This window comes from Stegastes partitus, unplaced genomic scaffold (assembly GCF_000690725.1).
Source record: "Stegastes partitus isolate 25-593 unplaced genomic scaffold, Stegastes_partitus-1.0.2 Scaffold551, whole genome shotgun sequence".
NCBI lineage: Eukaryota > Metazoa > Chordata > Actinopteri > Pomacentridae > Stegastes > Stegastes partitus.
The window spans coordinates 108,031-249,614 of NW_007578282.1; the positions used below are offsets into that span (position 1 = coordinate 108,031).

Here is a 141,584-nt window from a genome sequence, read left to right on the forward strand (position 1 = left end):
TAAACACAGAAATTGCACACAAAATAGAAGCGGTAATCTAGTGGGGTAAGGCCAAGCTTTACTACATGTGCGCTGAGCAGACGCTGACCAAACCTGAACAGGTGACAGAGAATTTTCCATCATGTATAAAACAGCTTTAAGCAGGTAGCACCGGTTGTGCAGCTCTATGCTGCATACTTGACCTTCACTGGGTGTGTTAAGAGTCGGCTTGGAAAAAAGACAATCCGCGTCTAAAACACTAATTATACACATGTAGCTTGCAGAAAGAAATCAGTGTATTTACTCAAAACACTGAAAAGTCGATTGTGAAGCTGAGATTAAACAACACTGAGCAAAGAGGAGCCATACACAGTGTTTATACTGTCCCCACGTTGTCACATGATATTCAAAATTCAGCATGAAAAGAGGCAATTATGCTAAAATGGAATGAAAAGAGAACAGTTTTACCAGCAAAGATTTGTTATCGTGACCTCAATCAGTTCTGAAATGTTTTTTCTTTTCTTTTCTTTCCACCAGGGACAACTGGTCTAAGAGGAATTCGGCTCTTTTGAGGCTGCAATGAAACCTTCACACCCCGCATTAAGGGCTGTTGTTCGCGCAACGCAATTGAAAAACAAATTGATAAGACGGCACGTTCCAGAAAAATAGAGCTCACTGAGAACTCATTTCAAATCATGTCAAAATCAATATATAGCAGTTCTGAAAGAACTAAAACGATATGGATCTTAGACGTGAAGCATCCTACCTATCCTCTCTTTATCGCATTAACACTGTCCTTTAAAACACACACACATTCACGCTGCACTCTCACTGACGCGCACTCACGCACGTCCACACACACTCTGCACTCCCCCCCATGCGCACACACTTTAGTAGGAATAACATTGCTTTCTATTTCTCTAGCCAGCTTTGTACCATAAACGGCAGAGGGGTGGCGGGGGACGTAGACCACATGCCACACAAGTTCTCTGCGAAGGGCACTGTGAAGCTCACTGACCTTTGGGACGCAGAGACAGGCTGCCATAAACAGATTTAGCCAGTCTCAAAGTCAAAAGTGCTCAAGAGCAGTGAAAGACCTATTGTAAAAACCTGCTAAGCGAAATATCCTGAGGTTGTCCACACGCTCTCTTTTGAGTTCTTCTTCTAAATCCATCCTTTAATCCCGCACAATGTGAATTTTACTAAATTAGAACGCGGACAGGACAAATAAGGGCAAACTAATATTAGCAGGGATCATTTTTAGCTTCGGAGGAGAAGGGACGTCAGGTAAAGGCGTGCTGTTTTGTGGCTTGTTTGGGGCTGAAAAACGTCTCCAGCACAACAAAAGGAGAAGCACAACAAAAGATAGAAATGCCCGAATAAATGGGCTGCACAAAAAAAGTCATACATTACATCAACAGATAAGTCTGGTTTGAAGTTCAAGTTAAAATTATACGTTCAGCTGGTCGTTGGGCGCAGTTCAAAGACCAGACTGCTGTGTTATTAGGCCTAAATCATACACACAGATTCACCTCACTTGCCGACGAATACAAACCAGTGTCTGCTACCATTTAATCATGGAAGCAAACGCAACACTTAAAAGCGTCTTGATGTTCATTATTTGCTCATTGAGAATGCATTTGGTTGAACGAATTGTGAAAATTCTCGCTGCTGTGAAATTTTCACGTTCCACTGCTGACTGATTAGTTCGAGATAAACCATGAATCTTGCGTGAGTGTTCTTTTTTTTTTTAATCTATTGTCTTGCCAGATTGTTTCACCCATTTTACAAGCCCAAAAGCACAGCTACCACTGGAGCCTAAGTTTCCACAATTGAGGGTATTTAAATTGTATCAGGGCATCATGGAAGGGCTTTTCTAACACAGCTGACCTTGAAGATTTGTTTACGAATAACAGCAGAGGTAATGCAGCGAAGTAAGGACCGTACTGGTGCATTTTGCATACGTTATTATCCTCTAACCAATTTAACAAGGCAACACACAAACATAAGTTTATCCCCTTTCATGGTCAACAGCGCGTTTGATGGCCTGCAAAGACTGGAGTTGTTATGAATGATGTCCTCTCGATGATCAAATTCAATAAACGCAATTTAAGATCTCCTAGTATTATTTCATAGTCTAAGTTAATGTTATATTGCAACAAATACTTGACACCCTTAACCGGTTACACTTTGCGTCAGACTGGCGGTATTTTGTGATGTGCTGTGTGTTCCCTTCATTAAAACATACACGGACATATAAATGTTGTCGTCGGTGCGTAAAAGGGAACATATGAAAACATCACGCTTGCATTTCTTTTATTATGCTACGAAAATAATTCAAATTCAGTTGCTATTATGTTATCTTATATCCATGTTTTTAAAAAGGGAAATCTTTGAACTGAAATTATTTTTCAAATCACGTTTTAATCAGATGCGTAAAGGCACTGGGAGAGCATTTCTTTTCAAAACACAAAGCCGACGTGTGCCATTCATTTATTTTACAGTTTGTGTACTGAATCTCAAAATCCATTTGAGAAGATTACACTATGAGTTTACCTAGTCGATTTTGGAAACCAGTATTTACAGTTATATTGTTTGTGATATCAGCTAATTAAGGCTTTGTGCCCGATTGGGTAGCAGCGCGTCCAGTCGGCCCTCTATTGTCACTGAGATCCTTACAGTTATTATATTCTGCTCACACATGTACTCCCAGTACAAAGCAAAAAAATAATAATCATACGTTACGTTGATGGATACACAAGAATGGTATTTGTTATGTTTACAGGTATTGTCAGCCAAACCGAGGAGGGTGGTTGGGTGTCGTGAGCAGGCACAAATCAGAGGCTTGTGCAGAAACAGCCATGCAATTTAGCTACTATAAGAGCAGTGCACTGCAGCAAAGCTCTTATCAACTGCAAACATGTCCTGTCATAAATACACTGAATCGTGCATCTTAAATGATAAACGCAAGAGGGCCGCATTAATTAATAGCCAACGTCATCTTACATTTCTGTATGCATGCGTTGTGATCACAGTGCAACACACTAAGGCAGGAATGTCATTCACTGAGTTGGTTGCAGGAATGGCTGTTCACAGTTCACTGAAAAGGCAACATCTGATCTCAACATTGAGACAGCACAACGGTTTCCAGTGAACATGCTTCACCACACTGAGACTGGAAGCTGCTGAAGAGAAACGCACTAACGCTTGGTTAATTAGCTGGTAGGAAAACACTGCACAGCCCTGTATTGCTTTACACTTCATTGCCAGTAGGGAGAGCCTTGTGGATTTCAGAAATTATATATATATGTTTTAAAAAAAAAATCTACTGTGCAGTTTGAATGACATTTGAGAAAGAGTGTTTATCTGATATTCGTGTTTGTATTCATAAACCGTGTTTTGATGTGTAATTGTGGCCCGTTTGAATCCCTAATGCGAACCAGAAGATAGGATGCACAGGGAAAAGGCAGTCCAAAAAGGCTCGCCTATATGGAGCACTGGGGTGTAACCCTATTACTGCTTTACAGAGCTATTGCGTGTTTAGCTGCGCCGTTATAGGCTTGTAGCATACCGGTGACATTGATTAGGTCGAACTTCAAGGGAAGCCACTGAGGCTGCATGGGGGGGGAAAGCGAAAGGGGATTTTTACTTAAGACTAATGCAGTAGTCGTATAATTGTGGTGAGTCCTATAGAATCATATTCTGTGCAAGATGGGGTTGAGAATATGCACCTGGCCGCCATTTTGCATGGTGAGCTATCACAGCTACCTATAGCCTTTACCTTTGTATCTGTGGCGGCCATAATAAAACGAGGCCAGCTTGTGTGGGCTTCTTTTGCTTAGATTTCACAGCATGTACAATTATGTGCCAACAAAACACCCTCTCAAATGCTTCCAAATGTCCCATTAATGTTCAGATCTTTATTTCACTGTGGTGGACACATGTATTTTTAAAAAGTGTTACAGGTCACGGCTATTAAAGTAATCCCACCAGTCAGCACTCAGAAAGCCTTATTTTGAATGAGAACACTCAAAGACGCAAGCCCTAATAACAGACTGAGGTAACACCAATAAACGTTTCAATATTCTGTTTATTGAAGACCTTACGCATATACATTCATATCATTATTACTTTTACAAGACAACGTAGCAATCCTTATAAGCGCAAAGAAAGGAATGCAATGGGGGGCGACATAAAAGAACGATAAACAACTACTACACTGAAACAGGGTTTCTTTAAATGTCATGAATGGTAAAATAAAATAAAATAAAAAAAAATTACATACCATTTCTTATACCCATCCTTGGCAGTATATAGTTTTGGCCTACATTCCCAACCCTTAGAACCACAAATCGGATATATGGAATGCGATATTGTACAAGACGATCAATAACATAAAGCACTATTACATAGCGATAAGGGCTCCTCAAATAGGATGCAAATACTAACATATGTAATTTCATTTTACAAAGTTATACACGAGTACAAGGTAGGGAAAGGGACAACACTGAGCACATTGCAAGAGAGCAAGTACATTAAGTAGGCCTAACAGGCCTTCCGTCCTTCCACCCTAATAATAATAATATTAATAATCATAATAATAATATTAATAATAATAATACATTCTTTCTAGACGCCTGTGTCAAAATGTTTTAGGTTGTTGACTTTTGATTTGTTCAGAAAAAAAGTATAAAAAGTCACCTACAGAAAAAGTGGCCCGCAGAACATGACTTATAGCTATTTCACATCAATAACATGCTGCAAACATTTCACTGCTATAGCTTACTCATTATACATGACAGATAATGCACTGCATTCGCCCCGAATTAAGGGGGCACACACGTAGGCCTATAATTAAATTCTCTAAATTTCTACATATTTATTTTTATAATGAGCACCAAGTTTCAGAAATGCTCTTTCAGGCCTCAGAGAACGCATCCCCCTCCTGTTTTAGGTGGTTCCCTTTTTTAACTGAGTAGTTGTTATAGATATACTAATGTAGTTATACTGTGGAGTCTTTCCATTACAGATCCTTGTGATCCTTGTTTATTGTAGATTACACTGTTTCTTTTTTCACTGGCACAGTCTGGACGTGGACTTTTTAATAGCAGCTCAAAGCCGTTTTCAAACGGTGATCTCACTCAACGAAAGAAATGAAACCCATGCAGGATTCAGTGGTTGTTGTTAAGACAAGTTGAAAGGTAATAAAAGTAACGCAAAATACCTTTAGAAACTTGTTCGCACATGGACAGTCATGTCAGTTAATTTTTCAATGCGCAGTCATAAAGATATCATATAGATTACATTGCGGTCTTAGTCCTGCCTCTCCTCATGCAGACTCCAGACTTCCACATCTCCTGCCCGTGACCGTGAACGTGCTCACAAACTTGGCGAAAACTACAGAAATGAGACAAAGATGATGCTCCTTGAACGCAACAAATAATAGCTGTGGAAGTTAAAGCAACTGAGAGGGAGATTGTTTTTTATCAGTTCAGAACTTCAGAGAAAATGTCGCGCGGATGCGCTCCAAGCTTCTCTATCAGACTTCTCTTATTATTGTTTTTTAAACCCTATTTAGGAATTTACCAAGTGAACCCGCTCCCGACTTATTTTTTTCTGACTAAAAAAAATAATAAAAAGACCGTTGTCACTATGTGTCATCCCAAAAAGATATTTTTTGGGAGACAGGTTTCGCGTGACCTACACAATTATGGCGTACAATCTGTTAACAGATCAGAAAAACCAACCTACACAGAAAACACATTCTCACAGCTTTTTGTGCGATTATGCCAAACATGGAGGCTCACTGACATATAGAGTGCAGCTTTGGATGACAGAAAGTGGCTTGTTTTGGGCTTTTGCAGCCCGCACCATTGAGGAAAAAAATATGTAAAAATTGCCCGCAATGTAAAAGATGGATATATGAGTGCATGCATTGAAAGAAGACCTAAGGGAGCGTAGAAGGCTTGGCTTTTACTGCCTATTGATTCACCTTCTGCCGCATCTCTAAAAGTAGGCCAAAGCTTGCTCCCTCAGCATGAGTCTCTTCTTCTTCATCCTGCGGTTCTGGAACCAGATCTTGACTTGTTGGTCGCTGAGGTTCAGACGATCGGAGAGCTCCCTCCGCCGCTGCCTGGTGATGAACTCATTCAGCATGAATTCACCTTCTAGCTCAGCCAGCTGAAGTTTGGAATAAGGTTTGCGCTTCTTTCTGGTCCGAGTGTGCATTGGGTACCACGGGGCACCTGGAGGAGAGGGAGGAGGAGGAGGGGGCACACAACGGATCAGTCACCACAGTTGCAAAATCACGGTCACCTCCAAGGTTATGGTGAACCCACAGGGGCATCAGACGTCCATGGCAAGTTGGGGTAATTGCATTACAAGACTAAGTCAATTTAACATCCACTTTAACAATATACTGGAGAGTAATTCTATCTAGAACAGAAAACATTCTAACAGTAAGACATGTCGTCTTTCTAAAGATGTCTGCGGGCGTAGAAATATCGACATTATTCCAGTAAACTAAACAAGATTAATTAAGTTTGAAAACATATCTGATGTAGGGTTTCTGCTTTATATTAGACTGACATAACTGACGCCCATGGAAGCTGTCACTTCCTCCACAAACAGCCAAACTGGATTTGTTTTGCTGTCTGACTGGACATGTCTGATCTCAGATCCAATATCTGGACAATCCAGACTGCTACTGCACTCCGATTTGGTGCAAATTTTGACAAAACATGTTAATTTTTCTATTTTTCAACCTTCTTTATGGAGACCACCACTATACCGCGGTTTGTGTCACATGAAGTTTTATTGTTGCAGTTAAAGCTGCATTAACGTGATAATTAAGCCGTGCTTGCAAATACCCCTACTTATTTGCGAGTTTCAGAGCATATTAAATGACTCTTGAGTCCACAGCGACAGATATTAATTCTGTTTACGAGTCATTAAAAAGAAAACTCTCTCTGTTCGATGCAGTCAACCAAAGCGACTCACCTCTTTAAATCACTGCACTAATTTGTGTGTACAGAGTGCAACAATGGAGCAAAATCAAGCATTTACGTGCCTGGATAACAGAGCCTCATCTATGGAAATGCGATGACACAATTGACTGTTTGTTGTAGGCAATATGGTCTGGTGAGGTTATCTGTAACTGTACACTGCCACATGGTGCATGGAGTATTTTAGGGCAACCCCTAGCGGCGTTTGTACACCACGCAAGTACCCTGCAGGCTAAAGCCTGCAAGTTGTGCATCAACATAACGAGCTCTAATGACGGTTTAATACCGCAAATGCACGCTGCATGCAGCTTTCTGATAAATAATGTGAACGTGCCTTGATAATTATTGTGATTAAAAAACAAAAACAAAATAGCACCGACCTCCGCCTGCGGCTATGTTGCTTGAATGGCTTCCCGGTGACACCAGGGTCTGTGTGTCGCTGGATGAAGGCTTGCTGCCCTCGTTGAGCAGAGAGGAGCTGGAGTCGGACTCCATTGACTGACAGGATGGCGGGTCTTGCGTTAGCTGCTCGGTCCCATAATCATATTTGGAAAAGGCGGCACTGCTGCCAATTCCACTGTGCATCCCGTGGTCAGATGTTAGGGATGATGTGTCTCTCGCCCTATCCTCTCGTTTGAGGCTGCTGCCACCTGAACAGGTCTCCCTGTTCCCGTTGCCGTTGTTGTAATAACATTTACCGTCTTCTGGTCTGGTAATTTCACACGACCGATTGAAGGAAGGGTTAATAGACACGGGGCTGCTAAAGTAGGATTGAGAGTATCCATTGCACGGCTCCGAAGGATTCCACGGGAGGGAGCAAACATTGTCCCTTCTCGGGTAGGAGAGAGACGGTAGCCCCGCCAGTTGTCCCCCTGAGGCTCTAAAATTCGGAAAGTAAAATGTGTCTCCAGTGTGGATGTTTACCAAAGGTCCCACAAACCCTGGATTAAGGAGATTATGCTCGCCCATTTCCGCGGGCCCGACCAACAGCTTCTAGTTTATTGCAATCTGACATTTAACATAGTTAAACCTGGAGGGGCGCCTGATTGGTCATCCTCGAACCACGTGTCCAGGCTAACTTCTGCTACACATGGTACCACCCACTTGGTCCATCTCAGACAAAACAAAACATTAACTTCTGTATTACAGAGGTTTATATGCTTTTTAAAAATACCATAAACCTTTTATTAAAAATGTAGAATCTTGTTTTTCTCCACTTGAGCCACGCTGAGTCCAAAAGGAGCCCAGGCTGCTTCTCCTTTTACACTCGTGGAACTGTCCATGGCCTCGTTTAATATCTTTATAAGCTGGCAAAAGTTTTTTTAAAATGCTATTTCTTATGAAAACTATTTTTCTTGAAGGAGAAGGTGCACATGACACCTTGTTTTCGAGCAAATTATGGTTGAATTCCGTGTCATATAAAGCTGTGATGTTCCAATTTTACAAGCTTGTTTTAAGAAAAGACTGATGCTCATTGCCGCACTCTACTCATATTTACAGTAACGGGGTCAGCAGGTTGAAGCCACTGGCTCTGTAAAAGAGGACGATATTCTACAAGGTTACTTTAAGAGGGTATATTTCACATAATATTCTCTAGTACACCTCACATGAACAACTTTAACAGATACCTCCAATAAACGTTCGCAGCCAAACTCTGGTGGGATTGTTATACCTCTCACAATTCTTTTATATGAATTTTACAAGATATCAGAGGGCACTTAACTGATTCAATCAGCCGAGAGTCTCCCTCTATGCTTTATATCTCGCTAATTAGTTGATTTGTAGATGCAGTTGTGAAGGGACTGAACAAATAAGTGACAGGGCGTGATATCATGCGTTCAGACAGAAAGCCCTCTGTTTTCAGATAAAAAAATTAAAAAAACTTAAACTTTTCTGACATTTAAACTGCAGTGCAGTTTCTCTGCACGAAAATTACACCACATCGTCCAGGCATTCTGCAAACAGCTGGTTCAACAATTTTTAATGTGGCGTTTGGTCATCAGGACATCCTGGCACACATCATGACTGACCTATGGCTTTTGTTGTTCTTTCCCGGACCCAGAGATCCAATATCATTTTTTAAAAAAGAGTATTTTCTTTTTTTAAATATTCTATATTATATCAGTGCTGCAACATTTCATATTTCATGCATTCACATTAAATTATTACCACCGCACTCTCGACTCAGGAAGACAAAATCAATTTATGTTGTCAAAAGTTTTCAAAACCCAACAGCTGGGATCTCTACATGTCTCATATATGGTAGTTTAAAAAAAAAGAAAAAGCCTGACTGCATCAATGACAAATAGTTTGATTTATAAAAGACACGCACGCACACGCATACGTTGCCGTCAATCCACTCAAGTTCAGACGCACAGTCACGGTGAGTTGAACTTGATGTTGAACTCAAATACTCCATTTAAATAAAATACAAAAAGTACAAGAAAATAGAACCAGTACATTTTAAAGATATAACAGCATTCTAGGCTGCGGCAGCCCGTAGTGAGGGCTCACAGTCCTTTTTCAGGGAAAAAAAGTGAATATATTTGAAAATGCGCCGGGTTTACAAAACAATCTATTATTTTCATTTACACATCCCGCTGGAGGGGAAAAGCATTCCTAATAGTCAAATAGGGATTAAAACAGATCAGTTCTATTAATTTATAGCAGTAAATGAATTAAAGGATTAAGAAAAATCTGCAGGGATATAGGAGCTTGCACATGCGTGCTGAACGGTGCTAGTTGCGTGCTACAAATTTGCCAATGAAGTGTTATGTGAGACATTAGCATTCATTTAAACACTGGTTTGGGAACGAGTTGCAAGTCAGCCGATATTTGATAGCTGTATCCGTCACTTGTGACCATGTATCCTGTCTAACCCAAAGGCACCGGGCCTTGCTCTAGCTCTAAATAGAAAGAAAAAATATCAAATGTTTAAACTGGAGAAGCTCTGAGGGATCCGTTGGGGTTTCATCTTGTCCCCTGGACTTAATGCCTCTCCTATCACTGCACATTCTTGCATCTAGTTAGTGAGTCTCGCAATGCAGCACAACATCAATGCAAAATAATATCTTAGGCCTCGGTCTTATGTGGAGCATTTGGGTGTGTTGCTATCATTTCACAGCGTCTCGTGTTATTGCAGCTTAACAGTTAGCAAAAGCAAAACAGTGCAGTGTGATATTCACAACAAAATGGCCCGTACGGCCATCCGCAGGGAGTAATGTGCAGGCTGAAGTCGCCACTTTACCTCCGAGAAAGAGGCCATGTGTTGCGCCTCCTTTCCTCGTCTCTCCACGCCTCCGATCCCTGGCTGCCACAAATCCGGATTTCACATTCAAACAACTGCTCGTCTGTTCAGTGCATCTTTAGCTCAGCGATGATGTCATATCTTCGCGTGAGCAAAGGGCCCCGTGCTTTAGCAAAACCAAAATCTGCTGGCAAAAAAAAAACCCAACTTGATAAACCGAGCAGATAGCACTGTCAAGGTCACTGTCTAGTACACTGTCTGCTCGATATTGAAATTAGCCTCCTGGAATCCACTGGTCCTGTCCAGACAGGGCAATAGCCTAAACAAAGGGCTTTTCTTCCCTTTTCTCTCTTTGATTCTCTGCAGGCAGGTTGCCACAGTTATAGCCTTGTGCAACCCCTTTAAAGCTTCCTTCAAGGGAAACCAACTACCAAGGGAAATCTCAAGAACCCGCAAAGGTGGTAACGATTTAGTTGAAAGGTTTTGGCAGATTTTTTTTTCATTTGTTTACAACAACAGACGATATTTTCGTGCAACTTTGCATAAACAATTAACAACACCCCACACTGACTGAGCCCAGAATAAAATATGTATGCGCTTGTTTAACTTTTAGGAATAGTCCATATCCACCTGGGATGTAGAATAATCTAACAAAATATCCCCCCAGTTCAAAGTAGTAAAAATCTAAGAAACAATTAAAACTCAAATTACATCAGTGTTGTGTAGAAATGTGCAAATTAAAGACGCAAACCAGCGTTTGCGGAAGGCGTTTACGTCATCCTATGGATACAAATATTTGAACTTGACCGTCAGTGTGCGTAAAGTTGTCACGCAATAAATTGACACCATATATTTGTTCAATTGGAAATAATCACATTTTATTTGTTGAATATTTATATAATTTTAAATTTCTTACTGCACAACTTTTGTGTGTGTGCGTGCGTGTGTGTGTGTGTGTGTGTGTAGTGTAACATGCAATCCAAAAAAAAATAAAATAAAAAAAATCAACTGCAACTGCTCATCTACAAGACTGCGTTCACGATCAGTAAATTATGAATTGTCAAACCAGACTTGGCTCATGCAGTCAGTCAGATGGAATTCAGCTCTGAAACGATTTAACAGAGCGCTACTTTTCAAACACCAGAACTTTGAAATGTGTCGAATGTTTTCTCACAGACATATGTGCAGAGACGTTGACAAATAAATAAGTAAAACCACTGAAAGTCAAAACACTGATCGTCTTTGTTGTCTTATTGCCTACACTGCTCCGACATGTGATTTCCAGATGACCGGACACACTCCGACAATAGACCTAATAAATCACAAAACTATGCATTGATTGGATTAATATAAAACATTGCATAAACAATACATCCATATCAAAATAAAAACTAAGGCAGCTCGGAAATGCGTGGCTTTTGCGGTACCCTCTATGTTCTGTAGCACCACTGGCAGGCCTTCAACTTTAACAGAAAAGTTTTCCAACAAAATGACCCCAAAGAAACTATCAACTCCATATTCCTACAATATTATCGAACGCGCTGAAAAAAACGAGACAACACTGAGCTAAAATCAGGGCAGTGCAAGAAAGAAAGACAAGTTGCAGAGCTAAAATAACCATAAATTAGACACAGTTGCAGCACTTCCTGATATTTTCCTCTGGTCACCACCAGAGGTTATCAGCCCCCTTTCTCATGTCTCTGGCAGACAGCGGCCTGCAGTCTCTGACGCCTCCACACAACCCAAAACTGGGCAACATTTTCTGCATTTTCGAAATAAAAATAAAAAAATCAGTGGCTGATAGAGGTGTAAAGTATCCACAGGCTTTTAGTTTGTTTCTTTTAATTTGAAAAGATGCTATCACTTTTTTTGAGTTGAGTTCATATTGTGTGTTTTGCTGTTTTCGTCATAGTAAATGTTAATCCGGAGCGCAGGCTCTCTAATTATTGTGACAACTTACAACTTCAATGAGGAAATACATTAACCTTTAGAGGAACAGTATATTGTAGCGCAGAATTGGTTCTATATTTGCGCATAAGATGATGTGCAATTTGCGCATTTGGATAATTCTGTATTTATGCATTCAAATATTTTTTTAAAAATCCTTAAAAAAAACAATAAGCATGTGTATGTATAACATATGTTCCACTAATTTCAGAACCAAACAATCTCTTTACAAATTAACCTTAAAAATGATTTTCATATTCTGCTAAACCTATTAGATTATTATTTTTGGCTGAGATTAGTCATATTATGTGGCAGATCCCTGCTAAGACATTAAATACACTACTACACAGCTTTAGCAGAATTCAAACCTTTGTTAAAATGTTCTAAAAATATCAGTAGCTGAAATAAATTAAGCCAAACTACATATTTTTCTCTACACCTTATCGCCGCCGTGCGCCTTCTACTTTACAGAAAACAATATTTCTTTTCTTTTTTAAAAAATGCACAATATCCATCGTGTTTCTGCAAGTTAGTCTTGTCTGTCGAAATGCACAGTGATTATTTAATTTTATTTTTAAGCGTCAAACAGTCATAAAACAAAGTCCACGCAGGCCTAGCGCCATATAGGAAGAAAACGGCCATACCTTTAATCGTTATATTGTGGACGACGTCGTGTTATTATTTCCTCTTGCGTGGAGACAGTGTGGCTGCTTGCTGCGGATTACTGGTGTTGGTGTGAGACGTCAAAAGTCCTACCTGTCCTTCGTGGTCAATAACACACACCTCATGATGAAACTATTGGTGGTTCCACAGGCATGGGCCAGAACAAGTGCTTTTAGAGGACTTCTGCAAAAAAGAAAAAACAAAAAAAAACACAAAAGAACAGAGCCCAAATGTTAATGCAAAGCTCTGAGAGATGGTCAGAAAACGCAGGTCAGGGGATATCGCTACACTTCCCCTTTTTATGTATTTATGGCATGTCATTAAGCCCGGCTGTCTAGACAGGGAAATAACACCTTGTTTGCCTACAAACAAACCGCCAGCATTGGTGTCCAGCCCCCTATTTATTATTCACAATCTGCTGTGATGTCAAGGTCAAAGTGACTGCATAGTCATGGTCAAGGGTAAATTAGGAGACCCAGAACTTTCCACAAGGATTGAAAATGCAGGAACCAGACAAACAAAAACTTGAACTCTGACGGCTTTGGATTCTGAGCAGCCACCTCAAGAGGTCTGAGGAAGCTGGAAATAATGACACAAGCCAGCCAACCACTGGCTTAGAGAAATCAAAGCAAAAACAACACAGAACGCACACAGAAACTATAGGTTCAGCATTAACGTTTCGAAAATAGCTGCATCGGACTGAGCTAATGTGTAGGTTTATTAGAACCAAAGAAAAGCACAGAAGCCGTTTGTATCCCCCTCTCTCTCTTTTTTTAATCCCTGCGACTAATCTGCACCAATTTTAGTTCACGTTAAATATTAAATTACGGATGTGAGAAGGGCCAGTGATAAGGAAATTAAACTAACTGCGACTTTACTTTCTTTCAATCTAGTCGCGTCTAATAATATATTTGCACATTTACGTCACTCATTTTCTTAAGTGTAGCTAAAGTAGCCTAACATTGAGGCCTTTACTTTTTCCAAACCACGCTGCATGCACAACAAAAACCTTCCGCGTCTGAGCATATATGAGCTACACGAAAGACGTCTAAAATGCAGGTGAAATTTGTAAACACAACTATATAGACTCATTGCGTAATGACGCCTTGGACAGATTTTCGCATTTAGCGTGTGAGCGCATGTGTATTCTTACTATTAACGTGAGGATAGATGAGCAAAGCAATAGCTGTTTATACCAGCTGACAGCATTAAATACATTCTCAAATTTATTGCACAACTCACCTGTGCTTATTGAATACTGAAATAGTTACAGCAGTAAGTGAAATCCAAATTAGCGCAGGGCTGCAAGACTACACAAGTGTTCTGTGTTGCAAAACTGCATTGACGCAAGCAGATGCTTTGCCAATTTAACGCATTCATGTATCGTTAGCATCTTCGCGAAATCATAATCAGCAAAAATGCAGCATGGATAAATGCCTTAAATACACAGACTGTCTGCTTGATGCGCACTTGAAGGCTGCGGGTTATTACGTTCCTATTATAAGACCAACAACAAGTAATTTGTACCTGCGGAATATGAAAAGCATTAAAAATAATATTGTGTGGTAAACCCAGTAAATGTTTCTGTGAGAGCCGAGGCATAAATCCCCCGATTTGCCTTTCGGCCTGTTTTTAAGATTTGTGCTGATTGACCTTTTGCCAAGAAACAGACAACACATCTTCGGCATAAAACTTGATTAAAATTGCGGTGGTGGAACAAAGTTGAATATAGTGAGAATTACGCCCATCCGACGACTGACTTTCTCAAAACTGATTCATTTGAAATATCAAGTCCTGCAAATTTGATTATAATAGTGCTGTATGAAAAGAGGAATTAGTCTAAATATGACAATGATTTTTTTTTCCGCATTAAAGTTTGCAAAACGCACGTTGCCGCTCACTCGTCACGCGTAATCGCTGTATCGCCGCTTGTTGCCAACAAGATGACTCCAGAATGACTAACAACTCTTAATCAAACACTTTGCAACATAAAATCTTCACTCGTCCATCCGCTGCTGATGTTGGAGACGAAAGGCGACAGTGATCAGAGCTGCTTTGGAACACCAGCGTTAAGCGCTCAATGACAGGAAATGCTGCACGTAGGACGGTTGATTGATTGAATATTTGAGCATTTTCATAATCATCATTTATTTATGAAACACGTTACCAGTACGTAATTCAACACCACAATACAGTTCACATACTGCACCAAAGTAGAAATTACAGGCTTCGTACAAGGCGTGTGATCAGCTCCAATGCTACACTAACAAAGTCAAAACAAAATAAAACGATTGTGCATTTATGTGTAATACTCACTGACTTTAATGGTTTACAATCATTCCAGTTGCATGACAGAATCCTTCACTGATAAAGGAAAACATACAGGTTTTGGGATATTCCAGTTTACAGTTCCGCCATACTAGATAATATGAATTAAATAATAAAGGCATTGCACTATACAGATTAACAACATAGCAGCCTTTGTTTTACCCCAGGCTTAAGAGAACATGTCCCACAGAGAAACATAGCTTTTGAAATTCAGATGGAATCTTTTTTTTTCTTTTTTTTTATTATCTTTAAATCAGTCTTTCTCCTGAAAGTCTCCTCTGTGAGTTTTTTTTGTTGAAGATGATCAAGTCTCAAGTTCAACGTGTCGTCACGCCACAACAATTCTTGTCCATATGGCGAAATTCTTTCTAAAATGCCACCAAACGAACCGTCTCCTCTGTTTAATCTCCCCCGTCGCAAGTCTTAGAAATGTCATCAGTCTTTTTGAGATTTGGCTTGAAAAAGAAAAAAAGAAAAAAAAAAACGAAACAGGAAAACACGCAATACTTGTCTTTGAAATACAGATATCGTTTTAAATATTATATATTTATATATGTACATTCCTATAAAACAAATGTGAAGTGAATTTTCAATACTTTCACAGTTTCTTAGAGCATTATCTCTAAATTGAAAACTGGGGGGCTTGGTGCCATGGTCGTTGGAGTTGGCGATGGAACTTAAATTAAAAATAAAAAAAGAAAAGAAAAAAAAGAAAGACTCAGCCAAAAAATGTTCTTCAGCCAAGATTTTCAATGCAAGAGGTAAATATATGGCATGATGTTTTGGAAGGTATAAGTTGCAGTTTCAAGGAGGTCGCTTATCAAGTGGTGTGCATGTGATTGTTCTTGGATTTACTGACAAATTTCTTCTCCTTTACTCGTCGGTTTTGGAACCAGATGGTAACTTGACGCTCTGAGAGGTTGGTGGCGGCCGAGATGCGCCTTCTCTTGTCTTTGGTGATGAACTTGCTCGCTGCATACTCTTTCTCTAGCTCCTTCAGCTGGATCTTGGTGTAGGGGACGCGCTTTTTACGCCCACGACGATAACTGCTGACTTCAGGCTGCAGTGGCACCACATCTGCAAGGGGGGAAAAAAAATTCAAAGGAAAATATTAGTCCCTGCGCAAAAATATCGCAGCGTTTTACTTCACAAAACCAGCAGCCGGTCTATCTCTGAAGTAAACAAGGAGCTGTTTAGCTTGAAATACTGATTCTACTGAACTGAAAACAGGAAAATAGCTTCCAAGTAATTTAATTCTAAAGGTCTGTGTGTGTGCGTGTGTGTGTGTGTATGTGTGTGTGTGTAGGGATGGGGGGTGGAGGAGGGGGAGGAGGAGGAAGAGGAGGAGGGGGAGGCTACATAACAGAAATTTTGTTGAAGTCAGGCTCTCAGGTGTGCTGCACCTGACATGTGGGGGCGTCTGAGTGGGATCACTAATGTAAAATGCCACCACATCCATCCTTTGTTCCTGTCAATGAACTATCACTATTAAGTTACAGCCACTAACGACTGCGCATTGTTTCTAGTGGCCACTGATCATTGTTTTCTCTTGGACTGTATGTCAATACTTAATCTGCTGTTTGATTGTCTACAAGCCACTATAACAAACACTGTTAAGGGTATCTTAGATAAATCTCTCGTTAAGGTGCTTAATTAAACTGCGGTATCAGGCTGGGTTAAGTATAAACCACATTAAGTCTCGATGTGTGAGCAATCCGCCAGTCTGTGAGGGGGAAAAAAAAAGAAATCCAATTCTGGCAACTATATCCAAGACAACAGAAACTTTAAGTTTGGAATAAATATTACGTTTATACTTCAAATATAAGTTTAGACTTTAGGAAACATATCAAAATGTTACGAATAGAAAGGCACTATTTTCCCCACATGAGTGTATTGCAAATATGTTTTTTTTCTTCTTCTTCTTCTTTCCAATGGCAGTAGCTACCTTTTTGTGCAGGAAAGCAAAGTTCTGAGATTACACCCTTTACCCCTAAGTGGAGAAGAGTTCAAGGCAGCCAAAATGCAACATGACTGGACAAGTATGGCAATACCTTAAAACAAATAGTGGCAAGCTGTGAGACATATAGCTTTTTTTTTTTTTAACCCCCGTGTTATTTTACAGGAGAAGGTTGCGAATATTTCTCCTCACTTTATATTCATATAAGGTTATGCTTACTGTATCCTAATTTGGGCCAATGAACAAATCCATGTTATTTTCGCATATTACATATTCTCTTCTAAATTGGGGCTAACTGAGCAGAGTTTACTGTTAGTGCATTTGTTCTTATTTTAAAGTAAAGCAGTTGTGTTGGTGTGAGAGGGCGTCAGTTTGGGTCTCACAGAGACATGGACCGCGCGCACTTGTGTGTTTGTGCACGTGTGCGCGCGTATTTGACTACGTGCCCGTGCTTGCGTGGCTTGCTCTTGTGTATTTGCAATATAAAGAAAGAAGGGAGAGGGGAGGGATCCCTATCTCAAATTAAAATAGCTACAGATTTCACAAAGATAATAAACCATTGAGGTAAAAGCAGCAGTCCAGTAAACACTCTGTAAACTGCATACTGCTCGGGCTCCTGTGTCCATAATCAGATGTGATGCATGCTGTGTGATAGTAAGCAAAGCAAAGCAAAAAAAAAAAAAGGCGAGCCTGAATTATCACGTGAACTAAATTTGTATTCGTGAGCCATTTGCGTGACATGATGCTCAAGCCTGTACGTAATGCAAAGGTTATAAATAAATACTGATATATGCAAGAGACGCACCGCAGGGCGCTGAGGTTTATTGGCACAATCCAAACACAGAAGGCTAGCTAAGTCACTATATTGTCATACTGGGGGCAAAGGTATTAGGTGGTGTTCCGTTCTATTCTACGTGACAGAAACTGAGTTATACTCATGCAATCATATGACTGTGCAAAACAACAGCTCAGAATACATATTAGTCGTTAAAAGGGCCAGGCAGCTCAAAGGGGCTCCTTGAACTCACGACTGTGAATTCTCATAATTTTTTATGCATACTTTGCAGAAAATATATGGTGATGTGTTGAATGTCAAACTGAAGCACATCTCTACACTAATGGCAGAGACAGAAAAGTGCACATGATAACTGACACGAGGAATGACAGTTGTGTGTTTATGCAACACGTTTAGCTTTCCTGAAACCTTTTGGTGAGCTGAAAAGGACACTTTTGGCACAATAAAAATAATACAAATAAGCAATAGCATCTTAGCAGCGTGAAAACACCTGGCGACATTTAAATAACCCTCTTAAAGTGATGATACAGTTATTAAAAGACTGAGCTGCTGGACTGATATATCCATTACAGCCTACTTAAGACGCATGCAAAAAATCATTAGAATTTGTACATACCTGGGAAAGGTGATTTCCAAAGATGACTTGACTGTGTTTGCTCTTTGGAGCAATACACCTGCCCATCCCAGCCATTGGAGAGAGCCCAGTGCTGGTAGCCCTCCATGGGGATCAAGGCGTCGTGCCGCGGTTCAGGGTGGGCACTGATACTGGGCACTACCGACACGTCCAGATATCCAGGAACAGCCTGATATGAGCTGGCGAAACTCGGGTAGAAGGCAAACTCTTTCGCCCTGGTAGACAGTTCTTCCGTGGGCAGCGCTGTGCTGGGCTCGGCATATTTCTCTGCGGGATGGTACGAGCAAGGCTTCTGCTGCAAGTTCACGTTGTGCGAATGAGATAATCTACAGCCGTAATATGGGTTTCCAAAGGGATAACCGTAACTCAAAGATGCGCTGGATGAAGTCTGAGGAGCGGGACACTGCCGGCCGGTGTCTGGAGAGGAAATATCCGAGTAGACGGAGCCCTGGTGGGTCGCTATGGTGCCAGAATGTCGTCCCAGCGCGGGGTGCGACATCAGGTCCCTGCAGTGGGTCGCAGGGCAATTACTGCTCAGTCCCTCCATTGTTTGGCTTTTATTCTGGTTGTTTTCATTCGGGCTTTTTTCATAAACGTACATCAAGGTGTCCGCCCAGCGTGGATGCAGAACCAGCGAAGTCGTCATATCACGGGCTGCCGATGCTTTTTAAAAGTCGACTACTCCAAGACGGACACCTCATTTCCAACTACATTTTACACCAAGCGCATGCGCACACGAGGCCCCTGTGTGTCCACTTCATTAAGACTCTGGCACGTGATACGCTAACAAGTCCTACGAGATTGGGCTTGCGAGCAGGGGCAGAGCAGCCCTTTAAAGACCCACTGCCTCGCATGCCACCGTTTTTTCCTGCAGAACACCGAGTCATATCATTGGCTTAAATCACCTAGACCCCCACCCTTAAAGGGGAGTTGGGATACTTGCAAGATTAGGGCAAACGAAAACAACCTGTGAAATTTAGCCGACTTTAGGACTGCCAAAGAATATACTAGCATATGATACATGTCACAGTTGGTACATGGGTAATAATAATAATTATAACAGTAATAAATAAGTATGCATTTGTAGTAGGATTTTTTGCAACGAATTTTCAGTTTGCTTCTTAACGCACTGATGCACAAAGTTTGGGAGCGACATGCTCCGGCTGAAGTTGAAATGTATAACAACCAGAAATAAGATCTAATCTCTGCTGTGTGGTCAATTTATTGTCTGTCATGTAGCGCTAAGAAACACAGAACTATTCAAAGAAATCTGCAACTATAAACCGTCCAATCTCAGAAGACTCCTTGTTTCAAGTCCGCTTTTCCTTTAGATCCGTATCTTCTACTGGGTCACTGTGAACATGCTGACAAGAGATTCTGTGACTAAACCAAGCAGTGGTTACTTACTTTCCTAGTAGTTCTTAAATGACTATAAACTGTTGACGAATAATTTTGCCCTTTCGGGGTGGAAATCGTCGAACTTTTTTTTTTTTTTTTAAGCACGACATGCTCAAGAGATCTTTTTATCAAGCTGAAAGAAAAAAAAAAGAAAATTTGATATCTACAGTGTGTGACTGTGTGCGTGTGTGTGTGTGTGTGTGTGGTTTAGGATTAGCAAAATATGTGAATAAGTGTCGTTGCATCCCAGGAGCAGCAGGCACAGGACGAGATGAAAGCTATTCCAGGTAAGACAGTCATTACAAATTCCATTTCACTACACAGAGCAGCTGTAATTAGAAGACACACGTTAAGTAGTAAGGCCCCACAATGAAGGATAGTCTCCCCTTAAAATACAACTAATGTATGTATGTATGTATGTATGTATGTATGTATGTATGTATGTATGTATGTATGTATGTATGTATGTATGTATGTATGTATGTATGTATGTATTATGTTATGTTTTCCCTGTTTGTGTCTGTTTGTGTTGACTGCAGCATGGGTGAATAACCCAGGACAAATTCCCTCAAGCCTGGGACAATAAAGTTATTATTTATGCTTAGACAAAGCGACATTTTCTAATAAGCAAGGGTTATTCCCCGAATCTTTTTTTTATTTTTTTTTTTATGCGATAACAAGAAAACTAAATTAACCACTACAAATTCTTGTGATGTTCCCGTTTCGCTAATGTTCTGACGCTTCCAGGAGAAAAGAGCAAAATGGGGCCGCTTTCAGCTGGACTGTGTGGAGGCTACAGACCCTTCTTTAATAAGACCCAATGGTGGAAATGCGGAACTATGTCCCCCCAAGAAGTCTTCCTCTGCTGTTTTACACACGTCCTCCTTCAGATTTGAAGCACTGGCTATTGACTAAAGCTCCTTCCATAAACAAAAAAATGTATTTTAAGTTCCTCTTATGCAATCACAACAGTTGCGCAAATCCTCCGGCCTCTACCGCTCTGCTGCAGCCCTTTAAAAATACTTCCAGGGTAATATTTAAAACCTAACAGTTTAAAATATTAACGATGGGTTCGGCCCGCAATGTATTCACAAAGAAGTATTTTTCTCTGATACCTATGCCATGAGTCACTCATGAGGCAGGCTACAAGCTGCCCATACAAAGGGCGCATAGTTTATCAGCAGTTTTTTTGCACTTCTGAGTTGCTTTAGGAATAATCAGGCTACCGTTGTGTATTTGTAAACAGCACTAAGGAAGCTGGACCCCCGGTGCTCCTCGGACACAGACTATAGTTCTTTTGTCTCAAGGAAATTACAACTGCGAAGGGCTCATCCAAACGGCAGCTGCACGGAAGTCCAAGGTCAAGGTAAAAAAACGCAGACAAACAGGGTCGTAATCAGAGTCTAGACAGACAAGAATGAACTTCACACTAGAGTATGCATGCAAACTAGCTGTTATTTAGAGACCCTCGCTCTAAAATATTTGCTATGTGTGAAGAGGGGAACAGAATTCCTAGTGATCACTTCAGTTTTTATTTAGAAGATCAGGAGTGTGATAGCTTTTGCGCTGCAGAAAAACCTGGGACTTTCCAAAGCAACATTTTGCTTGATGAGATGACGTTATCTTTTCTCTTTTTCCTCTTTTTTTAAAATATTGAATTAAAGCGTGTCACTACTGGTTTGGTGCGATTGGTTTTGTAGCAGCGCATCTTGCACATGATCTAAAAATATATGTGCGTTTGCAAGTTCTGATAATAGTCTCCCTAAAAAGATGCACGGATGATGCAGCGTTGGTCATATAGGAGATAAAGGCCACAGGGCTAAAAGCTAAACGTGTTACACAGGCAAAAAAAAAGTGTTTAAAAAAATACATACCATTTGATGAAGTCACATTTTCTGTTGCAATAACCACAGTCTAAATCACAAGTTAAGCCGTCCTGTGGTTTTCTCCAAAACTCAGACTGAAAATACTATTTAATATTCTTACAATCATAGTTTCTGGAAAAGAAATAATAATCTAGCAACATAATAGAGTAAAATAAAAAAAATACATATATGGCAAATGGAGACTTCATAAATTTACTATTTCCCTTTTTTTTTTAAACTTTGCACGTACCAATACAAATATTACGCAGCTATGGGGAGAGAAAGTGAAATAATTAGCTTAATATTAAATATGTAGGCGTCTGGCGCGTTTCCACAACAGGAAATGATATGCCATGTGTGCCAGCGACGTTATTTTAGCAAGGATCTAACATCCGCCCTGCAAATAATGAATGACAATGAAATTCAAAAGATATGAAACTTTAATAGTTGAATTTCGGAATTTATTATTTTTCATTAAGAGTGAAAAGGATGTAGACACACAGGTGGATTCTTAAAGATGAATTTCTTTTTAAAGTTCACGCATGTTGAAAGTTTCACATTGCGGGGTTATTTTATATTTCATAGCATCCAAACTCCCCATTCATTGTGACATATTTATGAATAAACAATTCAGCCACCAATGAGACGGACATTTGATATGAACGCACATATTTTCTTATCCCATCCTAAACTTCGATTCCGTGCTTCGGGGATGTCACGCTGCGTATTTACCTGTTTACGCACATTTGTGAATCTTAAATTCAATAGGAACAGCAAACTACAATGGAGCTAATTAGCTGGGTTTTGATTCCCATTTGGTCACAACTCGACCACCAACACATGAGGGAAAAACTGCATCAGTAATCGTCGTGTATCAGTAACCAAAACTACAACCAAAATGAAATGAAATAAAAGCCCTGCGAGGTAAAATGCTCAAACTGTAGCTATACATGGCGTCAGTGAGACGCTAATTGCCATCACAGACTAAAGGTTTTCACTTAAATACAGAAAAAAACAGCTACTCTGTCAGTTTTACGTATTTTAAGTGAGCACTTTGAAGTGTACTGCATGCTTCTCTGCAATCCGTTAGTTGAGTACAAAAAAATATATATATCGCCTTTTACGCATATTTGCCTATTTTTAAAATTCAAATCATGTTAAAGAAACATTTTTTAAAAATTAATTAAAACAAATCTGCACGGATGAGTTAAATATTTCCTCTCCACTGTGTTTCCACTAATTCTAGGACCTGTTAATAGAAATAACCATCAAAAAGGCCTATCTTGACAACCAGCCATGATGTGCTGCTGTAAATATTTTGACAACCAGACATCATGTTCTTCCAGACAGGCCCTGTCAGACGGGGGAGAGCGCCTGTCTCATGCAGAGGTTTGTGGGGGAGGGGAAAGCATCCATCCCTATACAACTGCTGCCTACCTGGGGCTTCCGCTCTAGACGACTGACTGCATATGCACATGACTGAGCCGGTGAATGTTAAGCAAAGCAGAATTTGCCTTTGCAGCATGTGCAGCCAGCGCCATTTCCATCCTGCAGCACAATGGTCAATGCAACACTATGGTAGGCTATTCTACTATCCCCCTTAACGCAAATATCACATTCAGATAATGACACAGAGACCACATCCTCTGAAGGAAACAGGTGAAATGTTCATATTGGTCAGTTTCTTTGCCTTGATCTGCCACATTTTTTTTTGCAATGCAGTCGCCCATTATACTAACTTTTCATTTGAATCTGTCTTTTTTTTAAAAATAGGTACCAATATTCTAACATATTACTCAAACATTATCTCACCGGTATTGGAAGTGATGCAAATCCCCGTGCATTAAAAAAAAAAAGCCTTTGAGGAGGCGATGTAGCGGTCCAAGAATGTGTTGACAGCTTGCAGGTAGAGTCTGCGCCATGCATGCTGAAATCAGGTTGCGTTTATGTTTACGAGTTTCCAGCCAGCTTCAGGCTTTGCAGAGATTGAACCATTTTATAATCAAAGTAAACCGACCGGTAATTCTGCACTGAACAGTGGACTTTGTCTGCCAATCAAAATAACCTCACAGATTTGCGTACTGTAGCATAGGTCATAGTCCTCCTAGGGCTTTTTCCACAGGCTTTGAGAAACAAGGCCTGCTTTGGACAAGTGTACGGACTAATTAAATGGACTACAATCAGACTGTGGTGCAAACATAAATATCACAGTAAATCAAGACTGATGTTCACCTGGAAACTGGATGTGTGAGTCATGAGCTCTTGGTCGGGCGCGCTGCGTACACTTTGCATTATAGCTGGTGTTAGTGCAACATTTTCATCTGCAAAATAGTGAATTTTCTATGATTCTTGGGAATGTGTGTTATTTATGTCGCCAGTGTGCATGTCCATTGACCTGTGTGTATGTGTGTGTGTGGGAGAGAGACTGCGTGTGTGTGTGCGTGTGCATACAAGAAGGTGGGCTGTTGTTCAACAGGCAGGAGAGCAGAGCAGCCCACTGTCATGAAAACATTCCTACAAAAACTAAAACAGCATCTCAATTTGGTATTTTCTCGAGCAGGCTGGATTTAATTTAGGCTGCGATCAGAAATGTTCATAACCGTAAAAGCCAAGACCAGTGAACTTCTATGCCAACAACCAGGGCTCAAGAAGGCATGTGATTTTTGTCAAGAAGGAAAAAAAAATCAAAGCGGGGTTAAAAATACAGAACTAGGACAGTGATAAACAGCACGAACAGGCAATGCAACGAGTGGAAGCGGGATAATTAAACACAATCGTCCATATGCGTAAATAGATCACTATGTGCATTTTTTTGGTTTTCTTTCAAATCGCGCCAAGCTTCACAAATCCCCGCTGACCACATTTCCTATATCTGCCTGCATTTGCATAAGAAGATCTCAAAATGCAGGTCCGACACTAATGTGCAACCTTTGTGACTAGTATCGAACAAACACTGCGGGGGGAAGCCTTGTGGCTTTCAAAAAGCAAACCAGCTGCAAAACTGTAATCTACTCTCTGGAGCTGGAAGCCATGTTTTCCAAGCAAACCGAAATTAGCTTAAGTATTCGTGAAACGACATACAGTGAATGGGACACAAAAGTGTCGAGTTTAGGGCATATGAGGTGTGGGGGAAATAACCCCCCTTAGACTCACTTTACCCACCAACACCTTCTGATATGATTCTTATAGACTCTTCTTAATCTTGGCGAAGTTAACAGATGCACAGCACTGCACATGTAAGCAGAGACTTTTAAGAAACAGAATTGGGCGTCTCTGAAAATCCTATTTCTCTTCGTGTTCGTCGATGGTTTCTTTTGGATTATAATCACTGACAGGTTTGGGCTTTTTATTTATTTTTTTAATATATCACTGATCCTTTACATTGTATATAGTGCTGAAAATGCTGTTGAGCAGCAATGCATGAAAAAACACTATCTGCAATATACTTCAGGCATAATTTACTTTGGATTTCACTCGTTCAACCTCATCCAGAGCAGGTAGACTATGAGAGGATGGCTGTGGCTTAACCGCAAACTAAAGCAGGCCAGGCGGAGCCGCGCCCAGAGGACAGAGGACGGGCTGGCAGACCACCACGACAGGCAGGCCACAGTGGATTTACAAAATACATCACAGGCTTTGCAGCCTTTATATTTAGGGTACTTATCATTCTGCTATTAATGTCAGTGATTCATCACTCGACCTGCAAAGGTTTTTATTTTATGTATTTATTTTTTTCAAATTTAAGAATCTGACATTTTTACGCGTCGTTTACGCATATTTTCAAATTTAAAAAAAAAGAAGTTCTGAGCTGCATTTAAAACAGTCAGGAACACGACATATGTTTATTGACGAGAATTTTAACCGCAAACATTCGTAGAATTTGGCACAATTTAGATGACTGACTACATAAGCAGCACCACATAAATAGATCTAAACATCTGGGGGATTGATTTCATATGTTGCTCGGGACAGTTTCTATACAATATTGTGCAACTTTAGACACGGCAGTCTTGCAGCTTAATGCGGACAAAGTTGGCAATAGCGGCGATTGAGATCATCACGCATTACGCACGATCACCAAATAAGCTCTGTTCATATAGACTAAATAATTTTACTGCAACTTTTTGAGACACAAGAGTTTATTATATTTTTTGTGACTTAGGATGCCAAGATGTTATCACGCCACGTCCCTTCAAACATAGGCGCAACCCGTCTATCTTATATCTTTATGTGTGGTGATGTTATCAAGCAAATGTCGTTTAAAATGTGCTCAAACATTTGGTTTACAGCGGTTTATAATGGGCGCTGCCACCGTGCATTCTCACTTGTCCTGCTGCAGTGCAGAGGATAAGCGGGAGAGAATGCAGACAAAATAAATCCACAGTTTGACGCGTCTCGTCGGAAGTCCAAGTTCAAGTTAAGAGAGGCGGTCGCTCCATCCGCCCAGACGGCAAAACAAAAGACACACGTTCATCATTAATCATCTCTGGAAGAATAAAGCCCTTATCGGCATATTTTAGGTGAACAGAAAGTGGTTCAAACAAGTCTTGATGTGTATTTTAATCTCTTTTAAGATCCCATTTGGTGTCAGAACTAGATCTTTGTGGAACTGTATCAGATCAGGATTTTCCCTCTGAACACATGTTTGATGATACAAAGTTATCAAGGCTTTAGTGTGTATTCTACAGCTGATTATCACGCCGATCAAACCAGACCACTTCGATAATGCAATGGTTGTTTTAAAGCTATCAGCAAACAGTATCTGGTCCTTCAGCACCAGAGGAAAGAGCAAACTGTATCAAAATAACCTTCAAGGGTATCTTCATAAATATTGAGGCTTGCGTTATAGGCCAGTTTCTGCACCTCTTGGATTCGTGCTAATGTGCGGTACAGCCTGTAACACCATGAAGCCTTCAAAGAGTTCATAAGGAAAATGTGTCAGAATGCTGACAGAGGTCCGAGGACACGCTATGAATGTTTGTGAGCTCAGGACGCCGCCGCATCGCCTACTGAGAAAATGTGCAGGCAATTGTGTGAACTAAAAACTGGTTGTGAAGGCAAACAAAGGTCGGAGTATAAAAAGAGGAACATTGAATCAGTGTTTGCTGAACAGTGGATCGGATGAACATTGATCTTTAGAATAAAAATACATTTTACACGTTGTTCCAAAGCTTTTCCTTTGAATCATCAACCCAAAAAATCTATCTATGTATCATGCATATTTATTATTACTACTATTGGTCTCACATAATCTACTTCCCATCGTTACAATACTTGTGGAATTAGTTATATCATTTTAATTACACTCCTGCGAATGGTACACGATGTAGATTATATTCTGCTGCGCAAAATGTCAACAATGAGCCCGACTATTATCGCTATACGCAAATGGTTTATTTATACAGTCCACCGTGTGAAGCCCACTTTGCTTTAAGACACCAAATAAAAAATCCGGGAAATTTACTGGAAGCGATTTTAAAGACAACAACTTCCTCATCCAGCGTGCAGCAGGTCAACAGCAACTGTGTGGAGAGCCTAAAATCAAATAGGTTGTTGGTTTGGAGGAGCTGCGGACTGGAAAATCTATGTCAGCACCTGCTTGTTGTTGGTTCACTCGTTGTGATGCAGGAAATGTTAAAGTGAAATGGTGCACAGGAAGCCATATTGAATCACACGAACAAGGTTTTTTAAAAAAAAAAAAGCAAAAATGCACCTCATGTAGATGGGCTATGAATCCAGATTATGTCTGAATATCTGATGTACTGCAGTCTGCTGCAGACAGAAGCACCGGGACCACGCTTCATATGATCATGTCCATCACAGAAACCCGTCAAGCATTTGAGAGAAAAAAAAAGTTAGACTGGTATTAAAATATTAGACATTATGTTTGTCACTTTTTTTTTTTTTTTGGCGGGTCAGTGAATCACAATCTAAAGCAGTAGAAGTGCGGCTGTGGGTGTTTGCTGCTGTCTTGATGAGGCAAAATAGGAAGATTTTTTAAAGGGTGGGATATAAAAAATATTCAATTTTGCTCAAATCAGACTTTTGAAAATGTTTTGAAGCTTCGAACTTGAAGTTTAACCACTGATTATCTGAATTCAGTGAGTTTAATTTTCATTTCCCACAGCACAACACATTGGTTATGATGTCTTTTCTTTTTTTTAAGGCGAGCTGGAGAAAAAAGTTCACTGCTCTGTGTGGCTGAGCCGATACTGTGCGTCTGATTTTTCACATTTTAAAGTTTCCTCCAAAATAACAACTACTTTCCTGCAGTTTCGACGAACTGCAGCGACGCAACGGTTCTATAAGTGAGCAGAGAGGCGTATATGTGCCATCTTTTCCATTGCAACCTATCTGCAATCAATCATATGTGCGACTCACGCAACTATTGGCGCATACCTTACAGTCCCTGCGTCATACGCTTGAGGTAAAATGAAGTCATTGAAGTGTAAATTTTTCCCCACTGCAATCACGTGCTGTTCTCGTCAGTCGTTTGAAATCACGTCCAGCAAAGAACAAATATTAATGATAATTTAGAAATAAATTAATTTAAAAAAACGCATTTACGGAGGTGTTGGAGAAAACCAAAAACAGTGATTCCAAAATTAACATTTGGAGATTTCGTTTGGGAAGTCTTTCCACAGCTCTCAGAGTTTTTATGATTTTTTTAAAAAGAGCAAATGTAGGGCACAATGTTTCCTGCATAGATAAAAGTCGGGACTTTTTCTTCAGCTCTAAGCCTGATCCCTCTCCTTGTGCGTATTGGGCGACAGACAGACATGCCTGTCCTTTAGACTGAAGGGATAAAGACTTAAATTGATACCTTCGATATAATTTAAAACTTCCTCCAGGTCACTAGTTTGATGTACCGTAACAGAAAATAGAGTTGAAGGCAAAGCAGGCCTAACCAAAGTGGAATTATATCGTTGACTTTGTGCTGTCGCCTGCTGTCTGGGTGAGCCTGCACACTTCATCACACCTCCTCCGGCCCTCCATTACTTTGCAGCAGTGCTGCACGCTCCAAAACGGACGGAGATGGATAGGTGGGTTAACGACTCAAATTAATCCACAGACCAAAATCAGCGGTTCACTGGCTCCGGTGTATTGCTCACATTAGAAAGATGAGCAAGAGGGGTGGTGGTGGTGGTGGTGGTGGTGATGTGGGGGGGAAGTTCAAGTTCAAAGTCCCTGAGCTCAGACAGAGCTGGGTGTGCGCAGGAGAGGACACCCCTCACCTCTCTCACCTCGCTCGTAAACCAAAACAGTAGTCGTTTACACAAGCGGGGTCTAAATCAGATCCTAAAAAAAAATATTTAGCAAAAACTTTCATTTAATCTGCGAGCCAAAAATAGAAACGAAAAGACAACGAGAATAAGCATATCGATCTCCCCAAAAGAGGATTCATTCATTTAAAGCCCTGCCCTTAACGCGCGTTCTGTAAATAATAATAAAGCAGTTGGCTGTGGACAGATAATACTCTATTAACACGTTACATATTTGACTGAATGTGGTTTCTGGTGCTCTGAAGGCTGAATGACACCAGAAATTCTAGCTGGACTAGGTCACCCCCATGACTCGAGCTCAAATAAAGCAAAAAGACATCGATGATCAAATCTGATTCCATTTCCAGTTCTCATACATATTGGGGTAATCTTTCGTCTTTTGCGTCGTTTATCGGCAGAAAAAGGTGTGAAATCGAACTGTGAGGTATCCTGTTAATATATTTCCTCCATTCATTTCTAATAATCGCATTGTTTTAACAAATTAAAAAAAAAAAGACGCGCATGATTATAGAAAGACAAACGAAGCAGTAAATATACATATATAACGCGCCTATATAAATTAAATGAGATTAAAAATAACGCTTAAACTCCCATTCTCATTAGATATCACCTCCAACTTCGCATTCAGGTCCCGGTTGGGTTTTTTTTTTGCACCTGGTGATTCTAACAATCTGTGCATAGTTTATTCGATGTGATTTTTTTCCATAAACAACACGTCAACACAAAGCAAATGCAGCCCAAGAAATTGCAGCACTTTAATAAACATATTCAGCGGAGTAATTGGGTGAAGAAAAAAAACCACATTCTCACACTATTTCTTCCTGCGTGGGATTTTTTATGGACGAGCCAACAAACTCCCAACAAAACTTCGGACGCTGAACTGTGCTACTGTATCACCGGAAAAAAAGTGCATCGGCGCTTGAGAGCTTTAATTAATTTTCGATTTAATTGGATAATTAACGAGTGAAGAGGCTATAAAATAATCCGCATCGCTAAGACATTAAATGCGTGAAAGGGTTTTACATGTTGTTATATGGCAATTATTTCGAGACTTAGATACAGGGTACAAATTAACGCGCTACATCAGGCCATCTGACTAATTTTAACCTGTTGATTAATAATGTACAGAATTACAGAACACAACAAATACATGGCAGATATCATGTGGAACAAAAAAGGGGACGTGAAGACAAAAATTAAACCGACTTTTTTTTAATAACTTTCATTTCTAGTGGCATTATATAGTTCAAAATATTTAACATGAACTACTAATATTCTTCTTTCAACCCCCACAACAGAAAGTAGGCTATGTTCCAGGAAGAGTGCATCTATTGGCAAATGACAGAAATGTTCAGTTTTGACAAGCCTAAAATGAACAGTGTGATGTTTTTGAGAGGAAATTTAACCATTTTTAATGTTTTCAACCTATTTTACATCAGTGCAAAAAAAAAAAAAAGTTCCAGATGATTCAGTCTTTTTTTTTTTTTTTTTTTTGAAGTTCTAGGAGCTTTTTGTTGTAAAATGCACCTATAGGAAGCAAAAACTCCAAAATGACCAGATGAGTGTATTAATACACATCAAACTCTGGTATTATCTCATATTTTTGCATTTCAGGTCCTTCTTACAAACGAGATTCAGAATTTAGTTTCGATTCAAGTTAATAAAGGCTTCAGACTTTGAACAGACTGAACATAGCTGCACATTGTGAACAGACAGAATCTTAAGCCGGGATACAGATAAAATGTTGTAATAAATCGTCTAATTTTTCATAGTGAATCCTGGTGGTCCACCAAACACCTCCCTGCATAGCTCCCGTGTGTACATGGCTCTCTTAAGCCTGCCTTGACTGTTGTGGAATCCTGGAAATATCCCAGCGTAGAAAAATTTGTTCATGACCTTGCACAAGGTCAGAGTAAACACAAAAAGACCATTTAGTTTGGTTGCATTTGGCCAAGAATCTGGAGAAGTCATTTCCAAGTGCCAGTTGACATGTACAGTATTAGAAGCAATTCGATGTTTATCCATCCAACCTTTCCACATAAACTGCAGTTTGCATTCCGAAAACTACAGACTGAAGGGACTGAAAGGCACTAGCTTTTAAAGCTAAAGGAATTGATCGGGTGGTCGGCTTTAAGCTGGAGCCAGATGTGACTTTCAGGCTGCGGGCATCACTGTTTTGAATCAATCAGGGTCTGCTGCAGTACGGTGCAGTTGTTTTCAATGCAGTTCTTTCAGCAGTCCATATGTACCCGCAACTGTACTGACGACAAAATTCCTAAAAATCATATTTTCACACACACAGAATTTCTTTGTTACAGCCCTGGTCCAGTGTCCTCTCTGTATTTTAATTTCATTATTTTTGTAGTTTTATCATATCCTGTGGACTTGCTTTTTTTTAAACCATCTGGAGATATTATAAGGACAAGACTGGCATTAACTCAAGTATAATGCAATCCTTTTCTGCAATGTAAGTCATCATAATTTAATGAAGTAGAACACGTAACCTAATAATAGCAGAATAACAACATAACAGCAATACATGATTTTTTTTCTTTTATTTTTAGGTTTGTCAGTAGAAAAAATGAGCTGATTCATGTAAAAAAAAAAAAAGTAAGGTTCAAAAATGTTGTATTATATAATGCAAAAAAAAAAATCTATTATTAAACAGTTCATTCTCTTGTTTTGCTTCTGATCTTCAGGGAACTCCAGGATTTGGTGCACGGATTGTTTCAACAACAAAGCAATTTTACTTAAGGTTCAATAGAGTCCTGTGTATTTGAATGCTTTGATATTGCTACACACAGGGCAAAAATACTGTTTTGTGTGCAGCTCTTTATCTTATTGTTTGAAATCGGTGAGAGTCAAAGAAAACAACTGGAAATCTTTCTATAATGTGTTGAAGTATTACAGCTTTTCATATACAGTCCATGGTTGTGAAATGTCTCTGAAAAACTGCAATGCCTTTGTGCCTGCAGCTTAACCATCTATGCATATCTAGTTAGGATCTAATGCTACACTACTTCTGATGTACAACAATTACCAAGTGTAACCAAAAAAAGCATAAATGATAGTGTTGGTGTCATATTTGTATCACTTGTATAGTTCCCATTTTTTTTCTGCTTCTGAAAATTTATATCTGGAATATACATAAGTAAATGATTGTGAACGCAGATCGAGTGTTTAAAGGAACATCCACATTGGTTCATGGAAATAAACTTTGACTTTTATATTTTATTCAAAGACCTACATTTTATTGAACTCCAATGTTACAGCCGCAGTTTGTGTTACTGAAATACAGAAAAATGATCCCTTATTTGACTTTTGGCTATGAAATGCAGGAATGACCAAAACATCGTCCTTAATACGATAAATGTGTCTTTGCAATTGTTGCAAAATATATTACAGACATCACATTTTGAACACTATTTTTAGAGACAACATAGAGATTCCCATAGATTCTCACGGTCACAGCACTACCCCCTCACACATGTATACATTGACTTGACTGAGCAGTTTAAGGGACATTGATGGGCACTCAGGGCGGACGGTTTTTGTTTGTGTTTATCTCAGCACATCCTGTCATTGAGGCAAGGAAAGTTGTTATTTGCTGGTTCTCATACTGTGTGAGGGTATAATAACCATCAGAGACACGTTTTGAAAAAGAAAACTGTGGTTTACCATTTGAGAAAAATAAATAAAGAAACAAAAGCCTCCAGGCTTTCCAAATCTTTGGTGGCATGAAAGGGGAACTCCCGATGGAAGACTTTTAATAAAAAGTTAAAGATCCCATTTTTGTAGACACTCAGTGAAATGTTGTGTGAAGCAGTCCTTGTCACTTTCTTTTATCTTAGAACAAAACCATAAGCCCTCAAAAGTCATTTCCTGTTATGGGTTTCTTCTGAATCTCTTGCTTCTGCGTTTAGAAGAGCAGCACAAGGACAACGACGTACTGTATATTTACATGTTTACATATATTTACATGTACACAAACCTGTACATTTCCCGTAAACACGTACAAGCTTGTGAGGCCTTTTGTGGACCAATTAAATGCAATTGTGTTTATCATCTTGTTTGCATCATTGTAGTGTGAGTATGACAAATAAAGGAAATGCATTCCTGTTAAAAATTCAGTATATTTTTCATTCATTTCTATACATGCCAACATTTTGGTGCTGACACAGTTAAACTAGAATCCGTCTCTGCTTTCCAAATGTGTCTCACACAGCTCTTAGTCTGTACAAGATTTACACACAACCTACTTTTCATTCTTACAATTTTACTTACTGTGTTTCACTGTTCAAAGTATTTAATGCCTATATCCTGCACTATTCTGTCACTTGTTTTTTTTCTTTTCTATATCTATATGATTCACTTATTTTTTACTATTCTAATTAATGTTTATGATAGTAAATCGATATTTGGTATATGTATAAAAAATCCTTTGCAGTATGTCGAACTTCTACTTCGCTAAACAATTCACATCAAACTCTAAGTACTTTAAGTCCAGCTGAGTCAGCCTCGCTGACAACAACTTCCAAGTGGCTACAGCAGGTTTTACATACATTTTATGACTTGAAGACAAATAAATCCTGACCGGTTTTTCTCCCCCTCCTCACCTTACCTTGCAGCCATTACTTCTAGGCTTTTGTTTCTACGCCCTATAAGATGCAGAAGTTAAAATGAGCTTGGAAGTCTGCCCTCTCTGTCACTGATGTCCTGGGGTGTGAGTTTGAACAGTGGTTTAATAAAAAGTAAAGCTTAAGATACATCTGCTAAAGCTGTAAATTCGGGCAATAAAGTGTATTCTGGACACAGAAAACTGAGAATGCCATATATATCAATTTAGGCAAAAACTGATCAGTGTTGGAAGTCAGTCTTCTATCAACTAAGAGAAGAAAAACTTTGCATTTTGACTAAAGCAAACTAACCATTTATTTTAATTACAGGAAACAAATATTAAAAATAACATCCATGATGAGATATAAACTAGAAAAATGCAATTTTTAAGTGACGATTTTCTTTACCTGAGACTTTCCATTTAGTTACACTAAAAGCAATGAGCCTGTATTTTGAATCAGCACAGAGAAAAACACAAATCAAAATTACTATGGATATCTGCATTCTCTTGAAAGAACAACACTGAAGAGAAAAACAACTACATTTACTAGCATATATACCATATATAGAGCTTCACTAAAGGACTGAATATGTTTTTAAGATGATGTGGTTACCTGCTGGGTGTGGATTGGAGCTATATGTAGATCTGGGGGCTGTTCAAACACATGGCAGTCCAGCTGCCCGTTAGTAGTCTGTGACTTGAACAGCAACAGCAGCTAAAAAACAGAAGAAGAAAAAAGAACATTTAAAGAGAATGTACTAATTTACTAGATTTTTTTTCCAGGCGCCATTGCTGACAGTGAAGTAAGAACATGAGGACATGTTGAACAATGTAAAATCCCAAGATACAATAAAATACAAGGTGGTTGGTTTGGCATAAGAGATACGACTGGAAGGAAAACAAAGCAGAGGGAAATTCACAAAACACAAGAGGAGCACAATAAATAATTAACCAAATAAATAAATAATTAACCAAATAAATAAAATTAAGGATTTCTGTGCCAACAAATGTGCTAATATAATATAATATTATATAAATCACCTGCAAGTAGTACATTATACATAGTGCATGGTTTCCAACCCACAAATTGTTTTATGCAAAAAACAAACAAAAAAACCCAATTACATGACACCAAATGTGTAGCATCACAAACTTTTCAACACATCCGCATAGCGCACTATTACACTGTGGCTGTCCAGTGTCAATGCTCGTGCATTTTAATTGTGTCTCAACAGTAGGAGGTAACAGCAACAGTGGGCCCAACATTATTATGGTTTAGCTAGACAGTGGAGTGGGGGTCCCTGTCACGGAAAATGACTGACCAAACATTAGTGGTCAATCAGAAAACTCGGATTTTTAAAAGGCTTGCTACGTTTGGTTCTTAATACTTTCGTAACTCCTCCAAAAAGCTTGAATTGCTTCGATAAAGGTTATTGTTTCACTGCTGATTTCCTGAGTTAATGTCTATCTGACTATCTGGAGCCTTGGTGTTTTCTGATTGATCTTTTCTGCTGTGTTGTTAGAGCTGTAGTAACACCCAAATAGAGTGTTGTCTTGGTGACCGACTGCTACTAGATTTTTTTTGGCCACACTGGCGGCGGGGCTCTATGGATGGCAATATCAGGCTTTTGGTCAGTCTACCACTGCAGTCGAGACAGTATATCTCGACTACTATTAAATGGAGTGCCAAGAAATTTTAAACAGACACCCTTGGCGCCAGGAGGATAAAGACTACTGACTTTCTCTCCGGCTACCAGCAGGTTAATGTGGTTGATTCTTAGAGAAATATCTCCACATGTAACATTTGATATAGATATTCATGGCGTCCAGAAAACATCCCAGATAGACATCAAAATATGCACTGACGCTCACAACAGATCTCACATGATAGCATCCTAACCACTCTGACGACAATGGGAAGTTTTATCCAGCACCACAGCAAGATTTAATTTGTAATTTATAGTAAAGTGTCTCCACACAAATTGACTGGATTTCCATAAAATGTAGTACAGACATGCCAGTCTCCTGCACTAATAACTTCTAAATCCTAATCTTTTCGTTTAGCATCAGTTGTCAGGTCCAAAACTCAAGCTGTCCAATACTTGTTAATTGAATGATTGCGCCCAAGTACAGCCCCACATAGCTGTTAGTTTAGACTGCAAACAGTGATCAGGATTGGTGTTCGCCTAGAGTTAAACATGTTTCTGCCCCTGCTGTTGTTTTTAACGTGTTCGTTTAAATTTATTTAAAAACATCCACAATAATTAAATAATTTATGTGGCAACAGTCTGGATTCTTCTGCTATTCCAAACAATGGACTCACACTTAAAGTCCTACAACCCAAGCGTAGCTGGTAGGCTTGTCAATTTAGTGTTTTCCTAACTGCCACCTCTTTCATTTCCTATTCTTCAGTCTTTTCTGTATGCCAGTTCCACCCTGATTATCTTATTTATTTGTCACTTAACTGCCACTGTATATGTAACTGTGCCAAATGTGTGGTATGATTCACCGTCACAACTGCTCAAAGTACAGTTTTGCCATACAGTGACAATGAGGTTAGATTGTGGACATTTTGTGCGTCCACTGAAAACATATTCAAACTGTTGACCTGGTCGACACAGCCATTCAGAAAAGAGACTAATGACATGACAAAGAGATGCAAGGATGAGGGAAAGATTAATTATGAATGAATAACATCAACCTTTACCTGCACAGTGTAGGATACAGACTCAAAAAGACCAAAATTTAGAGTAGAACTGGAATAATAAGTCAACTAACCTATTAATCTTTTGACACATAATTAATCAGTGACTATCTTGACAACCTAAAAAATGTTAAATTCTCAAATATATCAATATTTTTAATATACTAAACTGAAAATCTTAGGTTTTTATACTATGAAATGTGAGCTGGCAGGGACTTTAAATTTTCTAATATTTGACAAGAATTATGTTAGATATTAGGAAATAAAATAATTCAAGTCAATTCAATTTTATTTGTATAGCGCAGTTTGCAACATATGCCATTACATAGCACTTAACAAAGTAAGGTATAGACCTTACAAATTTAAACAGAGAACCCAACAATCCAAGCACAAATACAGCAAATAATGGTGAATAATCAATTACTTGCCATTTCAATTTCAGAAGTAAAATGGTTTTGGTAATAAAATGAGTATTCTCAGAAATCCTACACAGTAAAGACAGTATACACATTTTATGCATTATTTGGACACACTCATAATTTTGTATTCATGCATTTGAATCAGTTTCAGGCAATTAAATTACATTTGCTAGGACAACACTGACAAGGTGGAAGTCAAATGTCAAGAAGTCCTTAAGTAGCCTCAACAAATACTCATTTTCACAGCTATGCTGCCTCGAATGATCAAAGCAAACAGCCCTCTGTATCTATTTCTACAGGAAAGGCGTAAGCCCTACTGTTGAAGTAATACTTTGTAATGGTATTAGGAGACCTATAAAAGTGTCACAGTGCTGTAAACAGGCAATCAGAGAATGAGCCATGGTCTGTTGCTTTCGCAGGCATCCATCACTAAGTAATGAATCTGAAGTCTGAAAAAAATTGCATTTGATGTGATGGGATTGGTCAACATTGTTTGGCATTACTGAGCAGTAATGCTTATATTCATTTATTTTGCGTTATAATGTGTCCCCAAACTTAGCGATTCTGACAAAGTGACAAACACACAAAATAATGTCATAAAATCGACAAAGAAAATCAAATGAAATGTCAAAAGATCACACACATTAATAAAGGTATAGATGTGCTTTTAAGAACCTTCAGTTGATTTCAATTAATTACCATATGCAAGTAAAAATTTTGCAGAAGCCACATTTAAAAGACTTTTTGGAACATTTAGGACTCCGTTTGATAGAAGTGACCAGAAACAAGGAGAATGTCGTGCATCAACTAAACCAGGGCCGTTAGAATATCAATATGCAGTATTAAGCCACTAGGATGACGCCAGTAATGAGTCTAATCATAATTCTGTACAGGAGGGGATATTCTAGATTTCAGTGCACCACTTACGGTTCACCTTTGCCTTTTGTGTTAAATATCTTGACAGCTATGAGATGGATCACCACACCATTTGCCACAAAAATGTATGGTCAGAGGGCTAAATTCTAACCCCTCTGATTATTGTTGCCCCCTCTGTAGTGCCACTGCAGCAGTTACACTTTGTTCCTAATAAAATATCTCATGAGCTATTTGATGTATTGTGGTAAAAAAAAATTATGGTGCTCTGCAAATTGTGATAATCTTGATTATTACTTTGGTAAACCAAAGTAGTTTTTTAAAATTTTATTTTTACAACGTTTAGTTTATTATCAAATATATGCTACACTAATGACATTCCCATCAGCCTCAACTACACTTTGCATTCAGTGCTAATTATCACACACTAAGCTAATGCAGTGAACGTTAAACCTGCTGAACATGTTAGCCTTGTCTTTGTGACAGTGTTAGCATACTGCTGTAAGCACTTTGCCCAAAGCAACATAGTGCCCCAAATGCAGCATAACAGATCCACTAGTATGGCTGTAGTCTTTTCAATGAACACGTCAACATGTGACCAGTTTATTGGGCAAAAGAGATACTAGAATTAAGTGCTTTACTATTATTTGGCAGCAGTTCTACCTCCAGTTATATAAAGGATTTGTGTGCTTCCTGCTCCTCTGACTCAGTGTCCAAAGCACCTCACTTCCTTTGTCTCCCCGAGGTTGCACACACAGGGCTGAGCTCAGTTACAGCAGACATACCACCTCTTAAAAATTTTAGACCATGCACAGTATCTCTACACAGAGGTGACTTGCTAACCATCCTCAAAATTGTGTTACTCAGATTAAAAACTTGCGAAACTACTGTAATGTGGAAAGCAGCAGTATGTAGCAATACTGTCACTCTCTTACAGTATATTTCCTTTATGTCATCACTTTTCATTGACTGAAAAAGGTATCACACAACAAAAAGAGATGTGTAAATTATGTGCCATGTGCCCTTTTTTTCAGCTTTCGGGTTCCAAACTCTGCTGCTTTTCAAATATTAGTAACTCATATCTGTTGATGTTTTTAATTTGCTCAAATTGTTTTTGTATGGCTGTCAATATAGCTGCATGTAAAATGTTTTAACAGTAGTAATAAACAACTAAGTAACAAACCCACAGTTGTAGATCCAAGTATATGTAAAGGCACATGAAGAGCAGGGAATCTACAATTGAGTACAGTCTCGACTATCACGTTTTATATACATGGAAAAAAAAAAAAAAAAGAACACAGGGAACATATATGAAGTACAGCTGAGTAGTAGCGACTATGTTGTAATCCAGAGTCTGGCAGCCAAATTTTCAAGACACTATAGGCTCTTAATGAACTTTTAAGTGAGACCAATGAGAAAAAGCATTGACATTACATTTAGACACTGCTTGTGATTTTCAGGGGGAAAATGATGCTCTTCTCGTCAGCCTTTTCATATATGATGAAAAACTGAAACAGTCTAATGCTGCTTTCAAATGGAACTTGTGACCTTGCCATATATGATATGAATAGTCGTGTACACCAAATGCTTTGGCGCCCAAGTGACAACAATTGCCATAAGTCATTAGAACACTACTTATAGGCAACAGCAACATGTACCTGACTGTCGGTGTCTAGAAGCCACCAAGGCTAACCATTTAGTAAGTAAACGAGTAGGTAACATAATGTAGTAAATGCAAAGGAATAAGACAGAAAGGCAGTTGGCAGTATAAACATTTTTCTTAGCCATTATTATGATGTAAAGAGTGAATTTCAATGGCCTGTGCCATTTCTGAAAATGTCAGCAAGCGCGTCAAAACTTGTGAACGGGTGGCGTCAGAAAATTTCCACTTACGAGGTCTTGAATACTGTAAGAGGGTGGTCTTCATATAGACATATGGTTGTGTTTACCATTTTCACAGCAGTAACATGGTAAACACTACCCCATTTGAAGGCCCCATAAGACAACACTGAATCTCGCCACTGACGTAAGAGCACATTTTGGGAACCAGAGATTTAAAACAGTGGTTACTGCATCTTATTTGGCTGTAGAATGAAGCAGAAAAATGTTCTGTTCTGCATTCATTGAACTTTTGAAAATAATTAACATTATTAACTGCAGCGAGACCAGGAGAAACAAATGCATTTCATTTTGCTTTACAAGCAGGTAAAACTGAAAATCAAATAAACTATTTTTAGTTTTCTGGCAGCTTGTTTATGAAAGAAATGTTTGATATAATTACTCAGGAGATTACTGCCAAGACTAGGTTTCAGCAGACGTCTAACAATGGCATAGAGAGAGAAGAAATCAAATTCTCAAGTTATTTGTATGCATTTATATATTCTGGGATGCTATCCAAGACAATGGTATAGTCATATTTAAATACATTACAGTCATGCTTGTGGCTCCGTGAGGTTGTACTTAGGCACAAAAATGGTTTGAGCTTTATGTAAATGACAGCATGCTTGAGCAAAAACCTTTAGCACATGAACATTTGTTCATTATCACCAAACAAAATACAAATGAGGCTGATTGGAATTGCAGATATTTTTCTGTTTAAAAAAAACCCAAAAACAACTGATCTAATGATTGTGTTGGAAAAAATGGCAAGAGATCATCAAAGTGACTTGTCTCCTGAGCAAGACAAATGTAAAACATGTTCACAGTGAACTTAATGTCAGTGGATCAAAGTCATTAGCATATACAGTACCTTCTAGAAACAATGAATGTCTGTACAAAAGCTTGTGCAAATCTATTTCGTGCAGGTTGAGAGATTTCCCAGAATAGCTGAAACCTTTGACCTGGGAGTGGTGGTAATTGAAACATGGGAACCTTCCACTTCCATGACCATGAATATCTGTTTAAAAAATATATAATCCATTCTTTGGCTATTGGAGATATTTCAGTCTGAGACCAAAGCGGTCAAATGACCAAAAGGCAGACTAATAGTACCATCACTGGAACCATGCCACTTGCATGGCTTAAAATCTAGAGGGGACTGACCCAAGATCACATGTGAGTAACACTCAGTAATACTGTGTAAAAGTCAGTCTTATATGCATAGATCCAGGTAAAATTATTCAGATGAATGCTTTTGATGGTATAGGGTCAGACATTTATCTGTCTAACTGATGTAATAAGTCAGCTTCACAGAGCTGATTTAGAGGAATACTTTTACATATTAGGAAGTAGCTATGGTCACATCAATCAGAGATTCATAATTGGGTGCCAATAATTAGAACCTCCTTAGGGAGTGACAGGTGTACCCTTCCTTATTTAAAAATTAATAGTAATTTAAATGCCGTGGATGCCTAAGAGACTGGCAAGGGATTGAAAACAATCTCCAAATAATTCGAAATAAATCCTTTCACTGTAAGGAACATTATCCACAAATGACTGCCAATTTGTGCAGGACTTGCTGCCTGAGCAAATTCAGCCCACAAACAGAGCAATTGGTGCAAAAAAAGTCTCCAAGAACCCCAAAATTTAATCACCGCATCTGCAGGTAATTCTTCCAACTGTCGGTGTCAAAGTGCACGTCTGTAATCAGAAAAAGATGGCACAAATTGGACCTGCATGGGAGGCATGCCAGGAAATAACCTTTGCAGTCCAAAAAGAACATTAGAGCCAAACGGTTTGCCAATGAAAATATAGGCAAAGGCCAGGCCTTTTGGAATAGTGTACTCTGGAAAGACATATCAAAAATAGAGCTGTTTGGCCACAGTAACAGTAGACGTGTTTGGTACAGACCAAAAACAGCTTTTCAGGAGAAGAACCTCATACCAACTGTGAAGCATGGTGGTGGAAATGTTATGGTTTGAGGTTGCTTTGCTGCCTCAGGGACTGGGCCCAGGGCTCAAAGCAAGGAAAATTTCTGTGCCTGAAATGTGTTTGGGTGTTAGGAGAAAGACTGCAAGGAAAGGGAGCGCACAGAATGAAGAAAATTAACATGTGTATCACCGAAAGTGACACAAACAACAATTTAAAAAAAGACACAAATTAAAGATAATAAAAACGCTTCGGTAATAAAGATCTGCAAACTTGTTAAAAATTTGACAAAACACAAAACTAAAATCAGACACAGAGGTACAGTGACGTTCTCCCCCAGAAGACAAATATATGTATTGTATTTGAGCAGGTTGGCAAGGTGGACAGGTGGGTCAGCACTGTCTCAGCGAGAAGGTCCTGGGTTCTTTCCTTGTGGAGTTTGCATGTTCTCCCTGTGTGGGATCTCAATTTGTGCTTCGGCTTCCTCCCAGAATTCCAAGACATGCTGAAGTTAATTGGTTAATTGGTGATTCTAAGTTGTCTGTAGGTGTGAATGTGAGCGTGCTCAATTGTATGTCTTTCTATGTGGCCCTGGACTGGCGACCTGTCCAGGGTTTACCCTGCCTTTGCCCCTAGTCAGCTGGGATAGACTCCAGTCCCCTGTAACCCTACAGAGGATTAAGTGGATGGATGGGTGGATGGATGGATGGATGGATGGATTTTAGCTGAATGTGAATCCTCACGCTAACTTGAAAGTCTGTCTTTCAAACTTGTACTAGCATATGCGAGATAGTCAAACGAAAGGCAAATAAGTCCAAAAGATCACAACAATGATAAAAAAATGAAAAGCCTACCCACTGTCGTGATTTTTCAAAGCGGTGCGGTCATGTGCATTGTTAAGCTGACACTTCACTGAGCCACAGTGTAAAGCAAGGTTTTTTAATAATAACAAGGTTTACTTTATTCATCCAAAATATAGAGTTCTTAATGGTTGTATACTGACAGGTGACAAATTCTAGGAAAAAACAAAGGAGGGGATCTGGTTGCTTTATTTTACAGTGGGGGGAATTTTTCTGACATGGTTCATGTCTGACTGTCCATGAGAGGGAGGGGTCTTTTTTATTATACAATATAAGAATTCATACAAAATTCTTCATAGGGATTTCCCATATCCTATGATGAAACATTTCTATCCTTATCTATCCATCTATAGGGCACGAATGGTTTGATGAGTGTGACAACTATGTAAACTGTGCTATGACCTTCATAGTCACCAGATCTCAACCCAATTGGACACCTATCAGAGATTTTGGGCTGACACATTAGACAGTTGTCTCCACTATCATCTTCAAAGCCGCAAGTAAGGGAATATTTTTTGGAAAAAAAGGTGTTTCATCCCTCCAGAAGAGTTCAAGAGACTTGGTGAATCAATGTCAAGGCAGCACAGACTGGCTCAACACCTTGATAAGACAATCTATATTGTTTTGTCTGTAAATGATATTGCAAAATTACAGTCTTCACAAAAACTGCAGGCTTACCACACATACATAATCATCTAGACTCTAACCTAAACCAGACCAAATTCTGGAGTAGTGCTGGGGAACTTGAAACTCTGTGTGCAGGTGTTTGTCACTAATTCAATAATTTATTCTGCATCATAACCCAGCGTATATATAAGGCCTACCACCTGTCCGAAAGTTGAATTTGAACTGCAAGCAAGCATTTCAGCAGAATAATGATCCTGTGCACGCTGGGAAATCCACCAAGGAATGTCTCAGAAAGAAGAAATGTGGGGTTAAGGAATGGCCTAGTTAAGAAAAAAACGCCAAATTTATCCCATTGAAATGTTGTGGGAGCTTTTGAAATGGACAGTACATGCAAGAAAACCCTCAAATATTTTGCAGCTGGCAGAATTTTGCATGGAAGAGTGGTAAAAATATTCAGCTTTCAGAGACTGGTGGACAATTATGCAAAGCTCCAACAAGAAGTTATTTCTGCTAAAGGTGACAATACATGCTTCTGAGGCCAGGGGTGTGCTAACTTTTTCCACAGAAGAGGATTACTTATTGTTGCTTTCTTGAGATGCTGTTCAAATGTACCACCAACATCTGTAAGCATCATTTCAAACTGGAGCAAATGTTTGCTTTACCAAATAGGTATAAAGGAGCCAAAAATTTAACTATAGATGAGAAATCAACATACGTCTGTCCAGTTAACATATAGCTGAACCAAATAGACTGGTTAGCTTAGCATAAAGATGCTAGTTGCTTATTTATGCTAAGTTTGCCAAGTGGCAGATGGCTCCAATTACATTATTTACAAAATACAAACGAATATGTAGGGGGCATTGATTTTCTTGGTAAAGAATTACGAAGTTAAAAAAAAAGCACATTTCCAAAATGTCAAACTATCGACCTAATAAAACAATGAGTCTCTGTGTGTGTCTGGTCTTGACCTTCTTCAATAACTGTTCATCCAGTTTATGTCATACTTGGCTGGTATCTTGCTTGGGCACCAAGGAAGTGCAAATTGTGAAGTTGTTTGGATGTGCTGTCCTTACACTTTGGCTAAACAGTGACATCGTCAACAGACCTTAGTCATCTAGGGGCACTGACTGCACATTCAAAACAGCTCACTGATCGCAGCTCATTTTAAACCCAAACCACATGCAAAGGTATTACTGACCTATTTGATGTTGTTTGGTGGTGGTTAAAAGCAAGTCACTACCAAGAAGTAGTGAAGTTTCTGTTTGATTATTTAGCAACGGCTGGCTCTGTCAGCATTAGTTCTGCTCTGCATACTTAATCACACAGAACAGAGTGTACCCTTATAACCATGCTCTTTTCAAAACAGTAGCATTTCTTGTGGCGTGTGTGTGTGTGTGTGTGTGTGTGTGTGTGTGTGTGTGTGTGTGTGTGTGTTTTAACTCTGCTCCTCAGCTGCACTTCACCAATGTTTGTTCATTATCTACACAACAACACAAGAAAAACTGCACAAAGTGATGTCAAATGTTAGCCTATGCATACTAGTGTCTACCCAAATCTGGATTACAGTTGAATCCTCACAGGTAAATGCTGGAAACCAGAATCCGCTGTGTATTTGCTAACACACTCCCTTTCCCCTGTGATGCATGACTTCAGTAACTCACTCATGCTGCCAGCCATAATCAGTCCATTCCACATAAGCATGTTTTAAACAGGCATTGCATTAGTGTATTTACTTACATAAACAATTTCATACTTGTGTATTGTGAAGCCTGTGCTTTTTCCGTGATGTTTTAGTTGCGGTCAGAAACTGGGAAATCAAATAGAGCTACTTTCAGTGCAGCTGTGATGTTATAAAATGCAGTGTATTTGTATATTTGTAAGCTTTGAGACCATTTTGAATTCATTTAACATGGCAGCATGTTAATATTCTGCACTTTACAATGTCACAGCTACCCGAAAAATAGCACTTGTTGATATCCCAGTCTCTGACCCTTAAAAAGCCTCTGGAAAGTATTTTCCCAAATCAATACATTTGTTATTGTTACATTTTTCCTTTTCTTTTTTTCCCCATAACTTCCTATATTACATTATGGAAATAGCTACATCACAGCTGCTAATAAGCAATGTTTTGAATTCCAACCATTTTTGGTGATATTTAACACACATCACTTTAGTAATCTCTTGAAAGTCATAAGTAAATAAAAAATGCATTAAGAATTAAATCAAAAGCATTTTGGTCTGACTGTGAAGCACAACGTAAATTACACCTACAAGGAGTAGAAAATTAACCTAATTAGTTAATCAACAGACTGTGATAGTCATTTTTAGTTGTTTTTTTTTAAAGAAAATATACCAAAATCCTCTGATATGGAAGTTACATTTAAATACCTTCGAAGTTTCCACAGACTTCTATGACAGTAAAGTGTGTGTGTAAGTGTGTTTAGGTTTTGAACTGTTTATCTGACAAAGTAAGTCACCTCCAGACAGAAAACTGAGCTCTGGGAAATGGGATTAGACATCATTTGCAATTTTCTTACATTATTTACCAAAAGACTAATTGAGAAATCAAGAAAGTAATAATCAACCCCATCACAATCTTTCACATTAATCAATAGATATTTATCAGTGAGTAAAGTGCTAGTGCAGATCAAACAATTCAGAAGTGTGAACCAACAGTTATAAGCTGCACTTCAGTCTTTCTTGAGATCCTCAAACACGAATGCACCAACACACCATCATATTGCTGTATGGGCCACATAACAGTAGTGCCATTACATCAAAAGCGTCTATCCATCTAAATTATATAGAAGCCAATCAAGCTCTGACAGGTTTTCCCAACAAAGCTGGGATACAGAAACCACACACCAGCCAACACACACAAAGCAAGAGGGCTATAAATGCACATAAGAGTGCTAACCTCAGCTGCAGTGAAAAGCATAAATCAACAGGATTGACTTCCATGGTTATACTGGTTTACAATATAGACATACAGAGATAAAGATGGAGACAAGTAGATACAGCCACATGAAGTAATTAAACTTTTCATGTTAGGTCTAACACACATTGCACTGCTTTTAAAATTCCATAATGAATTTGTAAGAAAAAGAAAGTTTTTTGTTTTGTTTTGTTTTTTTTGTTTTGTTTTAGTTTTGACAATTAATTGTAAAGCAATTGTATAAGCAGGCAGTTATGACAATTACTTGCAGACCAGTAACAATTCAATAGTGGCTTCTAATTTAATGTAGATCTAAAATGTCTTTACCTTTTTCTCCACTTTTAAGTGCACTTTGACCAAAAACATTACGGAGAAAATTAATGGACAACAAACTGAAATGCAAACACATACAGTAGATAAAATACATTCTAAAGCAATGTCAGGGGAAATTACTGGTTGATAGGCAGTTAACAGTTAAGTCTGTGAGAGAAAACACATTTTTGTAAAATGCATATGTGCAATACAAATACAGTACTGTTTAATAGCTTATTTTTTCAACAAATGGTGTATTGCCTACTGGATGTTTTGCACTCTAGTACTGCACAGTGAAATGTGTACTGAAAAGCTGCATATCTTCACTTTTACTGCTGAGATGAATGGTGAGAGATGGACTTATACCTGGAAAAGTCTCTTAGCAGCATTAGTGTTTGAGTGACACATAACACAGAATATGTCTTTTAATATGTGTTCCTGTTTAAAATGAGGTGTAACAAAAATTATTATACAAAGTTTAGACTCCGGATTTTGGCTACATTATGAGTATTTATAGATATTTCATGAGCCATAGCTTTTCAGTTTTTTCATCACATCGTAACTCAAAAATAAAGGTCTTCTTTACTAGACCTTTTACAATCAATAAAGTGGTTTTTTAATCTTGTTTAACAGTCACTTACTGTCAGTTTTTGTATAAAGAACTCAGGCTATAAATTTAGGAATCAAATTTACTCCAACCCCTTGTTTTAACTTTAGGTGGGAGATTGTCTGTTTATTTATGATTGGAAACTACAAAAGCTGTGAATCAAAATCACTTTCTGTGGTGCATCATTCTCCACTGCCACTGCTGTACCTCTAGAGAGTTAACCACTAACGGTCATTTGACAAGGTCTTTAATTCTCTTCATCTAAGCAGTTTTTCCTCCACTCAAGTGGGTTTTCCATGTCTGCGTGAGCACACACCCATGTCTGGAGCCTTAATGTGTCCCTGTAAATAATTACACAAGTACATGCATATACCATTGTCATAAAATCCTTGCAAAAGAAAAAAAAAGTATTATTTTTAATCGGACTTCAAAACCTTTTGCTTTGTAGCAAAGAAAGGTGGAGTATAGCACGACTTTGCAGACTTATTTGGTCATGTGGGTGGAGTTCTGCAAAACAGAAAAGGTTCTAGCTTTTCTAGTCCACTTCTGACCAAATGGAGGAAATATGCCTCTGCACAACATGGCTCCACTAAGACATATTTCACCCTCTTCAACAATTTTTTCCATATTAATTATTCATAAAATGTTTCCTGTCTTTTTTGACACCTGCGAAGGAGTTCAGGCTCACATTCAATGATGTCAAAGATGGATACTACGTAATTAGACTTCATATGTTTCCAGTTACACATGCTGATTTCACCCTTTTTCACAACCGCCTTCCAACTCCATGACTCCACCACCACGACTAACCACTGCAGAGCAACATGGAAGCCATTAGGTGGCCTCTGAATGAAAACCCATGTCACTATATATTTTCTGGCTACAGATTGAATGTCAGTGTCTAAATATTGCATAGTGTCACAGCGCTTTTAAGTTTCCACAAAAATTACAAGTACATTTAAAATTAGTCATTAACCTCTGTGGGAAAGTAGAACTTTGTGGATCCCATAAGCATAATTGCAATTTAGAGCCACTGTTTGACAATTTATTAGCTGTTCTGTCACTTCTGATGGATTTAAGTGATATGCAACCTCAAGCAAATATTTATCTCTCAGTAGCTGTTGGTGTCTTGTGTGTGTACTGGAGATTTTGCTTGTCTTAATCATTTTTCCTCATGTCAGGCTTTGCTTAGGTACTGACATCTGGGCATTTATAGTGCTGGCAAGTAATGGCTGCTGGCTGAAGTCTAGCATACTTCAAGCCATACCTTAGAGGGCTAAGCAGGGGTTTGTTCAAATGGACAGATATTCCAGCTTTAATTTGAGCTAAATCCTGACATAGGCTAAAAGTTTCCCAGTTTGGACTGAGCTGGAAAAGGCAACAACAACATGCTAATTGTGATGAGATAATTTGTTTTAACAGAACCTGTATAAAACAGTACAACTGAATACAATGTACTTCAAATTAATACTATCTATATAATCTCACACTAACACTACGTCAGAGAATTGGTAATAACTAGTGACAGACAAGACCATAATTTGAACAAAGATGTAGTTTACTTTATGCTGTCAGTTGCTCTTAGAATGAAATGAAAAGTCACATACAGCCTCTCTCTTTTCTGCATCATGTTGTCAATCACCATGCCATCTTGACAAGTGTATATTATAACAATGGATGTCTTCATGGCAAGGCATAACACTTGACTGTAAATATGTCTTGGCCAACACACAAATAAATGGGATTGCCGGTCGAGGACCATATGCAACTAATTATGAACTCTTTTTTGGTGTTTTTTAACAAGAAACTGAGGGAGGCAGGGAGAGATAAAGAGGGAGACATGACAAGGAGGAGGGATTTAAATCTTTGGTGTAGTTTTACTTACCAGTAAATGCAATGTCTCATTCATGTATTTAAAGACAAAAGAAAGGTTAAGTTAAGAAACAGAATAAAGGTCACAGTATCCCTATATAAGACTATTTCGCAGCATATGTTGCAGCAATCCACAACTAAGCGACATTCGTTATTTCATACACACACCGACAGTGTTCCAAATCTTACTCCACCTCATTGAGAACACTTTGTTCTTCTGTTTAAGCACTGGCAGTGAGACTGCTGTGGTCATGAAATGCAGCCAAACATGTCAGAGATGCACCAGTAAGGGATAAAAGCAGAACATACTCACTCTATTTGACATGCTTACTTCTGATTTGAATGTCAAACGAATAACCAGTCAAACATAAATGATAATACTAACTCAATTTTGAGACTTTGGTTGCTTATTAAGTTGTTCTTGGTCCTAAGAAACAAAAGACTTAAGGGTCAGCAATAAATCAATGCAGGTCTTGTTTCCCCTGGGCTATTCAGCCACTTGGGGTGTAAAACGCTCAAAGGCAATGAGCACTTGAAAGTCTGGAGCTGCGGACAGATTCTGCCCAGCAATTATCCTGTCTGCATGCCTCCTAAACACTGCATACCAGATATGTTTGGGCCTCTTCAGCCTCAGTCCCAGTTATGGAGACACAGATGCTAATGACACCATATTTTTGAGCTGCAGAGACAGAGGGCCTCTGGCCATCACTTCTAAAACACATGCCACACAGCCTGCACCACCCACACCACACAGACCTGTTATTGATGACCTCTCCTCTTCACTCAGGGTGGTTGCCATAGGCAACAAAGCAGTAAATACAACTTGTCAAGGTAACATAACTTACTCATAACTGCTCATCAGTTTCCTGCACTTGTCCTGTTAGTAAGGATGAATATCCAATAAAGATGTGTTCATACACTTGACAGATTTTCTCTTCCCCTGGTAGAGTTGTACTATCTAAAACTTTGTGTTTCTTTTTTGGGCAGCAGCCCAGTAAGGAGCAGACTGACAAGCACCTGTCACGTGGATTGATGTGTCCAGCTGGTGAGCAAGAGGTGGGCTAAAAGACACAGTAGCAGGGGCAGCACACATTAAGTCTCATGGCCAAGATGAGAGGGGTGTGGCTGAGGCCTGAGCAGAAGGTTTGAAGGTGATAGAAAGATGAGGTAAGATGGAGGGGTGGAAGGGAGGGAGGATTGGCTCACTGAGGGAGAAGGTGACAGGAAGCGATTCTACCTTAGATACCTTCAAGGTGACTCAGTATGACAGAACATTCCCAAGGGTTTACTACTGCAAAGAGGGATAGACAGAGAGGGAGAGACAGAGAATCTCAAGGTGCAAGAGCTCTTTGCAGATGTCCAAATACGCAGTAAATCACTCTGAGGACCTGAGGGTGCTCAAATGCTTTTTGACTGAATCTGTCTCCCAGCCCAGCGGCTCCAGAATGACTAAAACATTAACAGGAGTCTTCAGGGTAGCGGCAGTAGCCCACCCATCCCCCACTAGCAACCGCACAATCCCAGGACTGTGCAAACATAAGGCCAAACCAAAATGGCCTCCATTCAGATGTTGTCCAAATGCATGTTTTGTCTGAAAGCAGGAGAATGCTCAACTGGAAGATAAGCTTGTTTGCAAACTATGTATTTAGCAGTGTGTCCCCATTCCCATGAGTCATAAAGTTGCCCCTGGCATTTGAGTAGAGGGGTCTGTGTGTCGAGTTACAGGTGTTCTTTTTAACACGGCTGCTCCAGAAAAAAAAAAGGTTTATGACTTTTCTTCTATGGAGGGCCAAGGAAACAGAAGTGACACTGGGCTTAAAAAACAAGTTGAAACACGGGACGTAATCACTGTTATATCACAACAATAACAAAAGGGTCTACACATTGTGCTATGCAACTATTCCTCTGCAATCAACATCCTTTCTACAAATACCCACTGCATAAACGTACAAAACCTTTCCTCACAGCAGCAGTGAAATCCCTAAGAGGAGGAAGCGAATTACTTGTAAACGAAAACAAATAGCAATATTAATTTAATTGTGTTCTATTATAAACACATAAAGAAGAATTACAATAAATACAAACAATAATAATAGTGACAGCTTATATTAGTCATTAGTGACCAGGAATCATGACTTGATTTTCCTTTTGTTTCAGTTAGGAATAAAGAAAAAAAACAAAACCATTCAGTTAATGTCAAGTAAGAAGTTTAGTGCAGCACCATTATTCAAAAATGCAGTAACATTAATGTATCTATTCTTATTGCTCATAAATAGACCGAGTAGGAAAATGAGTAGTAGTGAAATGAATGAAATTCTTTCAGCAGTTTTATTGGTATAAAATTACAGCTCTACATTTTGAATTCAATGAACTATAGCTGGCAAGCTTACTTTAGAGAGTGAATAAATGTTCTTGTTATGTATGCTGTTTAAACTTTTTGAATGCTTTAACATGAATATGTTATAGTCTGAACATTGCTTTTTTTATTGTGCTATAGATATTATCATCTTCACTCCATCCATCATTTTGTCTCCTCTGACCTCCAAATGAAAAATGACCGACATGATTTAACGCTAATGAAGTGAACATTAATTGGGAATATAAAGCAGTGAGTGCTTATAATTACAACAGAGCTTCAGAGAACTATACCCACAATTCAAAATGATTCAAATACATTTAGTAGCAATAATATGAACAATTATTCATCTGACATTACACAGATATGCTTAATTTGCAACTTGCTTTAAATACCTTCGGACATAAGAACAGAAAAAGCAGCACTGCCACAAAAAAGGAAAGTGGAGATCTGCAAAGGCAGGACTGCCTGTGGCTCTCTGCTGCCTTGATGTGTGTGCTCGCCTGCCCCCTGGCAGATGCAGCTGTCACTGCAGTAACATTTCATTAGGAAGGAAAACCACTCCCTACACCAGAATACCCCACAAAATGTACTGTGCCTGACACATTTGTCACATTCATCCTGTCATTTATGCCAAAGCGTTGTTTTAAGTAGACAATAAGAAAACCAAAAGTATCATCACTTCTTCAAAATCTTTAAACACACAGTAGTCAAAAGAATAATATTCTGAAAACAAACATATGACACATAGTGGTATTCAGAGCTTTGCAAAACGGCACACTCTTAAGTTAAAGCCCAGTTTTGGCAGTACACATTGCTAAAGCTGCACATTAAGACAAGCTGTAACTAGATAAATCTAAGTGGTCCAAATTATACATTTGGAACATCGCGATAACCTGCTGCCATACAGCAGAGAACAGGGACAGAGAATGAACAGCATGGACGTATAAACAGATTTGTTTTGATCTTTGCCTGGAACCAGTGAGTGTTAATTGTACAAGGGGGAGAAACATGCCCACAACTACAGCATTAAAGCAGCATCACCAATACACATCAGTAAGTAACACTCTGTGTCTGAAAGACATCAATCAAAAGACTGACAAATGTGAGACAAAGTACCGGCATTGTAGTGCACATATGATGGAGGACATGGCTGCTCACAGAGCTAATGGCTGGCTGTTTTCAAATATTAACCACACTAATAGGTTGGCGAAGCTTAAACACAGTTGGACAGTATATCTTTGTGACATTCAATTTTACATAAAGTCTGCATGTTCACTGGTACACTAGCTGTAATGCAGTAAGGTTAGATGTGTTGTTAAACTACCCTCTGTCACAAACAGATGCTGTGTGACTGAACTGCAGAATAACCCACCTAAACTGACACCATGAAAATGGGTACTGCATTACAGTACCTCAGCCTAACTAAAGGTGGCAGTACAGCCCCTGACACAGGACTTGGATAACTGTGATCACCACCAGAGAGCATCATTAATGTCTGAACTTAGACCACTAGAACCACAGAGATCAACTTGGTGGATGACCAGCAACTTTGGCAAATGAAGTCCTTTATGAAAACTGTAAATTCATAAACTTACCAGAAGTAGAACTATTAGCTCTATGAGGTAAATCAGCAGTCCCCAGCTTGGGTTAGAATTACAGCATTGACAATTTCTCTCTATAAGGAGTGCTTTATGCTCAGTAACACCTTCCTTTGATGAATGGACACAGGGCACAAAATACTAGAGGGGCCACTGCAGATGAACATGCATCACTGCATTCATTTCACAGTGCTTAAAGTCTGCTCAGTGCACAATGACATCACTCAACCAAGACCACTGGAGCAGAACCAGAGCCTGTACGGCTATTCAAATTAATTAACAAATGACCTTAGATTAAAGGGGGAGTCACTGATCAGACAAAGAAGGCATTTATCAATTCAATAGGCTAGGATACTCTCGCATGTCTTTAGATCACTTCTCTGTGCTACAAGCCTACATTCTCTCACACTCATGCGAACAGGACACACATAGCATGATTTATAAAAACAGCAAGAGGATATTGCATAATTTACTTTTGCTCGCAACCATTACACTGAAGACCTGTCTTGTATTAAAATGCCTTTGGATATAAAAGCATCACTGGTTGTTTTTCTATTTCAGGAGGAAAATTCCCCAATAAAGCAGCAACCAGGAATCCTGTCACAGTGCTGTCTGATAAAGTGTGAAATAAGCTACAGCCAAGATGGTATTTTCTTTTATTTCAAGAACAGACTATATCTGAACCATCTCAGAGAGACAGGTCAATCTCAAGGTTTGCTAATATAGTCCCATGGACAGGGGATAAATCCCTGCCAGGCAACAAAAAGCAGATCAATAAAGAAAGCATGTAAACAAACCACGGTGTAAATGAAGTTGAGATGGATGGAGAGTGGGGCAGTGCGGGTGACCAACAGTGCTCCAAATAAAGCACATTGCCAGGGACTGAAAAAGGAATAAAGGGCAGAAAGCCAGGGGGACCATCAGGGTGGGAGTGCAAATGAGGAGAGGAAGATGCACAGCCATGAAGAAGAGAAAGAAACAGAGAAAGAGGTAAAGAGCGCGTGAGGTGATGGGGGAAGCGAGAAATTGAGGGAGAGAAAAAACGGTAGTGTAGAAGTGATTTATGGTAGTTGTATAATTTTCTACAACGCTGCCCCCCTTTGCTACAGCTCTCCTTACCTCCTCCATATCCCACCCTCCCAGTAGGGTGTGCTCCTCCTCACTGTCACACCAAGAAACAGTCCCTGGCCACACCAGCCAGTGATTAAGATTCTGCAGTGATGCGACTGCAGCACTTCGCAAATGGAAGACTGGACATAATTTCCCTAAAATGCTGTTTTTTATCACCTATTTCCCCTTCATCAGCTTGCCGCACACGATTGATAGCTGATGGCACCTCTGACAACTTAACGTTTTTATGGCTAGATTTATGGGCTATCTGCTCCTCTCCTTTTACAGCTCAAACTCTGTAAAAATGCTTATTTCTCAGATAAGGAGAGGGAGGGTGTGTGTCTATGTGTATGGAATGGCATCACACCCAGCTAAATGTATGTATGAGAGAGAAGGGCCCAACTCACTGCATTGCAGTCAAGATCCGTGCTAGGCTTCCAGGACTTTATGGCTACTCTGAGACTGAAATTACCTCTGCATAGCACCATGGATTAAATAATACGTCTCACTTCTTAGATACTACAACTACAACTCTCCTTAGGAGCAAACAATTGCTGTCATCCTCTTTCTAGGAAATAATAAACACTTGAACACTAAAAGACACTACCCTCCATGCAAACAATATGTGTTTATACAGAGACTCATCTCTCTCCCAGTACAGCTCTATAATCGCTTCATTTATTGTTTTTTAACAGGATGCAAAACTGACACATAATACTGTAAAATATTAACAATAAAACACACTCACTATCTACCACAGAAGAAACTTGAAAACATGTTTATCTTTTTCCTTTTATAAAAACGCTCATGCCCTGTCAGCATGTATATGTATGTTGGTTGTTTGTGTGAAAAAAAATGTACAAATACAGTGTGATTACTTATCATCAGTCTCAGGTTAAGACAATGTTAGTTAATTGTAGTGAGGATAATTTAGGTGAGTGTCAATGGCTGCTAACACCTGAATATCTGCATACAAACTGCCTTGCCTGGTATTTATGTGCAAGTGTGTATGCACATGCTGAAGCAAGTAAGAGGTCTTAAGTGTATTAGGGGGCTGCTGGACTTATTGGGCTGCAGTGGAAGTGTGACCACTGCAGGTTCCCCACCCTCCCTGGTCAGATTTACAGCCAGTAAGGGCTCCCAGTTAGCCTTCTCCTCTCCTCACTGATGAGCCTGGCAGATCCCAGACGGACGCCCCAGGGGACTGGACTGTGACAGGGGATGGGGGAGGGGAGCCAAGAGAGAGAGAGATGTGAAGAAAAGGGAGGAGAGAAAGAGAGGGAGAGAGAACCAGTTTGATGAGATCAGTGATTCATAGACACCCAGGAGGACACACCCTGGAATGGGGTAATACCACACATGTTTTAACTGGGCTGGTCCATAATTCATTAGGGTTACCAAGGCTACATGGAGCACCTTAGGAGATAGGCCCCAGAAATCATCTCTGCATCTTGTTAGATGCAGCCCATAGTTTGATATAAGGATATTAATATTCACAGTTGCAATGTGCTCGTCCTTATAGAAGAAGACCAATCTGTCGAGCAGAGAAAACCCACATTTGATGTCTGCATATTTCCACATCAAGTCACATGTTGCTCTGCATTTTTTACGCCACTTTTTCTTGGTACTGTGTCTGCAATCTGAAGGTGTCAGTGGAAATTTTATGACATGAAATATGTAACTGGAAAAGTACTGTTTTAATGTGCTTAAATACAGCAATCTTCCCATGCAATAAATCCAGTGTGGGGCGAACCTTACCCAGCATCAAAAAAAATATTTTAATGCTGCTAGTACCATTGTGCTTTATGCTTCATTACAGGAGATAAATATGCTAATCGATGTACACTAGGAGCTGCAAGCTGGCCCTCACTGGCAATTCTGGCAAGAGAATTATACACTATCATCATTGTTAATTAAGATCTTATAATAAAACTGCATCACATCACAGATTTCAGGAAAAGCTAACTCGAGATAACCGACAAATACTGAATTTGGAAATATTGCATCAAAGCAATGGGTTCCATTTAAATTTCAGAAATTACACATTCAAATGATTCCTAAACTTTATCATGTGGTCCTACTATAGGATTTTAAACTGTTTACGACTAATTTCTGACATTTGTTAAGGACTGTTCTTCTTTCATTGCCTAGTTCTCTGCTGTACTCCACTTTTTCTTGAAAAAGAAATCTTGATTTCAGTAAGATTACTTTATTAAATAAATGGTAAATATACGTACATATATGCATCCAAGTAAATTAATACATTAAAGTAAGGAAGCTTAATTACAACAAACCAAAATTATATGTTCTTCACCTAAATTCTAAACGTTGGACGAAGGCACTGTACTGTCACAACAGCCATTGGAGGTATTTTCCCATGAGGCGCGAAACAGTTTCCAGTCCTCACTGGAGAGCTTAAATGCTCTAATTATTGCCTGTAACTGCTGTTGCTTTCTCTGTCATGAGTTTTATAGGGGTTCAATGAACAGGTATGGTTTACTTGTGGCTTTTGAGGGCAGACATAGCCCACATTGTTTCAATTAAATTAAGGGTATTTCTGAACCAAGTGAGTCAGAATCCTCATTTCTAGAAGATGATGATATTGAATGAGACCATTACACCATTATGCAGCACCTGGGAGGTCCTGTGTGACTAGAATACATGGCGTTTATCATCAGCTTATTTCCTAACACAGCACTGGTCTGTTGACATCATACTGTGAACTTCTGGACACGTGACGTATTGAGGCAAATACAGAACTATCAGGTAGCACTATGACCTCAGTGGAGTGAAAACTCTTCATCATCTAAATACAATTTAATAGCAGCCTATTAATCATATAATGTAAAACATGGTTTCTTCTAAAAGGCCACAAACTGGGTTATCCATTGAAAAATGGTCTCTTTCTGATTAAGCAATCACATTGCAAGCATCGGCTGCCCAGTTTTCATAAATCACTTCAAACATACATGGCATTTGATTAGAACCCATTAGCAATGAGCAACAGTGTGTGCGTATGAGGTGCATGTGGGGAGGCATGTGCATGCGTCTCATCTCACATTTTCCATGGTCTGCTCTTTAGGATGTTCCTCATTAGTGTGAATATTAATGCAACCAGAAAGGGAGGAAGAGGGGAAGAAAAATGTAAAAGGAATTTGGAAGAGCTTTTTAAAGGGGCCATTTCATCAGAATCGTTATTTTTTTGCGGTTCTCTGAAGGCTCGTAACTGGCGGTCTATGAAGAGAGACATGCCGCAGTGGGGCTTAATTTAAAACCAGAAAGGTCACTGCACCAGGAAAGGTCCTCGGCTCAGCCAAAAATATAAAATGAGAAGGAGAAAAAGAAAGCAGTGGGGGAGGAGGAGTGGGCCAAGAAAGCGAGCAAAATGAAAGGAGATCAGAGGATGCCGATTGGGAGGGGGGGGCCCAGGCAGGAGGAAACACATTCAAGTAATTTAGAAAGACAGTGTTATGGAAGGGAGTACAAAAATGGAAAAATACTGAGGAAAGACGAAAACAGAGAGGGTAATGAACTGAGCTGCATTTGAACTGGAACAGGTTTTTGTTTACTTTAATGGTGTTTTTGCAAGCAATTTGTTATAATGGTCTACAATTTCAGGAAAAAACACTGCATCCACACACAGTGAAGGATTGCCAATCTGTCCAACAATCTGTGTTGGCAGAAACACAACCATCCCCAAGCCTTTACTGAATTAGGCTTCCTATGCTTGGGACTTGACCAGAGTGCTAATGGTCAGATGGGAAATTAGCTTTGCCATATGCAACTCAGCACAAAATAGGTACGACTTTGAAAACTCTATTTCTTTCCAGATCAGCCTGTCGACAAGAGATGATGACACTTGATTTGGCTGAGAAATGCATGTCATATGTTGGACCTGGCCTTGTTAACAATAATAAACCACTCAAGTCACCCTCCCCCAACTCTACAGTGCATTCCACAAACTAACTTCCTGGTCTTCAATCACTTGTTTATCTATCAGCTCACTTTAATTGTCCACTGGGTTTTTTGACTGCACCACATTACATAAAAGCACACAGGAGCCTCATGGCAACAGCACGACAGCCTCTGATGTAAAGCCTCACGGTTTGCACAGATAAGACGAGTTCAATTTTAATGTTGCTAGCACACCGAGACGCACCAGGCTCACTTGTAAAACAGAATGCCCCCTTCGCTTGTAAACGCAGCAGCCCAAGAGGAGGAAAGAATGGGGGTTGGGCCCACTGAGGTGGGGCTGAATTAAAAGGAGGAGAGGTATTCCACTTGTCCAACTCCAGTAATCCATCCAATGGATCAATTTTTCTCTCAAATTCCCAATCCATTCCCCATCTCTTTTAAAAACTAATACCCAATTCCAATCACTGCTGCCATAAAGCATATCTTGTAAAAGGTCATAGTGTGACCTCTGAGTTCTCTAAATTGGATGCTGGTTGGCCCACTTTCCCTTGAAATACCGCACAGCCTGATATAAAAGTGCCCTGTACACAATCACATCACCAGTGGGACCGGCATCCAGCCCATCAGTAGGTGTTCATTTTGATGTGAAGTGTCACAGCACAGAGAATTTAACAAGATATTGGTTGTCTTTGTTGAGGGAAACAGAAACCAGATCCCAAACATAAACTAGAGCATTGGGGCCCAGGAATTATTCTGGGATAGGTGTATCTGTGCGTGCATGTGTGCTTGCCATAGGCAGCATACCGGTATATAGTGGAGCATCTCTCTGCAGCCAGCCAAGGGAACTGATCAGATGGACGATCAAACACTAATCATTCCCTCACGGCCCATACCGAGTAAAGCTGTCATTAATTTTGCGGAATTACATCAAATCTGAGACATTCTTTATGTGGCCCACGGCCTGTAGACAGTTATACGACAGGGACTGCTGCGCTAAGCAGATGGGGCAGCTTGGCCGTGCATACTAAATACCACCGTCCCCCATTTCTCTATCTCCGCCCTCCCAACACTCTGCCCTCCTTCCAGGCACTCTGCTTCTGCTCCTTCTTTCTTTGTTTTCTACCCTTCTAATGCCTTTCCTTGACTATATGGGCACGCAGGTCCACTCATTACATCACTCACCCCACATTAATGGGAATTTCCCTCAAAAAGCTCATATTGCTTAAAGAAAAAAATGGCACGACTTGTATACTCAGAGTTGTATTCCTACATAGGACACATTATGCATTGATTTAGTGTGATGAGAAAATAAATTGTTTACTGACATAAATCTTTAATGTTTGTCTCTTGGATGTTGACAACTCTAACAGTTTACTTGCCTGCACAACAGAAGGTCATAATCCCATTTGAGGTTTCCTTGGCAACTGATTACTGCTGAAGGCAAGCTGCAATTTATGACTAGTGACACATACCTGCCATTCCCTTTGAATGAGACATGTGGTAAGCTATATTCAGACAAACCACCTCAGGTAATAAAACTGCAGTAGCACTCAGGGGCTATACCATTTTCTTATGTCGAGAGGAATTCCAAGCCAAGCTGCTAGAAATCAGCAGATGACAGGGATTAAATTTGTGTGGAGTAGTTCTACAACCGATAAATAAACAGCATGCTCAAGCTTTTGTGCCAGAGCAGTTGATCGTGTTTTTTCTACTTAATGCTTCAAAGTGTAAATATTAGTCGAGCTCTTCCCCAAGAATGAAACTATAAATTCAGTTGGTGTGCGAATGTGCATGTGTGTGCAAGTTTTGAGGGTAGAGGTGGGTTGTTATGACAGACAGAGGAGCCATAACAGCAGGCAGCTAGGTCAAGATCAAGCTGTTTCATGGACAATCCACTTTAAGTCTAGTTTCTATTAATGTGAAGCCTCACATTCCTACTGCACAACTATCTTTTAACTTCACACAACAGTGACACTTGAAAGTCAAGGCTATCCAAGATCTGTTGTCATGCTTTTTCAAATGACCGTTGCAACAATTAGCAAAACAGGACCAAAGCCAGGAATTGGCATACATGATTCCTTCATAAATGCTCTTAAGTTCCACATATATATATATATATATAATATCTGACTTTTCTTTTAAAAAACACAGCTGAAGCAAGGCACCTATTTTGAATACTGTTGAGCTAAAGATTAACAACAAATTCAAATGAAGAAATATGACGTTTAGTTTCTTCTATATTTCCTAATATCCTAGCCTGAAACATACATGTAAACAATGGCTACTGAATAAGCCAGTCATTGCAGTACAACCTATTTAATTATCCCACTGCGAGAGAGCCACTACTTTCATCACCACTTTGCTCACACAGGCTCAGCACACTATTAATCCACTTAAACACAATTTATAGGGTCTCAACATCGACTGTCCGTCGGCATAAAATTACATGAAGCATCCTTATAGTGTCGTCAACAGACTAAATTAGCCAAACTGGACTTACTAATTGAGGAGGAGTAAAGTACTGTGCGACTGGCTCAACTCATCAATGGGCAGAGATAAATTGCAGGCTATGGGCAAAATGATAACATCAATAACTATAATAATATAGGATGAGCATTATTTAAGCTGCGACTGCAGAGGCATAACCTTAAATCTAAAATGCTAGCTTCAGTTCCATTTCTGTCATTTGGGTTTTTGCCTTTCTAGGACTGAAGCAGCCAACTAGCTTGTGCTGGATGCACTGCAGTACAGTTTTTTCACCTCCTATAACTGTAATTTTTATCCTGATCAAAATTTAAATCCATTCACATCATGTCCACATTTAATTACAGAGCCAAACTTCAAATGTCTCTTGTTTCAATAATTGACAATTAGGCATTTCGTACAATTCTGAAAAGAATTAGCATATTATTGTAATCTTGCTTTGTGTCATTATTTCATCCTCATCCTGGGTTATTGCCATCTACCGACATAGCCAGTCACGTGCACTGCATTTCTGTTGTAATTGTTAATATCTGCAAAACCTAAGATCCTAAAGGCTTAATTACAGCAAAGTTGCGTAGATGCTGGCCTAAATATCCTAACTTCTCAGTTCCAAATCCTATAAACTTAATTAAATAGTATGTTCCTTTCACCTCATATTAGGGAAAAGACAAAAAAAAAAGTTTACTGACATCAGTTCATAAGACTATGGGATAGTCTCAGGAGGCTTACGAGCATGCACTGTGAGTTCTAGAGGTTTCAGAGATATGGTCTTGCGTGAAAACCTGAATACAAAGCATTGGGGTTTCTAGATGGTATACTGCCATCTGCTGGCCAGCACCATATCATCATCATACTCTTCAAATGGTCCTCCACGTTACATGGCACTGAGAGCTGTGAAGCCTCTCTTCAAATTGCCAAAATGGAGCACTTCCTAAAAGTAGGACTGCTGGGTCATTTGGAAAATCTCCTGACTACAACCCGAATTCCAACATGGACTGACATCAAAAGACTTTTCTCAGCAAAGTTATACAGACAACAGAGGAAACTGGAAAAAGCCTGGCAACTGAAAGGAAACGTTACAAAAGTATACAGGTTATTTGTGGTCCAAAACCGATAGCATGTTACTAACGTGTAAATCAAATAGCCTTCTTAGTGCAGAGACAACCTTTCAAAAGCCTAGAAAGTAAGGCACACGTTTCTTATAGCAAACACAACATTTATGAGATTTTTTTTGCAACCCACATAATAACTGCAAATGAAGACATCCATTTCCATTTTTCCATCATTTCTCGTTGTTTTCCTCATCACACACAAGACACGCTCCTTTCTATTGGCGAACCAGTCGGACAACCAGTAGGTTTCTGCTTTGACAGGCATCCGATGCGAAAAACAACGCCCGCCGATGAGCAGCATCATATTACCATCCGTGGACCTCAGCTGTTCAGCGTTCAGCCTGGGGATTGTAGTTTAAAGTGGGCTTTTTCAGTGCGCTTTCAGCTACGCGCTGAACAACAGCTCCCATAATGCCGTGGTGGAAGTGAGGCTGTCGTGGTTGTGTTTTGCTTTGGGTTTTTTTTTTGTTATTGTTTCGGGTTATTGGAGCAACTGAGCCCGAGCAGGAAAGCACGGGCTGTTTCGGTCGTGGGTTTTTTTTGTTGTTGTTTTTTTTTTGCGAATTGTGAATCCGGCAACTCGCATACAAACGGCTGGTTTACAGAGAGGTGTGGGTTATAAAGGTAAGCGAGACATCAGAGACGACCCGAAATAATGTGCGCAGATGTCTTCTGTAGTTAACAAAGCGTTCACTGTGTCATCTGGTTTGCACTGGCATCACTGCAACTTACCGAACAGTGATAATTTAATCGTATGGACTTGAGTCTACCTGCGGTGGCTGCGATTACACGTTTTGTCTTCTTAAACTTGCATCGACGTGCATGACACACTGTTTTCTCGACATGTGCTGCTGCTGCTGGGCCTCAAGCCTCGTGTCGTGTAATATGAACCCTTCGGAAAGCTACTGTATATTTCCCCCACTTATCTATTCTTTTTTGTCAGTGTCTGCAAATTGTTCTGTAATATTTACACGAGACTTATTCCTCCCTCCTGTCAGTTTTAGGATGCCTTACTAAAATAGAAAACTCTAAACCTCTGCAATTAAGTTGGATTATGCCTCCATCACTGTTGATAAATATAAAGTATGGGAAAGCCACAGTTAATCCACAATTACAGCACGTGTTCACTGTATGCTACTTGCTTTATTTCTTACTAGGCACATTTTTTTGTTATCATATTGGCCTTTTTTTCCCCTGGCTTGCTGATTGCTTGTGTGTCAGGAGGAATTCTTGCCACGACATTTAACATAGTTTGGCGCATATGATTTATACTGAAGTTAATAGCCACACAATGCCAAATGAATAGATAAAACTCTCTGTAAGAAAGCAACGTGGTTAGCAGCAGGCAGGGATTCCAAAAATTCATGGCAAGTATATGGCAGTGGAATTTGAGCTTCATACAGGCTGAAGGCCCCAGACACCTTACACTGCGTGCTTACACGTGACTATCCACAATAGCAAATGATTTCAAAGACGATTGAAATAGCCCTGGTGACAAACATGCAATATGTCATGTTTCTCAAAAGCTCAAGCTGTCACCAAGGTTTAGTCCTGGTGTCCTCTCCTCAAGTGTGCACTCAGTTAGGATATCTTCTTACACTGAATAAATATTTACACACTTCTGGCTTGCTCTTGTTTGTTCACTAGCAGTCACCCCTTACCTATTACCCAATGACCTCATCGTAACATCTATGTTTCGATCCTTAAATTGTAGGAGATAATCTTTAAAAAAAAAAAAAAAAAAAACTATTATCAATGCAAGTTGTTGTTTTTTTTTTCGTGTAGGTGCAAAATAGCCTGGCTTTGTTTTGTGTTGCCATGGACAAGGCTTGGCAGGTGGAGTTTAGAAATGTGGGCTGCAGTTACTTCCCTCAGAGCAGAGTTGACTGCCACTACACACTGAGCTCACAACACAACTGGGCCAGCAGTGACTGGATTGGGCTCTTTAAGGTATTGCGACCCAGATGGCTTTCACAAAAATCAAATAAATAAAGAGTATATGCATGAAATGGCATATTAACAGTGTGTGTGTTTCCTTTCTTAGGTGGGATGGTCATCAGTGAAGGACTACCACACTTTCGTTTGGGCATTGGCCCCAGCTGACTATCAGGAGGGCACAGATGTCAACTGCTGTGTGCATTTCCAGGGTACCCAAGCTCATGTTTTCGAACAGTATTTATTTTCACAGTTACATAAAATCAGTACACTGCCTAGATCAGCACATAAAACCTTCAGCAGGAGATTGATGTTTCTGCAACATAACTTGCACTGTTGTATACAAAAGGCCAGCGACTCATGTACAGATTGGAGGAAAATGTTTGTTATCTCCATCTTAAAAGCGTACTTCCATAGACGTAAAAGGAAAAATGTCCTATGCAGAGGACAATTATCCTGCTTAACTTGGTCTCTAACACAGACAATCTCTGTCATGCCTTGAATTAATTTCTTTAGTAAGGAGGAGGTTGAGTAATGAGGATGACAAAGACAATGGCTCAAAGCCTGCTCTGCTGACTGCTGCTGCTCACTGGAGAATACAGTGTTCACTTTGTCCTGCGTGTCAGGGGCAGCTGATAAGCCTGATTCAGTGTGAGGGGCACGTGTGCAGCAGGTGTGGCATTGACCCCTGGTAAAGTGATTTATCACTAACTTAAGCATACTGTCAATGTCATTCTTCATGGGAAGAAGAACATTGGAAGGAAAGTCTAAAGAAACTACTGATGGTTCCTTATCACCAGCGATGCAATGATTTAAAAAGAAGGTTGCCTCTACTGTGACCTGAGCTGGTGCTCACAGTTGAAATACAGCTCATAAACTTTGCCATATGTCATTCTTCCTGTCTTTACTGTGCACGTGTTGTGAAACAGAAATCCCAAGTAAATCACTCTAAACATGAAGCTCGGGCCAGTGCGAGATAAGGATAACATTAGGTTAGCTTACTTTATGGGCTCAGTGAAGTCAGACAGCGGCTGGCTGCTCTCTGGTCGGAGCGCAGGAGGCAGGATGCAGGATGCTTCACGTCATCAGTTCCTTTATGCTGTTTTCAAACTGGATAAAAACAAACAGATAATCAGGATATGAACATATAGACATATATTGTTAAACTAGCAAATTCACAGGTGGTCGGTTACAATGTTAGGCTAGTGGAGCTATTCATCCAAAAAAGCAGTTATTTTGGTAGCATAACAATGCAAGCAAACTTCAGACTTTTTGAGACATAAACATAAATAGCCTTATCAACAGGATGTTGATGTTTGCTTTCTAACTACAATAGACAAAACGTTTTGTTTCATGTCTGAGGGTCCTATAGAGCATAATAAGTAGTGCTCTGACTTGTTGGACCTGTCTTAAAAGAAACAGCAGAAGGGCCTGAAGCCATTTACAGTGTGTTTCATTTATTTAACATGTGTACAAAGACCACAACTAATAAAACGTTCCTGCTTAATGAACAACTACTTTGCTGAAGCCAGCACTGATATAAACATTTGCTTTACTTTATGCTATATGTTGGACATGTTTAACCGACAGCAAACAAATGTATCATGAGGAATGTATTCCTCTAAGTATGACAGAAAAGGCGCCAAACCGTTTTGAAAGTCGCGTCCCCACGAAAGCCACACCTGTCAGATTTTAGCTAGCTAAGTCTGGTACAGTACTGTTAGACAACGTGCTGGTATTTCAGGTGTTTTGTGGTCGTAAACAGAAAAATATCGAAAACAGGAACTCACCTGAAACCAGGTGAACTTCTGGATGACATGTCAGGATGGAGGAAGATTATTTCAGGCCGGTGCAAAGTAACAAAACCACAGTTTATCTCAAAGTAGCGCGCGTTATTTCCAGTTAAGTACCTGCGTCTACAGGTAAATCCAAAATGGCGCAAAACGCCATTTATTTTCTCGCTCACCTGCGCTGACTGACCGTTGTGCTGCCACTAGTGGTGGGGAGCTGCATCGCAGTACTTCATAAATCAACGTTACTGCAAAAGAATAATAAAACTTTTTCTCTTGCAGACTTTCTGACTTATTACAGTAGGGAAACCACAGTGGGACTTAATATCGGCTCGGTTTCATTTAACGCATAGTTTGTATATTTCTTGCCGCTAGGTGTCCTACATTTAAAAAAAAAAAAACTACGCGAAGAAGTCGCGGTAGTAACGTAGCGTTGGATTGTGGGAGTTGTTGTTTTTACCGCTATTGCTTATAAAAATCAGTTTGACGTACCTGAGGTAGGCAAAAAATTGTGTTCGCAGTCGAGGTAATGAGTTAAAGGTTTATTTACGTTACGCTTAGTATTATCCCAATTAAGTAGCCGCAAGTAGTGTTAGCTAATGGAGTCCACCAACACAGCTAGCTAACGGTTTGTGACAAACACAGACTACAAGTAGTCATGTCCAACTAAAATAATATATCACGAGTGAGCAGAACAAACAGTAGAATGAAATAAAGAATAACAGGGTGGCCAGCTAGTTTGCTGGGGATGTTATCCATTAACAGGCAACCAACATACAAGTAGAGTTTGAACATTGTTGGAAACATTTGGGACAATGTATGTACACAAAGCAAAAAATACAACACTGGCTCAGTCGTTTTTAGATGTTATAATGGGGACGTGTTACTGTATATTTATTGGTAAGCCATGAAAGTAAACCAGAATGCTCATAGTTTAGAAATAAGAGAACATTAATATTTATAATGACCTTAATAGTTGATAGCTCTTCCACATTTAAAATTAGTTATATTAGAAAAGTGCACCTGACTTCCACATAAGCGTAAGGTAATGCCAGCTCAAAATGAAAACTGTGATATTTAAACACTCACTTATTTTTCACTACTAATTTTTAATAAATATTCCCTTTGTCACCCTTTTTAGCCTCCTACCTCCCCAAGCCCAGCTCCCAGGACTATGAGTTTGTATATATTGACGCTAAAGGGGAAGTGTGCTCCCGCAGCTCCACATTCACTTTTTGTGCACCAAAGCCACTTGAGGATCTGGTGACCCTTGAGGAAGAGCCCCATGGAGAGGAGGAAGGCACAGACATGCTGCTGGTAGTACCCAGGGCTGAACTGCTGCAGGTGAGCACAACAAATGTAGAATAAATTAACTTGATGAAATACTACGCGTAGTATGTTTTCAGTTTTGCAAAATTAATGAATGCTGATAAAACTCATATGCTGGAAAATCAATACGGTTTATTGCTACCACGCGGAGCACAATTACTGTTCTTCATCTACTGCTTCCTTCCTCTGGTCTCTTGTCAGAGTCGACTGCAGGAATGTCTGCGAGAGCGCGCTGAGCTGTTGCACGTGCAGGAGACGGCAAACAAGCAAAGGGAGAAAGAGAAGGACGAGTACAAGACGGCGAGGGAAGCCTGGAACAGGCGACGCAGAGAGCTGGAAAATGATATCGCCAGGCTGCAGGATGAGCTGAAGCAGAGTCTAGAGAAGATTGAGGAGATGGAGAGGAAGCAGAAGGTTCTGTGTGGCGCTTAAGCAAATGATAGGCAAAATTTATTAGGACCAATTTGCCTTTTCCAATTTCCATACTTTACTTTGCACCTGTGCCTTTATTCTTAAGTGAAAGGTTTCTGCTGAAGCAATATCCTTCCATGTTCAGTGTAAAATTTTAAGTAACAGACATTCAGGAAATTGTCTCAGTTATTATAATAAAAGAGTTCTCATTAAAGATCCTAATAAAATATAAAAATGCCTCTGGTCTGTTAGGAGGAGGAGGCTGTAGGGGAATCACTAGCCCTGGAGAAAACTGCCTTAATGGATGCAAGAGAGGCCAGTGAAGTGCGGATCAAAGAGCTAGAGGAGGACATCCAAACCCTGACACAGAGAGCTGTGGAAAGAGAGACAGAGTTGGAGAGGTTGGACATGTTTTTTTCTCTATTTTTCCATCTTTTGATTTTATTTACGTTCATGTGCTTGTCCATAACCAAATCTGTGTATGCAGGATGAAGGAGCGAGCCAAGAGAGCTGGAGCTCTGAGGAAAGAAGAGGAGAGCGAGAGAAAGAGCCTGCAGGTAATTACAATCCAAAACATGCCAGGCAACATAATAAAACTTGGGTCCAAATTGTTCTTTTCTTCAGTTTTTCTGTTTCACTTTTCAAATCTGGGCCATTTATTAATTTCTCATAGACCAAGCTGGAGCAGACTGAGGGTGAGCTCAAAAGCTTGTCCAAGGAATTTCAGGGCCTGAGGAACTCCCTCGCCCAGAGAGACACCAGTGTCCTGCAGCTTCAAAACACCATCACCACCCTCACCCAGAAGCTCACCACTGCCCACAGGAAAGAGGTCGGACTGTTGTAGATGAATATAATAATTCACAGGAAAGCTGAATGATTCAAATTTGAATGCTATGAATAAACATATAATGTCCTGTACCCATCTCTTGTTTACCAAAGAATAAGTCACTCTCATTCTCAGGAAACATATATTATTTTTACATCAGAACTTCAAAATTGATATTTGTTAAATGTAAAGTATTACCAGCATTTTTTTGAGGCCAACATGTGTTCTCATTTATTTAGCTGGGTTGTTCTCTATTATACTTTTAGTTTGTGATCTCAGCTGAAACATGGATATGTTTCTTCATAAATAAGCTCTCTGGGGTATTTTAAAGTGAGAGTTGTATGATGGCACAACTTAAAACATTGCTAGAATTGACTTAAAACATAACTTTGGCATTCCAAAGCAAGTATTAGTCATGTTCAGGTTTGGTAAATCACATGCAGTAACGGATATGTAACCAACAAATGCTGTCTTGTTACTTTATGGCCAGACGGAGAGTGAAGCGTCACTGAAGGAGATGCGAAGCCTGCGGGAGCGTCTGCATATGAGTGAGCGTGCTGCTGAGGGCCTAAAAACAGATCTAAGTGCCATGGTAGCCCAGAGGGATCACGGGCAGGCCGAACTGCATCAGGCACGACTGCAGGCTGCTCAGCTCACCCTTCAGCTTGCGGATTCCAGTCTGGCCCTGAGAGAGGGAAGAGCCCACTGGGCCCAGGAGAGGCAGAATCTGCAGCGCAATGCTGAGGTACTGCACTGCTGTAGAACACACAATCTGGAAAATGTAGAAACTTTGGCAGGAGTGTTAAAATTATAATTATGTATGGCCACATCCAAATATCTGAGTTATGTTGTTAAATGCTGTGAGTTTTAAAGATAGCCTCCAGCTACGCCAAGATAAAAATGTTCCTGCAGCTCTCCTAATGCATACATTGCTTTTATTATTGTGCATTGCAGCTGTGACATCGATTTGATATCTTATATTTAGTTCAGTGTCCTCACTGCCTGAAGCGAATATGTTATATGCAAAGTAATTATATAAAGTGTGTACTTCACCCTGACAGAAGGACCACGAGCGTTTGGAGAAACTCAATGCGGAGATGCAAAGGATGGAGGAGAGGCTGCAGGAGGAAAGGATGGAGAGAGTAAAACTGGAGGTTGAGCTTGGAAGAGAAAAAGATTGCAACCGGGTGAGAAAAACTACATTTTTTATGTTTATGTGGCAGATGCTGTTATGTAAAGTGACAATAAGTGTGCTAAAATCTGATAGGGACAAGGAGCGGTGTGATAATTACCCCGTTTACTCCCCAATTTGTCACAGAAGTCACACTATTTATGAAGTGGTTCTTATATCCTGTATCCTGCTGTTTTATGATATCTGGCTTGTAGGTTCAGCTGAGTGAAACCCGCAGGGAGCTCCAGGAGCTGAAAGCCAGCCTGAGGGTCGCCCAAAAAGAGAAGGAGCAGCTACTTGCAGAGAAACAGGTTAGAAACGGTGTTTCATCAGCCGCAGCAGACAGCTTGAATCTGTGCTGAAGTTTGTTTAAAAGCTAATGTTTTGTGAATAGGTATATTTGTTTAACTGTATGTGTATAGACCCGCATGTATTGACTTTGAGCCTGGTTCATTTCAGTTGCTGAAGTCTCAAGGTTTAGCTTTAAATGTAGTACAAGTTTAGTTACAATTTCTACTACTGTCAAGCTTGAGTGCACCTATTAAAAAAGTTTTGTTTTTTTAAACCCTGGTATTAATAATAAATTCATATCCTAAAGCTTACTAATATAACAGGAAGTATACTGGCGTTGTGAATGCCCCAGGTGTTGGGAATCTTCTCTCTGTGTTGTCTTCTTGTTATTGTGCAATATAAATTGTTTATAGTGCAATATAAATTGGTGGATTTCAGTGCTGTTGCTGTTAAAGTGCCTGCAGAGTTTTTGTTGGCGAACCACCATCACATTTGCCAGCTACAGGCAGAAAAGATAGTCAGTGTTTTTAAAATCAGTGTCCAGCTTAATTTTAACATGGTCCATATGGGAGCCTAGCAGCTGGTCTGTGGTGCAAAATACCATGATAAATCCAACAATGATTATGTATATTGTGTTTATGGCACGGTGATAATAATATTTATGTAATAACAAATTTGTGTATTTACCTTGTAACCATTTTATGTGGCTTTGGCTTGAGGAATTCACACATCATGAGAGTTGTAAGAGTGATGGCTGCTGCAGCCATGATCAAAGTCCCGCCCTGGTGCGTGATATGATGCCTGTATTTTCCACTACAGGAGTTGATGGAGTACATCTGTCAGCTGGAGCAGAAGATGGGAACAGTGGCCAGTGCCAAGTGGAGCGCTGCCCCGATTGCATCTACAGGTAAATTGAGCCACACATCAATCTACTGTATGCCCTGCAGATGTGAACAATAAAAATTGTAACTATCATCCAAGAGCAACACTAAATATTGTTGAGAATGGCCTGTGTTGTGGGCGACAAGAGCAATACTCTGAGGAAAAGCAACCATTTTTTCTTTGCCAATGTTTCTGTCTAACAGGGCGCCCTGATAGTGTGTTATCTGACTCTGAGGATGAGAACCCAGAGGCTTTGCAGATCCTCCATCCACCAAGACCTCTGGGACACTACAGCCTATGTGAGCAGGGCCAGCCTGACTCCTTGCTCCTCTCCACCCCTCCTCCCTCCCCGAGGGATGTGGACAGGAGTGCAGTGGTCATCAACCAGCCTGCTCCGCTGTCTTTGCCACACCAGGCCGGCGCTGACACTCTGGCGCACAGCTCTGATTCGGTGAGACACGCTATCTGAGCCATTCAGCGTCATAGTGTAATTATATGTGATACTGAAAATGAGCTATGTCTTCATGCTGATAGCCGTGCACACCAGTTAAACATGGGCAGTGGATCGTTTGATATAGACATTATCTCCTAGAAGCAATTAGGCCGCTAGTCTGCAAGTTATTAGACTGTAATAGCTGCCGGACAGATATGTGTTAAGTGTGTGTGTGTGTGTGTGTGTGTGTGTGTGTGTGTGTGTGTGTGTGTGTCTCACACTCTGGTATTGAGGAGGAGGAATCTGATCCACTTCAGTGCGGAAGGAACAGCTCTGGAGAGGAAACAGCACTTTTGTTGCCTGAGCACATGGACACAGCTCTCAGGTACAACCTCCCACTTACACCGCAAACACGAATAACTCCCATTTTTCACATGTATATATAGATATATATGTGTGTATGTATATATTTATATACACACACAGAACAGAGCTATTATACAAACTATAAAATAGAGCCATTACTGTCCTATTACTCTTAAGTATCAAAGAGGTAATACCCCATAAAAGGTCCTACATTTAGTTGTTAATGTATGTATTTGCAGTGAATTATACTGAAATAGTAAGTACAAGTCACTTTGAGAAGTGGTTCCTTTCACCATTGTTAGGAAATAATTAAGAAACCCATTAAAAAAAATGTAGTGCTTAAGCCCATTTTTGAGGTACTTTAATTTAATGTTACTTTATACCTCTATTCTGCTATATTTTAGAGAAAATAATACCAGCCCTGTTAATTTGTGACCTCTTAAAAAAATTATTCTCGTCACGTTGTCGATGTCTGTGTGTTATTAGCAGAGAAAGATATAAAAAGAGAGAAACACATAAAAAGTGTGCAGTTTTGGGATTTTTTTTAAAAGCTAATATTAGAGAGAACTCTAAAGCATGCACACAAAATTGTATAGAAGCATGTTTTTTTTTCCTTCTCTAGTCCATTGATCATGTCACTACCCCTCAGATTTATCTTATGACCATTTAGGGGCAACCCGACTCCTCGGTTGGAAATCACTGAGCTAAACTGCCCAACTTTATAGTAGTTAAAACTCGCTCCACCTTGACCATCTACAACTGTAAAATGCTATTTATGCATCAATGAATCAGTATTAACAATCTAATAATGTATCAGTCATAAGGGACATTTTTCTGCAGAACATATTCTCTGCAGAAGCATAATTTACCCACAATACACACAGTACAGTATAGTAGAATGTTGAATGCAGGACTGATACCTGTACCAGAGTATATGTATAGCATTGTACTAGTGCTTTTACTTTGGTAAAGGAGAAGAGTTCTTCTTCATCGCTGCCTTCCACACTGTTGCACTGATGTTGCATGAAAACAAGAAAGTATTTAATGTCACCGATGATATAACAGTTTCATAAACTGCGGGTGTTATAGCCTCTAAAATGCAGAAATAACTACTTGCCAGCACTCAAAATATATTGAAGGATATTCCCCTCAATAAAGGTTGAGGAATTACTAAACAAGTGGCAATGAGAGGATCACAGCATATTGAGCACAGGTGAAGATATAACGTTCAAAAATGGAGATTTGCATTACCGAACGCATATGAAAATGAAAATTTCACCGAAGCCAAAGAAGCAAGCAGATATCATCCTGTCATGCTGGCTGGTTTTAAACTCCAGCAACGTGTCATATTTTATGCGCTCATGACTTGATTTGTGTGTACAATCTTTCTCTGCAAAGTAATTAGAGAACAAAGCCTCCATATAAATGCAGTGAAGTAAAAAGTATCACAGTCCTCTCTGAAATGTAGAAAACTTATAAAGTATCTCAAAATTGAACGGTGAAGTAATGCACTTTTACTTTCAAACTGTGCACAGTACTTGAGTAAATGTACTCAGTTACTTTCCTCCTCTGGCCTCCAGCAGAAATCGTTTCACACATGCACAGTGATTTCAAAGCCCGCTAATACACACAGACATATGCAACCAATTATTTATGGTGACGGGGTGACTACGGCTTGAAGATGGAAGTTTTGAATATGTGGTCGTAAAAGAAGTTGAGTCAGGGTGAAGCGGGGGAGACTGTTTGAGACAGAGTTGGGGCGTGGGAGGGGCGAGATGGGAGGACAAGGGGACAGACAAGTTGACAGCAAGCTGTAGCAATGATTTACCTGAGGGGTGTACCGCAGTCACGGGCCAATTTTCAGCATCATTAAGGCTCTCACTCTCCCACTCACCCACTCCTTCACTTTAACCTCCTCTTTCAATGTGTGTTTCTTTCAGTTTTTAACACACACACACACACACTCTCTCTCTCTCTCTCTCTCTCTCTCTCTCTCTCTCTCTCTCTCTGCCATGTGTCTCCCTCCAGTGATCTGGCTGACACCTCGCTATGGTAACCGGTGGACATCCAGCTGCGGCCACAACAAGTGTTCGGAAAGCGGGACTTTGTCGGAGTTTGTGTATTTTCCACATTACTTCCAGTAACAAGCACATATACAGCTCACTCAATACACAGACAAAAATGTTAATATGCAATTACATCGTATCTGAGGTGAACCTTAGCTTTTCCCTTCTAGACTGTTGTGTTCGTGCCCCGACTGTTTTGCCAGCGGTTGCAGGTCAACACCACATTTATGACTGACATACGACTGGTGCACGGTTGGAAGCGGCGGGCTTTTAGGCGCGGGCTCTGGCGTTTGAGAGTTTGCAGGCTGTAGCAGAATGATTTCTGTTGAATCATTGCTATGTCGAGAGCTTTACGATGGATGTTATGTCGTTTTTATGGCATTTGTGATTAGGAGTCATGACAGGCACTGTAATTATGATGTTTTGTGCAGGCCTGGCTCCACTGGAAATCATGGCAAAACTGACTTCCAGCATTAAATTCTCCACAGCAGCTTTGAACACTTTTCATGGCAGCATAAAGTAATGATACAGCATCATGCTAAATTATATTGCAGTAATGTAGGTCTATGGCATCATATTTCTCCTCCATTTACTCAGAACTAAGATTTGATATGCACTTTCTTGTATGCATTAGCAGTTGATTGTTGTCATGCAGATGCAGTTAAGGTGATTTAGATATGCAGATGCTCACTAAGATGGACAAGCTTTCGAAATAGAAAGCTTATTGAACAGATTGTGCTTAACGTCTATTGAGCTAGACGCCACACGCGACTTTCTATTTCAGTAACTTCATATCATCTTTATTATAGAGGTTAATGCTCGTAAGCTTTTCACTATAGATCAGCTGCGGTTTTTATTTGTTAACGAACCTGGATTTTACATTTAATAATTACAGAAATTTACTAGCTGTTCGTCCGGAGATCTAGAATCTGTCTTTATTACAGTTTATATTGTACAGAAAACTTAACTCACAGTCATGCAGTTCTAAATTTGTGCCTCAAATAATGAAGTAAGAGTCAAAGAAAATTATCTTTATAGATCCTGACATCAGCATCGTGATGTCGGTACTTCCCCCTTAGCCCTATGGCAATATACTGCCAAAATAAAAATCGCTGCCTACCTTTTAATCAATACTATATGCATTTTTCATGATTTTTCTATTTATAAATAACATGAGTTATGCTGCAATTAAAGTATTTTCAGGTTTAATTTGAATTCTGTTTTCACACAACTCTTTGTACAACGTGTAACAAAATTTTTCCATGCTTGGCTAAGAGAATTCGCTAGATACCTTGATGCTTGATTTTATCTGCTGTATTTGCACCCTATTTTTACTATAGAAGAGTTTTTAGATGAAAAGTTGATATATGGATACTTATAACGTCAGTTGTGTTCTCTCATCATTATCCTAATCATTACCATCGTGTGTCGTGTTTACTCACATTTTATCTACTCGTCATGTTTGTACGTTCTGCTTTTCAAATACTCACGTGGACTAAGATTTGACGTTTGAGTTACGTCGTGGCAAGATATCGGTGCTAATGAAAGGGAACGATACCAGCATATTGTGTTAAAGGTAGATGTAAGAAATATGCAAGAGAAATGGATGTTAATGTTTAAACAGCTTCTGCGGGAACAGGATTATTCAAGTAGCCGTGAAAGGAGTAAATGTCTATCCGACCTCTCGTTTACCTTGTGTCGCTAGGTATGCTGGTGTTACACTACATATACTCTCCATATATAGAAGGTTGTGAGGAGCCTGGTGTTCTTTCCCCACAAGATAGCACACTAAATGTATTCTCCATAGTCCTTGTTTGTAGTTGTAATCTGACTTTATGTCTTAAGGAAGTTTTTTTTTTTTTTTTGTCGTACCACCGAGAGCTCACCGTACGAGTGCTCCTCGTCACGACGCCGTCTCTCACTGCAATAAAGCTCCAGCGCTTACAGTTTGTTTTTTGAAGTTTTGTGTGTGAAGGTTATCCCACGTGTACGCCTCTGTGTATTTTCTTACCTGTCATGTAACAGGGGTTTGGGTGGGGTTCTGCATAATAAAATGGTTTATGTATCCATTATTGGATCTAATGTGTCTTTTTCTGGCCAAAGATTATAGCAATATTTTGATCCTCACATGACATTTCACTGGTAATTAACTATGCCATTTCTTTTCACGCGGCTATATAGCCCTATTTCCCCCTTTTGGCTCATTGCCTGTTCCATATACGTTGTGCTCATTCTGGATTTTTCTCACCGCTCACCTTTGACTCCCTCATTCCCCCCCTGAGGGCTGACCTCCTCATCATCTTCATCCCTCTGCCTCCCCACTCCTCCGGCAGCCTCCTTCACTCTCTTTTAAGCTCTCCGGCTGCCCCTCTACCACACTCCCTCCATCTTAAGTCTGGGGTGACGATAGCTAATTATAAAATCAATGATGCCGGGCTGCCTAGTTTACAGCCCCCTCTAAAACCTTAACTGGGAAATCACTGTGGGATTGATGACTCCCTCACTCTTTATCTCTTTTAATTAGAAATGTAAAAGATATGAAGACCCAGAGGCCAGAACACATCTCCTAGTTTTTATGACCCCGACGCCTGCCTTCCCAGCGCTCGCTCCCCTTCCCCAAATGCACCCCCACCCCATCTCTACCTGGCCTTGTTTATTTCCTCAGCCTCCCTCCTGGCACACCCTCCATTCTCACTCTTGTCACAGATACCTTTACCCGTTTCTTCATCACTTTCTCCATTACCCTTTCTGTAAGACGGTCCCGTCTGCCTCTGCTCGCACAGGGGGAAGGTGTTAAATTTATGGTCTTTGCACTTGAAAACGTTTCTCACCTTCCCCTCACCTCTCCTCTCTCCCCTTGACTGGTTCCCAACCCTCTATGGATTCACGCCGTATGTAACAAATGACGAACACGTCCTTTTCGTCTGTTCTGACCCAAGCAGGGTACACACTGTAAATGATGTGGGATGTCACATTATGACCCTGCTCCCAACTTTGTGCATCCAGCATATGACATATACACCACTCTGGCTTGTATATAGCTTCAGGTGCACATAGAGAGACCCTCCAGTTTTTTTTTTTTATCACATCAAACCCCGAGTCACATGCACCTCCACTCTGCCTTTATCACACCCCGAGCCTGGGCCTTTCCTCCCTAACTGCTGCCAGGAGCACTTGGGTTCACTGAGCTTTATCCTCGCGATCATTCTCGGTGGAGCTGCAGCCTCTGCTGGTCCATTATCTCTCCTGTGTGTTGACTGAGGCGCCGCTGCAGTTTGCTCGTGTTCAGAGCAAACTGACGTGCAGGCACGGTTTAAATATTCAAATGAATTTCTTTGGTATGCCGCACTCATGACCTACTTTTATGGATTCTTTACTATTTTTGTGAATAATTGATGTCCTGTGGCTGTAAGAATATTACTAGGGAGACTTTTTACCCTTTAAAAATTCATTGTACAGTTGTACCTTTAGGTGTCACATTTCCATCCTTTTTTTTTCATTTTTTCATTTCCAGGGAATATGCCTTCGGATCTCAAGTAATTACTTAATCAAGCATCACTAATGTGTGAGGATGAGTATATAGAAATCCAGGCCGGCTCCTTTAAATTCCCCCAAGCACACCCATACCCTCCCATGGGTTTCCATGGCAACACCTTCCAGGGTTCAGTATATGAGGCAATTTGATTGTTCCTTGTAAAATAGTGTATAATGTATGGGCCTTATTTTAATTCCAGTCTGGCGTTATTGATCTGTCTTTAATGATAGTTAATTAAAGCAATCATATAATTGATAGAATCTCATCTCTGTTTATCACCCTCCTCTGACTCTCTCTCTCTCTTTGGCTCTCTATTAATAAAAATCAAGGAGAGGCATTAGTATCCCACACTGGTACACTGAAAAAAGAGATGTTTACTATCAGTGGCCCTTTATTGAGAGGATTCCTGTTCCTGTTCAATCAAGAGAAGGTGATCAGATCAGTGACAGTGATGCAGTCAAGATAGGCATTATAACCTCGGTGACCTGAGACAAATACATAACTCTTGATTATTTCACGAACCCCATCTAAGAAAAGGACATCCCAGGCTTTACCTTATTTTATTCATTTGCTCGTTTCAAATGAAGTTGCGCAACCATATTGAGTTTTTTTCTTCTAACAAATATGTTGACTTTGAGTACAGTTTAAAGCCCCAACATCCGCCCATATTTCACAGGCCATTAACAAGTTTTGGATCCAAGGGACTTTCTTCTACAAGATCAAATATCACATAAATCCACTCTAATCTGAGACCATGGTGGGCCGCTTACTCACTGGAAGCATCACTTTCATTTTCCCTTGCAGACTGCTATGGACATAACTCACATCTGGAGCTGCAACTGATGATTTCATTTCAATAGCTGTGTTTTCTGGCTAATCTTTTAGCCTATGACATATAAAAAAAAGTAGTGGAAAAATATTCTTATACCAGCTTTGTTAGAGGCAAAGGGGATATTCTCAAATGTCTAAATTTGCTTAACCAGTGGTATTACATTTACAATAGCTGTTTCATGTAATACATCTAAAACATGCATACTTTATTCATGTATAATTAGCATTTTCTATGTTTTTAAAATGTGTTGTGGCATCCTTGTCAGGTCATCCTTTCTAAAATACACCAAATAAATCACAAGTGATGTATTTACTTTTTAAACTTTTAAGATCACTGTGAGACAAAACTACAAGAAAGAGTAATTCTGTGATAATTTTTTATGCTACCAGCTGCACTCTTCTAACTGCAAAGTGAACAAATCTTAGGAGGAGACCTTTATCTGATGTCCTTGTTCAGCAGGAGCCTGTGATTTATTTGCCTCTGCACCCACAGCTCTCCATGACCCAACAGACCCTGCCCTTATCCTCCATGCAGCGAACACTGGCGCATGCAGCACACCCTGCAGTCATGGTGCAAGAGCTCCCTCTACTGCGGTCTGCTGGTAACAGATGGTTATATCCACCCAAACAGATTCAGTAACAGTGCTTTCTCAATCCTTGTACGAGGGACATTCCTGTGAAACACAAGATGGCATGGGTTAGAAGATGCAATAAAAAGTCCAGTAATCTCACAAAAGTAGTTTATTGTGCCTCTTATTGTTTATATGGCTTTTCTTTGTATGACAAGAGTTGACATAAACAGAGGGTAGACAACACCTTGGCCATGTTGAAAGAACAAAAACATAAGAAAACATAATCTCAATGTTCTGCCTGCGTCGCCGTCACTACATCGTGACAGCCCAGCAGAGAGAGAAAGGATGAGGTCATCACACAAGAGTTTTTTTGTGTGACAGCACCATGCCGAGGACATCCACCCAATGACTGAAAACCTGGTAAAGCATTCGCACACACATGCACGCACACACACACACTCGCACGCACACACTTAACAAAAATGAGGAGATTTGCCCATATTCAGAAGATGGGACCACTCGCTGCTACAGAAAGAATGTTCATATTGCTTTAAAGAGAGACAGAAAAAACCTCTGTACTGTATATCAGCCGTGTTTTCCCAGCTGATCGCCTACTGTGACATTTTGGCAATAAAGAAATGATACATGAGAACACATAATCCTCCGCTCTTCTTCGAAAAGAAGCGAGAATATACACAAGAAGACAAGATGATATAATGGCTTTTGGGATGAGAAGGCAGTTTGCTGCATGGATGCCAGCGTGAATTCAGGCAGGGCGGTGAGGATGATGATGATGATGACGACGATGACGACAATGATGATGATGAAAGTCTGCCCCGTCCCTCTGGAGAGTCAGACTGGCATCCAGGCTGTTTTTCAGACTTGTCACCTTCTACGTACGCACAGAGGGGGTTGAGAATCCACACATAGTCAAGAATACACACAAATATTGCCTGTTTCTAGCGTGCCTGAAAGCAGCTAGGGTTTGGTCCTTACTGAAAAGCCCTGAGTCTGATTCCAAAATGTCTTCCATAAGGATTCCTGCTTTTACGGCTTGCATATGCCTTTAATCGTTGATGCATACGATGCTACTATGTGTGGATGTTTTTTTTTTTTGTATGTGTTGAATGTGTGTATTCATCTACTGACATCATCGGGGGAGTGCTCTAAGGTTGATTGTATTCGATGTGTTGATGCTGTCATGGGTTTTTGTCGCGCTAACGGAGACGCGCGCTCACAGACAGTAGCTCTACTCTTAGCGGGGGAGATGTGCCTTATGTTGATAGAGGATCACAAAAGTGCTACATATATGGTCAAGTCTAAATCTCTGTCCTGGTTGGCACATCTGCTACCGATGAGCGTAGAGTCAAAGGAGTGTGTGTTTGTTTTTTTTTATGTGTATACACTGTGGGTGAGATAGAGGGTGTGTTTTTTTTTTTTTTTTAGTGCATGTGTGAGTGAGCACTCTGCTGTGAGGATTGCTGGATTGTAGCTGGAGTCCCTGCCAGTAGTCAAAACTCACGCTCCAAAGATGACTTTTCCTAACTTTGGCACCGAGATACTTACTTCCTGCATTGACAGCATATGTTGGCTGCAACAACAGCAAAATAGAATAATGCCAATTCCCTGATAACAGAAACTGATTAAGTCACTGCAACAAAACAATAGTCCTCTGCGTTGATTATCATTGACATCCACAGTGAGCCAAAGTGCTCAAAGAAGCCCGAGTTAAGCATATGTAGCTGTTAAGGAAGACCCAGCCAGTTCTGATTACCCTTCTTTCCTTCTGAATATCTTCTCAGGAAAGCTCTTCAAAGAAAAAAAAAAAACAAACAAAAAACTTGTCTAAAGGATTCATATATAAAACCAGAATAACAAATAAAAGACAAAATATAATGGTATATAGATATGTATGGACTTATTCATAAACTGAAAAAAAGAAAAAAAAACTGAAAACAATATTCAAAAGCAATAACCACAAAAACAAAAGATTAGCATACTCAATTTGGTTTTGCCCTGTACTCTTGTTTTCTTTGTGAGAAATGTGCTTGTTGTAATCCATTGGAAATCAACTGCTCAGTTTCTGATGCGTGGTTGGCCGATCCCCTATTTAGACATAAACAACAATAGTGGGGAGGAGAAAAAAAAAAAGTAACATTTAGCTTTCTCAAAGAGGTTATGTTCTTTTTGTCACGCTAACTTCCCTCGTGGCTACGCCAGGAGTTCATATGGTTTACTGTCATCTCTCCTTGACTTAATGTTTCTGCAGTTCACTCGTCATTGACCGTGTGGCCTGAGATAGAAGTGTCTGTACACTTAAGGCTCTGCTGTGTTCTGTTGAGGAGAACACAATGATGTGCAGTTAAGGAGAGAGAAAAGGGGGAGGGAGGGAAGGCCAGCATTTTCTTGAGGTGGGAAAGTGAATGAGGTTGTGCTGTGTGTCTGCTGTACGTATATAAGTGTGTGTGTGTGTGTATGAAGAATCTGTATGTGCATGAGTGTGTCTGTGTATGAAATGCTCTGTTCACTGTGCCCTCCCAATGAGGCCTTTCCTCGACCCATCTATGTTATCCAAAACCCCCCAGGGCTCCCCGTCACTGTCCGAGCCCCTGTCTCGCTCCTCGTCTCCCGCGTCGTCGTCGTCTTCGTCCTCCTCCTCCGGCGACGGCTCACTGCCGTTCTCTGTGGCCCAGCTGTCGTCCTCATCTTCAGCCTCCTGCTTCAGGACCAGAGCTGGTGGTGGCGGCGGCGGCGGCGGCGGAGGCGGCGGGCTCTCGTTGGACTCTGTTTGGTCTTCGAAGGCCTCTGGGTTCTCGAGCATCTCCCTGATCAAAGGAGGCATTGGCCCTGGGATCTCCATCTTCAGAGTGATAGCTCTCTCTGCGCCTGGAAACAGAAAGGTGTTAGCAGATAGTTAGTAATCACTTGTCAAAAACACGGCTGTAATAGAAATAAAACACCAAAAGGCTGAAGCCAGTAGAAATTCTTGTGCTTCGCAAATTGTTTATGGGAGTGGTTAGAAAATAAGATTTCATTCTAGCAAATTACTCTCTGCATACTAACCCTTCGTACTGATGCCCCTGAGGTCGGTGATCTTCATCAGCATGCGTGGGAACATGTGAGGTTTGTTGGGGCGGCGGCGACGGGCGTAGATCTTCAGAGCCTCAAGTAGAGGCTCTTGCAGCTTATCCACTTTCTGGGGCTCTTCTAGATCCATGCGGTCTGATAAATAATGCAGAGAAGATGTTTTTTTTAAAACTACAGTTTCACATCTTCTGTTAAAATACATGAACACATACATATAAAAACAAACAAACACTCAGATTCTCTGCATTACTAATCCTGTTAAAGCAGGGACACAGTTACTGAAAACCAGATCCACTGCAGCCACTTCCTCTTTCCAACTGATTGAATGGTTGTATATGTGAACGCTGCAGTACCTCCACAGATGAGGCAGATGGCACTGAGGAGGCCAGTTTCTGTGTCATCCATCTCCAGGGGTAGAAGCTGGCCAGCAAAGGCAAACACCAGGTCTGTAAGCGGTCCAAAGCCCGCATTGTGCATCTGAGTCCGGTTCAGAGTCAGGCCATCGGAGAAGGTCATAGTGTCCTGTTCTGGAGTGTAGCGTGTGCAGATTCTCAGCATCTACAAATCAAAGAAAGTGGGAAACTTTATTAACACGAAGCAAAATAAGATGTTAAGTTGAAAATATTTGCAGTAAACAGCTATCAGCTCAAGATGTTGTGCTGTTTGTGTTTAATCATTCTCGCTCAGCATTTTCTCAGCAGCCTTTTACGCATTACCACTTGTGACCACCAGATGCCAGTATACCCTTATCTCAGCAATGAACTTTTTTTCTTTTTTGGTTCTTCACTCATATACAAAAGTGAGAGAAGAGGACAGCAGGATACAATGAAAACAATGGCTCCTCACCAGTATGTCCAGGCAGGCTGACTTCAGTAGAGTGATTTGGTCAGCGATGGTGAGGGTGGTGAAACCTGGCAGCCGCTTGGCAAATTCCACAATCTTGATAATGCATTTGGTGGAGAGCTCACTGAACTTGTCCCAGAGCCCCAGATCTAGCTGGACACGGTGGTCTGAGCTGGAGTTCTGAACACACACACAAAGAAAAACCTCACAGTTCAGCATGTACCAGAGGCAACCATGTTTGCGTGAAGGGCGAGTGTGTATGAGCCTCGCAACACATTTACATTTTACATCAATCAAAGGGGAAAAAAAAAAAATCCATTTACATGTTGCATCAATCATTCAGAGGCCACACAGATGGCTTAATGGGGAGCTGAATTAGTTAAGCCACTGCTATGTTGGGAAAGCTACGGTGAATTTACATCTTTGCATGCGATTCGGGAGTCCTCGGTGACGCGGTGGCTTGGAGAATGTTGCCGCACACAACACGAGCGAACAGCAGTGTAGGATGTGAGTTTATGCGTGCGACTTACGGTGGTGTATTTGCCCAGTTGGCAAAGTGAAGGGAAGGTTTCTTGGTGAGCTTTGCTGACTTTATTGACCAATTCTTCGAGCTCTCCACTTAGCTCATAGCTCTCGGGAAGCACCACCTCTTCCTTCACGTCCTTCTTCTTCTTGTTTCTGTCATTGCGTACCGCTACACAAAGAAAAGAAAAAAACCAGTTAAAAGGGAGATTCACAACTGCTTTGTATGAAATCCTTTCTTCGTGCAGTTTCAGGAAATCATCTACGAAATGTTCATTTTCGCTTTCTGTGATGACATTTGAAAACATGCACGGGACTCATGTTTAGTGTCTTTCACTACTGCCAAGGACATCTTGCATGCAAGTGGAAACCAGAACTCAGTAGCAACAGAGGCTGCTCTTAACAGCATTAACATATTTCCTTTAGCACGGCACGGACACTGACTATCTCCTTCTTATCACCCGCTCTCTTCCTCGTCGATCTCTCTATCCACTTGACCGGTGCGCATGAGCCCGTCCACTCTCTCCCTCTCTGCCTCCTCTCCCTCCTCCTCCCATACTTTCCTTCCTCTCAGGATATCCAGTAATAGCAGAGGCACAATGTGATCCCGGTCTTAACACACATCCCACACAAACATTACACCCACATACATGTCCCACGGGCTCTGTGAAGGGCAAGAAACTGCCACACACACAGACGGCCTGTCCGACGCACAAGGTCGAAATAAAGACAGTGCAAAACTGGGTCATTTTGAGTTCTGCAAACAAGTGTGAATACTGTCGCCAACGTCTTTGTCAAAACTTAAAATCTTGTTTTCTCCTGTGTTTATGAATGAATGCAGTGTCTGTGCTGGCCAGAGGGGTGAGGTTTTGTGGTGAAACAGGAAGTCAGATTTGTTTTGTGAAGCGATTAGTCATATGATTGGTACAGTGCCCAGCCTCGCCCTGATCACCACCCCTGGCAGGCTCATCATCTGCTTCTGTCTCTCTGCTACATAGTTTCCCAGAGTCTCTGACTTAACATTAAACGATGAATAAGAGAGCCTACAGAGCCTCTGCAGCCTGATGCGTGAGTCTGTGTACACATGTGATCTTGGGTGTGGAAGTGAGTGAATATTCCGGTTTTAGAAGTGGGTTTCTTGGTTCTTGAGTCCTAGAGGGCTCACCTTCCTTGGACATGCCGACCTCAAAGCACTTCTGCAGCCTACAGTACTGGCAGCGGTTGCGTGTGACCTTGTTAATCTGACAGTTCTTGTCTCGGTGGCAGGTGTACACCATGTTCTTCTGGATACTGCGACGGAAGAAACCCTGGAGCATCAGGAAGCAAGAGACAAAAGGGGAGAGGGCAAGAGAGAGAGTGTATAATATAGTTATCAAATAAAGGATGTGACATTTAACCGTTTCTCTTCCCCATCCGCCCTTCGTTCAATCCCCTTCTTCTGAACCGAACACGAAATAGAAAATGAAATTTTCTGTTTCACTTGGGGTTTTCGTTTTCTTTCTTTAAAATAATTCAACTTTCACAGTAACCGTTACCACTGGCCTGTGCCACAGATCCTCTACGAGGCTCTTTCCTTCTTCACTTTATAGGTAAGTAACTAATCATTCTTGCTACCCTGCGTTTTTATGGCTGTATGAAATAAATCCAGACAAAGCCGAGCTCAAACGGCTCTGGCAGGTTCTTCTCACCTTGCAGCCCTCGCAGGAGCTGACCCCGTAGTGGTACCCTGAGGACTTGTCCTGGCACACAAAGCAGGGTTTGTAGACACGAGGTGGAGGAGGTGGAGACGGAGAACTGGGTACCATCTCCTCTGAGCTGGTGCTTTGGGTCTCCACCGCTGTGGACAAGGGAAAAAAAAAAGAGAAAGACAAGGCACATGAGCACATGATTTGTCACTCATCAATGTCCTGCAGCTACTTCTCAGTCTAAAAATGCCACATGTCCACTCCTCCAAGCTTTCGGTAGCCGACTGCTTCAGACGTGATGTGACAGCTGACAGAAGCTCCTTTCAGTTTTCCATTTAATTTGTGAGAAAAAGATACTGAGTAACGGTCATGTTCACTTGGTAAACATTTTGCCCGAAGCTGGATTGAGATGTATTATCACATTTTTTAGCTCGTTTCTCTGTGGGACAACACTGATAAGATAAGAGCTAGAAAAACAAAGAGGATATAAACTACGGGTAAAAGTTTCTGTTTCCTGGCACCAACTACCACCCTAAGGGGCAGGACTCAGGGCCTCAACTGGAAAAATTAATTGTACAGTAAAACAAGTGAAGAATCTTTGCCTGACAGCAAAGACAAAACTTTTTTTTTTTTTTTTTTACAGCAGTAAGCAAGAGTGCCACTGACTGACAGGTTCCCTGATAAGGATAGGTAACAGAGTGAGCTATTGAAGCCAAGAGTCAAAGCTGGCTCTTCCTCATTCCACAGACTGACAACAGCTCATGCAGACATCTTGCACGCACAGAGTAGGCACATAGCAAACACACAGGCATGCAAAGCCGGTGTGCGGCTCTACTTCAACCTTTCAAACTTGGACAAAGCTGTGACGTCAGTGCCTTCTCGAGTCACATACTTGCTATGGTACATTACACTTCATTATATTCAGAAAGTGGACCCCATATGGGTTCCTTTGGATGTTCAAGTGTGCGGTGTATGGATTCCATACTTCCCTTGAGAAACATAAGCTGCTGCACACATATAGGACCAGACCCTCGTCACACATGCTAGTCTGCACAAACTCATGGACACACATGTGGCCCCCCTCGCCGGCCCCTCACACACACTCACAAACTTTCACCCTTGGTCACCCTCTAACTTCAACCCCCAACTCTGCATCCCACCACCCCTTGACACACAAACCCTATTTTTCTCTTGTTTCCTGGCCCTAAATTCCTCAGTGCAGCCCTGCCAGGTTTTAACAGAGGCCTAGGCTCGTAAGGCGGCCTATAAAGGCGGTCCCATGGCTGGACTGGAGGCCCCAGCCCGGCTGGCCTGCGCTTTATTGGGACTCAGTCACCTTGGGCAGCTATTCACACCACCAGCTGTAGCTCCCAGCCCGTAAAAAAAAGCCAATCATAAAATAAAAAACAGGGAGGCTCTAAAATTCTAACTTTTACTGCCCCCACCTCCCCCCAGCATCTTCAATGGAAAGCACAGAGGGCTTGCCTAAACTTAACCTACAATCCCCCCTCCTCCCCTCTCTCACACCCAAGGCTGAGGCAAAAACCACCAGCTTGGCTTTTTACTAGAGAGGGGAGACTTCAAAAAGAAGAAAAAGGGGGCGTAAAAAGAGGAATTTGATAAAAAACAGAGGAAGGAGCGGGAGGGGGGCTTGGGGGGGTTGGACACAGTTGCTCCTGAGGGCAAGTCTTGTTCAAGACCAAGTTGACCATTACTACCACTTCTGCTACAGCTGCTGTGACCGGCCTGCTGCTACCCCATTAATGATAGTAACAGAAATATGTCAGACATTTTTCATTTGTGGCCTGCTGCACAGACATCTGTTTTTCATATGTATTTTATATTTGACTCTTTCGAATCTACATTCAAATTCCTCCTTTGAAAGCCTCACTTTGCTGGAGGCAAAGATGTTTTCCATTAGTTTTTAGAGCAATCCCAAAGCCAAATGTGAAAATCAATCTAAAACCTGAAGTTTACGCCCGCTGAATGTTTCTACAGTGGTTCACATATCTCCTTGGCCAGAATGTAACAAAGCGGCAGGGTCAGTGGGAGAGCAGAAACCCTCTGAACGTGCCATGAACCAGTGTGTTTATGCAATAATAACAGCAGCAAATGAGGCTCCAGTCCGAGCGCTGACAACCCCTCAGAGAAGGACAAACCATATGTGGCGTCAAGTAACGAACACTGACTGACACCGTCTAAATGGATAAAGAAAGCGAGTCAAAGGAGAGAAAGTCCGTCCTGGAGAAAACTCGGACAGCGGCGATAGAGAAAATACATCAGGCTCTGTCAACACATTGAAGCCGGTTGCTGCCAGAGAACATGACTCCTGAACCCGCCTCACAGACTTTGCTTCATTCAGCCTACTTCATCCAAATCCCCTGCACCACTTACCCCAGGGCGCCACAGTGAGAGGGCCCATTCAGGCAGCCACCCTGAGCCCCTTTTCCCAGTCTCTTCAACTCAGCTCATCACTGTTTAGAAAACAAAGCCCTGTGAAATGAGAGGCCCTCCTTATCAGCGCTTCGAGGCCTGGGGCACCATTTGCATGACAATCCGCTGGCCGAGGCCTGCGAGCTGATGACGGACAGATGAGATGAGAGGAATGGGATAGGTGGGTGGCTGCTGTTGAAGGGGAGGGGGGGATAAGAGAGGCAAGAAGAAGGGATACTTACGTTATCAGTAGCCACTGTTCGCTTCCTGCTAAGTATCAGTTTACTCCCTAATCCCTTGTTCCAATACTCTCTGTGCACAAGTGGCCCAGCTGCACTGACCAGACCTAATCCTCTGGTCACATACACACACAGATACTATTCACTGGCTACAAACTACACACACACACACATACACACACACGCACACACACGCACACACACAACCAACTGCCCCACCAACACTACACTAAAATGCTTCAGCCTGAGTGGGATGTGCAGTACATCATTCTCCACAACCTCATTAGATGTGAAATGTAACTGCACATGACAGAAATAGCTGTTTAGCTGAAGGTGACTTCAACTAGGTCAATTGCATTAAATTCTAGGTCAAGTCAACCAGGCCAATCAACGTCCCTTTAGGATCAACAGATACAATAGAAGAGAAAAAGAGAGAATAGGAGGAGATATAGAAAAACAAGGGACTTTCTGATAACACTGAAGCTGCCTGCAATTCACTCAACTGGAAAGGGGAGTGTTTCTAATGTATGTGAGCAAAGGCATGACTGTGCGGCTCCTGATTTGTGTTGCAACACACTGCTTTTAACTGAGCAACATATGACATTCTGGCAGTGTAACAAGTATTCTTTCACAATAGGCCTGCAGATTGTGTCTACGTGACTTGTTGGTGTGATTGAATCTTCAGTGGGACACTGCTCCAGAAGTCTAGTCTTGGCATGTGAGAGAGAATCCAAGGGCTGTTTCTGTCTTAGGAAAGTGTAAATACACGAGCATTTGGCACACAGACATTTGTAGGTGTTTAGTTCTGGGTTTATGTCATTTGTGTGCAATTCCAGCCAGCGGTGCTGCGCTGCACTCTATCTGCAGCCTATATTTCACTTGCAAATGCAGGACTGTTTGTAACAGTGCGCCAGCGAACTCCAGTGTTCTCTGTCAAAATATCCTCCTGGATGTGTGTGTGTGCGCGGCTCATTGTGTCCACGTTTTTTTCTGTTTGTGTTAAACTGCAAGCACGGGCATGTGGAGCCTTTGTCTCCATCTCTACCTTCATTAAACAGCCGGCAAAGCTTGCGTGTTCTTGTCAAATACACTGAGCAGTAAAAGAGTGTGAGACTTTGAGGCAGTGTGGGAGACAGGGGCACACAGTAGGGCTCACTGTGAAAAAAGGGGTGGGTAGTGGGCAGACAGACGTGGCAGAAGGACAGCAGATTGAGAGAGGATGGTGAACAGTGGGCTGGGAGAATTGCTGGCACACTAGGTGGGGCCTTCGAGGGTGCCTTTGGCCCTGTACACCATGGCAGAGGCTACTGCACCACGGGACACTGACTGAGTGACCGAAAGGTTTCCATGAAGAAGTGGGATTCATGAAAAAGAGGAAAAGAAAGTACCACACCCCTGTCAGTGGTGCCAGTGCATTTCACTCTCCTTCTCTCTGTTTCTCTGCCCACGTCTTCCTGCCATCATTTGTAGGCTTTTGCTGCAAGGTCCCACACAACAGGCTCGTTTCCTTCCTCTTTTCAGTACCAGTCTTTCCGGAGGATCTCCGTCATTGCTTTTGTAGCCACTTCTCTGTGTCCCTGCTGCTACACCTTCTTACATGTTCTCTCGTTTCCCAAAGGTCAAATAATACTGCTACTCTGTTCAAGCTCTGTTGCACACAGTTGAGTCACCTGCGAGCTTTAAAGTGGGAGGTCCGTGGAGTCTCTATTGTGTGAGTTACACAAGCGCTCACAATGGTATCTGCCTACAACTGAGAAAGAAATAAAGAAAGAAATAGAGAAGTAAAAAAAAAAACTGTGAGGAAGGTGGGAGGAATTCCTGAGCGTGTTGACAAGGAGGGGGATGCTTTCATTAAAGGTGATGAGCAGTAGCAACGCCTTTCAACAGCTGTCAAAAAGCTCATTACCTGGGCTCCCACAGACAGACGGACACGCAGGCCTGTAAAGAGGCCCTGCTAAGCTGTCTTTTGAAACAAGGCCTATGAGAAAACAGTGTTGCTGACCAGGAGATGGCTCAAGTTTGAGCAGTGAAAACACAAAGTTGGCCAGACATTAAGACACACACACACACACACACACACACACACACACCCACACACACACACACACACTCCTCCAGGAATTTACACCTTTCTGTCAGAACCAGCAGAAAGTCATGAAACAGAGAGAGACACGAACACTTATGTGAACGTTCATGATGCACACATACGATCTGACACACGTGTCGAGTAAATACAGTTTGGATTGTGCTCATAGCTGCCGTTAAAGCTAATGACAGAACTCTGGACCTTTGGAGAATGACACAATGCGATATGGCACACAAACTCCTGCCAAAACGCACACGCATACACACACTTTTATCTAAAGCCGCCCCCCCCCCAGCCAAAAAAAGTGTACAAGCAGAGCAGAGCAGGAAAGGCAGCAGGTGGGATAAGCATGTATCCTCAGGGCACATTTTAAAAAGTGGAATTACCCTTGCAGTCTGGTGGTGCTCTCAAAACACCCTTTCTTCTTTACAGCACCTCATAAAGGGCCTTTTGATATTTTCTTGATGGAGTCGGCCAAGCCAACATTTGGCGGCAGCAGGCACCCCCCCCCTCCCCTTTTTCCTGCACCACACAACCTTGTCAAGAAACACACAAGTTGGCTTCAAACAGACAAACTTGTCAACGAAGCTGCCTGTCCCCCATGAACCCAGCAAAGTAAGTTTCCTTCAAATGTCCTTGAACAAAACCTGAGGAAGGAGGTATTAAAAAGAGAGGAAAACTTGAAGGAAATGCAATTTCAATAAAAGGATTTCAGTTATTGCGCTTTTATGACTCGTGCAGGAAAAAGCAGACAGTCAAGTGCAGTTCTGTGGAAAAAATGTGCCCCCTCATCCCCGCAGTGAGCTCCAGCTGACTCTTCATCTGCCCACCAGAAGCCAGAGAGGAACACAGCTCACCTCCAGTGACTGGAGAGTGAACCCAAACCTGGCAATCCGGCACAGGCCTGGGCCATTGATCATGTCAAGAAGACAGTACAACTCGCGGGCAGGTGAGGAAGCAGACAGAGAGTGGAGGGAGGCAGACAGGCGAGGTGAGGAGAGAAGAGAAGGGAGAACAGTCATCGAGGGAAACCCAGAGTCTTTGATCCTTGGGTCGTTTCTCGTCCTCCCAGACTTCCTCTCACCATCTGTAGCCCTGGCTCTCACCTGTCTGTCTCTGGCAAGGCCACTAGCGCTCGTTCAATTGCTATTGCTTCCTCCCCACAACAATAGAAACCTACAAAAGTAGAAGTAGCCCAGCCGTGGCTGCAGCCCCGCTCTGTCAGAGGAAGTGAAGGGAAAGGAGGATAACGTAAACAACAACAGTAGTATTCACTCCAGCTCACTGGGGAAGCACCGCAGACCAGAGCGTGCAAACGCAAACCTCTTATTGGAAGGAACAAGCACACCCACGAATAGTAGTTCGCAGTTCATTCCCACTCAACATGCAAATATCCATGCCAAAGCGTTGGTGCACACCACGCAAAGTTTCCTCATGCCATTTCTCTATGCCTTACATACACTGCAGCTCAGTCACTGATTAAAAATCACGTTGTCGTAACTGAAGTCTTTTCTGATTTATATGCATTTACAGCTATGTCTTCCTCCATCTAGTCACTTGGACAGACTTTAATGGCACTACTCAGAGAGGCAAAACAAAGACAGAAACGGAGAATAAGACAAACTGATCAGCAGTGGCACAGCGGCAAGGAAATGACTGTGGCTTTCTGATGTCTCAGTGATTTGCAATCCATGTACACGGTGATTTTTGAAACACTGGCAGTCCCCTTTAACTGGCACAAACATTCTGAGAAACTTCTGCTTTGAGTAGTTCGTGTAGCAGTGATGCATATCAGAGTTTTTCGCTTTTGCTTGGCAACCAACTGCCAGCAGGTTGCCCAACTGTTGTTTCTGGGCGGAGGCTGTCAGAACGCTGATGAGATACTCAGATTGGAGCCTTCGCTGTGATTCATTTCCGTTTGTGTCTGTCTCGAAAGGTGTCACAAAAGGAAGTTTATTGCAAGAGGTATGAGTGGGGCAACAATGTCACATTTTGACATTTTGACTGTAACCATTCAGCGAACATGAATACGTCACTGAGAAAGTAAGCAATGCCCCATTCAGTCAGTTCCTGTAACAGCAGTGTAGCCTGAATTCATTTAGCATTCCTGAACAAGGCATAAATCATCCAAAGCAGCCCCTAACACATATGCTGGATTGTTTCCTGTCTAACTGGCTGTCTGTCTGGTTGGTTTTCGCTCTGTGTTTTCTAGCGAATGAGGGATGTTTCTAAAGTGGAGCAGAAGCTGATAAATCCAGGCCTAATGACAGGATGGCTACAGCCAGCTCTCCTTCAGTCACACTTAATGCTGCAGTGAAGACGTGGACACATTATCTGCTGTTTGTAGCCACTGAAAAGCATGTGCTTTTTTTTCTGTGTCCATGCATGCCCGCTTGTGAGTGTCTGTCACGTGTGTCAGTGAGAATGCGCTTCTTGTGATTCAGAGCAAAACATTTACTGCAGAGGCCCACTGAAACTGTGAGTGTCTTTAGTAACCTCTTCAGTGTTGTTTTTCTGTCGTAATCTCATTTCAGAGGAACAGAGATTATGAAGAAACATATTTAAATAGCAACACTCCTGCAGTAGAAACCTTTTAGTCCGGATCTTGCATGTGTGAATTTTAAAGAGCCAGCACTGAGAATGTTTTGCTGTGAAGGCAACACAGTGGGATGAAAGGAAATATCATTACTGAAACTGTGCATCTTCCAAAGTAAATAAATTCAAAATCTGACAAAAACAGAAACAGAAACTAAAATAAATAAGCCAGTTTCCACAGCGGTACAGTCGACTAAGGACACTAGTGCACAGAAAAAGTAAAAATTGTGTGACCTGAGAGTCTTGGTTTAAAAATACGACAGTAGGCTGGAAGGAAATCTGATTACTGTCCAGCTGTATGTGAAATTCTTAAGATGTGAACACCTTCTCCCGTTTTCCGTGCTAACTTCTCCCAATAACCCGGTTTCATGTGAACTTGTAAACATAAACACGCACCGGTAGGCATCTGTGAAGTTCTCCGCTGACATTCATCTTCTTCCCTGTAAAAAGTCCCAAGCTGTCGGCTAAGCACACAATTACAGGCAAGTCAGCTTACACACACCTGTTCCTCCTCAGAGATGAAAAAATATACACAACAAAGACACACACGCTGAAATGGGCATGTAGACACACAAGCAAATGAACTAATGCAAGTATATACAAATGAACTCATGCACCATTTACCGAAAGATGGTCATGGCAGTTGCGCATACGCACATTGGCAGAATTTGACTAATGTCCAAGGGAAAATAACGCCAACGGGCCTCCCTCCCCTCCTTTTCGGCCAACTCCTCTTCCATCACTCTCCACCCCTGAGCCCAGATAATAGCTGTACTACACCAGCCGCTCACCACTCCCTGCCAAACACTGTCGGCTGCGTAAACACGGCCCATTCACACACACATAAGGGGGAGGACAAGTCGGGCTCGTCTGGGTTTCTAGTCCCGGCTTGGCTGTCCGAGGCCTCCGCTTCTCATAACAGCGAGCCCCTAGCAACACTCGAGCCAAGCTGTCAGTCAATAACACGGTGGTAACAGAACTGCTCCCTTCCCATTACGCTCACACATGGCTCCGTGGCTGACATGCACATGCTCCTATGTATAGTATAAACAAACATACATGTGCCAGGGTACATCACATGCTCGTCAGCGAAATAAACTCTCTCAGGTGCATGCATTAGTACAGCGCACACGCACGCATATTCACACGCCGTTTGCCAATTGCCCACGCCTTTGTACAAGGGAAAATGTGCCTGGCAGGGAAAGAGCTGTTCTCAGTAAACAGCTACAATAGCAGCAGCCAGACATGGGTGTTAGGGTGGGCAGCCACAATACCTCTGTGGCCAGCAAACTATTGTGAAAGAACTTACAAAAGTCCACATTTTTATACTCAGCTGGAGCTCATACACAGAGCCAAACTGTTGGCTCAGTTGCCTAATAACAGCCACTTCTATCACGCTTTACTCCACAAATTGTTAGCTGAATAGGATTCCTCGTAGTGTTTCAGAGTGAGCTCTCTTGTGAAATACTGCTAGGAAAATTCGCTAACATGGACAAGGGAACACAAACAGCCAGTCTGAGGTGACAGATTCGGCCTCCACATGGTGGCTGATGAGTTTTATTTACAGTGGTGTGACTGACGCTGCTCGGGGTCTATAAACTGCTATTAGAGCAGAGCTGGATTCCAACACAGGCCTGAGGAATCCAGCCTGGCACATTGTCCGTCTCTGGATTTGACACAGCAGTCTAGGTGCCCAACGCCAGCCAAGCAGACACGTAAACACAACATACGTTTGTCATATAGGAGTTCGCATACAGACTCCACACACGCAAGCACAGGTTGACACTTTTGTATTTATGCATAAGCAAAACCCCACATGAATGCTGACTTGTGGAAAAAACTTGAAGCAACTGCTAGGACTGAATCTGTTTATTTATAGGCAGCAGTGCCTATTAATGGGCTCAGCTATTAGTGTGGGCTTGAGACAGATCTGTGAACAACGTGGTGTGATACTGCAACACAAGAAGATCTTATACTGAAAATGGCTTCATGCTGTAAAAATGTTTTCCATGTTGCAATGTAATATTACACAGTAAATGTGATCGAAAAAATATATATGGTTAGAATTAACTCGTGCCAATATGTGGAATAGTTGTGCTTCATATAGCAGATCCATATTCATTCGACTGTAATTGTATAATACAAATATGAATAAAACAAAAGGGTCCCAGGGCTTGTATTATATGCCACAGTAACACTTTAATCCCCTCTATTTAACATTTATAAACCCTTTGAAACATCTAATAAATAGTTTATAATGCACTATAGTGCAGCTGCAGATGCAGATGTGACATTTCTAGGTGTTTACTAGTGAAATAAGGGGTCTCCAAACTCTATATCAGGTGCTTCTTTGATTACAGTTTGGAATTACAGAACAAAAACAGATCACTCTTTGCTTCAGTGTTTAGTACATTCTACTTAATAGAGATTTTTCTACTTCAAACAGCTCATTTAGTTGAGAGATTGTTTTCAGAGAAAAGTGAAGGTTTTTTTTTCCTCGATCACATCAATCGCAACTCAATGACCTTGAATCAGCTTAAGCATTTTAACTTGAGCACATTGTTTTGACTATATCTTCAAAGGATCAACAAGATTTATGTATGTATGACAGCAGTGACAATTTCTCATTAGAAGTGCAACCATGGTACTACAAGTCTCCTTCATTCTGTCTCACACACACATTACCTCCTAACCAAGATACCACTATCTATTCCCAGTCCTGCCCCCTCAGGCATTCTAATCTTTTAATTGAATCTTTTGTAATTATAATGAAATAACTGCGGACTTCTATCAGGGAGAAAATGATCGGGCCAGAATGTGCCAGCGGTCACAGGAAGCTCTTATTTCTCTGCCACTGCTGCTGAGATCTATACCCCCATTTCAATTAGCTCCTCAATTCACATTTGAGCAGCACATTAAGGGAAAACAAAGAGGCGTGTGTGCCTATGGATGTGTGTGTGACTGCACACATAGTGACAAATTGCTCAAGCAATCTGGCATGCAAGGCTGCTGGATGTATCGCTTGCGAGCATCACAATTAATATCCAAACGGTGTTCCAAAAAAAAAAAAAAAAAGATTGCGGTTCGAGTGTATTTTGGTGAGAAAAACACACTTTCCCTTCTTTTGACCCCAGAGAACTGCTAAACATAATTGCCTCATTCTTCTAAGCAAATGAACATTGACAGAGAGGGGATTGGTCTGCATAGGCTCTCTCAAATGGCTTCCCTGGCAGTTGACTAATTCAGTTCTCATTGACGTATGACTAAATCAGTGTCCATTATCCTTATGTGTGGGGCAGCTCAGATGTAGTACCAGCTCTGTGGCATAAGGCACTTAAGAGCATTACACAAGCCAAGCTGGTTGAAAGGGTCTCCTTTTCAGCGAGCTGACAAGGCCACCACACATGCAGTAGATCTGACATTGGCCAGGCCGTAGCCTCTGACTAACCTCTGACATTGAGGTCTTCCACTGGTGAACAAAAAAACAGGAAAACTGACCACACACTTTTAAGTCCTCCGATTGTCCCTGGCTAACGGCCAGCAGCAGTGACACTTATCACCGCAGGAGATTTACTGCCAAGACAATAGAACATACTCATTTGGTGCGAGATTTAGGGGAACGAACATTTTTTAGTTGCATTTTCTGCAGGTTATCAAAGAAATAGGGACAACTTCTTATAAAGACCCATGTCCTTTGAAATTAACTTCAAAGTGCATATTTGCCAACCACTGATGCCTCTTTTTTTTTTTTTACAAAAGGATAAAAACAGTTTTACCACAGTAATTCATTGTAAAGCATTATGCCAGGGCTAGGTGACTCTCTTTACAAACATGGCGGTTATTTGTGTGCAGAGTGCATGCTTGTATGAGTGTGACATTGGGAGGCAGACAGGTCCCTCTGTTGTGCAGCTGGGCTGGCTTAATGAGATATCAGACTCAAACATCAATTCATCAGCTTCATTGATGAGGACAATGAGGGGCAACTGCTTCAGTAAAGAGAGGCATTATGGCTCCTTGTGCAGGGATAGGGTGGCCTTGTTTACAAAGGTTATTGGGCACAGAGGGCTTGAAACAGTACACCACACCAGCCTGCACTTTGCTCTGCTCTGCTAGACTCAGCTCTCCTACCCTCGGGGCAGCCTCTCCGGACGTTTTATTTCTTGGACTTTTGAGAACACGAAAGAAGAATGTACCCTTGGAATTTGGAGGCTTAATTCTTAAATGCGTGCATGTGTGTGAATGGGTTAAAAGGAAGGCCACAGAGGGCCTGATTGATTAAATAAACAAATCTCATCTTGTTATCATCAGGGCTCCCCTTGCTAAGCAGAGCAGGCTGGGCTGGCTGGAGTCCCCTCTGGCCTCAGCCTCCACTGACAGGGCATCTGTCTTCATTAAAGCTCAGCCAGTGTGCATGACGGCCACTGAAATGCTGGTGTCTTCACGATTAATGAAGACAGATGACTACTCCCCCCCCCACCCTCCGAGAGGCAGTGAAAAGGAACAAAAAGCAGGAGGACGAACAAACAGAAAAAAGAAAAAAAAAACGAGACAAAAAATGTCACAGCCACCTTCAAGCAGCTCCCAAAAAACAAGAACACAGTGGAGCTGTTTATCTCGTTGCTCCATCTCCTCTTAGATTCTTGATTGTTTTTCCACTGTCATATCTGGCTTGGCTCCCTCCACACTTCTCCCACCATACCATGCTCACACGCCCCCACTCCTTTTCCACTCTCACACACACTCTCTCATAGCAATAGCAGCCCCCTGGAAGTGTATGGAAATGGACCCCAGTTGTTGTTCGAGTCAAAGCCTTGTCCGATGTCGGAGGCAGAAGAAGGGAGAGAGAAAAAAAATGAGGTGAACAGAGAAAAAGAGCGAAGAAAAAGCTGACCAGAATATCCCTCAGCTTTCTTTAGACTTTGCATTCTTATTTATTCATCCATTTATCCACTAAATAATTCATCTACTCATTAATTCATAGCTGTTTGGCTCAAGAGGAATATCATTATCCATCTAGTATCCAGCAGCATAAACAAACCTCTGACCTCTGAAGATTGCAGCAGGCCACACAAAACTTTTAACATCTGTGATATTAAGACGGGCCGCGTTTGTCGTTAACCTTTCATGAAAAACAGCAAACTTTCGGTGTCAAAGCCACACGATGAATGGACGATAATCCAAACAGAGTGTACCCAACATGTCAGAGTGTTTCTCTTGCTGTCACTCACCAAACCTTTTCCTCTTTCTAGAGTGCAGCACCTGGCAAGGTCAAACCTCAGGTGGTTCACATTGTCACTGAAACTTGACTCCATGGGCTCAAACTCATAAGTCAAACGTGGACACACCGACAGGCACACACAAATACAGAAAAACACAGACACACAGTGCAAATAATATCATAGCAGAGTTTCTTTCAGATGGCTGAGCAGCTCAAACCGGCTGTGAGGAGAGGAGAGGAGAGGAGAGGAGAGGAGAGGAGACTGTCTGTCCCAGTCTTTTCCTGTGCTGCCCCTGACAGCAGCCCCCTTGGCCGAGCCCTGAGGGGTAAACAAGCCAGCAACCAGAAAGAGAGGGAGTGAGAGAGAGAGAGAGAATGAGGAGGGAGACATGATTGTGTCATACAAGAAATCCAAACAGGATGCCACTTACACTGAACACTGGCACTGCCCGTCCAGGCGAAGGGGTCCAACCCCGCAAAGAAGGGGCTCGCCTTCCGCAGCATGCATGCACCGCGACTGGTGACATCATAGAGCTGGCGGGGGCCCATTCCCAGAGCCTCCATACAGTCGAACATGGTTGCCCCCCCACCCTCAGCAGAAATCACTACGAGCCCTCAGTCCTGCCTGTGTCCTGCCCTGCTTCCACTGCTCACGTCACTCTGCTGAGGCAGTGACAACAACACACACAGCAGCAACAGCTATCTGGATTTGCTACCCTCCCTTCCACTTATCTCTCGCTGTCACTCTCTCCTGCTGTCCTTTCCTGCCGATGCCGGAGTTTCCCTCTTCTCCCTCTCAGCTGGAATGCAGATCTGGTTCCTGCCTGGCTAAGCTGAGCGTGACTCTGACTCTCCACTTTCCCCCTGCCCTTGGGTGAGCTGCTCCCTGTCTGCTGTAACAGACCTAAATAACAGCCTCTCACAGCTCTTGCTGAGCCCCAGACACGGCGGAGCGAACCAACTGCCTCGGCATGACGCTCTGAGAGGGGGTGGAGAGACACGGAGAGAATGCCAGAGAGGGAGGGATATCGAGAGAGAGAGAGAGAGAGGGAGAGAGAGAGAGAGGAACCCAGGAGGGGGAGGGGGTTGTCCAGTAGAGCCTGCGCTGGAGGAAGAGCTGATCTGGATAGAGGACAAAACTTTTATTCCCATTCTTCTTCTCTTTTTTTTTTTCCCGGGCTGTTTTCGTGTTTCATATTTCAGCCCCAAACGCAAACAAACACAGCCACCCCCCTCCCCTTCCTCTCCGTCCATCGTCTCCCATTCAGATCTGTCTCTGTCTGTCTTTACATTGCACCTCCCCCAGTTCCCTGCAGTAAATATGAGCCCCCTTCCCCTCCCTTCCCTGAGCCCCCGTCTCTAATCATAACCATATTAAAGTCCAGCCACTGGCCGGGTGTGTATGTGTGTGTCAGAAAGAGAGCCAGAGACCGGGGAGAGAAAGAACATTGTGCTGTGGTTGAACCCAGAAACCAGATGCCAGGGTAAATCCCTCCCTCCTCTCTGTCTGTTTGAGGGAACAGAGGATGGGCAGTTCTTTTCTGTCTCTCCCTCTGGAAGTGCTTTAACAGTGATGAATGAGGGCTGCCTTGCTCAATCCCAGCAGTGCATTTACACAGACAAATACCCCCCAATATACAAACACACCATGTGCTTTACACACTTCTCACAGGTTCACTTGACCTTGTTTGTGATTTATACTGGTGAAAGCTCCGCAAAGAAACGCAGAAGAGATGGAGAGGTGTCGGGCAAGTAACGATTCTCATGCATTAAAAGGGCCTGAAAGTTTAGCCGTCGTTTCATTAAAATTCCACCGGCTTCTTCAACGCTGCCTGTTCTGTGTATCGATAAAAAACAATTCAATTTAAAAGATAGCACTGCCCTCACAGTGACAGTAAGTAAATCAAAGGAAATCAATAGGTGGTCTGTGGTCAATAAAAAAAAAAAAAAAAGGCTGTCACTGGTCCTAACTGTTGCTCAGCAGACGGATAGACTCTGGCTGGGCAAAAGCAAACAGCCTGATACAATGGGAGATATATGATAATAGAATGGCTTTAGTCTATGAGCCCTGCACATTCATCTCCCCCCTGTCAAACCAGTACAAGTGGTACAGCCCAGCAGGCAAAAAAGACACCATTTCCTGTCAATCTGTGCTGCTGGCTACGCTCTCCATAAACACACAGTGCCCTCCCTCCCTCCCTCCTTCCCTCCCTGTCTTCCCCCTCCTCTGTCTAACACTTCACTCTTTTTCCTGTCTCATGAAAGAAACCATGCTTTCACGTTTCAGGCTATTTTGAAGGATTTTCATTACAATGTTTATTGACCTAAAAGCTATCCCTTCAGTTGAGACTTCTTGTTTATTTTCTTAAGCTGGCACAAACACACACACACACACACACACACACAAACACACACAGACCATACACTCACTCACACACACACACACGTGGGCTGAAAACTCGCACACTCAATCACACAAACAGACACACGTTTAATAGCTCTTTTGTGGCATCGAACGGTAAACAACATCAGTAGTTTTTATGTTTCTTCATGCAGCTGTCAAGTCATAAAAGGAAGCTTTATGACAACAAGAATAGAACACTGAGACTAGATAACAAACTGTTATTTATCAGAGATGCCACTGCTAACAACAGTTTGTTGTTAAAAATGATTTTTTTTTTTCTTTCTCTGCTTCTCCACCCATTTACACGATTACTCAAAACACACAAAAAAAGAGAAAGTTCTGGTCTGGATGCATTTCAGATTAAATCATCTCTGCCCGGAGTCGCATTTTTATGATCCACGAGCATTCTTCTCACACTCGTCTTTCGTCTCCTTCCTGTCCTTTTTTTTTTTTTTTTTTTCCTTCCTCACTACTAGTTTCATACGCATCCTGGAAACTAAAAACTGGCTAATCCCCTGGTGCTCAAATGTTCTATGTAACATTAGCGTTGTTTGCCAGGGCTGCGCTCTGGACCGGTGAGCTGCAACACAATCAATTCATAATATCGTGTGCTCACATTCAAAGCTCTTTTGTTTTTGGAGATTTATGAGCCCTATCCGATTCCCCTGGTTTTGACATTTCTTTTTCTTTTTTTTTTTTATTTAAACTGTGTTTGAGACTATAACTCAGACCACTAACCCCAGGTTCTCCGCTTATTGGCAAACGTCACTGTGAGGCTGCGAGTCTTCCAAAGCTTCAGAGGGTTTGCAGAGTGAGTTTAGACATCCAATCTACACATACTCCATACTGCTGCTGACCCAGGCTGGTCCCTGCCTCCCCCCCCCTCTCCCTCCCCTCCCTCCTCCCCTTCCTTCCCCGGCCAGTGAGGTTGAACTCTAGAAGAAACCCCCACTGGGCCACTAACTTTCCCCCCAAACTTATCCTGCCCTCCCTCCTTCTCTGCCTCACTCTCTGGCTCACAAGTCTCTCCATCGCTCTCCTTAATTCTTTTTCCCCCCTCTGTTTCTGCAAATACTCTCCCCATTTCATCAAGTTCCCTATGGCCATTTTTTCCCGACTGCGTGATTTGTTTTAGTTGACAAAGTTCTCGGCTTTTGTTTCTGGTTTTGGAAATGTTTCATTTTCAGTGGCTGCCAACTTACTGGTCATTTTGTGTTGACTCCTGCTTTCAATCATGTTTAATTTCAGTGATTAGAACAGATTTGAACACATATTCAAAATGTCGTCATTTTTCTTTTCATATTTGTAATGTTTCATGTCTTTATCCTCAGAGTGGACAGGGATGCTCGGTCAGCTGGACCCGGTCTGCTTATAGCTCCACGTGGACTAGAGCCCAGTAAAAGCAGGCTTTTACTACTGTCTGACACGTTGATGCCGATTACAGATAAGACGTATACAACACATTGTTGCCACTTCCTCTGTATACAGTCATTCAGGTTCCAGCAAAGCCGTCAACCACGCAGCGGTGTGTGAGGTAATAAAGACAAGCCTTTGCGCTGAATGCAGCTTGGCGATTTTGAAAGGAATGTAGAGCTTTTTTCATTTCTGATGTGAGCATGTGTGCAGTGTGTGGACATGCTGAAACAGATTGCTGGTGATGATAGAGACACTGAACACCAGTCCAGGACGGCCTCCCACTACAGCCAGATTCAGGTTACCCCGAACACACACACACACACACACACACTCAAAAACACACCACATCCCATACAGTTTAGTTTTTTTGTTTAGTTTTTAGTTTAGTTTGAAATAAAGTAACTCAGTGGCAGAGGCAACAAATGGGATCCAGGCATCCCAAAATATTTTCAGTCCTTTATTTTGAGAATTAAAAAAATTATTGTTTACGTAATGTTGTGTTTTTGTTCACCAGCGAGAACAGAGCATAGTCCTCGCGTTCTTCTCCTTACATCCATCAGCTGCTCCATCAGCAGCAGGTTTTACACATGTTCAGCTCTGACAAGACATGTAATCTTATCCACTCATCTACCTCTCTCTCACAGTATATCTCTGGGAGATACCCGATGTGTCACCGGGGAGGGATGTGGGGAAAGTGGGGCACGACTTCTCAGCGGCAGCCATGTTCACCTCCGTTCACATGCTGGTCCCACCAAAAGGTCTAACAGAGCTACTTTTCAGAGCGCTATCACTCTTGGCCATCTTTCAGCAAAGTCTTTTTCACTCTCTGTCTCTTTTCTCTCCCCTCTATCTGCAATGTCATGACATTTTGCTACCCGTGTTTTGTGGAGAAAAAAAATACATAAAAAAAGTCAGATCTTTTAGCTGTTCGGCCAAAAATACGAACCCGCGTCCTGTTCTCATAGGCCCGCCCTGGGCCTGTGTGCCCTCCCTCGCTTTCTCGCCATAGCACGCTGTTCGTTTTGCACGTGCCCACAAAGGACTGTCAGAAGACAGATCCCTCCCATTTTTAATAGTAGCCTCTTTATCTTCATCTGTCATCATGTCAGAGCTGTAATACACTCTGCGGCCTCTCGTTTACCATCAACCTGTGCTGACTTTTTCGTACGCGTAGGAATGTAGACACACACGACCGCGCACAAACATTTAATGCACACAAAGTTGCAGCAGGTTTCCAGCACTTAGGGCATATTGGCTCCCAGTTGCAGAGAGGGATAATGAGAGGAAATCCAAGGTGAAGGCTGAGGAGCAAAAAAACAAAAAAACAGAAAGAGGAGAGAGACAAAAGAGCAAGCGAACTCAAGAGCGCATAAGCCAACAGGGTTTAGGTGGATATCATCAGAGAAGCAGATATTCCACTCACTATCATTTTCACAAGAACTCTTTCACTTGGTGTTCAGATCGTCAGGGAAAATAAAGCGGGACTTTCTGTCCATTTTCCCCAATCGTCTATTGAACTATGGCCAGCACTGGTTGAAAAATAGGAAGGGCGATGTGAGGGGAACTGATATCCAAAAAGGAGAAGAGCGCCTTAGAGAGCTGTCATCTTGAGGCTAGGGGTCGCCTAGGGAGATGAAAGCAGGGATGTCAGACGATGCAGAGCTGTTTATTAAAGCAGAGGAGGCTCCAGTCTCACTGATACATCAAGGACGCAGCCAAACAGCACCGCACATGCTGTCATCGCACACAAGCACACACAAATGGTCCAGTCCTAGCATTGCTAATTTGCTATGTAGATCAGAGTCACTGGTGCAGAGATGCCAACAAGCAGATGGCTCTATAATGGTGATTTTTTTTTTTCCTGATTCAGTGATGGCACTCATTGCACAAGCCAGGGTCAAAACGAAACACTGCAAACATTGTTTTAGTGTAATAACTGGACGATCCAACAATTGATGAAGCACAATCTTCCATGATTTAAAAACTGTTGCTATACTGAGATTACATTTGGCTACTGAATATAGTTTAGCAGATCCATCCATGAGGTTTCTTTTATACCACTGTCAGCAATAAATTGGGACTGATCTCTTGTATGGTTTTCATTTGGGCTCTGACAGTACGTCAATGTTAATCTTATTCATGAGAAATACAATAGGAAAGTAATGATGCAAAGCCTAAGATCAGTATCATCTTATCTTAACAACAGTCAAATCAGAACTGATGAGTATCAAAATGTTCCTTATGCATCATTACCAAATTACAGAGCCTCGTTTGCAATGAAACTTCATATATCAATATGCAACTGCCAAATTTGAAATGAATAATAATATCATAATTTTCTCCCATACACACACACACACACACATGCACACACACATACATATATTGTTTTTTCTGAGATTCTTCAATAGCTAATTTGTAATGTTTTCTCCCCAGTCTCAGCCTAGTGCTCTGCCCCTTCCAATAAATCTTAGAGAGATCACTAAATGCCACCACCAAGACTGCCAGAGGTCAGAGATGGATTGACTTGCTCTCAAGAGCAAACAGAAAAGTGAACACTCAGGTGTCAGGGCTTCCACACTTTCAAAAGAGAGGTGACTTCACAGTTTGTAAAGAGCACACAAGAAGAGCAAAAAAAATATATAGATGAGAGTTTTCTTTCCTGTGCAGGTCGGGAAGGTTGCGCCTGCATACATACAGTAGATCACTTGATCGCTCCCTTCTCTCAAATATATGGCATACCCACATAAGCAAACATATGTGCACCCAGACAAATCCAAACCTACCCCATCAACAACGTACCTACCTACCTCCATCCAGGCTGGGCTGAAACCCAGCACTTCAACCTTATGAAAATAAATAAAGCAGTACAATGTGCTGTTTGTGCTCTGCTTTGCCTCCAGTGGAGAAGGTTTCACTCTGCTAGTCGACATCCTTCCCTGCTGTCCCTCTCCTCCATTTAATGATTCGCCTTTTACATTCCCTCTCATACCACATTTCCCACCAAAATGGCTCCTTTACGCAACTCCCCGAGCTCCCTAAGCCAACATGACCTCTTTATGTGTGTGTGTGTGTGTGTTTAAGAATGCAATGAGTGTTTTTAATTATGTCACTCCGCATGAGGATTTTTTTTTTCTGCCGGAACATTTTGGTCGCTTTTACAGCCTGCCTGACTAAATGGTTTGTGTGAGTTGTATGTGTGTTTGTGTTTAAGTGTGCCCACCCAGAGACGCATGCATATATGCTAGGAAGCCAGTATGCTAATGTTAGGGAGTGTGTGTATGAATGTGTGTGTGTGTGTGTGTGTGTGTGTGTGTATAAGTGCCCTACACACACACACACACACACTACATGAACAGCTGTTCACCCTGTCTCCACCAGAGGCACCACAGAGCAGACTCAGGCAGTCTTTACACAGGTTTCAACACGTTATTCATTCCATTCTATTAATACAATGCTTTTAATCTCATCCCACTGTGATACAGCTCAAACATTCACAGCTGAGCCTCTCATGAGATTTCTGTATATATATCACTCGGCATAACCCTACAAATTATGGTATGAATGGAAAGTCCGAGCCCAGCGAAGGACTTTAGATTTTGGGCCAGACCATGTGGGCTGAAGGAAATGACCTACTAGCTTTTCAAAACATCCCTGTGGCTGGCTTTGGGGCCAGGGCTCTGGCCCTGATTGGTGAAAGCTTAGAGAGGTGTTTCAGGGCTCAGTGACGATGTTATCACATAGTAAGTGGCCTTAATGGGCTTCCAACTGTTTGTTTGAAGGGCTCCCCTAATGACAGGGATCAACTGATAACAGCCTCTGCTATACGCTGCACAGACAGCCATCAGACCCTCTCACGGATGAGCAAATGCCTTTGCACATTTATTTCGATACATGTAGCAAGGATGGGAGTCCTGCAGAAACACCCACGTGGTCACATGACCTGAAGGCTGCAGTGAAGCGCTGAGGTTTTCTGGGTCCACTTCCTTCAAGTTTGCATTAAGAATGAAGAAAAGCCTACTATTCCTACATGTGCAAACACAGTCGACCCACCCCACCCTCCCCTCTCCTGTCTCTTCCCACCTCTGTGCAAAACAGGTATTTCCAAAGACACTCTGGTGCCAAAACAGAGCGCCGCCATGGGAGGTGCTCCGACAGGTCGGCACAGCATGCACACCCAATAAAGGTAGGTGTCACCCGGACTACCTTTGTAACAACAATTACACACACAGCTCTGAACTTGGGCAAGAATGCAGCGCTATTGACTGCACGCACAAACACAGAAATATCTATAGTGCTACTCCCTTTATGTGGAAGGTATTTTCTCAGTCTGGCCTACAGACAGGCCTGACAACAATGAGCAGGACTGTTAAGCCAAGTCCTGGAGAAGGAGTAGAAGGAGAAGAAAAACAGGGCCTGGGGAATGTCCAAACCAAGGCCTTTTGTCTTCCCCACGAACATTTAAGAGAGCAGGGAATGAGACTGCTGTCAGCAAAATGACTTGTAACATTCCTTGTCAAGGGATACACCAATAGGATGTTTTAAAAGCCGATAAAAACAACAGAGAGTTTTCCACTGAGCGGCCAAAATTTATACTGATACTAAGATGTATCTTTGTGCAAGAAATGCAGTGCAACAGAGGTTTACAGTTTTAGAAACTTTACAATTAGCCAACTAGTCTATTAAGTTATCAGTCGACAGGCATTAAATGATTCAATATTTAAACAAAAGTGCCAAAAATAATCTGGTTCAAGTGTCTCCATTGTGAGGAAAAGCTCCTTTTCACTGTTTCTTTTTCATTGTACACTGACTTTTTGGACTTCTGGACTAACAAAACAAGCAATGTAATGCTGTTACACTAACATTTTTAGACATTTGATAGAGTTAACTTTCAATCAGTATCTGAGAAAATTATTGACTTATTATGAAATTATAGTTGCGTACCTTGATATAACCGTCTTCAAATGATTAACTGGGGACAAAAATGGAGATACTTTAATCACAGATAATTTCAATCAAAATAATTACAGTAAATAACATTGAACCAACACAGACACTTATCTTTTTAGCTAATATCAGTTAATATAAAAAGGTACTAAACACGAATGTCAACCACCACACATAAGGCCGAGTTGACGCTAATTGTCACTGTGATCCCGACTTAATCTTTGACCCTGGCCGTGTTTGAGCTCTGACAGAGAGCTTAAACCAAATAGCTGCAGTATTTAACCCTTGTGAATGATACTAGTGCCAGTGCGGATGCGTTAGCACAAGCAAGTCATGTATGAAGCCTCAGTGCATGTGGTTGCCTGTGTCTGTTTGTGCTTTGATACTTGTTTTTGTTTAAACTCATGCCAGCATAAAAACCAAAAAGAATCCATCTGTCAGTGCGGTGGGATTTCATTCTGCGTCAGGGGTATGTTTCTAGTTTTTAGATGAAAGAAGTGCTCTGTTAGTGTGTGTGTCTATGTGTGTGTGAGTGTGTGTGTGTGAGAGAGAGAGAGAGAGAGAGAGAGAGAGAGAGAGTGGGATGAGTGTCTCTGATGGTGTGTTTGCCTGTGTGTTTTTCTTGCAGGGTGTGTTCTTGGATTCCACCACACCAGGACATTACCCCCAGGTGCTCTCTCTCTCCCTCTCCCTCTCTCTCTCTCTCTCTCTCTCTCTCTCTGGTTCTGTGAAAATACCTTGAGGATTAGGTGGGCAGCGGCAGCGAGAAGGAAGGGGGGGAGTGAGGTAGTGATTGACGGCTGAAAAGCTGGAGAGGTGCTCAGGCATGCTGCGGTGGTGGTGGTGGTGGGGGGGAGTGAAGGGGACACAGGCGGGGAGGGGGGCTCCCAAGCTCTGCACTCAGCTGTTGCCACCCACACCCATTATTACCCCTCCACCACCTACCACCCACCACCACCTGCCACCCCTTTAACACTGCACCCTGATCGGATTTCAAATAACTCCTGCTTACCTTTCCTTCACAACCTCGACAAAAGTGTTCATTCTTTTTCTATCTTCTCCTTTCTCTCTCGCATTGATGTCCTCGCCACCGACTTATGCCGCAGTGGTTTCATACATGGATACTCCCTGACCTAGAATCCTGTTGTTGATTAGTGGTTTTTGAGGCGAGCAGGTGTTTCGAACAATGAGCAATGTATATGGCGGCAGCGTGTGTCTGATCTGGCTAGTTTTTGCATGACAGAAAAACACTCTGGATTGCCAACAATCTCCTCTTTGTGCTCTGTGCTCCATACATCATCCTATCTCAGCACTTCAGAATACAACAGTGCCCCCTGTGGTCAAGTCTGAAACTACAAGTTTGACACTGGTGGAGCATGCTGTTGTGATTTGAATCCTGTTTCCTCCTCGACGCTCTCACTACAAATAGGTGTATGAAACCCTCGAACTGAATAGTGCTACTTTTCAAATATCTGCTGATGCTCAGTCTTCATCACCTCATCTGAAAGAGCGTTGTTTTGTCCCTAATTGCAGACTTGTGGGTTGTCTGCCTCACAAAAGCTCTGTGAGAGGTCCACACAAACACACACACACACACACACCAGAGAAGCCAGAGCCAGAGTTTGTGGTCACAACCACACCATCTACAAGTACCGAGCATATAAGGAAACCACAGGCCCAGAGTAATCATCGTATTGATGAAAGTAGACTTTTTCCTCATGGTTTCTTTGGGGGATTTTTTCTTCTACCGCTCATCCTATATCACAAACAGACCCGAAAAGTTTTCCATTTCCACAAAATTACACATAATGAAGTGCAATTTAAGTAGCCGTATATTCCTCTTTCCAGTACACATCCAAATTGTTTAATGTGACTTGACTAAAATGAAGGTAATGGCCATAAATGAAGTTAGAGCTGAGATGGAAAATTACACAGGGGAGGGAAGACAAGTCAAATACACACAGTAATGAAAATGACTTACAGAGAGCGGCCATCTCTTTAGGTAGGTCGGCCCCAAATCTCCCAAACAGGCTGCTGTTGGCCAGCAGGTCAAAGGGGGAGTGGCTTCTCATGGAGTTGAATGGGAAGGGGTAGACAGCAGGTGGGAAGCCGGTCATGTGACCCACCTGCTGTTCCCTGTTGGTAGCCATGGCAACAGAGCACCCAGGGGTCCGCAGCAGGCCGCTGGGTGAAGGTACCGGCTCTTGCAACACCTGGAAATCCTTTGCGAAGTTGAAATCCGGGTCCTTTTGAAGACTCTTAAAATGTGTTGACTGTATAAGAAGCAGTGGGGCCTCTGGTTTACTGAAGGACGGTCGGACTCCACTTCAGATGAGTAATCCAGTCACTTTTCTGTGGAAGAGAGGACAAAAACATTTGTTATTTCTTACTAATAAATTCACCACATAAAACACAAAGTGTTTCTGATCAGCATGAACATGATGATACAATCAGTGGTTTATGATGAGATCTGTTCCGGATTTAACAAACACATTTCACCTCACATCAACTCTGAGTCCTTCTGCACTCTGGGACAGAGAATAGTTTATCCACCGTTTTAATGTAAGAAGGATGTGTAAACTTCATACCAACAGGTATGAGAGAATGGGAGGAAAAGAGGAAGTAACAAAGGAATGGGACGGCGAGAACCATAACAGATAAAGACATGAGAGAAAAACGAATGAGTGAGCTGTGAGAGGAAAAGCCAGAAAAACTGGGACTGGGCGAGGGGAAAAGAAAATAAGAAAGAAGTTTGGAAAAAGTTATAACAGGGAAGAGCGGGAGGGAGGGAGGAAGGGAGGGCGGAGAAAAAAAGAGAGAGGGAGAAAGAGAGAGAGAACGAGAGAGAGAGCTCTTGTTCCTGCAGTTTTGAAGAGCTTCCAGACTTCTACAGTGATTCCAGGCTATGCCATATGATTTAAATCACCAGAACTCTACTATAAAGAGCTCCTCTGTTCCTGCTGCCAGCCTAGCACAGCAGCCTGCCTCTTTGCCTCTTTCCCCCAGGACCAGAGGCCCAGACACGGGGTCCAGAGCATGAAGAAGGGAGAGAGGAGGGGGTCGATGGGTAGGGAAAATGAGATCCACTGATTTCTAACTGCTGCTGTCACTTCCAACTATCTTCTCTTGAGGTCAGGCTCCCATCCCACAGAGTCATTTTGGCTCTAACCTCCTGCAGCCCGCTCGTCACTTTGACTCCACACAGTAGGCATAGACAAGTCAGGCACAAGTGTGGACAAAGCTACAGTTATGCCCCACTGTTGACTCTTAACAGAAGAAGGAAAAAATTCTTAAAAAAAAAAAAAAAAAGCTAAGGCCTCCCATTTTCTTTTTCATGTTTTCTTTTTGCCTTTCGCTTCCTTAGCGTGATTTCATGAGTGGGTGGTGTGATCAGCTTGTTTTTTAAATGTGGCTTTGAAAAAGAGCAGAGCCAAGGAATTTGGAACTGCTGTGGCTTGTGAATCTGGGAGAAAAGACAGGGAAAAAATCTTGGTAATGAATTCGGTATAAACAAAGAAATGAGGAGGGTGGGTGGGGGGGGGAGAAAGATCTAAGGCTGAACCGGTGAACTGCTGAACTGAGCGAAAAAGCACAGAGGAACAGTGACAGGGTCTGGGCACTTGGGGGCACTAGGAGGTGGCGCCATGCCCAGGAAAAAGAGGGAGCGCTTTCCAAGATGCACACATATGCACCACACACTCTAAAACACATACACATGCAATCAAGCACTCAAAAACTCCACACGTCACATGTGTGAGAGCACCCTCTAACACGCACACACACACGCACATGCACACACACACACACACACACACAAACACACACACCTCTCACCCCATGCCTTTTTCCAGGGCTCTGGCTCCCTCCCTGCCTCTCTTTCTGGCTCTTTCTCTTTCAACAGAGCCAGTTAATTACACCCTACTGCTGCAGGCAGCTTCAAACCACCACTAATTTAGAGTTCCATTACAGTAAACTGTTCCACATGTGCATCCAGGGCCCAGGCAGGCTCGGGTGGCCACGTTTCAGGAAGGAGCAGCCGCCGATAGGCACCCACCCCCATCCTGCCAACACAGCCATACTGCCATCTTTCTTCTTCTCCTCTTTCTCGCTGTATTTTTTGCTTCAAATCTCTACCTTTTTCCAGTCAATTCCTCATCAAAACTTCCTTGGATGTTGTTACCCCTCCGCCATTTCTGACCCACCCCACGTCTCCTCTTTATAATCATGTCCTTTTACCCAATCCTCTCCCCCGCCTCCCCCCACCCGCACCCCGTCTTTATCCTTCTAGTGCTTATACAACTTGTACCATGACCCTGTGCAGCGGTTCCACTGTGTGGCTAACACACAAAAACATCACTAAAGATTTCACAGTGGGCCTAATGGGAGAAGAGGTACAGACTGGAAAAACAAAACTGCCAGCGACACACAGGCTCATAATGTGCATGTGTGTGTGTTATGAGTATGTACTTGGCTAGCGTTTGGCCCGTTTGGATATCTGCTTCATGAACTCAAACTAGGCCCCATAAAGGCAGCACAATTCGTCTGGAAGTGCTGGGAGGGAGAAGGATGAAGAGAAAAAGGTAACTGTGTGAGAAAGAGAGGAATGATTGCAAAGAACACGACTGTACGTACAGGACTTTTGTTTTCTCAAAAGGGGAAACAAAAGCATATTGATCCAAATATTTGGTTTAAAATGACTAAGTCCGAGCGGGGAATTTGCCCACAGTAAATGGCAGTTTCACTGTCCGTTCAAGTGTACGTTGTGAAACGAGAAAAGAAACTAAGAGACAAAGAAAGACAGAAAGAAAAGAAGAGCTAAAGCACAGAGACACAGCCTTTTAAAATAGAACCCAGTAACTTTACGCTCCCCAAACACAATAATGAATTAATAAAAGAGTTGGCGCCAGTGTTTTTTAATGAGTCACATCAGCCCAGCAGCTTTTTACAGAGCCATTTATGTTTTATGTTGGGTCCTGTGGTAGGCTCACTTCGCCAGCCCGTCTGGGGCTATAAGGGGATAAGGGGAATTTAGAGTGACCTCATCCCCTGTTAGCCAGGGCCAAATGGGCATGGAGGGCCTCCCCACTTCCCCTGAGCCTGGGGGGCACACAGGAGGCAGCAGGCGGCCAGGCAGGCAAGGAGCACCAGGGCCAGCGATGGGTGGGTTCACGGCTGCTGCCGGGACTTTCCGTCATTGCCTAAGAGGTGCACCGTAGCAGTTTAAATTTACTTTGGTTGTTTCTGTAAATAGTAGAGTGTCAGACCTCACAGTAGCTCATCATGTTAAAGCAGACTCATTGGTTACACTCGAGATAATCCATTGATTTTATCAGGACAGGACACCGTGTAGCAAATGAAATGAACTCAATCAAGCTGGCAATTTGGAGACAGCGGCGCAAGATGAGGCATGCTTCGAGACAACGGGATTCTCTTGTTTGCCGAGGAGTTTAGATTTCAACAGAAAGATGGCGCAGAACGCAAAATCAAACAACAGCAAAAAAGACAGAGGGAGAGAGAGAGAGAGTGAGCGAGAACTGTTCCCACAGATTGAATGTCTGTCAAACAAAGGGTATCAAATCCTCTGTGAGCAAAACAACAATTGTGCCTTAACCGTTGTGACAGAGTGAGGCCCCTCAGGCAATAAGAACTGCAGTCAAACATAACAAATAAATCACGGCATCTCAGGAAGCTCTGCACCACACAACTGAGAAAAGCAGTTGTTTTTTTCTAGTCAGCACAAGAAACCACAGGTGATTACTCGGCGCATATGAGCAGGATTCAGGGTGCCACAGCTTTCCTGGTTTGTTTACTGGTGGACGTGTCTTATTCCAGTCAAAGGAAACACAAAAGGTATTGAGTTGTAATTTCTGTTATTTGTGTGAACATTTGTCTCTGAAGTCAAATTTTCACAAGCCACAGCATACTAACTCATTTGACTACTATTTGTTTCACTTTTCTGAGCTCGAGTGAGTTCACACGTTTTTGAATTTCCTCAACTCCCCACAAGGCCAGAATATACAAATTTCTGCAAAGAATAAAAACATGTCAAGCGGCCTGTGCAGGGCTGCAACTCCAAACGTTCACTGTAAGAACAGATTGTAAATTCACAGGCTCAAGATAAATGAACTGTGCCATGTATGCTGGCGGGGAAAGCATCCTCTTGCTCTTTTTCCACCTCTGACTTGCCCACTCCTGTTCATTTTTTGACAGAAACTTGCACATGTCTTCCAGGCACTGTCTTCCAATTGTCAACATTGCAAAGTGATTTATGTTCAGTAACTTTGTAAAGGAAACGAAATGAAGCGGAGAGGAATATGTTTCGGTTTTGATTTGTAGATGAAATCATACCACCACAACAGTTAAACAATGATTTTACTGCCAATGTGTCCTAACTGAGTTGACAGACTGGCTTTCTCCAACCGCTTGGAGCAAAAACGAACATTTAGTGTCATTAACGCTGCTTAATATGCCCACACAGAGCCATCAGGAACTGTTTAGCACTCGGATAAATGAAAATGCTCTTAGTGAAACATGATCATAAGAGCGTTATCTGATCCTGTTGCCGGCGTCAGCAGTATTTTGACTGTAAAAACAATATCCTCAACACTATTATCTGATGCAAAGCTGACAGCCTCCAGTCTTTCAACAAGTGGCTGGCTAATGGCTCTGAAAGAGACACCGAGTGACAGACGGTCCAGTGTTTCCAAACAGACCTGCATTCCTTCACCTAAAACTTGTTTGACATCTGCCTGCGCCTCATCACACAAACACATATTTGGCTCCAGCAACAATGCAAAGGAGCACCTCTGTGTAATCATTTGTCACTTTAAGAAGTATTGTTTTTCAGGAGTGCCACTGGGGAGCGTCATTATGCAATACTTTGCCTTCTACCTATAAATCGTTAAACATTAATTCCTAAATCTTTTTTTTGTTCTCTGAATTTTTTCTGTTTAAATTCAATGTCACAAAACAAGCTGTGTTGACTTGCAATGGTGGAGAGAGAAAGAGAGAGAGAGTTATGGAAAGAGTGAGAACTCAGAGTGAGACATAAAACACTTTGTGACATGATGAAGTCATCCTGACAGCTTGCTGTTTCCATGATGTGGTAGAGCTTTTGGAGTACTCAACATGGAGACTTCAGCAGTTGGTCAAGCAAAACAAGAAAACACACCACGATGGGAAAAGAAAAAGACGGACAGAAACTTTGAGAAAATAGAGAAAGAGTCAAAGAGAGGCTGGGAAAACAGACAGAGCAGAAAGTTCAAGATGGCAACGGTGTGAAAAGTAAAGTTGGTTCTACTAATTTGTCTCATGCAGTTGTTGCTAAACTGTTGAAGATCCACACAGGCAAGTATGACGGTGTCTCCCTCCTCAAGTCAGAGAGAAAACAATCCCTTCTCTGTATAAAGCGAAGCATAATGGATGGGTTTCACCACCACCGCCTATAGCCGCAGGAGTCAAAGCAACACTCAGACACAAGCAGGCCCAAACACACACACACACACACACACACACATACACACACAGGCAAGCAAGCATAGCATGCAAAACAACACACTTTCACACAAGCTCAACTTTGTGCCAAAAGATCTTTTAATGAGGGCTTGGAAGCAGGGTGAAAATGTAAATCCTCACAATCAGAATGGCACACCTGCAAAAATAGACACAGGAAATGGTGTGCAGATAGTTTCCTTGTTAATTATAGTGTGGTAGTGCAGAGCCCCTCGATTCCCCCTAAAACCACCTGTCTAACCCCTCCCCACAACTTGGCCTTAATTGCTATAGAAATTCCAGACAAAGACAGGTATCAACAACTCCCTGATTTACCGCTCAGTCATGTCACAAAGAAGGACTGTTAGCAGGTTTTGCAATGCGGGAGTTTTCATTGGTCAACTGTGGTTTCACTGATTCCCACTAAACCTGGGATTTATATACACCTACACGCAGCTTTGGCTATTCTAAACTCTAATGGATGGATGGATGATTTAAACAAATAAATTAGTAATTATGTGGATAGACAGTGTAATTATCGTAATCCGTATTGCTCCTGTTATTGCTTTGTTTTTTTATGATGTTTAACCATGTGATCCATACCAAACATGTCTGAATTTAAGTAGAAAACAAATAAAAGACAAGCATGGCTTCACTAGGATAAGAGAAATTAACCAGTTTATGCTTTTGTTCTAAAGCAGTTATTTCTGAGAGTACGTTTTATCAGCTTATAAAACTGGTTTGTAATAACAGACAATCTGAACAATTACTGAAGAATTTTAAGGCTTGATGTGGCATGATGTGTTGATATTCATAACAAAACAGGCGAATGTAAGAGGAGACAACAAAGCATGACTGCTTTCCACTCATAATCCTTGTAGTGTAAGTAATGGCACATACTCATCTGGCACGTATGACAGCAAGCACAAATAATAACTGATTGCAAACTGTCACTGAAGACAAGCAATATGCTGTGACTGTGCACCATGAAGGTAAAGCTGCTCTGTATGGACAGCTTGTCCTCGAATAAAACCCATGGGTGGTTCATTGGAGAAGGAGAGCGGCGTGACATTTCTCTGCCTCAGAGATGAGCTCTGCTTCTTCCACTCCAGATGTCATGGCTCTGTGTCAAACTGATAGACCAGATGACAGCGGAGGGCGGCATTGATATCACCGGCTTTCAAGCAGGCATCCCTCGCTGGGCCATGTGGGTGTTTTTTCAATTCACTTCAATCACTATCCTTCACACTTGCGTCAGGTCCACCAGGGGAAATAAGCGGCAGACAGCAGGTGCAAACCCAAAGCAGTCAAGCTGAAGTGGTTTACCTACTGACCAGCCACTACTGGGGCAATAAACCAAAACACTGTGAGGGAAAGCTACACTGTGATACCAGGGTCTGATCTTTATCTGATATCCAAATCACACAGCGCGAAGTGCACTGTGTTACATGCTTGTAACAAGCGGAACCTGTTAACCTAGCACATATGCCAGCATCAATAAATAATCTTCAGTGACATCCTTCTAACTATGTCACCACAACACATAAACTTCTGAGTAAACTAAGACCAGAGTTACAGACACACCTCAGTTCACAGGAATAAGCCTCTTCTGTTTAAGACATGGAAAACAATGCTTCTTTTTTTCCAAGTGTTCAAATGTTGGATATAAAAAAAAACAACAACAAAAAAAAAACAGGTCAAGGACTGGTGACTCCTCTGGTGAATACACAGTCATACACATCAAACACATGCAAGCGTGTACACACTAACACACACACACACACACACACACACACATATGCTAATAATAAAGAGCTCCACAGGCACCGGGTAACACTTGAAACACTCACTAATAAGCACATATGTGCACACAGGCACATGCAGGCACACACACATGGTCAAGAATGTTTTCACATAAACTGTGTGTCACTCTCACATTTATAAAGCACAAAGAAGCAAACATACTTAAACACCGCACGCAAACAAACACGTGTGTTAGGACGTTTTAGTGTTTACACATGAAAATCTGGTTGGATTTCGGAACACAATGATTGATTGTCTGAAAGCCTCACAAGTGTCTTGCACACTCGGTCTCTGTCTTTAATTAAAACTGTTGAGCTATTCCCAAAAAAGTGCAGACTCTCTCTCTCTCTCTCGTCCTCTCTGTTAGGAGAGGAAAAAGGAAAACATACATCGACTAAAGTCCCAAATTCTAAGCATAAACTACTCACCAGCTCTCACTTTGATGATGCAGACGGACAGATGAAGTACTTGACAAAATGGTCTGATGAACAGAGCTAGCCAATGAAAGGAAGAAGATGTGTGTACGTTCAACAGAGTCCTTCTAACAGCAAAGACAGAGTAGCAGTGAGCTTCTCTCTCTCTCACTCCCCCTCTTGCACTCTCCTCCTCCTCTCTCTCAGTCGCTACCTCTTAAAATCACTCTTTCACTCCCCAAATACAGGCACACACTCACTCTCTCACTCACTAAGAAATAATTATACTCTGATTCATAAAGCCTTCCTTTGTCACGTGACCCCAACACTTCAAATATACAGCACATTTTTTCACAAGCCACAAAATGCCTGGAGGGAAGAAAAAGGCCCAGAGAGCTTAAGTTTCTGTTTTTAATTCTCTCTCCCTTCTTTGTCTCTTGTGTGAATTATTTTTTTCTCTCCTTCAACTTCTTGGCTGACGCGTCAGTTTATCTACAAACTGTTTGTGCATGTTGAAACGTAGAGCGATGTCGTGATCTTAGATCATTCATGTTTCATCAATAAGTTAAGTAGGTCAAGTTTATTAGGAGAGGATGTTTTAAGTATCCTGAACAACACAGATCATCCACTTTGTATTGTTTTGATTTAACACAGACACTGTTTTAACAGCAAGCCAATAGGTTTATGCTTCCAAGAACTTCTAGGTTGTTTCACCGAGTCATTTGTCCCTGGTGTGATCAATTTATGGATGGATCATAAAGGACTTTTGCCCCGCCTGTCTGCTCAGTACAGGCACATATTGTGGGGGCTCTCTTTGTGTGACTCATATTTGTGTTGGGCACTTTGTTTTATGTTTCTGTGACAATCTTCCCAGAGCTGTGGTAATAAATCACAACTAATATTACCATTGCTAATGCTACTACAACTAGCGGCACTTAATAATAAAAAACGGCAAGTATGAGGGCCCTTTAGCATCCCTTTAAGCAAGTACTTGACACAGCAAAATTGATTTAATATCCAAAACATTTAGCATTTACTGAGGACAAGATGAAATGAAAAACAGAATTTGGCATGTGACAGCTAACATTTTTTGGGATACACAACATCTGTCAACATACTGCCAAGCATTATGCAGTGGAGAATTTGTTTTTGACAGACTTAAAAAAAAGAGAGAGAAAAAAAAGCAGATATCGTACCTAAATCACTTCAGTTTCTATATCGAAACTAGCGGTGGCACATGAGCAGGAGGGAAGTCCCAAGCGAGATGGCAGAGCTGTGCAGCAGCAGCAGCAGCGACAGATCTGGGTGTGCCCCTGAACGTGCCCCTCTCTCCATATGAGATCATATGTTTCAGATCTGTGTTTATGTGTTTGTGGTTCTGGGTGTGTGCCCTGTTTTTCTGAATGTAATGTTTCTCAAGTTGTTTTGGTTATGAGGAGCACCTCAAACCTCAAAACTGGGAGGAGAAGGCACACCTCAACTGGCACCTCAGCAGGCACTTTTACCTCTTCAGATCAACGAAGCTTTCAACAGAAAAAAAAAAACAAAAAACACACACATACAGTGCATACACTCAGTCTAAATACATGCATGCTTCTTACCCACTAAAACAAGCAACATCTCGTCTTAACCAAGCAAATGCGGCAAGAATCTTCAGAATAACCAACTTATATATGCACTACTTATTCTGAAACTTCATCTGAAATGATGCCCTTCGGGCTTCTTGGCCATGCATCACTTCACATTCGCCCAGATCTCACAGTCTGAGTCAGAATTGCCAGACAATGCAGCATGTGGATTTTTTTCTGTTTGCCTTCCAAGCTACCTGTGCATTTAAGGCTGGCTGCCTATTTTGTTTGTAAACCTCAGCAACTGGCCTAATACAGAGATAGATCTTATCCTCAAATGCAGTGACCCCAATATGTCTCCAGGATAAAGTCAAGCCATCTTAATAAGAAAAAAAAACCCTCTCGGCCTTGCTCTCGTTATTTGTGTGTGCCTTCGAACTTTACAGCCACATATGTTCCACAGTCCATTGAACAGTTCCTTTTGACATTTTTGATGTGGATTTCCCAGTACATAATCAGGGTAAATGAATGGATAAGTATTGAGAGGCGCTGTTGCCTTTTTGCAGAAACCCTATATTCAGGAAGCACAGTTCTAAGCCATACTGCAAAAAGCCCTTCAGCCGATCCTTATCTCGTTTACATTTGATTTATGTGTTGCTTATAAGGCCACTAAGGCTAATAGAAATCCCTTAACTGTTTACATAGCAGTACTAAATCAGCAGTTGCGTAATATAAAACAAGAAGGTAAACACAGCCATAGGAAGCGTTGAAAACTAACTCTAGCAGTAAGAGTGATGAGAACAGTAAAGTGTGAATTTCAAGTCAGTGTGAAGCCATCAGGCTGACTGAGACCATGCATTTGTGTCAGTATGTGCAGTCAAGTGTATGAAGATAGTCGTGTGTGTGTGTCAGTGCACAGGGCATGCTGTGGTCCTTATTAAATTATGACAGTGAGCTTGAGCAGGGGGTGTGTTTGAGCTTTGTGTGTGCATGTGCTCTTGCAGCGTGCATGTTTGCAGTTGTGATATATGTGTGTGTGTGTGTGTGTGCTTGTGTCTGAGTGCATGGATGAGTGTGCGTCGGCAGTAGCAGTGAGAAGGTCAGAGGTTACTAGTGTTTGTGTTTCAGTGTCAGTGAAGTGTGCTCCAGGCAGAGATTTATGATCATTGTGTCTGGGAGGCTGCAGAGTGGGGGATAATGAAGACAGATCAGGGTGCTATCTCTCTCTCTGGGCACCACTGGAAACATGGCCTATGGCCCCCGCCATTCTCGTATCATTAACTTCAGCGTGTGACATCATAACGCACTGCCCTGACATCAATCCTAACACAGTGTGCTCTCACAAAAACTCAAACACAGAGAGGCAATTCCTCACAGGAAGTCATCCGGCAAACACAGGCATTGTTCAGCGCATAGCTTTGCAGCTTCTTTGGGTGTGTTTATGAAGATATGAAATATTCATGGAAACATGGTACTCAGTCGTGTGTTTCCACTTTAGATTCGACATATTTGCATTCACAGAGCAACGGAGTCGAGGCCTGGGGCTCCCTGGCAGAGGAAAAGGAGCATAGGCAGAAAGGGGAAGAGGAAAGGGGGGATGATGGAGGGAGCAAGGGAGGGAGGAAGTGAGGTTAGAGGGGTTAAAGGGAGATGGAGAGAGGGGGGAGGAAAGAGGGGCTGCAAGGCAAAGGAGGGCTGGTGGTACAGGGAATGTGAGAGAAAGAGGTGTGAAATAGAAAGAGGGAGGGAAAGAAAACTGGAGGGGGAGATGGAGAGAATTGGGTGGTGGTAGTGGGGGGGGTAGATGAGTAGATGGGATTGGTGGTGGGGAGGTGAGAAAGGGTACAGGGAGCTGGTGCCTGTGGCGGCAGGTTTCAATCAGTAACAAGATGCCTATAATGAGATCACTATTTCCCCACATTCAGATTGATGTCATATGAAGTTTGGTGCCGCACTGAGACAGGCAGGGGACGCAGGGCGAACGCACACCCCACTCAAGAGTCATTTGCACACACACACACACACGTGCAGAAACACACACACACAAATGTACACTTGCTTGCACTTTCTTGGTTAGAGACTTATACACACATCCTGTGAAATGAAGGACCTCATTCATCCCGCCTGGCAAAGTGTGCTCATTTAGAGTCCAACTGCCTTGAAGTAAAAACATACACAGAGGAATACTATTCACAGGAAAATGAGTTACTCATGGCAAAGGAGAAATGTATGTGTTAAGGACCAAAGGGCATATACCACTATGTGCTCCTCTAACAAAAACAAATGAACACAAAGCCTGGAACAGAGAGAGAAAGGAGCCAAAAGCTGTTTTACTGCCGAAGAAACTGAGGGGAAAAGAGAAGGGGGAGAAAGAGAAAATAAAAAGTGTGTGCGAGCGCTTTTTGCGCATATTTTAGGGTGCATTCAGAGGTTGTCGACGCAGCTGCCAGCGTGTGTGCCAGCACAAGAGCACTCTGCCTATTCCCCAACATGTGTGTCCAATGAAAGGTGAACGGCTCTCCTGTCTATACTTTCCTCAAAAATCAGCCATGATGTCACCATGAACCCATCTTGAACCCACCTCTGTCAAAAAGCATTACTCCAACCCTCCCTCTCTCTGCCTCATTTTCTGTTCCACCTCTCCCTCCTTCACGCTCTGTTCCTGCCTCTCGAATTCTTCACTGAGCTCCCATTCTTTTTCTTTCCTCTTTTTCATATTTCCATATTTTTCAACATTTCCCCTCCTCCATCCATTTCTCTTCGGTTTTTCCTCTCTCGGTGAAAAACACAAACTTCTTCTTCTTCTTTTTTTTTTTTCTTCTGGCAAGCGTGGCCTAACTGAATCACCAAAACGCACAGCCATTTGCCAAAAATGCCAGGATGTTCTGATTATCATAAACTTTGTTTAAGCTGTGGTTTTACAAAAAAAAAATGCTCAGAGTGCATAAAGGAAAGCCAAAAAAATAAAAGCAGAAAAAATGAGGGATAGGGGAGAATGCAAATGAAAGAGGGGAGAGGGAGAGAGAGAGAGAACAGTGGGGAAGAGAGGGGTGGTGGGGGCAGCGAGAAGGCAGCCAGAGAGCCACATATGGAAGTGATTCTGTAATTACTGCAAATCTGTGAGCTCAAAAGGAAAGGTCTTCTTTTCCATGCCTCCTTCCCTGCACATAAAACTGCCCTTGTGAGAAAGCTGGGCACTAAATACTGCACAGGGAAAGTGAAAAAACAAAGATTTCATGTGCTTTAGCCTTTTGGCATCTGGGGTTGGAGTATAAATATATACATTGTACATGTTTAGTATGTTAAGTTTAAATACAGATGCACTTTTGCCATGTTTTTTATTTTTTTTAAATGTAAGGATGGGGAAAAAAAACAACTGCTGATCATGAGGCTAATCCCACACTATCCACTACTGGAACATTTTCTGCATTCTTTGCTCATTTTCTTTGAGCCTCATCAATGCTAATCTGAGGCAAACTGAGAGGTTCAGGATGGAATAAACACCTTCACTGGCATCACTCACATAAGGCACACATTCAACTCAGGTGTGTGTGTGTGTGTGTGTGTGTGTGTGTGTGTGTGTGTGTGTGTGGGAGGGGGCGGCTGGGAGCTGGGTGACAGACACAGACAGAAAGACAGACAGACAGTGATGAAGACTGTCTTTTAAGCCCCAGGCAAAGCAGTGCTGTGCAGGTGTGTATGTTGGCAGCGACTTCTGTTCTGCTCAGTCCCCAAACTGTTTGAGCAGCCTGTAATTATCTCGTGCCCTGCCATAACGTGTTCTCATGATGAGTGCGTGAGTCTAACACACATAGCCTACAGTAAACACACGCCCGGGTTGACGCAGTTTGAGCTACGTTCGGGCTATTCTTAGACACATCCAATTAATCACGACAGGAGATGATTTATGTAAAGTACACAATCCTACCTTGTGCGCCTTGAGAAGTTTGTGCTCCTTCGCTCTTCAAACGCGAGCGCATTCCCCCGCAACTTTGGAACATGAAGAGTGGATGGCACGCTTGCGCACGCACGCTGGAGTTTGTGCTGTGAGAGAGACAAAACAAAGTGGTGGGCGAGCTTCGGAGGAGTCCAATTTGGTGTTCGCTCGGCTCCAGAGATCATTTCAGTCATTTGTCAGATTAGGTTTGTTGCCAATCGGTCACCGTGTCGCTGCGGCTCAGGGGCGTTGATGGGAGCGATCTTGCGGGGCGGATTTCTGACGCTGTGACTCCCCCTAGTGGCGCACGGGAGGAGCGCAGCGGCGACATGGACACTGCAACAGCAACAGACTTGATACACAGAGGAGAAATCAAGTGACTACAGAGAACAAACACACTATCTGCCCTCGTTGCATGTGACAATGTCTCACTCTAAGGAAAAGCCTACAACTAATCATACTGGTGTCATACTGTGACAGTCATGATGACCATGTCACAGTCATAGTCAGTTAATTCATTAGACTAATTAATGACTTGATAGTTTACTGAACAAAAAAAGGGGAAATGATCAAACGAGTCTTTGTAATAGTGCAAAACAGTCTTCTTTGTCATAAAACCAACATTTTTGTCGGCTTGTTACACTTATTGGCCATTTACTTGCAACACTTGCTTTTTTAGAAGAAAAAAATATATATACACACATTTTTTTTTAAAAAAAGGAAGAAAATCCCTCTTTAAAAACGTTCCGCTTGTCATAGTTTACTGTTCAGCACCAACACACTTAATAACTAAAACTGATTCTAACTTTTTGTTCTTCTTCTTCTTCTTCTTCTTCTTCTTCTTCTTCTTCTTATTATTATTATTATTATTATCATTATTATTATTATTTAAGAAAGCAATAAAAAACAGCTTACTAATGCTATGATTTACTCTATACATGTTCTGTTCTTTCTGCTGACCTTAGATATTTAAGTAATCGTGCTTTTCTTCTGGACAAAATCGAAAGTAGATTTACAAAAAGCAGAACTGTTTGTCTGCAAAATAACGCATTCAGCAGAAGGCACGTGTATTTGTGGTTGTGCCCGTGTCGAATTGAACAAGTCTGTACTGTACTGTCTGTGGGAACCTAAAATGTGTCGAGATACAAAGAGATTAATAGAGAATTGCTAGATAGTGTAATACTATAAATTTCCACGGAGCGGCGCTTTCCTCACGCTGTGTGGAGAGAGTCCTCCGTGTTCACACAGCGACAGTGAACAGTTTGTTGCTGACAGAATGTTGCAACTTCTTGGTGCGGAAACAAATTTGAAATTTAGTACCAATTTTTAAAAAATATTTTAACACTTGACTGCATCCCATACGTGCGTGCAAATATTATACATAAATAAATAAATAATCACTCGTGCACCACTTTAATATTTTTTCAAGAATCTAAATTGAAGCCGATGGTTGTTGGCACACGGCTCCTCCAACAGCGCGCTACTGGCGTGCCATAGGTCCAGTTGCGCATCTACATTTCCCTGTGGCACATGGGCCGTAAACTTGGCACTCGCACGATGTTTGGCATGTCACAGTGTTTACCATCCGTTTGCAGCACTGCTTGTCAAGTAGTCACGGTGAGCCACGCCTATTGTCCATGTGCTTCATCCTCCAATCTCTCCATCCCTCCCGCACCACACGCTCCGTATTTTGCATAAAATGTGTATCAGTAGGGCAGCGCTCTCCCCGGCACATGCAGAGCGCACATGTAGCGTGGCTTTACTGAACACATACCACGGTCGAATAAGCGCATCAAACTCCCCTCAGCTCCAGATCCCCGCCAATGAAAATGCACAAAAGCGTGAAGGAGAGAGAGGGGAGCGAACGGACTGCGCGAGATACAAAGAGTGAGCCAAATCTCACACAAACAGACACAACACAAGTTGAGGCGAACGGAAAGGCGGTCACATTTCCTACTCACCTGCAAACGTGATTGATGTGGGTGTTTGTATCAGTGGGTGTGTATGTCATGCCTGACACTGTGTTCGCGGATATGCTGACTCCACTTTCTTGGAATTCATGAGAATCGTTTAATCTTCGCTCGTGCAACATCACGCGCGCTCCAGCCGAAGTCCAGCACCCAGAGCGCAGAAGGTATCCAGGTGTCTTTGAGGAGACAAGTCTGTCTAACTCAGCTCTGTCAGAGAAGAAGTGACACCTGCACACCTACTCTACAGTTTACTGGGCAAAACTTTACGCGATTTGGACACGTTTCCATCACCGCTTCCCAGTTTTATTTTTGCGCTCTATGGAGCAGGTGCTTTGCGCAAAACAATTTCTTCACTTTCTCGTCTGTCTCAAAAAGACTTTTGCTGCAGTCTAGTGACATTCACAGACGTCTGTCGTCAACTTTGTTTCGAAGTCTTCAACATCAACAAGAGAAATGGATAACAGCCCAGGCGGTGGTAAGAATAACTTTGTTATATTCATTATGGTTGCAATGCTGATTATGATACAAGAGTCAGAACCGGATAACAGGGCGTTTCATTCATGCTGCTGTTGCCGGCAATCAATAGAGCAAATTAGTTGAACTCTGTCTGACTTTAATTCATTATTAAGACAACATAGAGCTGACTTTAATTTGAATATATTACAATATAAAACGTTTATTATTGGAAAGTGGATAATTCTACAGTTTGAATGGCTGCGTTAAGCATTCCATTAGCATTTTTGTCTAATATGTGAATAATTTAAAAAATACGTTTACAGCATCATGTTTATCACATGTGCCAACAAGTGCACGAAATATCACTTTTTAATGCAAGTTTTGGATTTTTGCTGATTTCTGATTTTGAACTAGTTTTCAGCTGTTTGCGATTACATGGCTTCTGCGCGGAGTTTGTCTTTTGTGAATGAAGGTTGTTTCTAAAGTGAGTCAAAGACTATGTTGTCGCGCAACTTTACGCAAAACTGTCAAGAAGTTGCCGTGGTGCATTCAAATGTCCAAGCTCTGCGCGTGGACCGCAGCTCCACTGACAGTGAAGCGCTCACAGTTGTAGTGAGGTTGGCCACTTCCTGTTTCTGTCCATGAAAACAAACTCACGTGGAGCTACAGTACACAGGCTGTCAGTGTAATCATAATCTGTCAGCGCCAGGAGTTTAACTGCATACTAACACCGTATCATCTCACAGGGGGGGAAAAAAACAAACTTCTGCGTAAAAGGGCGTGTTGGTTTCCACAATCAAGGCCATCTCTGAAGTGGATGCACTATCAGAGTCGATAACTGCGAGACTTCTATCCGTTAAGTGGCATTAGGCAGCGTTTTGTCGAGGTCAGCCAGAAGTGCACGTTTCCATGCTTTCCTCTCCTAATTGACGGTGAATCATTTACAACAGAGACGGTCACGTTCCAGCACAGGTGATGGGCGCACCCAAGCCTCAGTCAACACACTGAACCCACTCACCGTGTTGTGGACAGTAATTTTTTATTTTTTTATGGAACAAACAGGAAGGTTAAATGAATGGTCACAGATAACAGCTGTAGTATTCGCCAGCTGATAAAGATAAAGGCTGCAAACTTGGCTTTTTTTTGGATGTGTCTTATTGATGTCAAGAGGATAGTAGGTGTTTGTGCATGAGGTGTCAGAGGGTGGAGTTTTTTTTAAAAGGGTTAATTACATTATTTTATGGCTTATTTAATAAATAAATACATAAAGACAGACAGATAAATATAGACAAAATGTGTTTCATATGATATACATATAGATATATACTGGGTTTCTGACCTATAGGTTCACTGAGCTTTACTATTTCAGCAATGTTATTGGGATGCATGTGACATAATTTAATTTTTAAGTTCATTGTAGTGATCTAAGCCAAGCTCATAAACATCATACCCGTATTCCCCTATTTCCCTCCACAGGGGTTGTGGGTTATGGGGTGGGGTGTGGGGATTCACCCAAAGGCTAAAAGTTCCTAAACAGATTTAATACTCCATATGACACAAATAATAGGCCGAAATACATAATATGTAGATATCGACTGTCATCAAGCAAAGGTGGGGCAGATCAAGGTCACCTTTAACAGTTTATGTGGACCTAACTTTTAGGGGGGAAAAAACAAATCAGTAAAAAACCATCTGATGTGCAAATGGTTGAAAATGCATTATATAATATTTGCCAGAATCAGTATTGAATTAAACTTGCACAACCTTGATCTCGTGTCAAAGGTCGGATGCCCCATGGTGTTGGAGCCCACTGTGACACAAATATTCCACAGCCTACAGCAGCACTGTTACTGTAGGTCGCATTCAGTTGGCAACTCATAATCAAATAAGCAATTGCAGAAAAACAAAGTTGCCTGACCACTTTGGCATTCCCTGCTGTCCACTGCGTAACTTTAAGCACTGTAGCTGCTCTCACTAAAACTTAAAGCCATTCATGCCAAAAGATATGCTGGGAAATAAGCCAGCTTGAAAAAGAGTTTGAAAAGACTTTTTTTTAAAAATAGGTGATACAATCCACATTCTGTATCTCAAGAGTACCCTCACCTTTCTTTTGGAGACCAAGCAGGACACACCTAAGAATACTGACATCATTCAGACTCCGAATGGAGGCAGGTGAGAGGAACAACTACAATTTACCTAGTCCTCTATTATTATATATATAAAAAAAGACAATCTTAAATTGTAGCCTAAACATGGGCTATTGAGGTGTGATCCACCAGAAATTAAGGGATTTAGTGTTATTGAGGTTTAACTATGATAAGGATTCACCCAAAATCCATGGGTCTGGTCACATACTGACACATAGACTGTCTCCCCACTGGTTATGAACTAGATGCAGCGCCTGGCTGACAGTGGGGGCAGTACTGCTGCTGCTGCTGCTGCTGGTGCACAGTCAGACCACCCCTTTCGCATAACATGCTGCTCTATTTAATTTGGCTCTTTAATTATAAGCCCCTGGCGGACTGTAGAAGCTCTGGCTCCTGGCTGTAGCGCAGCTTCATGTCTTCCCAGTGAAAAGCTCCATCAAAAAGCTTCCTCACGTGGCTTCCCTTGCAGAGCCGCGTGCACCGCGTGAGATAGCCGGGCCCTCCTCTCGCCTCCCCTCCCGCCGCTTCCCCGCTCTCACGGAAGCTTCTGTGTTGATGCCGCCTGCGGTGATGGTGAGGGAGAGCTTGGTCAGTGGGTCAGCGATTCCATGCATTAACTTTTCTCTCCCTCCCTCCCTCTCTCGCTCTCTCTCTCTCTCTCTCTCTCCCCAGTCACGTTTCCCCGCCTCATGCATCCGCAGCTTGTATTGAAAGGTTGTTGTTTTTTTTTGTTTTTTTCAACTTGAGTCACAGACCTCGCAGTGTTAGAGGCTGACTCGATTTTGACTGTGCAACATCTGTCCCTGAATCATCGGTTCAGGGCACACATCCGCTTAGGGTGGTGTTTCAGCTGGAACGTGACTCTGCTGTTAACATCTCTCTGTCATCAGCTGCGCGCTCCAAAAAAAAAAAAAGTGAGACGCTGAAACAGATAGCAGATCAGAAACTGGTAAAATCGCATTAATCCTAAAACGGATGTTTCTAACACGGAAGTTTCTTGTTTTTGTTTTGTTTTTGCAAGGCACGTTCTTCTTTGGAAGACAAATCATATTCGGTGTTTATGAAATCTGGTTATGCACTGTGATAATCTGATACAGCTCGCGTTAATTGCATGAGCCAGAGCTGCTGTGTGATGCGGCACCAGTTTGGAGAGATGCTGGAGGCACATAGACACAATTCCATCGAGTTCCTGCGATATTGACCTACTTACAGAGAGGCCTGAGGTAATGAAGTCTACTGCAAGTACCCAAGCAGCAGATTGGGAATGTTCAGTAGCACAAAATAGCTCTACATAATTTTCTCTTACAGCACAATAAACAATGTTCTCAGAAAGGCGACAGCCATATTTCTGATCTTTACACCCAAACAGCTACAGTGTGCACCTTAACTGTGGCTGCTCTCCATGCCCCACATTATAAGGTCTGCCAGTGAAAGTGAGAGATAAAGGACAAGAGTGAAACTGAGAGGGGAGAGACTGCCAGTGCAGTCCTCACTGCTCACGTTTCTCTGCCTGCCTCCAGTCCCAGGCAGATTAGTGCTTGCACGGGTAGGCTAAACTTAAGACGGGCAGTGAGAGCTGATTGACTCCTCAATTAATGCTGTCTGCAGTGACCCAAATTGTAACTTGTGCACATTGGATGCACAGCAATCCTCTTTACATGCATGGGAAATCCCATAGAATATGGAGAAAAAGGATAACCTGCATGTTGCAGCAGCGACACTATTGTATTTACTGGTCAGGGTTTTTATAAAATGTTGTGATGGTGGGATGCCAAGTTGATATCACAGGCTATTCTGAATGAGTGACAGATGTGTCAAAAAGGTTTTTTTTTTTTGGCTGAGGATGCAAAAGTTTTGAGAAAGTGCAAGGTGGTGAACTAGTTTAGCGTCCTGCGACTGGATGGATGAGGCAGCTCTTGTCCATGTATATATGGAAATGTTGTGTTGTTGCCCACAGTGAAGGTCAGAAAGAGCCAAACGTTGCAATCCAAATATTTCAGCAGCAAGCCAGACAGTGTGCAGAAGTACTTCTCAGTGTTTTCAAGGCTACCAATAACATCAACAGCAATAAATAGGTAGCAACGCTACCTATCACATAGGAGAGCGATTGGAAACTGTAACAGCACTTTGCACCCTGGATACTTTCTGCAATGGACTTCCTGTAAAGCTACTCAAAAGCAGAGTGGATTATTAATTGACAGTGTTTACAGCGCAGCGGCTCTGAGGGTCATTCATAAACACTGCTGTAGCCTACATGTGAGTCTTCAGGTGGACATGCAATGTGTTTGGGTGGAGTGGGGGTTGGGCATCCACTGTCTGCATGTAAGCTCAGGAAGAGGTGAGGCGCAGGCCTGCGTCTGCTGGATCTGTCTATGGCTCTGGCATGAGTCAACAAATCCACCAACACGTGCTGGTGGAGGGATTATCAAAACATTTGAGCTAAACAAATACAGCAAAGGGCGACACAGCAGCACTGGGATAGGTCTCCTGCACTTAGGCACGATTTACACAAACTAGGCTGAGCTGGTTGAACCACTATGTCATGGCATTCATTTTGGATGTCTGAGATTGCACGTGCAAGTAATCATAACTCAAGTTTTAAACCTGACACATTGGTTTAGATTGTTTTAGAGGATTGAACTTTGCATATAATTTGTCATTCTAAACGTCTCACTGCTGGACTCCACTGAGCTCTTATTACACCAGTTCAGTCCATGCAGTTGAGGCTTTACTTCTGCAAAAACGTGACTCACATTCTTTAACTGTTGGTGGCGCATGAGCATGAGCGGGGCTGCAGACTCGATGCCACCTCACGCTCGGGGAGCTTCCCAGTCAGTGAATGTTTATAAACAAAGATCTGACTTCAGATTGTTGTATATTTCAACACGAGACTGCGGATTTGGTTCGGCCAGTAACCGTGTCAGGAGTCCATGCATGTGAGGCGGCGGTCAGGTGTCGTGCTGTTAGCTGGCGCTGGGCACGGTGCCAAGGGAGCGAGGCTATTATTGGAGCGGAGGAGGCAGCAGACCCCGCAGACACGTGAGGTCGTGTCTCAGCTCATCCACAACGCCTGACTAGAAGTGAGAGAGAGAGAGAGAGAGAGAGAGAGAGAGAGAGAGAGAGAGAGAGAGAGAGAGAGAGAATGCAAGGGAAGCAAAACTTGAGCAATAACCGCAGTTTACGCATTCCACATATTAAGCGCCTGAATACTGCATTAGCATGACGCCGGAATTATGCAGGAAAAAAAAAAAAGCAGCGCTCCGTTGGTGCTTCTATGGGAAGCCTGCCTGCTTTGTTGCTGTGCTACCAGCAGTATTTTTAGCGCCCACTTTATCCGCTTGAGCGCACCATTACGCCTGTTACACTCAGTCAGGATGAGGCAACGACGCTGCAAATTCTCAGAGCTGCTCTCTGCTGCCCAGAGGTTGTGCAACATTACATCACATCACGTCCAACGCTGGAGAGTAGCTAAGCGGTTTCCAAGGAAATGTGGATGACCAACTTAAATTTGTGATGCACGAATTTAATGCAACCAGCTTACATTAGGGTGTGTGAATAGCATATAATAAGTCATTTCAGGTGAAGATAAGATATGACGCTGTGTGCTAGATTTTGGGGCCTCAAGTCAAATTGCCTGAAGGTTCTCAGTTCAGAGTTCTCATTGTCCTCCATTCCTTCCCAGCAGGAGGTGGAGGAGTCATCCTGTATGCGGGCTCCTCTGGCAGTTCCAGTCCGAGCCCTGGCAGCCCCTCCAGCGGGTACCAGACACAGTCGCCCTCTTCACACTCCCAGCCATCATCTCCAGAGGAGGTTACCTTCACAGAGATCGGGGCGCTAAAACAGCGAGCAGCCGGATGCAACACTCCTTCCTCCAAACTGGTGTTCCAGTTCCCAGAGGTCTACAGTGGGCCCACAGCAGCAGCTACTCCGCAGCATTCCTATGCGCACCCCATCGCGGGAAAGAGGCCATGTGGATTCACAGGGACCTTCACCAGTAAGTGTTTCCTCATTGTTGATGTGCATAAATATTTACTTCTCCTGCTAAGTTTTTTTGTAGCTTATCTAACTTCTCATTTTTTCCTTCCTCAGAGACAGGTGGAATGGTCCTGCTTTGCAAAGTCTGTGGGGACATCGCATCTGGTTTCCACTATGGAGTACATGCATGTGAGGGTTGCAAGGTAAGCCAGTGATCAGCGAGAAATGTGTTTAATTTCTCAGCAATGTGTTGATTTTGGTGCAACAGTTTCTTATGACATATATATGTGTTGTTTGTTTGTTTGTGCCAGGGCTTTTTCCGCCGCAGCATCCAGCAGAACATCAACTACAAGATGTGTGTGAAGAATGAGAACTGTCTGATCATGCGCATGAACCGCAACCGGTGCCAGCACTGCCGTTTCAAGAAATGCCTCTCTGTTGGCATGTCAAGAGATGGTGAGACATCCTGACATATTTTTAATGAAAGAGACCCTGGTGCAGCTCTGCCAGAATGCCACAGTGCTCTGATTAGCCAAAGCAGCAGGGAAATGGGCAGCCTGAGAGCGGCACGGTACTGATATGTAGGTCTGCTTGAAAAATGTGATGTGGGAAGTCTTTTCAGGTCATCATGCCAGTAGCTCAGTCACTCAGTCTATTGCAAGACCTGCACCTGCTTTGCCCTTCTACTTTGTCACCGCACTGCCAATGATAACCATCTGGCTTCGGATCACTCTCTTAAGTTTCCGAGTGTCTTTCTGCTGCCCTTTGCAGCATCCTCCCACAATACAGTTACCTCTATGCTCTTGCTCAGTACAGCCCCTCCCCCTCCATGTACCCACCATGTTCCCTCAGCTCTCTTACATCTCCCCCTCAGACAGTGATTTATGAGAAGAGGAGCCTTGAAGTCCCCGAAGCTATCTATCATCTGGAAAACTGCAGCAAACACAGGAATTATTTTAGGAAATTGGAACAGGGTCAACTTGATTACCTTGTGTACGCCCATAGAACATCTTAGTGCAATTAATAAGGGACGAGGCAACAATTAAGCAAGGGATGCAGAAAACATTGCTGTGACAGAATTTACCAGGCATGATGCTCCTATCACTTAGTTTTAGCTGTGATAGCTGAACATTGATTGATCACCCATCATCACGGATTAAGAAAACAGTTGGGCTGACCTAGAAAAACAATACAGAAATGGGCCTATAGTGTACTCATACATCATGACCTACTTGGTGTAGTTTGCCTCCTCTCTTCCTCTCAGTATGGTTTCTGCTTATCTCCACCCTCCAGTACTCTGCATTGCCTAATCTAGTAAAGAGGTTAGTGTTATTTCGGCATGTGCTTGACACTTCTAGTGCACAGAGAAAATAGGGTTCCAAAATGCAGCTCAGTAAGAGAACAGTCAGGTTGACCCTCTTAGAAGGAGATTTCTGAGGCGTTAAGGACCACAACCTAAAAACCCCTTTTTGCTTTGTTTCAACCATTACGAAAACAGGAAAACCGCATGCAACTGCCTGCAGCCCGCAATAAATAGTACACCCTGATTTCACACCAGGCAGCTGTGTGACTTTGGCTCTGCAATACAGGCAAATATTTAAGTCACTTGGCATGGTGGCACACTTTGCTTTCTTTAACCAGAGCATCATTTTAGAGCAACAGCTCATTAGTCTGCATTTGCTTCTTTTTAACCGTGATGAAAAGGATTAATCTCATGCCGCATTATTGGCCGAATCCTCATCAAGGGACCCTGCAGGCAATGAAAAGATTACTGTAAACACATGAATACCTACTGTGCATATTACAGGGCCAAGTAAATCACCTCACTTGAACCGTTCATTGGCATTATGTTTTTATGCATATTTCTCAAGTTTTAAAAACATTATTACTGCATACAATGTCTGCTACACTACACAACAGATAAGGTGTTTTATACTTGCAAAGTCTTTGAAGATGTGCCAGTTCAACCTCCCTACCTTATCTAACTCTACCTCAAGCATCACTTCAGAGGACGGTACATTGACTTTCATAAATTAGGCTGTAATCATAAACACCATTTGCCTAATCCAACCATTTTTCCTAATCTTAAATGAAATCTTCACCTTATAAATTATTATTTTTTTTACATTATGAGAATTTTGTCATCAAAAGGGAGATCGGTTCCCACAATGTGGCTGTATTAACACATTTATGTCCCCCACAACAGAAGCAACACGACTACACAAGCACTTTCACTCTGCATGTATCGCAGTCTCTCACATCAGTTCTTTTCATGTTCTCACTACTGTCACTTCAACTCATTTATGCGCCTCGAGCCCACCTATCTTATCCTTCTCCCTCTCACTATCCCAGTACCAGTGACATCACGCTCACGTTGCCCCACTGCCCTACTTACAAAAGGAGGGAGGGAGCGGTAGAGGAAGGAGACAGGGGTGGATAGAGGAGAGGATGAGGCAGATGGCAGCAGGGGGTCTATAAATAGTCTCTCCAGCTGATGGTTACTGCGAGGAGGGGGATGGGGATGCGGGTGAGGAGAGGGAAGTTTTCATCTCTTAACTTCTATGATTCTCCTTGAAATCACTCAGCACCGTTTTCTAGTGCTTTTGATACGTGTCCGTGTATAAGGAGGTTAAATGGGTTACAGTCTGACCGTGCATTGTTAATGAAAATTAAGGTCCTGTGTTTCCTGAATAGCACCACTGCATAGGTATAATAAACCTGCATCTTGATCTATATATACATCAACTTAATCTGTCTTAGTTATCATTAGAGTGCTTCTATCTATATGATTTGCATCTTGTATGTTTTTAGTCTTACCATATCTGACAGCACTCTGTCCAAACAAAAACAAAAAGAACCCAAAAAAACTGGGTGTAACATTTATTTTAAAAGGAGAAAAAAACAACAACACATAACATATCCAGAGTAAATGTCAATGCTGTAACAAAGATTGGAAGCTCATCGATGCTCAACTGCTTGTGTCTTCCCCAGCCGTGCGTTTTGGCCGTATCCCTAAGAGAGAGAAGCAGCGACTTCTGGATGAGATGCAGAGCTACATGAACAGCCTAAATGAGTCGGCTGCCATCGAGATGGACCCATCACCAGTGAGGGAGAATCCCACCAGTACAGACGAAGGCAACTCAAAAGAGGCCATCGGGGCCATTTCCAGAGCCTATCGTGACATCTTCACCAGCAACAGCAGCACCCAGGAGAGACCATCCAAGAGGGCCAACATCTCCACCACCAACAACACATCTCACTTTTCTCACGATGGTGGTTTTCCTCCGGTCTCATCTCACCCCACCCCAACCCAGAGTTATCAGTCTTGCCCTGTTGCCCCTGCCAGTCTTTGCCCAGTTGCCTCTAATGAAAACCAACCTTCATTTCACAATGTGGACAACAATCGGTATTCCTACTTAGTGTCAACAAATCAGAATCATAGCCAGTCCAATGCTGCAACACCTCAAAGGGGCATCTCTGCCAATCATAACAGCTTTCGCAATGCAGGAAGTGCCCACAGTCAGCCTTCCTGCCCATGGAAACTACCTCCAGGAGCTAAAGTGCTGGTAAGTGAAGGAAGCTTACTAAGTTAAATCAAGATTCCTGTGTGATACCTTATTTGACCAATATTTTATGATTATTGTTTTTTGTCTTTCTCAAAGGCCTGTCCTCTCAATGCGTGCCCTGTATCAGGGGCAGAGCGCTCAAGTCAGGAGATATGGGAGTCCTTCTCTCAGTGTTTTACCCCTGCTGTCAAGGAAGTGGTAGAGTTTGCCAAGGGTATCCCAGGATTTCAAGAGCTGAGCCAGCAGGATCAGGTCATGCTGCTAAAATCAGGCACCTTCCAGGTAATGACACACTTTTGTAATTATTTGTGTTATTTTTCTTCATGTGTCCAAATGAATTATTGGCTTAAGTTTTGTTTTTGTTTTTTTTTGCCATTTCTTGTTTATTTAGGTCCTGATGGTGAGGTTCTGCAGCTTGTTCAATGCGGAAGACCGTACGGTGACCTTCCTGAATGGCCAAACTTACCCCCTGTCCACCCTGCGTGCCTTAGGCATGGGCTCTCTGCTGGACGCAATGTTTGAATTCAGTGAGAAGCTGGGCTCCCTGGGGCTAGAGCCTGATGAAATGGCCCTTTTCATGGCTGTGGTGCTGGTCTCTGCAGGTGAGAGAGGGACAATTACAAATGCTGCAGAGCTACGATAATTTGTTAATGAGCCCATGAAGCACTAACTGTGTCAACTACTCACACTGACATCCTTTTTGCTCCTCAGACCGTTTTGGCATCTCGGATATGCGGGCTGTGGAGCAGCTACAGGAGGGTCTGATCCGCGCCCTGCGATCGCTGATCACTCGCCGCCGCCCAGATGACACTGCCCTCTTCCCTAAACTCCTCCTGCGCCTGCCAGACCTCCGCACCCTCAACAATCTGCACTCCGACAAACTGTTGGCCTTTCGCATTGACCCTTGAGCAGCCCGCTCGCTCACAGAGCACACAGACTGTTTTACACAGAAATACACAAAACACACACACAGATATTATCTTCCATGGGCAGGACTTCCTTCAACATTGAGGAACACGGAATTGTGCAATCTAAAGAGTGTTTCTGAAAAGGATAAATGACGGCAGTGACCATATTTTTGACTCACTATTGATCTTCATGCAATGTTTTCAGAAAAAAAACATACATACACATACAAACTCATGTACACACATAAACCTAAACACCTCTTAAGTAACATTGTTCCTGTAAAAAAAAAAAAAAAAAGAATTAAAAAAAAAAAAATCATTGTGTAGAGTTACTATTACCGTTTTGGACAAATCATTTGTGCACTTTGTCATTATATCCAGTGTACTTAAGAATAAAAGCCAGTTCACTTCTGTTTATTCCAGTAGTTGTACAGTATCAACAGACCATCACTTAGCAGCAGCTGAAAGATGGATATTGTAGTTTGAAACAGTTATTTCTTAGGGACCATTGGTAATGAATGACTATGTGTCAGTTGGTGTTAAAAAGAAAAGGGAACATGTATATAATGCATAGTGAAACCTGAAATAATAAGGCAATCGTGTATCACTATTTCACAAACATACCATCTGCATCAGTACTGGAATGAGACCACTATTTTAATGTGTCACTTTTACACAATAGGATGCATTCAGTCTCTTGCCAATTTCTGACTAATCTTCCAGGAAACATTTGGCTCATTGGGTTTAAACATGCCAACTTCATAAGTCAATGGCATTTTATATTATTTCACAAAAACATCATGTCTGTGTCACTGTGTCGTATTTCACCTGGATTGATGGAGAGAGAGCTCCATGCACATTGGGTTTTGTAGTTCCTTTATTTTTTTTTCTGTTTGTTATTGCTGTAAATATTATGTTACTCAAATGTCTAAGTATCAATTACAGAACTGATATGATGGATTGGACATATGAGTTTGGTGTAAAGACGAATGTATTGACCTTCTTGTATTAAGTGGGGGGGTCTGGCCAAGGGGGCTTTGCACAGGAGAATGTGTAGTAGGGATTCTCAGACGGCTTAGACACACTTCCTGCTAATAGATGATGTAACCGACCAGCATAATCCCTGAAATCACCAGCACTCACTCCACATGCACCCTTCCTCTGCCCCCAATGTTTGTCATACAAACACAAGAGATATTTTTGGGTGAGAGATCTCATTTGATTGGTCCTCTCACTGTTAGCTTGTTTGATTATGGCTGATTGAGCACATCTTGTACATTTTGTAAATTTTTCTTCCTAAATAGAAATTATACAATGATATAAAGTTCAAATTATGTATTACTCTGCCTCTGTGTCATTTTTTTGTGTTTATATTTTATATGCTGTAAAGACAATAGACACTGTCATTACACAATGTATGCAGTACACATTAGCTCCTTCATGGCTAACAGAGTTAGCATCCACTAATTTCCCAAGAGCTTAAGTATAAAGCAAATTGCCTTTCCTTTTTGCTTCTTTAAGAAAAAAAGAGGCCTTCAATAAGCTGTAAGAACTGAAAAGAGAAACCCAGTTGCTTTTTAACTGAAACTTCTTGGATGACAGTGACTGAGAATCTGCACAGACATCCACACAGTCCCTTGCATCATGTGTAATAAAATGACAAAGTACATGTTTCATTGGGCAATTTTAAAAACACATAGTTAATACAGCGAATAACTGACAAATAAATAAATACCAACCTTGTAACCGGTCTGTGAAGTTGCAACACGAGTTGTCTGACAGCGTCAAACTTTTTTCCTCCCTGTTAAAAAACATCACAAAATACAGCAAGGGCGCCATCTTGTGGTAAAATGACAGAAGCCGGATCCCGGAAGCGAATGGTGTGTTTGCTAGAGCACACTTGCTATGTCTTCCATCATCACTTAGTTGTTTCATGCCATCACTTTCCGCGTCGTATTATTAATATGGGACCGCTTTCAAACGTTACGGTAAGATATATCATATAGTATTATACAGTGTTTAAAAATAAGAGGGAGGAAATTAGCGCAAGTTAGAAGGGGTTCTATCTCGGTGTCCGGTTAGCTTATAGGCTAGCGTTAGCTAAATAACAATAGCATGTACCTGTGGGCTGAGAATTAATTATTTGTTTGAGCAAACTGAAATGTCGTTAATCAATGTTTCAGTCATTATCGCAGGTCAAACTGTTGCCGTGCTGTCATAATTAGCTGATGGTTGCTGAGTAATCACGTATAGCGAGTAGTTAAATTATTAGCAGTTAACTCGTTAAACTACTAACTCCTGAATGTTATTCTGTGGTTACGTAAACGCTCCTGTGTCTGTATATCAGCCCCTTGTCAATTTTCTGTCTCCACAGGTGCAAAGAAACAGAAAGAAAAGAGTTGGAAACACCCCAAGACTTCAGCTTTGACCTCAAGCGGGTGTAGTTTTTGACATCATGTTGGTGACAGCCTATCTTGCCATAATTTTCCTGCTTGCCCTGTGTGTTGGCCTGGAGCTCACAGCACGCCGTCTCACCCCGCCGCAGGCCACTCCTACAGCCGTAGCCAACCCTGCTTTCCGTCGCTTCCAGAGTATATTCCTCCGGGCATACTTATTAGCTTTGTGGGCAGACTGGCTCCAGGGTCCTTACCTCTATAAACTTTACAGACACTACAGCTTCCTGGAATCCCAAATAGCCATCTTATACGTGTGTGGCCTGGCCGCCTGTGTTCTGTTTGCTCCTTTTTCAGGCTGGCTCCTGCAAGCATTGGGCCGCAGACAGACGTGTCTTCTCTTCTGCCTGTCCTATTCTGCTTGTTGTCTCACCAAGCTTTCCAGAGACTACTTTGTTTTGATTGTGGGACGCATCCTGGGGGGTCTGTCCACCTCACTGCTCGCCACAGCGTTTGAAGCCTGGTACGTGCACCGACATGTAGACGTCCACGATTTTCCCAAGGAGTGGATCCCCAGCACCTTCACCAAAGCTGCTAACTGGAACCATGGCCTCGCTGTGGGAGCAGGGTTGATAGCTAACTTGCTGGCTGAGTGGCTTCACCTGGGACCAGTGGCTCCTTTTCTCCTGGCTGTCCCCTGCCTGGGCTGCTGTGGCTGGGTGGTGCTAACAGACTGGGGCAAGGAAGAAGCTGAAGGAGGTCCAGAGGGTGACAAACAGACACCGCTCCTTGGTACTCCAAATGGAGGTGTGGCCCATTTGTCTGCGAAAGTTAGGTTCTCACGCAGTTGCCATGAGGGGTTGCGTTGCCTGCTGTCAGACAAGAGAGTCATGCTATTGGGCGGAGTTCAGGCTCTGTTTGAAAGTGTCCTTTACATTTTTGTTTTCCTGTGGACCCCAGTACTCGACCCTCATGGGCCTCCGTTAGGAATAATATTCTCCTGCCTAATGGCTGCCAGTATGGTCGGCTCCTTGCTGTACCGCCTGGCCACCTCCACTCGCTACCGTCTACAGCCCGGCCACGTCCTCTGCCTTGCCGTGCTGATGGCCTTCTTCTCTTTTTTCATGCTAACCTTTTCCACTGCCCCAGGACAGCCTAGACCTCATGAGTCCTTCCTGGCGTTCCTGCTGCTAGAGTTGGCCTGTGGTCTCTACTTCCCCGCAGTGAGCTTTCTGCAGGGCAGGGTGATCCCAGAGGAAAAGCGGGCTGGTGTGCTGGCCTGGTTCCGTTTGCCTCTGCACCTGCTGGCCTGCCTCGGGCTGCTGGCGCTCCATGGGGAGGTATCGGGAACAGGCGGAGGGGAGGGCGGCGGCGGCACCAGACACATGTTTGGAGGCTGCGCTGTCATGATGCTGGCAGCTCTGATGGCTGTTGTGAGTCTTTTCACCCTGGGCAGAAACGACACAGACCTGAGACTGGAGGGAAGCAGAGGAGAGGGGGAAATGTACTAAGGAGATGGGCCGCATATTCATTTATGCTTGTCTGGTTTAAATTATATTATCTGTTTTGTCTGACTGGACATCGAAACCTTGTGTTTTACTGAGGAAGTCTACGTTTTGCCAAATGCATCAGTGAAGAAAATCAGCAGGGTGTTTTGGGAGATTAAAATCAACCTGAATTTGTCTTTTTATGTTTGCCTTGTTACTTTGTTGGTTGGTGAAAGACTTGTCACAGTCCTGTCTGTGCTGCCATGGCCACATCTACTCTCATTTGTCAAGTAAATTGCTGGAAACTGGGTCAGCTGTCTCCAAATGTCCTGTATCATTCCAATAATTATTCCAGATAACATGTTATTGCTTCATTGTGTCTGCCTGTAGGGAGGCATGTTATTTTGACAGGACGCAATTAGTTTCAGAATTCCCATGAGGATCAGTAATGTTAAGCTTCATCAAATGTAAAAATAAATAAATAATGCAGTTCAGCAGGACTTTAGTTTACATTTGAATGAATGAATATCCAAAGAAGTGAGGTCGTGGCATGGAGACCAGTAACTGAATGTCAGTTCTTTAGATGCTTCTTCCACAAAAGGCTACTTTGATTCTTTTATGAAGGCAATGTACGTTTTTAGCATTTGTGTTGTTTTTATTGAAAAGGGCAATCTACAGTAGGTCAGCTTTACTTTGCTTTTTCTGCATCATCTACGAGATACTGTGTCTATATTTTCTTAACATGTCTCTGTTCTTTACACTTTTAAATAAAAGATCACACATTGTCCACAATGAAAATGTATTTGTTTCATATTACTAGGTTTGCATATTGTGGTATATGGATGTTTATTTTGTAGTATCAGACGTTCCAGATAATCTGAAATCTGCTTAAATTAAATGCGATGACTGTTTGATTTAATCCAAGTCCTGTTCCTATTGTTTTTTCCCAATAGAGTACGGATATTAATGGAAATTAATTTTACAAATGCACTATTTAAATTACTAGAAAACATCTTAACTAGCTTTGGCCCCTGCTGAAAATCTGGAAATTTCACAATATTTTAGCCCCTGCAGCCTCCCCCCCTCTCCTCGCTTTGCTGCAGACCAAATTTCCAGATTTCTCTGGACTTCTGTCCTCATAACGCATCATGCAGACATCCGTGCTCCCCATTTCCCCCCCTGTGCTGTGGTACAGTCCCAGCTTTTCTCTATGGCGCAGCTTCACCTGGATGCTGCTAGAACATCCCTCCGTGGGTGAGGGAGGGGGGGAGGAGGAGAGAGAAGTGAACTGCGTTGTTTTGGGACTACATCACAGCATCGTCAGAGGGTGTTCAGTCAGAGCAGGCGAGAAGAGCAGCATCAATCCGAGGAGCTGCCTCACAGCTGTCAGTCCTCAGCCAGACCACAAGAAAGGAAGGAGACGCCAGAACCCAGCTGACTGACCGACATCCAGACCCAGACGACCCACTTGCCGGACAACACACACAGGCATCATGACACAGGGCAAGGTATGAGCTGCTGTGAAGTTAGGCCAATTATCCCCATACACTGTTTATGAAGACTACTAAAATGCAGTGTTTAGACTGTATGCATGTGGCCTACACTATTACATAAAAGCCGACCTAATCCCTCACTGATGTCAAATGCTTAACGGAAACATTTGCCGCCACGTTTAGTCGTTTTTATGAATTGCGACGCGCACTTGTGCAGCGGATTTGAATGCCTGTAGTTTCGCAGTGAAGCATTTCTAGAATCTCGTACAATTTCGTACATTTCGAAGCGTATTAATGGCATTTAAACCCCGTTGGGTTTGCTCTGGTAGGCCTATGTGATATACCTTGTGTGCTTTAGAAGCAGAAAAACGTTACCTGAGCTGATGCGTCACAGCTTGTTTTACGACTTGCGTCACCATGACAACCCATTTCTCCCTCTGCTTAAACCTGATACATCCCTGTGTGGATCTATGACATGCTGTAGTGTAACCAATATGTACCTCTCACTAATTTTCAGAGCTTTGAAGATGAAAGTATAGAAATATATGAAAATATTATATTTATTATATTTTAGAGAAACGGATCCTCTGTGACTGGCACAAACTAGAGCTAACTGTATCCTGTTAACTTGATCTGTGTCAGGCTTGAGCCTCACAATTAAAATCCTACAGTGTAATTGGCTGTAAACACTGCAATTTAGTTTTTAAAAAAATGCTTGTGCAGGAAATAACTTTGAAAATGAAGCAGCTGATGTTTATATTAGGTTCCAGTTGTTGAATATTTTAGCTGAGGATGAGGTTATCGCTGCTATAAGTTTCAGCTGAAGTTAAAGCACTGCCAGGTGAAGTGAAAGCGTTAAGATTGTTAAGTGTGTGTTGTGAACTTTTTTTTAAGCTGTCACTTTCAGGGTATATTTAAAGCAGCTGGAATATCCACTGACAAACCAGAGAGTTAAAGCAGTATAATATGATTGCATTATCTTCACTGAAAAGCACTGCGACAGTAGAAATATACAGATAAATGATTATAATTCCAATGCCATAACTCCAAAATCTTGAACATTTGCACAGTTCCTTCTTGTACAGTAGCCTACAATACATACAGCAGTGTGTCTTTGCAGGAATCACATGTCGTGACCATTTATCTTCATGCTTTTAATTTTGAAGATGGTGAAGCTCTTGTATTAGGGTTTACTTCAATCACTTAGTCAGACTTTATTTCTATAGTACTTCATACAAACAGAAATGTACAAAGTGCCTTATAGAAAATTAAAAAAACAAAACAATAAAATGATAGAAACAACCCCCTAACTATAATCATCTGGAAAAGTGTGACTTTCACATAACACCATATATGTTTACAACATCTTACTTTCAGGGAATGCATGTATTTGGTATATAAAAGTTGTTATATGATTAATTTACAGACAATACCTAAAGCATATGCAACTCCAATAGGATTTGAAATATTTTGCACTCAGATCTGGAAATTTAAAGTTGACCTTAGGGTTTAAAAACAAACCGATTTGCTTTCACCTCAAACAAAAAATCTCACTATGAAGTAAAAGATAACAAGCTGTTCATCTTCTGTCTAATTTATTCCAAGCTGTCACTTGCAAACAAGAGTGCCAACGGCTCCACCAGTGGACAGGCCTTAGTGTCACCAGCTCCTCCCAGCTATGAAGAGGCCACCGCGGGTATGACTGCACTTTATTCTTCCATATTTAATCATAATGCTAGTCTGTTATTCTTAACACATGTTTTTGATTATGTATGGGGATGGTGTGGTGGTGATGACATTACATCACAACTTGCTGATTAGAAAAAAAAAAAAGAAGCACATCTTAATTGAAAGTCTTAATTGAATGTGCCCTTTAGGCGTCAGTGCTCCTTGTTACAATGATGTTGAGATGCTCACAGAGTTCACCTGGGATGATCGCAACATCAGGAGGGTCTTCATCCGCAAGGTATCAAATAGCTTTATCAACACAGCTATGGTTGTTAATGATGTGTATCGTTAATTATTTACCTCTAGGGAGCATTGTTAAACTTTAAAGGTCTCACACATAAAAGAACATATAGTATATATATATTTTACTTTCACTTTCTTTCTTTCAGGTTTACGCCATCTTGATGATCCAGCTTTTGGTCACTCTTGCTATTGTGGCTCTTTTCACATTCTGGTGAGTGAGACAAATCCGTTTCAATTTCCTTCTATGTTAAACAAATTATATGCAAATGATTTAAAGGATGGTGTCTTTAGCTGAGCCCTTGTCTTTTAGTGACCCTGTGAAGGACTACATTCAGAGCAACCCTGGGTGGTACTGGGCCTCTTAGTAAGTATAATCAGAAACATCGTTTTTTTTTTTTGGTTGATGTCACTTCTACCTGAATATTCAACAATATTTCTCTTCCAGTGCTGTATTCTTTGTCACTTATCTGACCCTGTCTTGCTGCTCTGCACCAAGGTAAGTCAAACATTTTTAAATTGACATGCAACACACATAAAATGTAGTAAAATCACCACAAATATTGGAATTCCAATCTTTTTACCCCTACAGGAGACAGTTTCCATGGAATCTGATTCTGCTTGCCATCTTTGTAAGTGCAAACCTGACGTGTTGTGTTTTTAATAAATATCACATCCTTTATGCATAGACTGAATTTTCTGATCTTTATTAGATGAGCAGTGTTGTCAAACAAACTATGAGATCATGATTTAGAACTGCAAGAAGTACATTCATAGATCACC

The 141,584-nt window shown here is 41.8% G+C and overlaps 7 protein-coding genes across 10 annotated transcripts in view; 4 read left to right on the plus strand and 3 right to left on the minus strand.

The window, feature by feature from the left end:
* Window positions 1–4,883: 4,883 nt before the first annotated feature.
* hoxc12a (homeobox C12a) lies at window positions 4,884–7,952 on the minus strand. Its single transcript, XM_008288288.1, has 2 exons — window positions 7,364–7,952; window positions 4,884–6,224 (listed from the first exon to the last, which is right to left on the minus strand). The coding sequence occupies exons 1-2, from the start codon at window positions 7,950–7,952 to the stop codon at window positions 5,986–5,988; spliced, it is 828 nt and encodes a 275-aa protein (XP_008286510.1). The 3' UTR covers window positions 4,884–5,985.
* An 8,036-nt stretch (window positions 7,953–15,988) lies between these two features.
* Window positions 15,989–19,201, minus strand: hoxc13a (homeobox C13a). Its single transcript, XM_008288289.1, has 2 exons — window positions 18,538–19,201; window positions 15,989–16,245 (listed from the first exon to the last, which is right to left on the minus strand). The coding sequence occupies exons 1-2, from the start codon at window positions 19,199–19,201 to the stop codon at window positions 15,989–15,991; spliced, it is 921 nt and encodes a 306-aa protein (XP_008286511.1).
* Window positions 19,202–61,764: 42,563 nt separating this feature from the next.
* On the plus strand, window positions 61,765–74,885 carry calcoco1a (calcium binding and coiled-coil domain 1a). Its single transcript, XM_008288290.1, has 15 exons — window positions 61,765–61,937; window positions 63,099–63,263; window positions 63,358–63,460; window positions 66,180–66,382; window positions 66,569–66,781; window positions 67,031–67,179; window positions 67,266–67,335; window positions 67,452–67,607; window positions 68,095–68,349; window positions 68,666–68,791; window positions 68,991–69,086; window positions 69,886–69,973; window positions 70,152–70,399; window positions 70,675–70,766; window positions 72,776–74,885. The coding sequence occupies exons 2-15, from the start codon at window positions 63,132–63,134 to the stop codon at window positions 72,801–72,803; spliced, it is 1,959 nt and encodes a 652-aa protein (XP_008286512.1). The 5' UTR covers window positions 61,765–61,937; window positions 63,099–63,131; the 3' UTR covers window positions 72,804–74,885.
* A 3,020-nt stretch (window positions 74,886–77,905) lies between these two features.
* Window positions 77,906–120,606, minus strand: rarga (retinoic acid receptor gamma a). 3 transcript variants are annotated; one of them, XM_008288292.1, is made up of 9 exons: window positions 120,430–120,606; window positions 107,208–107,578; window positions 83,892–84,040; window positions 83,369–83,510; window positions 82,212–82,375; window positions 81,685–81,861; window positions 81,192–81,396; window positions 80,815–80,973; window positions 77,906–80,637 (listed from the first exon to the last, which is right to left on the minus strand). In XM_008288292.1, the coding sequence occupies exons 2-9, from the start codon at window positions 107,374–107,376 to the stop codon at window positions 80,276–80,278; spliced, it is 1,527 nt and encodes a 508-aa protein (XP_008286514.1). In that variant the 5' UTR covers window positions 107,377–107,578; window positions 120,430–120,606; the 3' UTR covers window positions 77,906–80,275. The 3 variants fall into 3 exon arrangements, with proteins under 3 accessions (XP_008286514.1, XP_008286513.1, XP_008286515.1); XM_008288291.1 differs by lacking the exon at window positions 120,430–120,606 and adding an exon at window positions 114,949–115,124; XM_008288293.1 differs by lacking the exons at window positions 107,208–107,578; window positions 120,430–120,606 and adding an exon at window positions 96,891–97,393.
* Window positions 120,607–122,342: 1,736 nt separating this feature from the next.
* nr1d4a (nuclear receptor subfamily 1, group D, member 4a) lies at window positions 122,343–134,801 on the plus strand. 2 transcript variants are annotated; one of them, XM_008288295.1, is made up of 8 exons: window positions 122,343–122,883; window positions 128,697–129,005; window positions 129,101–129,189; window positions 129,298–129,442; window positions 131,978–132,552; window positions 132,649–132,834; window positions 132,944–133,154; window positions 133,264–134,801. In XM_008288295.1, the coding sequence occupies exons 1-8, from the start codon at window positions 122,862–122,864 to the stop codon at window positions 133,458–133,460; spliced, it is 1,734 nt and encodes a 577-aa protein (XP_008286517.1). In that variant the 5' UTR covers window positions 122,343–122,861; the 3' UTR covers window positions 133,461–134,801. The 2 variants fall into 2 exon arrangements, with proteins under 2 accessions (XP_008286517.1, XP_008286516.1); XM_008288294.1 differs by having other exon boundaries at window positions 122,344–122,883; window positions 128,694–129,005.
* A 555-nt stretch (window positions 134,802–135,356) lies between these two features.
* On the plus strand, window positions 135,357–138,138 carry mfsd5 (major facilitator superfamily domain containing 5). The gene is made up of 2 exons (XM_008288296.1): window positions 135,357–135,448; window positions 135,835–138,138. Exon 2 carries the CDS (start codon window positions 135,916–135,918, stop codon window positions 137,362–137,364), a length of 1,449 nt encoding a protein of 482 aa, XP_008286518.1. The 5' UTR covers window positions 135,357–135,448; window positions 135,835–135,915; the 3' UTR covers window positions 137,365–138,138.
* A 682-nt stretch (window positions 138,139–138,820) lies between these two features.
* The window catches only part of LOC103362048 (protein lifeguard 2-like), a 5,840-nt gene continuing 3,076 nt past the window's right edge, over window positions 138,821–141,584 (plus strand). The window contains exons 1-7 of the mRNA XM_008288297.1: window positions 138,821–138,848; window positions 140,439–140,529; window positions 140,711–140,799; window positions 140,951–141,015; window positions 141,115–141,168; window positions 141,250–141,300; window positions 141,394–141,433. Of these exons, the coding sequence (XP_008286519.1) occupies window positions 138,834–138,848; window positions 140,439–140,529; window positions 140,711–140,799; window positions 140,951–141,015; window positions 141,115–141,168; window positions 141,250–141,300; window positions 141,394–141,433 (405 nt within the window). The 5' untranslated portion in view covers window positions 138,821–138,833. The remainder of the gene's footprint in view (window positions 138,849–140,438; window positions 140,530–140,710; window positions 140,800–140,950; window positions 141,016–141,114; window positions 141,169–141,249; window positions 141,301–141,393; window positions 141,434–141,584) is intronic.

Bases quoted from the DNA above. Each gene is read 5' to 3' on its own strand.
- hoxc12a (XM_008288288.1), bottom strand. From the start codon at position 7,952: ATGGGCGAGCATAATCTCCTTAATCCAGGGTTTGTGGGACCTTTGGTA. The intron at 6,225-7,363 runs GTCGGTGCTATT...CCTCTCCTCCAG, and splicing joins CAACATAGCCGCAGGCGGAG to GTGCCCCGTGGTACCCAATG.
- hoxc13a (XM_008288289.1), bottom strand. From the start codon at position 19,201: ATGACGACTTCGCTGGTTCTGCATCCACGCTGGGCGGACACCTTGATG. The intron at 16,246-18,537 runs GTATGTACAAAT...CCCCCCTTGCAG, and splicing joins TTGGAAATCACCTTTCCCAG to ATGTGGTGCCACTGCAGCCT.
- calcoco1a (XM_008288290.1), top strand. From the start codon at position 63,132: ATGGACAAGGCTTGGCAGGTGGAGTTTAGAAATGTGGGCTGCAGTTAC. The intron at 68,350-68,665 runs GTACTGCACTGC...TCACCCTGACAG, and splicing joins ATCTGCAGCGCAATGCTGAG to AAGGACCACGAGCGTTTGGA. The intron at 70,767-72,775 runs GTACAACCTCCC...GTCTCCCTCCAG, and splicing joins CACATGGACACAGCTCTCAG to TGATCTGGCTGACACCTCGC.
- rarga (XM_008288292.1), bottom strand. From the start codon at position 107,376: ATGGCTACCAACAGGGAACAGCAGGTGGGTCACATGACCGGCTTCCCA. The intron at 82,376-83,368 runs GTGAGCCCTCTA...TTCTTTGTGTAG, and splicing joins GGTCGGCATGTCCAAGGAAG to CGGTACGCAATGACAGAAAC. The intron at 80,974-81,191 runs GTACTGCAGCGT...ATTATTTATCAG, and splicing joins CATCTGCCTCATCTGTGGAG to ACCGCATGGATCTAGAAGAG.
- nr1d4a (XM_008288294.1), top strand. From the start codon at position 122,862: ATGGATAACAGCCCAGGCGGTG. The intron at 122,884-128,693 runs GTAAGAATAACT...ATTCCTTCCCAG, and splicing joins GGATAACAGCCCAGGCGGTG to CAGGAGGTGGAGGAGTCATC. The intron at 129,443-131,977 runs GTGAGACATCCT...TGTCTTCCCCAG, and splicing joins TGTTGGCATGTCAAGAGATG to CCGTGCGTTTTGGCCGTATC.
- mfsd5 (XM_008288296.1), top strand. From the start codon at position 135,916: ATGTTGGTGACAGCCTATCTTGCCATAATTTTCCTGCTTGCCCTGTGT.